At 38.0% G+C, this 121,896-nt stretch overlaps 2 protein-coding genes, 1 long non-coding RNA gene and 1 other non-coding gene across 6 annotated transcripts; 2 read left to right on the top strand and 2 right to left on the bottom strand.

Moving 5' to 3' along the window:
• Window positions 1–4,276: 4,276 nt before the first annotated feature.
• On the bottom strand, window positions 4,277–22,651 carry Cyp2r1 (cytochrome P450 family 2 subfamily R member 1). Of its 2 annotated transcripts, XM_078046434.1 has the most exons (5): window positions 22,352–22,651; window positions 12,685–12,826; window positions 7,634–8,266; window positions 6,451–6,780; window positions 4,277–5,097 (listed from the first exon to the last, which is right to left on the bottom strand). In XM_078046434.1, exons 1-5 carry the CDS (start codon window positions 22,649–22,651, stop codon window positions 4,922–4,924), a joined length of 1,581 nt encoding a protein of 526 aa, XP_077902560.1. In that variant the 3' UTR covers window positions 4,277–4,921. The 2 variants fall into 2 exon arrangements, with proteins under 2 accessions (XP_077902560.1, XP_077902561.1); XM_078046435.1 differs by lacking the exon at window positions 7,634–8,266.
• LOC120890239 (U6 spliceosomal RNA) lies at window positions 20,229–20,335 on the top strand. Its single transcript, XR_005734480.2, has one exon. It is a non-coding gene; the product is annotated as a U6 spliceosomal RNA (small nuclear RNA).
• A 10-nt stretch (window positions 22,652–22,661) lies between the features above and the next one.
• Window positions 22,662–100,791, top strand: LOC144377086 (uncharacterized). The gene is made up of 3 exons (XR_013437742.1): window positions 22,662–22,795; window positions 36,391–36,522; window positions 100,654–100,791. It is a non-coding gene; the product is annotated as an uncharacterized LOC144377086 (long non-coding RNA).
• LOC101971806 (calcitonin) lies at window positions 97,403–103,942 on the bottom strand. 2 transcript variants are annotated; one of them, XM_040284709.2, is made up of 5 exons: window positions 103,828–103,942; window positions 102,622–102,715; window positions 101,911–102,039; window positions 99,691–99,877; window positions 97,403–99,134 (listed from the first exon to the last, which is right to left on the bottom strand). In XM_040284709.2, the coding sequence occupies exons 2-4, from the start codon at window positions 102,705–102,707 to the stop codon at window positions 99,718–99,720; spliced, it is 375 nt and encodes a 124-aa protein (XP_040140643.1). In that variant the 5' UTR covers window positions 102,708–102,715; window positions 103,828–103,942; the 3' UTR covers window positions 97,403–99,134; window positions 99,691–99,717. The 2 variants fall into 2 exon arrangements, with proteins under 2 accessions (XP_040140643.1, XP_040140644.1); XM_040284710.2 differs by lacking the exons at window positions 97,403–99,134; window positions 99,691–99,877 and adding an exon at window positions 100,812–101,010.
• Between the last annotated feature and the right edge of the window lie 17,954 nt (window positions 103,943–121,896).

Below are 121,896 nucleotides of genomic sequence, written 5' to 3'. Positions count from 1 at the left end.
AACAGTGAAGAGGGTATTTGGTTTCTAAAGTTTTGTCTAGGTCTCTGGTTTCCACATTATACACCTGAGTAAAGACACAAAAGATCCAAAAAGATAGCAACAGTCAATCCACCATTAAGGAGAAATTCAAGAAGAAAAAATATGATTCCTTGCAATTAAGTTCAAATAATTGCTATCAGTAAAGGATAAATGAAGTGGAGCGGGTCTAATAAGACCTCTAAGAATAAAAGTTCTAGGAGCTGTTGTCAGGTTAAAAAAAAAAAAAAAAAAGACAAAGGAAGTCTTAAATTGCATTCTGCAAAATCTGCATTCACCCCATTCTGAAACAGCCAGGTGGTATTTTTTTTTTTTTAAAGAGAGAGTGAGAGAGGAGAGAGAATTTTTAATATTTATTTTTTAGTTCTCGGCGGACACAACATCTTTGTTGTTATGTGGTGCTGAGGATGGAACCCGGGCCGCACGCATGGCAGGCGAGCGCGCTACCACTTGAGCCACATCCCCAGCCCCAGGTGGTATGTTTTCAAAGAAATATTGGTAAATTAAAAGATTCAGAGACAGTGATAAGAACCAAATTGCATTCAAAACTTAGGATATTTAACTTGCAGAAGCAATATTCATAAGGAACCTGAAGGCAAAAATTAATGAAATGGAAATGGTGTGAAACATAGAAATATATCTTATAAAAAAAAAAAAGCCTTATCTCCAGTTGTTCAAAATGCCAGTCCAACATTGACATGACTTCCATGTTTTTTCAAGAAAAGCTGAAAACACTGTGCACATTGACTCTTACCTGTACTGTCAGCTACTTGGGAGGCTGAGGCAGGAGGATCGAAAATTCAAGGCTAGCCTGGGCAAGTCAGCAAGACCCTGCCTCAAAATAAAAAATAAAAAGGGCTGCAGATGTGGCTCAGCGGTAGAGTGCCCCTGGATTCAATACTCAGTACCAGAGAAACAAACAAGAACAGCTGAAAATTCACATTTTACAAAAATATCTCCTGGTTTTAAATTACTTTTATACTTAAAACTTTTATTGATCATTACCATGTATAATACTTGTGAGAGTTAAAAAACTATTGAGTATTCTTCAGTATAGAGGCTCATCTGCTTTAGAAGATAATTTATAAATGAAATATTTGCATATAAAGATGAGTGCAATGAGTAAATTTAACATTTGTGACATATTCTCATATTAAAAAATATACACACCAAACCAAAATTTTATAGAGCAAATAGCACTGTAAAGCAAACACGCTGGCTCCCCTAGAAGCCCTCCTAGGGTCCCTTCCCAATCCAAATTCCCTCCCTCCCAACTAAATAATGTCTTTTGTCTTCTTTAGGGAAGGGTACTAAGGCCACATAGAATATTCTAGGTTAATATTTTATATCAGTATCTTGATGATATCATGCCTTTGTTTTCCAACATGCCATTGTCCTCTAGTGCAGTTAGCAATTGTCTCATCTCTTTTTTTTTTTAATTTTTTATTTTTTTTATTGGTTGTTCACAACATTACAAAGCTCTTGACATATCATATTTCATACATTAGATTGAAATCTCTTTGATTGTTTTTTCCTATTTATTCTGCATGGCATTTCCTGGCATCTGAAATATGGCTTGATGTTTTTCATCAGATTTAGAAAATTCTCAACCCTCTGTCTCATTCTTTCTCTTTTCCTCTCTGGCTCTTCAAGTATGCAAATGTCAGATCTTGCATCCACTATGTCCTATATAATTTTGATAAATTATATTTTTCTTAGAAGATTATTCATTTTACTCAGGTCTTCAGACTTCTTTGCATTGACTAGTATCAATCAGTTTCTTATGAGTATTGAAATTGTTTTGTGATTATTACTTCCTGTCTTTTTGTATTTTGAGTAGTTCTGCTGTCTCCCTCTTTTCCTTGATTAATCAGGCTAGCTAATGGTTTGTCTGACTCAAGAGTCAGCAAACAGTTTTTTTTTTTTTTTTTGTAAATGGACAGATAGTAAATATTTTAAGCTTTGTAGACCAATTACATTATATAAGTACTTTAATAATGAGAGGAAAATTTCTACAAAAATTTTGATGATATTCAAAATAAAATAACTAAGTATATTTTTTCCTAAACCTTTAACCTAGGTTTTAAGTATCTCTTTTACACAACATAATCAAGCACTGAATTTAGTTTGGATTCTAATATGAATAACCTTTTTAGGTGCAATAAGCTTATTTACATTTATTCATGTGACTATATAGATAGAACTTAATTCTTCATATTACTTGGCCTTTTCTTTTCTTTTAACTTGGCTTTTTCTTTAAAAAGTCGTTTTAATTCTCCTGATATTTAGGAAGTTTTTAGCTTTGAGTCAGTGATAATCTTTATACTTATACATCTATGGATCCTGCCTTTTTTCCCATGTCTGCCTTCTTATGAACAATAAAAAATTGTTACTATGTAATTCCAAAAAATAGATATTTTTTATTATGGATCCCTGCATAATTCATATTTAACTCATATGTTTTCAAAAGTTCAATATTCTTACCACAGTTAATTGCCTCCATATGATCAAGAGGTGACAGTAAATGAAAAACCTTATAAATTGTAAAGCAAGATTCAAATTATTTGGTGTAAAAAAAATAGGATGAAAATACTACATTTGTCTCCCGAAAGAAGAGGAATCACTGCCCCTGTTTGAATATGTAATTAACTGAAATTGTGGCTCTTCTACCTTTTAACAGTTTACGAATCTATATTTTTTATGATTTTTTGCAAGGTTCACATTACCCTGATTAAGGAAAAATACAAACATTCCCTTAGGCATGTTAAAAAAAAAAAAGAAAGAAAAATAGTATTCTAGAGTTTCCAATCATAGAAGCAATAGCGGCAGCATTCAAAAGTAAATATGACCTTCTCAATTTTTATTACAATCCACATCAGTTCACAAAGTTACCTTGCTCAGTGTGACTGCCAGGCTGCCAGCATCCCTAAACAATAGAGTTCAACTTAGGTTTTTACAGGAAATATTATAGGAAGGAGAAGGTCCAAATATGAGAGCAGCTACTCCAAAGAAAGAATGAAGATGAAGTGGCTTCTTGAATAATACATCTGTAAGACTCAGAAAGGTGGGCTGGAAAGCAAGTGGTCAGAAAGCAGGTGAGGGAGATACTGTATTGTAATTAATCTTCTGACTTAGTTCCCTTCTCTTCATGATTACCCTCATTTTTTGTTGTTGTTGTTGTTGTTGTTTAGACAACCATACCATCCTCTGTAGTACATGAACTTTGGAGAAAGCCAAATTTATCACTAGTTCTGGTAGTTAGGTACATATTCAGCCCACATGAAGTATAATCCCACTCACAAAACATGGTTTTAAGTTAATGAATGTGTATGTGACTCTGTAAAGACCTCTGGAGGACAAAGAATGGTTTCAGGGGAGTATCTGAAAAACTCCCTTGATCTCCCAGAACTCTCCACGTATTCCCATAAGCCAGGCTTAAGATAAAGCTGATATCATAAGGAAGGCAAATGGAGGGATGGGAAGAAAAAGAATCTTTGGAGCATCTAGGCCACACCAACCCCAAACTCCACACATCATCTCCAAATTTCTTTTTACTAGTTAAGCAAATTTGCACATGATTTCTTTCCCTTGCAACTAGAAACATGTTAATATATCAGATACCCAGACTCCTGATTTATAGCTAGAAAATTGAAAATACTTAATAGATAAGGAAAAACTAAGGTTAAATCCATATTCTTTTTAAAATTTGTTCTAATTAGTTGTATGTGACAGTTGAATGCACTTTGATTCATTGCACACAAATGGAGCACAACTTTTCATTTCTCTCATTGTACACAATCATACATGTACCTAGGGTAATGATGACCTTCTCATTCTACCATCTTTCCTACCCCATGCCCCTCCCCTCCCCTTCCACCCCTCTGTCCAACTCAAAGTTCCTCCATCCTTTCCCTGCCTCACCCCCATTGTGGTCACTGTTATGTGCATTTACTCTGTAGCCGCAACTGTTTATAAACCAACTTACAAAAGCAGAAACCCTTAATGTACAACTTTAGAAAAAAATGATAATATAAAAATAGCTATATGGCATGATTATTAATAACATCCCATTACTTTTAAGTGACCTAATTTACACAATTACCCTGTCTCTAAAGCATGTTTCTGGATTTGAACATTACCCTCATTAGAAAAAGAACACTAGCCCATGGAAATGCCTCCAGACCTCTAAAAGACGGAATGATTTAGAAAGTGGTATCAGAAAAAATATGCCTACAAAGAATCAATATCCATGTGTCTTTTTTATTCTAAATACATATTGCAATTCCAATTTATTGACTGCAGCTGTAAGGACAGGTGTTCAGGGATCACAGAGACCTTCACAAATAGGAAGAATGACATAGTTCTATGAAGACACAGCAAGAAGCAAGATTTGAAAAACTGGTAGACTGTACATTAAATCTATATTTCTTCAGTCATCTGCTACCATATATAAATACCCCACTGTAGTCCAAATTATTTATTTGCATTTTAATTCCACAGTCTTCTATTAAACTCGACTGACACTTGGTCAAAAAGGAATTGGCATTTGGAGGCCAAGCTCTCATGAGGTAAGAAACCATGTGGAGTCAAGAAAGGATGAGAGAAAACTTACACCAAATAAGTGGCTCTACTTAGGACATCCATGGCCCTCAGCATCTTATGAACCTTTGTGCTCCTCAATAGAGAATTTAACTTTAGAAGTCATAGAAGCTTTAAAAATATCATTGTTAATACTTAATTTTGCTCTAGTGCTGTTTTCAATGACACATCTGTGTTCATTTGACTTTATGATACTGTGACTTATCCAAACACCACGCTGATTAGATTAAATAAGGTTCAAGGGTAAGGAAACATACATCCTTATTTCCCCAAATATCTATAACTTTCAGCGTCTTTTGGCACAGATAAGGTAGGGCTGAGGCTGCAATGTCATGCCTAACCTAGGCTTCAGATCTGGAACCACTTCATATGGAAAATGCAAGTGAAACCGCTGGAGCAGCGCTGTAAAAAACAAGAACATTTCCATCCGAGCCAGATGTTCTCCAAGACAATGTCTTCTCCCTAAACAGGAAAAGCAGATATAAAATGTTTTTGTTTGTTTGGTTAGTTGGTTTTTGGGTGTGAATCTGTGGTACTGGGATTTAAATCAGGGGTACTCTACCACTGAGCTACATCCCCAGCCTGTTTTTAAAAATTTTTATTTTGAGACAGGGTCTCACCAAGTTTCTGAGGCTGGCCTCAAACTTGTGATCCTCATGCTTCAGCCTCCTGAGTTGCTGGGATTAAAGCATGTGCCACCATGCCTGACTGTTAAAAATTTACATTTACCAAAATTAATGTCTAATATTTGAATGACATTCAGGAAATCTGGAAATTAAAGAAAGTTAGAGGAAGTTATGCTTATTAAATGATTCTCTTAAATCCCAAAGAATAGAAATTAGCAGTACAGCACACAGAAACTATTCCTTTACCTCCTTTTGTTAGATCATGGACTTTTGGAAAACTTTAGTCTCATCTCCAAATTCTTTCGCACATTGCAACAGAGCCTAAGATATGCTATGAAAGATTTAATTTGAGATGAGACATTTTGGTCTATAGATCCAAGAGAAGTCCATTTTACTTCAACTAACTGTGTACTTTTCTCAATAATGAGAAAGAATTTCTAGTTTATCTTCCATGGGTCTGTGATCTGTGTCCTTTTTCACAGCAAAAGCAATATTTCCTAACTGGAGATGAAGTACAATAAACCGGAAGGCAAAAAGGTTAGATTATAGTTTTACTTCAAGTTGTCAAGTTTCTAAAGCCACCTGTTACTGACTTCTAGCTCTACAAGTTTCATTACAAGTCAAAAAAAAAAAAAAAAGCAAAAACAAAAACATTTCAGGAGAATCCAGAGGTTCTTAATACTTTAACTCTAGTTAATAAATCATAGCTTATTTTGAGTAGAAAAAGTATGACTACAGAATACATGTATGATGATGTGAGGAGAAAAAAAAAAGAAGTGTGTCACATTAGATTGGATAGAGAGAAGTGATGGGAGGGGAGGAGAGGGAAAGGGGGGGTAGGAAGGACAGCAGAATAAAATAGACACTATTATTGCTGTATGTATATACGTGACTATATGACCAATGTGATTCTGCAACCTGTACACTCAGAAAAATGAGAAATTATACCCCATTTGATTCAAATGTATGATATGTCAAGATCATTGTACTATCATGTGTAACTAACAAAAAAGAAAAATTATTAATACCTATAATCAAACAATTATTTACTAAAAGAATCAATAATATGGTTTCAGAATTAGAATATTTAATTTTAGAGCAGGATGCTCAGATTAAAATGTTACATGTGATGAGTCATTGTTATATTTTATTCTAACATTCTCTTAACCTAGGGAAAAATTTCTCTTACCTAAGGAGAAAGGAATCAAAGCTTCCTTTTTGATAAAATATCCACTGCTGTCCAGAAATCGCTCGGGATTGAACACTTCTGGCTCTTTCCAATATTTTTCATCAAAGTGTACAGAATAAAGATTTGTAATTACTGTTGTGCCTTTAGGAATGGAATAACCACGTACAACTGCATCTTCAGAGGTTGCGTGGAAAATCCCTAATGGAACTATATTACAGAGTCTTAAAACTTCATGTAAAACCGCTTCAGTATAAGGCATTTTGCACTTGTCATCCCAAGAAGGTTTTCTGTCAGGGCCCATAATTAAATCAATCTCTTTCCAAACTTGTCCTGTCAGAGAAACAGTGTTCAAGTTATTATACAATTCTTAGAATCATGTCTAAAATAATATCTCTTTAATCCAATAGGGCAGGTACACTCAGATTTTTCATTTTTCATTATTTGGGAGTTTGTTTGAAATACATGCCATATGTCTTATAACAGTAGCCAATGCTCTGGGTAACTTGTCATGAACAACATATTACAAGGATTAAGGACAAAAATTAAGTTGGGTGTAGTAGAATATGTCCGTAATCTCAGCTACTCAGGAGGCCGAGGCACAAAGATTCCAAGTTCGAGGCCAGCCTGGACAAATTACTGAGACCCTGTGCTCAGTGGTAAAGCACCTCCAGGTTCAATCCCCAGAAATGGGAGAGAAAATTAAAAAATCAAATAAATTTAGAATTGGGATAATATCATTTTCAGTAAGGAATTTTCCTGAGTAAAGCATAAAACTTGAATGAGAAAAACCAGAGTCCAGTTCCCAGCTGTGTCACTTCCAGACACTCATCCCTCATCCTCATTCATAAAATAGACATAATAAGATCCATTTCAGAGTTGCTTTTTACTTTAAATGTATTTTCTTAAGATGGACACAATACCTTTACTTTATTTATTTTTATGTGGTGCTGAGAATTGAACCCAGTGCCTCATATGTGCCAGGCAAGAGTTCTACTACTGAGCCACAACCTCAGCCCTAGAGGTGCTTTTTTTATTTTTTAATACTAGAATTGAAAACTCCTCATTACTATGAAATATTGTCATCTTGGCAAGCTTAGCATAAATTCTTAAAAATGCTTTCTACATGGTTAAAGACCTTAAAACATATATGATCCCTACCTGAGATCATCAAAAGAATCCTCACCTTGAATGTTGGGATAAAGGGCCATAAGAAGAATTGCCCAGCGTAATACATTGGTTGTTGTTTCAGTTCCAGCAATGATGAGTTCACCCACTGAGAAAATTAGGTTTTCTTTGGAGAAAGTAGATAATGGGTCATTTTTACCTTGATCCATCTCATCTAAATAAGAATCAACAAAATGCTGAGGTGACTGAGGCTTTCTGTTGATGGAAGCTTTTTCAATAAGTCTGGAGAGAAAATCATAGACCACAGCTGCATTTCTAAATAGCTGTTGATGTTTTCCAAAGGGTAAGATGCCAATCCATGGGAAGGCATTATATAAGAAAACTGAGGCACTGGCAGCTAGCTCCACATTTTCACTGAATAACTCAATCATGTGCTGAAAATCAGTGTCTTCATAAGTGAATCGTTCTCCAAAAATGATCAGATTAGTTATGTTTGAAACAGCATTTGTTATTAACTGCTTAAAGTCAAAAGGTCGACCTTTGTATGTCTCAATAACATCAATGAAAAATTTGGTTTCTTCTAAGATTTTAGATTCAAAAGACTTTTGGCCATATCCAAAATAGCGAAAGCTGTTAACAGCTAATCTTCTGTGATCAACCCATCCTCGGCCATATCTGGCATTGAGTAAGCCTGAAAAGAAAATTAAAAATCTTGTATAATTCCTCCTTACCTATAACAGGTAAAAATCCTATTGAATAAAAAGAAATTTTAAAAGTTGAAGAAAACAAATCTTAAAAACAGAGAGTTGTTTTCCTGCAAATTATCTTTCTATATAACTGGTTGGTTGGGTCCTGTTCTGTTATTCATTAGTCATAGGATATTATATCAAATAAAACTTCTCATCAGGCCAAGTGATGAACACCTGTAATCCCAGTGACTTGGGAAGCTGAGGCAGGAGGATCACAAGTTCAAGGCTAGCCTCAGCAACTTAGTGTGGCCCTAAGCAACTTAAAGAGACCCTGTATCAAAATAAAAATATTTTAAAAAAGGCTGTGGATGTAGCTCAGTGGTAAAGCACCCATAGGTTCAATCTACAGTACAAACAAATAAAAAACTTCTTTTTTCCTTATCTGGGTACTAGAAGAAAAGAACTATAATTCTTTCTGTCAGTGTAATTTGACTTTGGTGAACAAGGTCCAGGTAACTTTTATCACTCAACTTTTGCTGTAAGTCTAATATACAAAAGACAAATATTACATATTCTATGGGTAAAATTTTGTCTTGGATTAAAGAAACACCTAAAAATCATTCTTCTAGGGGCTGGGGATGTAGCTCAAGTAGTAGCACGCTCGCCTGGCATGTGTGCGGCTCGGGTTCGATCCTCAGCACCACATACAAACAAAGATGTTGTGTCCGCCGAAAACTAAAAAATAAATATTAAAAAAAAATTCTCTCTCTCTCTCTCTCTTCTCTCTCTCTCTCTCTCTCTCTCTCTCTCTCTCTCTCTCTCTCTCTCTCTCTCTTTAAAAAAATCATTCTTCTAGGATTAGAAATTTTCTGTTTAGGAGAATAAAATTTAGAGTACAAATTTCCTTCTTTATATTAAAGTCATATGGTACTCAAAAAGGTAAGAATGGCACAGTCAAGTGCAGTCTGCAGTTCTCAATGTAGTAGAAATTAATGAATTAAAAAATTTTTAAAAGGGCAAACATAAAGCTCAGACTTTTGTAATACTGATATTATTTGTCACAAAACTCTAAAATTTCCACAACATATCTGTTGTTCTTATGTGAAAAGTATGAAAAATTTCCTTTTTAAGCAAACTATCAAAGGAAAAGCCCAATATTTTCAGTGTATGTATTATGTAATATGTACTTGAACTGTGATTCAGGAGGCTAAGGCAAGAGGATCACAAGTTTTCCTCAGCAACTTTGTGAGAACCTGCCTCAAAATAAAAAATAATAAAAAAGTGACAAGGGATGTAACTTAGTGATAAGGCACCCTTGGGCTCAATCCCTAGCACAAAAAAATAAAAATAAAAAACCAAGTACTTTATTTGCAATTCCATTATTTACTGGGACACAGGTGTTCCTATAATGAAAACTGTTGTGTTCTCTTGTATTCATGAGGTATAGACAAAATTTACATTTAAATAACTTTTACACAACAATTTTTAAATTTGGAGCTTATTAAAAAGTTAATCAGCCAGGTACAGTATCAAATGACTATAAACCAAGAAACTCAGGAGGTTGAGGCAAGAGGATTGTAAGTTTGAGGTCTGCCTGGACAATTTAGAAGATTCTGTCTCAAAATAAAAAATAAAAGGGCTGGGGAAGTGGCTCAGTGGTTAAGTGCCCTTCAGTTCAATCTTCAGTAGTAAATAAATATATAAATAATAAAAAATAAATAGGGCTGGGGATGTAGCTTGGTGGTAAAGCACTCCTGGGTACAATCCCTGGTACCATCAAAAGTTTTTTTCTTTTAATTATGTATGTATATGTGTATGGGTACACTCAAAACACACACACACACACACACACACACACACACAATCCCTAGCACAAAAAAATAAAAATAAAAAACCAAGTACTTTACACACACACACACACAAACACACAAACACAAACACAAACACATATACATATATTTGGATACCAGGGATTAAATCCAGGGGTACTCAACCAGGAACTACACCCCTAGCCTTATTTATTTATTTTTTATCTTGAGACAGGATCTCACTAAACTGCTTAGGGCCTCACTAAATTTCTGACGCTGGCTTTGAACTTTCAATCTTCCTGTCTCAGCCTGCCAAGCTGCTGGGATTACAGGCATGTGCCACTACTCCCAGCTCTTTTAACTATACTTAAGGGGAGAGAGGAGCACTGTTCATAATAACCCTATGTTGGCCAAGCTGTGTGCCTGGGCACAGTGCTAGGCCCACCCAAGGGGCAGCTTTTTCCCATTCATGCAATGGGTTAATAGTGGCCATGAATTTCCAATTCCAAAATCAGTGCATATGTACCTTAAAACGACATATATCATTATTTACTTATTTTTTCTCTTACTATTAATGAAAATATTAATTTTAACACTCATTTTATCTTCATGATAAAAACAGCTTAAACTATAAATTATAACTTTGAAAAATATGTATGTTTTAAATATTACTCCAATCACATCATCTTTCATTTTCATAATTTCTTTAAAGGTTTTCTATTATTATATTGTGGTTTATTCTTTGGCCTCTTTGTTATTTGTAAGAATACTTAAGAGGTTAGAGATTTGCTTTTTATTTATTTATTGCTTTCAAGTATCATACTCTAGCTTGAAAATTTGGTCTTTAAAATGTGTACTTTCTTTGCATTAGTTGCTTTATTTTGTGATTTAGTATAAATTTAGTATAAGTTATTTTCTTCTTTTCAATGCCTCTTAGGCTATCTAAAGCAAGGTACTGTTTAATTTTCTTTTGAAAATAAGTGGGGGCTGGGGATACAGCTTGGTGATAGAGCACTTGCTTGGCATATGCGAAGACCTGAGTTTCATCCCCAGTTATCTCTCTCACACATACACATACAAAGAATAAGAAGGTGTGAAGCTTTTTTGGTACAGTTTAGATAGGAGGTGTCCCCCAAAAGCTTATGTGTGGAATAATGCAAGAAGGTTCAGAGGTGAAATGATTAGATGATGAGAGTTGTAACTCAATCATTGAATTAACTCCTCATAGGAATTAATTGGGTGATAAATGAAGGCAATAGGGTGTGGCTGGTGGAGATAGGTCTCTGGGGGTGTGCCCTTGGGTTTAAATTTTGCTCCTGGTGATCAGAGATATCTCTCTCTTCTTCCTGATTGCCCTGTCCCAAGCTACTTTCCTCTGCCATGCATTCCTGACATGATATTCTGCCTCACCTCGGGTCCAGAGAATGGAGTTGGTCATTTATAAACTGAGACCTCTGAAACATGAATCTCAAATAAACTTTTCCTCCTCTAACTTGTTCTTGTTGGGTCTTTTGTTCATGGCAATGAAAAAGCTGACTATTACACCATTCTTATAAAAATTCTTATATTGGGGCTGGGGATGTGGCTCAAGCGGTAGTGTGCTCGCCTGGCATGCATGCGGCCCGGGTTCGATCCTCAGCACCACATACCAACAAAGATGTTGTGTCCGCCGAGAACTAAAAAATACATATTAAAAATTCTCTCTCTCTCTCTCTCTCTCTCTCTCTCTCTCTCTCTCTCTCTCTCTCTCTCCCTCCCTCCCTCCCTTCTCTCACTCTCTCTCAAAAAAAAAAAAATTCTTATACAACTAAAACCACTGAATCTGATTTCAACATTCTATATTTTAGGCTTTTTTCTTACTGATTTTTGTCAACTTTCAGCTTTTTTCTCTTGTTGAATATAAAATCATACAACATTATTCAACCTTAAACTATGCAAACCACTCCTTTATTTAAACCCCACAATGCTCCATTTATACAACATAATGAGTAGTAGTTAAGAAAGGCTCCTAGGCATGGTGGCACAAGCCTGGAATCCCAGCAGCTTTGAAGGCCAAGATGGGAGGATCCTGAGTTTAAAGCTAGCCTCAGCAAAAGCAAGGCACTAAGCAACTCAGTGAGAGCCTGTGTCTAAATAAAATACAAAATGGGCTGAGGATGTGGCTCAGTGGTTGATTGCCCCTGAGTTCAATCCCTGGTACACCCCATCCCCCCAAAGAAAGGCTGATTCAAGTTTTGTAAGCTTATTTTAAAAAAGGTAGTAAAAATGTCACCAAGTATTCAAGCCTAGCATCAAAGGACACTTCTGATTCAAGTGTACTCCTAACTTGTTTCATAAAACCTGAAGATGTTATTAAGTGCTAATTCTTTAAAATACTATTTATAATATTTAATAGATCTAGACTACGATAAAATTAGCATTTATTAGTCTAAAATATTAGGTAATATAACCTGAAAGGTGTTCAAAAACTAAGTTCTGTAAGTAAGTCTATAGATGCCTTCCTGTTACCAATACAAGGATCCCAACTGTATGCTGTAACTAAAATTACTTAAAATAAGGAATGTGATTTAAAATAGTTTAGTAGATCACTAAATAGTTGAAAATAAACATACCTCCCATTTTTGTCATCTTCATGAATAAAGGAAGACATGGTCTGTCTGCAAAAATTTCACTCTGATGAACAAGGCATTCCTTTACTACATCATAGCCATTTAGAACCACTGCTGATATGCCTCCAAGATCTAAACTGAAAATCTGTGAGAAGAAAAACATGTAAACAGCAGAATGTATAGAGAAATATAACCATGGAAATCCATGTGCGCTAAGCCCAGCTCTCCTGGTATTTGTTACTTCCCTAAAAATCTAAGCACTCATTACTCAACTGACAATGTTTAGACAATGTGATTCGTTACACCATTCAGTGACTGGGAACCATAATCTCATACCAGTATAATGGAAAGAGTACTGAATTCAGGAGGCCTGGGTTCTAGTTTGAGGTTTAACATTAAATATATATTAGACCCTATGCAGAACACTTTAATTTTGTGGGCTTCAGTGTGATCACAAAAAATGTATTTGATTTAGATGTTCTTTTAGGATTCATGCTACCTCAAAACATTCAATATTCAGGAATCTCTTTTCACTTCCAATATGAATAAAGAAGCAGCACCATCTTCCCCTTTATTCCTTTAGCCACAGGTAAGGGAGGGGGTTGTCAATGATCTGAAAGACAACTTTGAAGTATAAACATATCGTGGTAGGCTTATTTGTATTCAGCTCTTTGAATTTCATGAAGTTAACCAAGAAGGCCCTAAAGAAATCAGACCTTGGAAGAGAGACCTTCACCACAGAAGAAGTGGCTGCGTTTCAGATAAAAGGAAAGCAAATAAGAATACCCATCCTATGGTATGTCTCACCTCAGGCTCACTCCCAATGTCACAACCCCTGCAGTCTACTATAACTACCCCAATTTAAGGGCCCACTCTAGTGAGAAATGATGCTGCCTTGTCAGTGGGATCTGAAAACACCCCGAGAGGCTCATCCTCTTACGTGTTCCATGAGAACTTCTTGCAGACAAAATACTTAAGACAAACCTTATCTCTGTGTGACAAGCAGAGCAGATTTAACCATGGTACACACGACTTCAGGAGAAAATGTTAGGTTTAACAGAAAACAAAAGTTCTGTAGTAGCGGTTACATCAGTAAAAGTGAAACAGAATCAACCCCAGCCAAGCAATACAGCCAGTAGAGTCTTTGGCAGGAGGGTAGGCCTTGGAACTGAGCAATAGGGACATTTAACCTTGGGGAAAAAGCATGTACTGCCTTCCATAAGTAGTGTCATTAATAAAGAAAAGTGAATTGGAATTATTCACAAAGTGAATGGCTCCCAACACAAAGTGAACAGCTACCAGCTACACAAAGAGGGAACACCAGTTCCCAAAACAGTAATATAGTGCTGTTAAAGAAAAGCCTTTTCCCAGAAATATAATTTTAACAAAATAAGTCAAACAATAAGTCCTGGTATAGGAAAAAGGAAAAAAAAAACAAACAAACACTAATTGATGATTTCATAAGGATGAGCTGAGAGACCCTGACACTGAAAGTTACACTTGTATGAAGGCAAAACAGAGAGGAGATAATATTTCTTTTTTTATTATTATTAGTTGCTCATGACAATACAATGATCTTGACATATCATACACTTGATTCAAATGGGGTATGAATTCTCATTTTTCCACGTATACAGATTGCAGGTTCACATTGGTTATACAGCCACGTTTAAACATACTAGTGTCTGTTGTATTCTGCTGCCCTTCCTATCTCTCCTCTCCTCCCCTCCCCTCCCATCACCTCTCTCTACCCAATCTACTGGTGACACATTTCTGTCTCTCTTTTTCTTCCCCCTCACACCATCATATATGTATTTTTTATAACAATGAGTGTCTCCTTCCATCTTCCGTGCAATTCCCCTTCGCCCTCCCATTCCCTCCCACCTCTCTTCCCTGTTTAGTGGTAATCTTCTTCTCATGCTTTTCCTCCCTACTCTATTTTGAGTCATCCCCCCTTATATCAGAGAAAACATTCAGCATTTGTTTTTTAGGGAATGGCTAACTTCACTTAGAATAATCTGCTCTAATGCCATCCATTTCCCTGCAAATGCCATGATCTTGTTATTTTTTAGTTCTGAGTAATATTCCACTGTGTATAAATGCCACATTTTCTATCTATTCATCTATTGAAGGGCATCTATGTTGGTTCCACAGTCTAGCTATTGTGAATTGTGCTGCTATGAACATTGATGTAGCTGTATCCATGTAGTATGCTCTTTTTAGGTCTTTTAGGTATAGTCTGAGAAGGGGAATAGCTGGGTCAAATGGTGGTTCCATTCCCAGCTTTCCAAGGAATCTCCATACTGCTTCCCAAATTGGTGGCTGCATCAATTTGTAGTCCCATCAGCAATGTATGAGTGTACCTTTTCCCCCACATCCTTTCCAACACTTATTATTGTTTTTATGCATAATAGCTGCCATTCTGACTGGAGTAAGATGATATCTTAGAGTAGTTTTGATTTGCATTTCTCTAATTGCTAGAGATGATGAACATTTTTTCATATATTTGTTGACTGATTGTTTATTCTCTTCTGAGAAGTGTCTGTTCAGGTTCTTATTGGGTTATTTGTTGTTTAGGTGAGGATATATGCAATGAAGAGTAGACATTGTTTGCCGATTGCTTTAAATAGCCACACTGGCCAGAGCAATTAGACAGACAAAAGAAATTAAAGGCATAAATATAGGAAAAGAAGAATTTAAATTAGCACTATTTGCAGATGACATGATCCTATACCTAGAAGACCCAAAAGGTTCTACCAAGAAACTTCTAGATCTAGTAAATGAATTCATCAAAGTGGCAGGATATAAAATCAACACGCATAAATCAAAGGCATTCCTGTATATCAGTGACAAATCCTCTGAAATGGAAATGAGGACAACCACTCCATTCACAATATCCTCAAATAAATAAATAAAATACTTGGGAATCAACCTACCAAAGAGGGGAAAGATCCATACAACAAAAACTACAGAACCCTAAAGAGAGAAATAGAAGAAGACCTTAGAAGATGGAAAGATATACCTTGCTCATGGATAGGCAGAATTAATATCATTAAAATGGCCATATTACCAAAAGTACTCTATAGGTTTAATGCAACACCAATCAAAATCCCAATGGCATTCCTCACAGAAATAGAAAAAGCAATCGTGAAATTCATCTGGAAAAATAAAAGACCCAGAATAGCTAAAGCAATTCTAAGCAGAAAGAGTGAAACAGGTGGTATAGCAATACCAGATTTTAAACTATACTATAGAGCAATAGTAACAAAAACAGCATGGTACTGGTACCAAAACAGGCGGGTAGACCAATGGTACAGAATAGAGGACACAGAACCAAGACAGAAAATTACAACTACCTTATATTAGACAAAGGTGCTAAAAGCATGCAATGGTGAAAGGATAGTATCTTCAACAAATGGTGCTGGGAGAACTGGAAATCCATATGCAACAAAATGAAATTGAATCCCTTTCTCTCACCATGCCTAAAAGTTAACTTAAAATGGATCAAGGAGCTAGGAATCAAACCAAGGAGCTATGAATCAAACCAGAGACTCTGTGTCTAATAGAATTAAAAGTTGGCCCTAATCTCCATCTTGTGGGGTCGGGCTCCAAATTCCTTAATAGGACACCTATAGCACAAGAGTTAAAATCAAGGATCAACAAATGGGACGTATTCAAACTAAAAAGTTTTTTCTCAGCAAGAGAAATAATAAGTGAGGTAAATAGGGAGCCTACATCCTGGGAACAAATTTTTACCCCTCACACTTCAGATAGAGCTCTAATCTCTAGAGTATACAAAGAATTCAAAAAGTTAAACAACAAAAAAACAAATAACCCAGTCAACAAATGGGCCAAGGACCTAAACAGATACTTCTCAGAGGAGGATATACAATCAATCAACAAGTACATGAGAAAATGCTCACCATCTCTAGCAATCAGAGAAATGCAAATTAAAACCACTCTTAAGGTACCATCTCACTCCAGTAAGAATGGCAGCCATTATGAAGTCAAACAATAACAAGGGATGGCAAGGATGTACATTGCTGGTAGGAGATAATATTTCAAGGTAAAGCTTTAGGCTGTGACACTAGGGATTATAAAAATTAAAGAGGACCCACAGCTTGAGAAAGTTGTTATACAATCCACCTTTACTCAAAAATTTGAGATAGTCTTCTATTTCAGGGTAGAACTGGAGGAATTTTTACTTCAACTTGTATATATTCTAGTATACACTATTTCCAAGGACTTTTGTAAAAGTTTGAAATCAATTTGGAGAAACATACCCTTAAGCTGCTTTGATCTATGGAACAGTCCAAAATTAAGAATATGCATTCCTTGATTTAGTCGATAGTTTTTAGTTCCTATTGTGGGCTAATTAAGATGCTGACAGAGATGTAAACAGGAATACATGAAGTATTTTCCTTGTCTTCTAGAAGTCATTCTATGATCTTCAAGTCACTCCCTCTTGCTTCAGACCAGTTCTACCCAGAAATTTTCACTCTCAGTTAATGATCACTTTATGTTTCCTTCAAATATTCAGGTTCAAAACCCTGCAATTACCAGTGTTGACACATTTTCTCCCAAACCCCATTTCCAACTACTCAGAGATCATGTTACTCCTACTTTCAGAATATAAACAGAATCTGGTAACTTCTTATCACCTCTGCTATAGTTTGAGTTTCCTTAAATGTCCCCCAAGGGCCTCTGAATTAAAGGTTTTGTCCTCTTTTGTGTTACAGGGAGGTGGTAGAAACTTTAAGGGGTAGGACCTCATGGGAGACTTTGGGTCATGGGGATGTGCCCTTAAAGGGGATACTGAAACCTGGGTCACTCCTCTTCCTCTCTAATTTTTGCTTCCTGGCTGCCATGGGGTGAGCAGATTTCCCTGTCATGTGCTCCTGCTGTGAAGTACTGCCTCACCATAGGTCCAAAAGCAATAGGGTAAATTGGCCATGGACTGAAACTTCCCAAACTATAAGCCAAAGTAAATCTTTCCTCTTTTAAAGGTGATTATCTCAGGTATTATGTGACAGTGTAATCTATTCTAACACTCTAGTCCAAGCCTCCTTCATTTCTCCCTTATGCTTCCAAAGCAGTCTCCTTTCTGGCCCCTTTAATTTCATTCATGTCTCTTTGTACATAATTCTCAACATGACATGTTTCAGCTTTGTGGTCTTTGTATTTGTTATTCTCTTGGTCCAGAATATTCATCCCCTAGATATTTTTATTGCTTGCTCCTTTATTTCCTTTAAAGTCTTTGTTCAGATGCTATCTTTGCAGTGAGGCCTGCCCTGACTAGCCAATTTAAAATTTGATCCTTTAGCATTTTCCAGTTCCTAATTTACCTTGATTTATACCCTAAACTATTTAAACATATTTTATAAATTACTTATTGTGCTATGTTGTCTGTCTTCCCCCCACTATAATATAAGGTACATAAGAGCAGGGATCTCTGATTTGTTCACTGCTATATATTCAGTGCCTATAACTGAATATAACATATGATGTTAATTGTAATAACATATGATGTAAATAACATATGATGACAATTGGTAAATTTAAGTTTCATTAATGAATTGTGGTAGAAACATGCATTAAAGCATATCATTACAACATCATAGGCTAAGTGTTAATAACAAAAATATGCACCAAGTACCATTGATGTAAACTACAAAGTGAATGCCACACATCCCCTCGCCCCAATACTGGGATTAAACCCAGGGCCCAGGACACTCTATTACCGAGCTATTGCAATATTCCAAGGCCCCTTTTGTTTTATTTTTTGAGATAGGGTCTTGCTAAGTTGCCCAGGCTAGACTTGAACTTGCAATCCTCCTCAGGCCACAGCCTCCAAACTGCTAGGATTACAGGTGTGTGTCATAGTGTGTGACACACTCTTCAACTTAGCTTCAATTTGTTTTCTCATCAGGAATGCTTCTCTTCATTGTCATACTATTCAAACCATATCAAGTCTTTTTTTTTTTTAAGAGAGAGAGAGAGAGAGAATTTTAATATTTATTTTTTAGTTTTCGGTGGACACAACATCTTTGTTTGTATGTGGTGCTGAGGATCGAACCTAGGCCGCACACATGCCAGGCGAGCACGCTACCAATCGAGCCACATCCCCAGCCCCATACCAAGTCTTTAGGGACCTTCCTCCACAGTGCATTTTTTTTTTTTCGGGTGTTCTCTCTTTTTCTCTCTGCTTTGAACGACTATGACACATGATTGGAAGCTCCCATGGCCCTTATTTAATACTACCTTGAACCAGAAACATTCATATTCTTATTTTCTGTCTGCCTGCTTAATTATGAACTCCTTTGAAGCAGTGATTTCATAATTTTTTATCTTTGAATCCTCCACAGAATCTGATTCAGTGCCTTGCATAAAGTTAATGTTTGCTGTAAAAATAAATTAGTAAGTTTAAGTTATCAATTCCACTTATTTTATTGTCCTTAAGTGCATTCGCCTGAAAAGAATCTGACAAAGCCACTTGCTTACCAAAATCTAGATTACAACTAAAGTAACTGTGAAAGTTTAAACACTCACAGTGATCGTCTAAAGAAATGGTATTTTTTGTGTAGTTCATTTCAATTTAAGATTTTCTTTAAAATGAATGTGCAAATCTTGAGACTAGCTATCTTCCTTTCAAGAATTATAAACAAGAATTAAATTCCATCTGCACAAAAGTAGGTATTACATTAAGCGACTGTCATAAGTAATTTTAAAGCCCACATTTTTTCTGTAAGCACACATCTCAAATTAAAAAGAGAGACAGTGGAAAAATAAGATTCTATTTCCAAATAAGTCCTACAAACTACTTTCCACAAATCTTCCTGAAGTACAAGAGATAATAGTTGCCTTCGACCTCCAAAAAGAGTATTTAAACAACTTATATTAACTGTAATACTTTGTGAGAATTAAGAAATATCCCCCAAGATAAAAGGAGATTATTGGGAGCATTCCATAACTAAAACAAAGATCAAATGCTGCTATAGTTTAAAGAGTTAATGTTTGGTGGCTATTTAAGGCAATTGGCAAACAATGTCTACTCTTCATTGCATATATCCTCATTTTTGTTCCTTTCTGTTTTTCTTCTACCCCTTTTGCCATTATTACACAGTTTAGACCTATTTGATTTGTGGTAAGAGTATTATTTCTAAAGAACCATAATTTCAAACAGTGGTACCAGGAATAAAACCAGTTACTTATGCCAAATTCTTACCCATTGAATTAGATCTGTCTAAACCTGGGATGACAGTCTACTAAGATGTTTATAATTCATCTCATAACCTATTATAGCAGGAGCCAACTCACCCTGTTCCAAAGGAATATTTATATTAAATACAAAGTTCCTTTCAGTTCAAATGTTTGTACATGAAAAACTTAATTCTCTATTCTGTAAGAAACCGTTTCTACAGATCCTTAAAAAATACTTTTAAATTTGTAGGCCTAATAAATCTGTTCTTTGTATAGTAACTAGTGTTATGGTTTAGATGTGATGCATCCCCCAAAAGCTCATGTGTGAGACAATGTAAAAAAATTTAGTACTTGCTTTAACAGCACATATACTAAAATTGGAGCAATACAGAGAAGATTAGCATGGCCCCTGCACAAGGATGACATGCAAATTAGTGAAGCAGATCATATTTTTTGAAAAGAGGGGAAGGCAGGGGATGTGGGGATAAGAAACATAGCAGAATGAAACAGACATTATTACTTTATGTATGTATGTGACTATGACCAATGTGATTCTACAATATGTATATTCAGAAAAATGAGAAATTATATCCCATCTATGTATGATATGTCAAAGTATATAAGTGCACTCTACTGTCATGTATAACTAATTAAAACAAATTAAAAATTTTTTAAAAAGAGAAAGTTTAGAGGTGAAAAGATTTGGTTATGTGAATCTTAAACTAATCAATGGGTGGTAACTATAGGCAGGTAGGGTGTGCCTAGAGGAGCAGGTATGTCTTTGGGTATGTATTTTGTCCCTGGTTTACAGTTTGTCTGCTTCCTGGTGCCAATTTCTGAGTTGCTTTCCTCCACCACACCCACCATGGTATTTTGCCTCATCTCTGTGGAGCAATGGAGCTGGCTATGGACTGAGATCTCTGAAACACTGTGCCCCAAATAAACTTTTCCTCCTCTAAAATTGTTCTTGTCAGGTCTTTTGGCCACAGCAATGAAAAATCTGACTAAACCATCAAGATCATATATGAGAACCAACAACATTTGAGCAACACTTTATTGTTTTTGGCTATCATTATTCTAATTACCCAGATCAGAAAAATTTAGGCTTCAGTGAAGTAAAGGTGAAGTATCAACTGGGAAAAGAGGACTCAATGGCAAGTCTTATATTTTCATATCTTATGATATCTCCAGAGATACTATGTTTTGTACAAAGATCCCAAAGAGAAATCATGAAAATAAACTCAATTCCTGAAGAACCAGAAGGTGGAAAACAGAATCTAAGATTTACATGTATTGTCTATACCTAAGTCCAGCTTCCCACAGTGAGCTGCAGAAACCTAGAATAATTCTTCTAAAGATTACTTTAAGCACAAACCTGCAACACAATTAAGTAGATGCATACAATTAGGTAAGGACTTAAGGATTATTCTGAAATATAATTGCCAAACAGCCCCCTGTTTTTTTCCTTCACAGTATTTAGTTTGTAGTGGATAATTAGATCAAGTTTCTCCCTGCTACTAGACTGTATAACTCCTCAAAACAAGTCCGGGTCTTCCTTCTTCATCTTTTTATTCCCAGCACCAAGCAAGATCACAGCCTGTGGTTACACAGAAATGAACGTAAGTAATTAAAAAAAAAAAAAAAAAAGGTGAGTTTTGACCAGGGGTCTGGAAACTTCTGCTTCCTTTTGAAGGACAATCTTCCAAATACAAACATGAGTTCTAGCATTTTCTTTTTCCAGTCCCTTAGCATTCCAGTGTCATAATTCTCTTGTGACTAATGGGGGAAGCCAGAAGTACCTCACTGGATAGGAAGTTTTAAATGAGAACGAATTGACAATGACACTGGCACATAAGTACATGCTGTGAGAATGTTCCTGGCCAGTCTGGCTCCCGCTATGCTGCTGTAGGGCTCTTCACCAGATTTTGGCCAATAATTCATTCATACTTTTCAAAATCATGTACCAGAGCTCACTTCTAGGTTAGGGTCGTTCAACTAAATTTTTTTTTTTTCATCCGCAGAGCAAACGCTTTGACTAGTCATTTGTCAATTACAAATATCGAAGAACCGTCTACTAACCACTAATTCTGTCCTAGAACTCAAGAAGCCTGTTGAACATGCCAAGGGTTGAAATCTAAAGCACGCCCACAGGGCCGAGCAGCTCCCACCGCCAGGCGCTGGGCTGAGCGCACGCGCCAGCCCCCAGGGGGCGCGACGGCTCCGCCCACAGAGCCCAGGGCGCAGGCGCGGGAGCATCGGCGGGAGCGCCCAGGGAGAGGGGAAAGTCGCTCCCTAATTGCCCCTGGGATGCGTCGCTGGGTCGAAGGCACCTCCTTTCCTGGCCCGCGGACCGAGTTTCCCTCAAAAGGCGGTCAGAACAGCAAGAAAGGTCTCCCCAGGGGAGGACAGCCCGCGCCGGCCTGAACACAGGAAAGCTGCCCTCCCTGCCCGCGGCCCGTCGGGGCTGTACCTCGCCGTACACCTGGCTCTGCTTTCTCATGTAGACGTGAGGAAGTTCAGCGGAGGCGGCCAGGGAGCAGATGTTGCCGATAAACGGCAGCCCCCTTGGCCCCGGGGGGAAACCCGCTGGCCGCCTCTGCTTCAGCAGTTGACGGATCCCCAGCGCGAAGAGCAGCAGGAAGAGTGCACTGCCGACGGCCGCGGCGCACGCCACAGCCCCTGGGGGTTCCCGCATTGGTCCTGCCAAGGCTGCGAAGCCCGCCACCGCCCTGAGAGCAAGGCGCCTCTTCCAGCCCCGCCTCACTCCCATTGGCCCGGTACCCCGAGGTCCCGCCCTAGCTCCATGGCCATTGGCTCTCGAGTGCAGGGCGCTTGGGCTACTGGAGTCAGTACCTCTGTTCCTGGCCCAGTTCAGAGTCCGCATTGCGACCCTTTGGATCTGGTTTGGCACTAGGTGAGCACCAACGTAGCGGGCATCGAGCCGGGGTTTCTAGGAAATAAACACCAGGACATTGAATACTGGTTAGAGCAGTTTCATTCAGGGCTAGCAGGATCCTGTCTCTTGGGAAAACAGCCTTTCTTATGGTGTCTTTTTAGGTACCAAGGCTATGTATTCAAGACTAGGAAGAGTGGATCGTTATTATCTATGCACTCTTTAGTTCAACATGAAAATATTCAGATTTTCTGTAGAGTTCACCCATCAGTATAAAAATAAAATAGTTTTACGCTTTTCTCCTACTTTACTCATCATTTTTTTCCCTGTTACAAAGCGTTTTTTGTGTACCATCCTTTAAGAATTGTGATGAGTAAGCCCTGTTTATGTGATTAACTCTGGTTTACCTCTGGTTTTCCCAAGTTAGTTCCTTATTGGTAATCAGAGGTCTCTCTCGTCTGCAATTACTCAGGGATTGTTCTTACTACTCAAGTTTTCTCTTTCTACTACTTAGAATTAAGCAACTGATTTCATATTGTTATTTCAGTTTCTATTCCTGTTTTTAATGGGGCAATTCCTTGCAACACAGGACTTGCTGGACTTAAGACTCTTCTAACAGCTGCCCCCTAGTTATGATTTAAATTTGGGTAAGGGTTTTATGTCTTCATTATCTTAAGTTGCATTCATAAACAAATATTTATTGAATGACTACTTTGTGCTGGTGTCCTAAGCAAGGGAGACACAAAGGTGAATAGGAACAACAAAATTCCCACAAGGTATTTCCATAGGATCCATTCCTACAGAATAAGCACCTACTGCCTATTACAAATATGTGATAGTCTCTTTAAAGATTCCCAGCAAACATCTTGGAAATCAGCTTAAGGATATGTTAGAGGCTCAAAGATTTATTTATGAAAGCAAGAAGTCTCCAGCAGCTGGGGAGACTGATGCTGGAGGATCACAAGTTCAAAGTCAGCCTCAGCAAATTAGTGAGGCTCTATCTCAGAAAAAAAAAAGAAGAAAGAAAAATCAAGAAATATACATTCAAGGGAGAATGCAAGTCACCTTGATAGATGCTTTGGGGGTTTTGGGTTCTTTTAATGGAAATTTGATGAAGGTTGGGTGTGGGAAGGTAAGTGGAGATGACATCAGTCTGGTGATCACAAAACAGTTTATGGTGGCCATGTGGTTCTCAAGATCCTTCTGTTGATATGATTTCCATTATCTGATCAGTAAGTAGGTAACGTTTGGAAAGTACCATAGATTATAGGCTTCATGATATTTATCTTCTTTGCACTTATTATGTAGGCTAATTACATTATTCAAAGTAATTTTCATAAGTGGGTGGATTTCTGGTAACTTTAAGATTTACAGATTTCCTATAAATTTGGGAGTGACAGTCCTGGTAGAAGAACTAATTGGCTTAGAATGAGGTTTTTAGATTCAAGTTGTATATTTAAATTTTTTTCCCTGTTTTATCCTTTCTACCTTTTATATTTCTTCTAGGCTACCTCATGAGGATGGGTTAATTTTCCTAGTAGGGGGCTTATAATAAGAGCAAATTCAGCTTTCTCTTGTATCTTCCCTTGCCATGTGACCTTTTCTGCAAACAACTGCTTTCCTTTGACTTCTTCCAAAGAGCTAACATGTGGCCCTTACAAGAAGCCAAGCAGGTGCTGGTGCCATGCTCTTAGACTTACAGAAATGTGAGATAAATAAGGTTATTTTCTTTATAAATTACGAAGCTTGTTAGAGCAACAGAAGTAGACTAGGATATGAACTATCTCTCCAGGGCATATCCTGTAAGGCAGCAGTTATGTGAGAAAAACAGATTTTGAATGTTGAAATTCTCTATGGTTATTCCTTGGTGTTCCCCCAATGACAAATGATGCATCCAGCACAGGTTTATCTTCTTGGCACATTCCATTATCCTTACCCAACTCAGGAAGGTTAAACTGAACTGTACTGGAACCTAAAGTGAAAGAAAAAAATTGATGATACTGATTCTCATTAAGAATTTGACATCTTTTTATCTCAAATACTTGCCTTAATTTTGGTTTTAAAGTTTTGCATTTAAAATGTTGCCAATAATATGATTCTATACCTAGAAGACCCAAAAAATTTCACCAGAAAACTGAATGAATTCAGCAAAGTAACAGGATATAAAATTAATACCCATAAATCAAAGGCATTTCTGTGTATCAGTGACAGATCCTCTGGAAGGAAAATGAAGAAAACTACCCCATTTACAATAGCCTCAAAAAAAAAAATACTTTGGAATCAACAAAACAGGTGAAAGTCTTCTACAATGAAAACTATGGAATGCTAAAGAAAGAAATTAAAGAAGACCTTAGAAGATATAGATAGGCAGAATTAATATTATCAAAATGACCATACTACCAAAAGCACTTTACAGACTTAATGCAATTCTGATCAAAATCCCAATGGTATTCCTCAAAGAAATAGAAAAAGCAGTCATGAAATTCATCTGGAAAAATAAGAGACTCAGAATAGCTAAAGTAATCCTTAGCAGGAATACTGAAGCAGCTGGCATCACTATACCAGACCTGAAACTATACTACAGAGCAATGGTAACAAATACAGCATGGTATTGGCACCAAAATAGACAGGTATACTAGTGATACAGAATAGAGGACACAGAGACTAACCCACATAATTACAGTTATCTTATATTAGACAAAGGTGCCAAAAGCATACACTGGAGAAAAGATAGCATCTTCAACAAATGGTGCTAGGGAAACTGGAAATCCATATGCAACAAAATGAAATTGAACCTTTATCTCTCATCATGCACAAAACTCAACCCAAAGTGGATCAAGGACCTAGGAATTAAACCAGAGACACTGCATCTAATAGAAGAAAAAGTAGGCCCAAATCTCCATCATGTCAGATTAGGCCCCAACTTCCTTCATAAGACTCCTATAGCATAAAAAATAATTAAAATCAATAATCAATAAATAGGATGGATTCAAACTAAAAATCTTTTTAGCAAAAGAGAGCCTACATTTTGTAGAGAGCCTACATTTTGGGAGCAAGTTTTTACCACACACACACATTAGATAGAGCACTAATCTCTAGGATATATAAATAACTAAAAAATTTTAATCTCCCAAAAGCAAATTACCCAATCAATAAATGGGCCAGGGAACTGGACAGATACTTCTCAGAAGATGATATACAATCAATCAACAAATATATGAAAAAATGTTCATCCTCTCTAGCAATTAGAGAAATGCAATTCAAAAGTGAGATTTCATCTCATTCCAGTCATAATGGCAGCTAGTAAGAATACAAATAAGTGTTGGTGAGGATGTGGGGGAAAAGGCACACTCATACATTGCTGGTGGGACTGCAAAATGGTACAGCCAATATGGAAATCAGTATGGAGATTCCTTGGAAAAGTGGGAATGGAACCACTAATTGACCCAGCTATCCTACTCCTCAGTCTATACCCAAAGGACTTAAAAACAGCATACTACAGGGACACAGCCACATCAATGTTTATAGAAGCACTATTCACAATAGCTAAACTGTGGAACCAACCTACATGCCCTTCGGTAGATGAATGGATAAAGAAAATGTGGTATATATACACAATATAATATTATTCCACATTAAAAGAGAATAAAATCATGGCATTTGCAGGTAAATGGATGGGGTTGGAGAAGATAATGCTAAGTGAAGTAAGCCAATCCCCCAAAAACAAAGGCTGAATGTTTCCTCTGATATTAGGAGGCTGAATCATAATGGGGTTGGGGGGGCGGGGATCATGGAAGGATCAGATGAACTCTAGATAACACAAAGGGGTGTGAGGGGAAGGGAGGGTACTTAGGCATAGAAAAAAAATGGTGGAATGAGATAGACATCATTACCCTAAGTACATGTATGAAGACATGAATGGTGTGTCTATACTTTGGGTACAACCAGAGATATGAAAAGTTGTGCTCTATAAGTGTAATATAAATTGTAAAGCATGCTACTGTCATATATAACAAATTAGAATAAAAAAAGATTAAGAAAAAAAGTTCTCTTGGTTACCAAGTTTTTTTGTGCCCCTTAAATTTTGCTTCCAAAGTGAACTTTACCCCAGTCCTGTGAGATAGGGTATCCAAATGATGATTTTGATTACAAAGGGGTGTGGGAACTTGATTTCTACCAAGTGCTGGGGAAACCGGAAATCCATATGCAACAAAATGAAATTGAACCTTTATCTCTCATCATGCACAAAACTCAACTCAAAGTGGATCAAGGACCTAGGAATTAAAGCAGAGACACTGTATCTAATAGAAGAAGAAGTAGGCCCAAATCTCCATCATGTCAGATTAGGCCCCAACTTTTGGATTTTCTCAGCATTGTTAGGGGCCTGGCACTGAGATGGAACTTGCAAACTTCAATAACTATTATCTTAGGGCAAATGAAAACTAAAGGGATATTCAACCAAATGAGAATATAAGCCTTTTGGGTAGGATTTGAGGACACTTATGAAAAGTCTACCTTTAACTCTGAGTTCTCCCCACCTCATTGCCTGAAGTGCAGTCTTTAAAAAAAAATAATTTATGAGTTAAACATTCCCCCAAATAGTGTTTAGTTGGAAAATGCAAACCCTGTTAGTAATCTCTGGAATATAGTGATAGGAAATTACTAAAACTGTAACTATATGGAAAAAGTTTATTCAAACATTTTGAGACAAGGCAGAATGGGTGGCATGATGGTTCTTATTTATTGTTGGTGGTGGCAATAGTGATGAGAATGATGGCAGTGGATGTGGGAGTTTCAAAATTTCCCTGTGTTTGATTGTGTAAAGCTATACAAATAGTATTCTAACGAACATCTTCCTTACTATAAGACTGTCTGAAATAATTTCCTTGGTGTAGATTTCCAAACATAGAATTATTTGATCACTGCTAGACCACTCAATAAGCAGAATCCCCATCTGGGCACCCTACTGTCTGGATTTATCCCCAGCTCTAAAGACAAGTGCTCTGATAATATCCTAATATACAGCAAGCTATCATTTAATTTTCTTTCTCATGCATTAGGCCCTATGACAGAGGCTTTAGGTTCTCTCCTTTGAAAAACCATAATCTCTGTACAGTTTGGGAACACTTAATTAGAAATCATCAAACCCTGTCAAAACCAAAAAAAAAAAAAAGGGGGGGGGCCTATCTTTAAAAAGTATTGTCTTTCTTGCACATAAATTGATCCAAAAGCAGCATTTTAACCAAAGTTCTGAAATAGTTTTTCAATAACTATTATCTTAGGGCAAATGAAAACTAAAGGGATATTCAACCAAATGAGAATTTAAGACAAACTTTGAATGTTAATGGCCTAAACTCATCAATCAAAAGACACAGATTGCAGATTGCATTAAAAAGCAAGACCCAACAATATACTGTCTTCAAGAGACTCACCTCCTGGGCAAAGACATCTACAGGCTGCAGGTGAAAGGATGGGAAAAAATTTATCACTCATATTGATTGCGTAAACAAACAGGGGTTTCCATTCACGTCTCAGATAAAGTAGACTTCAAATCAAAGTTAATCAGAAGAGACAAAGAAGGACATTTCACACTTCTTAAGGGAAATATATATAATCAGGACATAACAATTATAAATATTTATGCCCCCAAAATGGAGCATCTATGTACATCAAACAAACACTCCTCAATTTTAAGAGTCAAATAGATCACAATACAATAATACTGGGTGACTTTAACACACCTCTCTCATTACTAGACAGATCTTCCAAACAAAAACTAAATAATGAAACTATAAACTAAATAATACAATTAATAATTTAGACTTAACAGAAATATATAGAATATTTTATCATCAATGAGCAAATATACTTTTTCTCAGCAGCACATGGCTCCTTCTCTAAAATAGACCAGATCTTATGCCACAAAGCAACTCTTAGTAAATACAAAGAGAGAGAGAGAGAGAGAGAGAGAGAGAGAGAGAGAGAGAGAGAGATAATATCCTGCATTCTATCAGACCACAATGGAATGAAATTAGAAATCAATGATAAAATAAAAAAAATACAAGCTACTGTAACAAGTGGAGACTAAATAATACACTATTGAATGATGAATATATAGTAGAAGAAATCAAGGATGAAATAAAAAAAATTCTTAGAGGTAAATGAGAACACTGATACAACATATCAAAATCTCTGGTACACTATGAAGGTAGTACTAAGAGGGAAGTTTATTTTATTGAGTGCATTTATTAAAAGAATAAAATGTCAACAAATAAATAACCTAACACTACATCTCAAAGCCCTAGAAGAAGAAGAACAAATCAACACCAAAAGCAGTAGAAGACAGAAAATAATTAAAATCAGAGCTGAAATCAATGAAATTTAAAAAAAGAAACAATTGAAAAAATTGACAAAACAAAAAGTTGGTTTTTTGAAAAAATAAAGTTGACAAACCCTTAGCCATACTAACAAAAAAAGGAGAGAGAAAACTCAAATTACTAAAATACAAGATGAAGAAGGAAATATCACAACAGACATATCTGAAATACAGAAGATAATTAGAAACTAATTTGAAAATTTATATTCCAATAAAATGGAAAATATTGAAGACATCCACAAATTTTTAGAGACATATGACCTACACAAACTGAATGAGGAGGTCATATATGATTTAAACAGATCAATTTCAAGTTATGAAATAGAAAACATGATCAAAAGCCTACCAACCAAGAAAAGCCCAGGACCAGATGGATTCTCAGCTAAGTTCTACAAGACTTTCAAAGAAGAATTAACACCAATACTCCTCAAAGTATTCCATGAAATAGAAAGGGAGGAAACCCTTCCAAACTCATTCTATGAGGCTAATATCACCCTGATACCAAAACCAGACAAAGACACATCCAAGGAAAGAAAACTTCAGACCTATATCCCTGATGTACATAGATGCAAAAATTCTCAATAAAATTCTGGAAAGCCTCTTACAAAAACATATTAAAAAGATAGTTCACCACAATCAAGTGGGCTTCATCCCAGGGGATGCAGGGTTGTTTCAGCATATGGAAATCAATAAACACAATTCATCATATTGATAGACTTAAAAATAAGAATCATATAATCATCTCAATAGATGCAGAAAAAGCATTTGACACAATGCAGCACACCTTCATGTTCAAAACACTAGAAAACTTAGGGATAGTAGGAATATACTTCAACATTTTAAAAAGCCAAGGCCAGAATAATTCTAAATGGAGAAAAATTGAAAGCATTCCCTCTAAAAACTGGAACAAGACAAGGATGTCCTTTTTCACCACTTCTATTCAACATCATCCTTGAAACTCTAGCCAGAGCAATTGGACAAAAGAAAGAAATTAAAGGGATACAAATAGGTAAAGAAGAACCCGAATTATCACTATTTGCTGATGACATGATTCTATGTCTGGAAAATCCAAAAAATTCCACCAGAAAGTTTCTAGGACTAATAAATGAATTCAGCCAAGTAGCAGGATATAAAATCAACATCCATAAATCAAGCGCATCCAACAATGAATCCACTGAAAGAGAAATTAGGAAAACTACTCCTTTCACAATAGCCTCAAAAATAAAATAAAATACTTGAGAATCAATCTAACAAAAGAAGTAAAAGACCTCTACAATGAAAACTGCAGAACACTAAAGAAAGAAGTTGAAGAAAAGCTTAGAAGTTGAAAAGATCTCCCATGCTCCTGGATAGGTAGAATTAATATTGTCAAAATGGCCCTACTACCAAAAGTGTTATACATATTTAATGCAATTCCTATTAAAATAACAATGACATTCTTCTTAAAAATAGAAAAATCAACCACTAAATTTATTTGGAAAAAATAAGAGTCCCAGAATAGCTAAAGCAATCCTTAGCAAGAAAAGTGAAGCAGTAGGCATCACAATACCAGACTTTAAACTATACTACAGAACTATAGTAACAAAAACAGCATGGTATTGGCACCAAAATAGACTTGTAGACAAATGGTACAGAATAGAGGACACAGAGACAAACCCATAAATACAGTTATGTCACACTAGACAAAGGTGCCAAAAACATTCACTGGAGAAAAGATAGCCTATTCAACAAATGGTGCTGGCAAAACTGGAACTCCATATGTAGCAAAATGAAATTAAATCTCTATTTCTCACCCTGCAAAAAAACATTCAAAGAGGATCTCTGTTCTAGGCACTAGAACAGAGATTATGTGCCTAATAGAAAAGAAAAAATAGGCCCAAATTGTGGAGAGCGGTGATAGTGATTAGAAGACCAACCAGTGTCTAAGATTAGGATCCCTGATGATTTCATGGCTATGGCATGCTTGGTGCCTGGGAAAGTTTCTGTGCAAAGGTGCAGGATGCCCGGTTACTATGGCAATGCTCCCCATGGGGAGGCTCTGTGCTAGAGAGTCTTAACAACCTCAATTTTGCTCTCAGGCACACAGCTCCTGGGAATGAAGGAACTCACTGCTCCTGAACCTGCCCACATAATAGTAACTTTGAATAATGAACTTTCTTGAGAGCTACACAATGCTCCTAACATTGCACATTGCAACTGTAGAATGTAACTGAGGAAATAGCTGCATAATGTTGCTAACTCTAACTTTCATGAATACAAAGAATAATGCTTGCATAGTCTTTAATCTGATTAATCAGACATATATAATAAAGATTGCTGACATAGTTCTTTAGACCTGCTTCTCCATCAGAGAGCAATTTCTCCACCCAATCCCAGATGTTTTATCTTTAAGATCTGCATGCGTGAGTCTTATTTTTCCCAATCTCTCATCACCCCTCACTGGAAGCTGCTAGTTTGGCTGCACTGGTCGTAGCACCAAATCTTCACATTTTGGCCTAGGATCTGACTTCTTTAACAAAGCTCCTAGAGTGCAAGAAGTAAAATCAAGAATCAATAACTGGGATGGATTCAAATTGAAAAGCTTCTCAGCAAAGGAAACAATAATATGAGAAAAGAGCCTACAGATTGGGAGAAAATCTTTACCACCTGCACCTCTGATAAAGCATTAATCTCTGGGATATGTAAAGAACTCAAAAAACTTAACACACACACAAAAATAAATAACCTAATCAATAAATGAGCTAAGGAACTGAACAGACACTTCACAGAAGAAGAAATACAACTGATAAATTAATATATTAAAAAGTGTTCAACATCTCTAGCAATTATAGAAATGCAAAGCAAAATACTCTACAACTTAATCTCACACCAGTCAGAATAGCAATCATTAAGAATTCAGGAAACAATAAATCTTGTCAAGGATGTGGTGAAAAGGGTACACTTATACATTGCTGGTAGGACTGCAAATTGGTGCCACCACTATAGAAAGCAGTATGGAGATTCCTCAGAAAATTGAAAATGGAATCACCATTTGACCCAGATATCCCACTCCTCGGTTTATACCCAAAGGACTTAAAATCAGCATATTACTTTAATGTAGCCACATCAATGTTTATAGCAGCACAATTCACAATAGCTAAACTATGGAACCAACCTAGGTGTCCTTCAATAGATGAATGGATAAAGAAAATATGGTACATATACTCAATGGAATATTATTCAGCTTTAAAGAAGAGTGAAAAATTATGGTATCTTCAAGTAAATGTATGGAGTTGGAGAATATTCCACTAAGCGAATAAGCCAATCCCAAAAAACCAAAGGCCAAATGTTTTCTCTAATATGTGGATCCTAATTCACAATAAGGTGAGGGGCACTAGAGAAGAATAACATTACCTTAGATTAGGTAGAGGGAAGTTAAGGAAGGGGAAGGGAGGGGATGTGGTTATAGGAAAGATAGTAGAATGAAACAGAGATTATTATATATTATATATTACATTATTATATATGTGGCTACATGACCAATATGACTCTGCAACATGTACACTCAGAAAAATGAGAAATTATAACCCATCTAGGTATCAAAATGCATAATTGTATTCTACTGTCATGTATAATTAATTAAAACAAATTAAAAGTTAATCAAAAATGTGTTTTGACTGCATGAGGTATTAATTTCAGAACTTCATAATAAGCATTGTTATAAACTTAGTAACATAGCTTAGAACTTACATCTGAGTTTAAAATGAAATATATACTATTCATTGTTTCTCTATAAGGTTTTGTATATGAGTGAATGTGTCAGATGTGTGTGTGTGTGTATTCTGGCAGCAGTGGTATTAAATTCCCAAGGAAAATAATGACTTGTTTAAAATAAATACAGTTAATCCTTTCAGATTGTTTTAGATCATATAAAATAGAAGCTTTATTTTATAAGTAACTTTTGAGAATTGGCCATAGCTGGCCAAATAAAAGGAAATAGCCAAATATCAAACAAGATCATTATGAAGGAAATACCTTTACTATTAAAAAGACTGCTAAATATAATAAAACCTTTGAAATTCCAAGAAATTATTATACAAAGACCATGAGTAGATATATAATTCAAAGGGTAAAGAAACATAATGATAACACATAGCCTCATTCATAATAAAATTTCAAAATAAAACATCTCTGAAATTTATAACAGAAAAGTAAAAAATTGGACACAACTCAGGTGTCCATCAGCAGGAGAATTAATAAATACTTGTGGTATGTTAATGCAATGTAATGTTACTCAGCAATTTAAAGGGGGGATGAAAACAGGTCTATAAGAAACAAACTGGGAGGATCTCAAAAACATGCCAAGTGAAAAAACCCTTATCCCAAACAGTACATAGTATATGCTTTCATTTTTATGAGTTCTGGAATTGGCTCAAGTAAACTTTGATTTAAAAAACTGAAAACAGTAGTTGTTTTGGGGAGGAGGGTCAGGTATTGGGGGCAGGGTTTGATGAAAAGTGGGGCATAAAACATTACTTTTTTAGAGTAAACAATAACATCTTGTAGCTTGATAGAGATTTATATTTCGTGTGTATATGCATTTGTCAAACCTCATCAATTTGTACTTTTAAGATTTATGCATTTCGTTATATTAAAGTTTTACCTCAAAAAAGACCAGTAAGCAAATACCAAATTCTATTTAATGATATGCATACTAAAGTGTTTAGGGGTGAAGTGTCTTGTTGAATGCAACTTATTCTGTGATATATTAAAAATAATATGCATTGTTGCATGTACAGATGAGTAAGTAGATATCTACTTAAGTTTTAAAGCAAGGATAGCCATGTTGAAGTTTGGGCATCGGGTACACAGGTACTCACTTGTTATACAATTTCTTTAACTCTTCTGAGTATCTCAGGTTTTTCCTAGTAAATTTCTGTCTAACACATGTCAAAAATGTTATTTTGCCTATTAAATGATCCAGAAATATTTTATAACAATTTAAAAAAATGAAAGTAAGCTATTTATTAATATGATGTGCCATTTATTTAAGCTTACAGCATGAAAATTAATAAATCATGAGCTATTGAAAACTGGTGAAAAAAGAAATAGTTTATAAATATTTTAAAAATATAATTAGCAAGAAATAAATAAACACAATAATGACCATGATACCATGAAACTGTTATTGCTTTTTCAATGTGTATATAATTAATATACTTCTTGAAAAACAATTTAACAATTTGTTTCCAAAGCTAGAAAAATGACTTGTCTCATCTAACAATTTTATTTATAGAAATCTACATCAAGAATATGGTCTCAAACTTGGAAAGTTCTACAAAAAGGAAGATATTTATTCTAACATTATTTACATAGCAATAAGTTAGAAAACCATTCAACATTATGTCATTAGATAAATTTGTATCCCTTGTTTCCACAGAAAATTTGAGGTGCTGATAGTAAAATAAAAGATGATAAAATAGTGAAATAGATATAGAAATGGCAGCTGAGGGAAATGAAATTATTAGGCAAAAACATATCTATCTACCCTTGAAATATTATAGTTAAAAATGATAAGTATGAAGACAAAGAAGTATCATGGAAAATGTCTGTGATGTGATGTTAGATGCAAAGGAGATAGGTGTTTATATATGCACCATAATTCTATCTGTGTAAACATGTTACACAGCTGAAGCTGTTTGTAATGGATGCTGTTGTATATTGCCCAAATCTCTCTTTTATTTTATTTTTTGATACCAACGATTGAACCCAGAGGTGCTTAACCACTGTGCCTCATCCACAGCTCTTTTAGGTTGCTGAGGATGACTCTGAACTTTCGATCCTCCGCCTCAGCCTTCCAAGCTGCTGGGAAGTGCAGGACCCCAAACCTCTCCTTTAGAACTGAGGCTTGCATTCCTTCAGCTCCCTGGAGTAAAGGTCACTGGTAGTTTGCAGATGAGTAATTCTGTAAGAATGGTTTTCAGTCAGAGGGATTTGCCTTGGTCAAAGTCTTTCCAGACCCAGTTAGTCTCTCCAGACCCTGGAGAAATAATTCTCCTCAAATATATAATCATGGACAGGACTGGATATATAATTTTCTTGGACTGATGAAATGTAAAAATTTGGGTCCTTGTTCTAAAAATATTAAGAATTTCAGGCCAATAACACCATTGCTTTAAAACAAGCATGGAACTTTTCTTTTTTCTGTAGAGGCCCAGTGTGATTAACTAGGTCATTTGTCAGTGAAACTGGCACTATTCCAGGAAAATCCAAAGACTCAGGCTTCTTTCCTCAAGGCTCCACAACTCTGAAGTCCTAGCCCAGCTCTAGAGCCTTCTGTGGGATAAACCTTTCTTGTACAGTTCATCTGTTCTCTCTGCCCCACCCCCTTTCTTCACTCCTTTTCAGGTGTTAGTCCCAGGGGTATTCACCTATCAATTTTCTGCATAGGAATCCCCAACTGTCTGTTTCCCAAGGAACTTTATATGCTATGCAATTGTTATAAAAAAGCAGGGGCAATGAAATCTAGGAAAGAAATACAGTAATTGTATAAGAATATTTTTCTCCCCAATTTTAATTTTTACAGACATTTAAAATAAAAATAATTTCCAAGTTGAAAAATTGATACTTCTAGGTGGATATACCAGAGAGTTGAAAGCAATGACTCAGATACTTGTATGCCAGTTTTATAGCAGCATAGGCAAAAGGAGAAATAATCCAAATGCTCATCACCATGAATGAATAAACAAAAATGTAGTGTGTGTGTATATATATATATATATATATATATATATATACATTTATATATGTGTGTGTGTATTTATATAAATATATATATTGCAATATTATTCAGCTTCAAAAAATAATGCCACAACATGATGAATCTTAGAGACGTTATGCTATGTGAAATAAGCCAGACACAAAAAGGCAAATATTGTATGATTTCACTTATATGAGGCATCTAGAATGAGCAAGGTTACCAGGGACTGAGGAAGAGAGGGAGAGGGGAGTTACTATTTAATGGTTACAGAGTTTCCATTTTGGATGTCAAATTCTGGAAGTGGATAGTGGTGATGGTTGCTCAGCCTTGGGAATGTACTTATTGCCACAGAACTGTACAATTCAAAACGATTGAAATGGTGTTAAAAGGATTCTGCTCCTGTTCAAGATTTAGAAAGCAATACAACTGTGTCATTCTGTTTTAAAAATGAGAAAAAGCTGCATAATCAATAGTCATTCTTTTTTTTTTTCTTGAGCCCAGTAGAGATCTAAAGTCACAAGCCAACCAAACTCCATGGAGTACTGATTCAAAAGGATGAGAAGCCCCTCCGACAAGCAATGGATCACATGAATCGTTTCAAGTTGGAAGAATAATTAGTGCTTGAAAAAGCTGGTAAGCAGGACCGTATTAGGGTGAATGAGGCATACTTCTCTGGTATAAAATTTAAGGGGACACTAAACTTTCAGACATTGCAATTAATTTTATGCCAACTTGACTGGGCTGACTAATACAGCAATATCTTTAAAAATAAAAATTAATGCAAAAATCCATGAAGAACAAAAACATCAGCATTTTAAATGAAGACATGACCAGAGGCTCATTTACATGAGCCTGTCTCACTTGCCTCACCCTATTTCTGACCCTTTCAGATTCTGTGTTTATTTGAAGTGCAGACTTTTTGTTCATCATGGATTTATTTTTGTATTAAATTTTGGCTTTGAAAACGTTACATTAAAATATTAATCTGGAGGCTGGGGTTGTGGTTTAGGGGTAGAATGCTTGCCTAGCACATGTGAGGCCCTGAGTTTGATCTTCAGCACCGCATAAAAATAAATAAATAATATAAAAAGTATCGGTCCACCTACAACAACAACAACAACACATTTTTAAAAATATATTAATCTGATTCATAAAATTTTGGGCACTTTCACACTTTGCAGTGGAGATAAGTGCCTCTCTTGCCTCACTCTAGTTCTGGCCTTACAAAACACCTCTATCTGGAAATTGGTTTTCTTCACCAAAATAAAGTGAGGGGAGTCTGCCCCAGCAGTTTGCTTTCCCAGCTAAGGAAAGACCAACTATAAAACGTAAATGTGTTCTGGAATTACTCTTGGCTGGGAATGACACCAGTTAGCAGCAACAAAATGGCTTTAATTTGGTAGATTTCAACTAATTTATCTGGGCATGTTTCCCCAGAACTCACTGTTGGCCCACTATCCTGGTAAGGTGGCTTTTATTTTGGGAGTCTGAAGCAGCACTGGACCATCAGCACATGGGATTTTAGGCTGAGCAATCTTCCGAGAAAGAAATCAGTTCACCTGCTCTTTTTCTGGGAGCATTCGCTGGGCACCTGCCTTCCAAAAGACTTTCTGAGCCCAGGGAGAGAAAGGGGCATCAAGGCATCAAAATAGAGCCCCCTGCCGGCTGCAAAGGGACGACTACCACCAGACTGGCTGACTCCACGGCACAGCTGGGGGTGCTAGGACCTCTGGCTTTACTAAGAAACCCAGAGTTCTCCCTCCTGATTCACAGGGCACTCCTAGGCAGTTTGCGGCTGTGGGACAGACAGTACCCTCGAACTCTTCGCTTGGTGCAGGGGTCTGAACCCTGCGTAGCGTCCTTGGAGTCGATTGTGTTGCAGTGCAATGGTCTGTGAGTTCAGTACGTGAATGCCAAGGCCGATTCTGCTGGTGACGTATGCATGGGTGCTCAGCGTGAGTGCTGCTGGGTTTTACAATGAATGAGTTAGCAAGCAGGTGGCTGGAAGGCGGTCAAACCCTTTGGGGCATACATTTCGAATCCCGTGGGCCTGTTCAGGAGATCTATTTGAGACCACCTGGTTGCTTTTGGGTCCTTGTGCCTCATTCACTCCGCTAGAGGGCGCTGGAGGATGGACTGCAGTGAAAATCCTTTAGCTCAGGGAGGGGATACCAGGTGAACTAGTTTGGACTGGTTTGCCTTTGCAAACTGGGTCGCTGCTCAAGGCAGCCCTAAATCTCAAGGGTCAAGGCTTGGCAGTATCTGGAATGTCTTTTTTCCTGCAGCCTAGACAGCCCCAGATAGAAACAATGTACCTGCACAATGGCTAGGTAATGACAGGACCTAAACCGCTTTCATACATTTTCTAGCATCAACTTCAGACTTGAAATACCTGGTAAGAAAAGGACATAGTTAGCAGCTTGCGTCATCATGGGCTCCCAGAACTATCTGGGACTGCTATCTTCACTTTAGGGTGCCCCAGGATGCCAACTAAACTCCTCCCAATTTTTTCTATATGACAGCAGAATTGCATTACATTTCAAATTACACATATAGAATACAATTTTTCATATCTCTGGTTGTACACAAAGTATATTTACACCATCCGTTTCTTCATACGTGTACTTAGGGCAATGGTATCTATCTCATTCCACTATCTTTTCTACCCCCATACCCCTCCTTTCCCTCCCCACTCCTTTGTCCTATCTAGAGTTCATCTAATCCTCCCATGCTCCATCCCCAACCCTATTATGAATCAGCATCCTTATATCAGAGAAAACATTCAGCATTTGGTTTTTTGGGATTGGCTAACTTCACTTACCATTATATTCTCCAACTCCATCCGTTGACATGCAAGTGCCATAATTTTATTCTCTTTTAATGCTGAATAATATTCCGTTGTGTATATATACCACATTTTCTTTATCCATTCACTTATTTAAGGGCATCTAGTTTGGTTCCACAGTTTAGCTATTGTGAATTGTGCTGGTATAAACATTGATGTGGCTGTGTCCCTGTAGTATGCTGATTTTAAGTCCTTTGAGTATAGACTGAGGAGAGGGATAAGTGGGTCAAATGCTGGTTCCATTCCCAGTTTTCCAAGGAATCTCCATACTGCTTTCCATATTGGCTGCACCAGTTTTCAGTCCCACCAGCAATGTATGAATGTGCCTTTTCCCCCACATCCTTGCCAACACTTATTGTTGTTTGAATTCTTAACAGCTGCCATTCTGACTGGAATGAGATGAAATCTTAGAGTAGTTTTGATTTGCATTTCTCTAATTGCTAGAGATGTTGAACATTTTTTTCATATATTTGTTGATTGACTATATATCATCTTCTAAGAAGTGTCTGTTCAGTTCCTTGGCCCATTTATTCTTGCTTCCTTCATATAACCTGATACATGTGGTTGTTCTTTGGTTGTTCTTCAGGCTGGTATTGGAGACTTTGCTAGTGACAGGCTGCCTGGTCCTTCAAAACGGGACAAGAGACTGTGGAATTCATGAGAACAGCTCCTAATCACCAGTTAGTGTGTTCCTCATTTCTGGTTATTTGGTTTATAAAACCGTATCTCAACATCTGTGGTGATTGCTCTGGCCCTTGTTTCAGGTTTTGTGGGTGTGGTTAGGAACAATGTCAGCTCGGGTTTACTCAATCTCAGACTTGGCAGATGGCCCCTGTGACTCCATTCATTCAGCATGAACAGATGTGCAGAAGGTAAACATTTCTGAAACAGGGCAGCTCTATTTTCTGAGTCTCTTCCAGGTAAGACTTCAGAGACTTTTCATTTTCTTGTAGAAGTATGTTTGATGCCTATTCTTGGGTTGTGGCCTCTAGAGACTCCCTGCATGTCTCTGAGTGGAACTGTGGGTAACTTTCACATTCTTCTGGTCTTTGTCAGTCTCTTACTGGCACCAAAGGGACTACCTACAAGGGACAGGAAAAGCAGGTGCTTTCCATCCGGAAACCAGGAATTTCAGTGGGCTCTTGTTTTCTGTGTTATTCTTTAGGAAGGGGTCTTAAAAGTTGGCCTGATAATTTCCTTTAATGGCCCTTATAATCTTCTGCTTTGATAATTATGTTTAGGAGAAACACTTAATTGGTTAAGTGATAAAGCTTAGCCATTAGCTCTTTTAAAGAAGATCCCATGGGGCAGGCTCCTCCCTTCTGTCCTTTCTTAACCTCAGAGACTCACAGTCCTCCCCTTTTACTTTATCATGGAGTCCATTGGGGCAGGCACCTCCCAGCCTCTCACCTACAGGCCTGCTCTTCTTTCTCCACCTGGAAAATCAGCATCACTTCCCAGAAAAGAGCCTGCAACAAACACTATCACCTGTGTGGTCCATTGGCTGGTAAGCAGGCTTGCTCAGCAGATCAGTCTGTGCTCAGTCTTGGGATCCTCTAACATCCTGTTTTGGTTTTTTTCCCTTCACCTTGCATACTTTAAAGTTCACATTTTGTAATATATAGTTCCCATGGATTTGTCATATGTGTAGCTGTATATACACCACCCTAGGGTGATGGAATCATTCAAATATCACAGGTATATTCCTTAGCTAACCATTCTCTTCTTCACAACCCATGATAGCCACTGTTCTATTTTCTGTCTGTATACTTTTGCTTTTCTATAATTGTATATGAATTGAACCATAAACATAGTCTTTCAGATCCAACTTCCTTTACTTAGCAAAATGTATTTAAGATTCATTCACATTCTGACCAGTAGCACAATCATTTTTATTGCTTAATAGTACTCCATTGTATGGTTTGTTTTCCATTTGCCTGTTGAAGTAAATCTTGCTTTCTTCTAGTTTTAGATAATTATAATAAATCTTAAAAATAATAAAATAATAAATATTAAATAAAATAATAAAATAAAAAATAATAAAATCTTTCTAGTTTTAGATAATTATGAACAAAGCCACCAAAACATTTTATAGATTCTTTTTGCATAAATGTAAGTTTTCAATTAGGCAGCCACAAATCTACTTTCTGACTCTATAACATTGTGTATATTGGATCTTTAATATGAATGATATTATGAAATATGTGGCTTTTTATATTTGCCTTTTCATGCAGTGTTATATTTTCATGTTTCATCTACATTGTAGCATGTATTAGCATTTAATTTCTTTTATTTATGTATTTTTTTAGGACTGGGAATTGTACCCAGGATGCTTTATCATTGATTTACATCCCCAGACCTTTTTGTTTTGTTTTGTTTTGAGTCAGAGTCTTAGTTGCCTGAGCTGACCTTGAATTTGAGATCCTCTGCTTCAGCCTCCCAGGTAGCTGGGATTATAGGCATGCACCACTGTGCTCAGCTTCATTTATTTTTATGACTGAAAAAATATTAGATTTTGTGTATATCAAGTTTTGTATATCCATTTATATGTTGATGAACATTCAAGTTGCTTCCACTTTTTGGCTATTAGGAATAATGCTGCTATGAACTTTCATGTACAAATATTTGTGTGAATTTATGTTTTCAATTCTTTGGGCTCTGGTTTTCTGTGGCATTCTTTAGGAAGGGATTATTGGGATTATTGGTATCATATAAGTCTATATTTAACTTTATAAGAAACTACCAAACTGTTTTACAAAGTACTGTTTTGTTCAAAACTTTTTCATATTCTATCCTGAGCCTACAAAACGCAACAATAGTTCTCATTATATGGAATGATGATATGCTGTGCCATTGTGAATAGCAGACAGTTATAATCCTTACAATCCCAAGGGGTAGGTACCATTATTATTCCTTTTACAGGCAAGAAAACTGAAGCTAGGAACACCAAGTAATTTGTTTAAAGTCATAAGCTAGTAAGTGGTAGATCTGAGCTTTAGGTAGGATGTCTGGCTCCACAGTCCATTTTGTTAACCACTTCCACTGTTGCTTGTTAGTATGAGGGCTGGAATACAGGAGGTTTTAGACTTCCTCTTTTTGCATTTATCCTTCCATATCAGTTAGTTTGACTTCTGAGGGCTGCTTTTCCCCACTCCCTCTCTATGGTGGTAAATTTCCAGTAGGCAGCACTTTACCACCAGGTGGCAACAGAGAACTATCTAGAGAAGAGCAGTGCTCTTTATAACTGGAAGATCAATTAATCTGTAAAAAAGAAAAAAAAAACTGATCTAGAACTCATGGAAAAGTTTCTCATTTGTGAATTATTAAGTTCACAGGAAAGTAAGTGAAATCACTAGGGCTTAATTGATACTGAAAAGCTTTGGGGACATTTGCCACTATCCAATGTGATACTGAAAAGAGCTAACAATAGTGTATATCCTTGTTATGTTTACAAACTCAGGGGCAGAGAGTTCATTATTAGTCCATTAACTATGACGATAGCTGTGCCATTTTTCATAGATATATTTTTTTCAGAATAAGCAAGTTCTATTCTAGTTTTCTGAGTTTTTATCAAGAAGGGTTCTCCATTTTATCAATATTTTTCCTACATCTATCAAGATGACCTATGCTATTTCTTCTTCTTTCTATGATGTGGTAAATTACATTAACTTTTAGATGTAAGACCAATCTTGATTCCCAGAATAAACACCAGGTACACAGGAGGAAACTAAGTAAGGAAGGCTAAGTGACTTGTTCAAAGTCATAAACTAGAAAGTGGTAAAGCTGGGCTTTAGGGTCCAGATAGTCTGGTTCCATGATTTCCACCACCCCTACCCTGACCCCATATTGATGGTTTGGATTTGCTTTTTTTTTAGGATCATCATAATCACATTCACAGGGTATAATTGCTTTGCTGGTAATGTCCTTATAAATTTTGGTGATATTTATTGGGAAATGTATCTTTTCTCTGATAAAGTTTTTGATTTCTTCCTTCCTTCCTTTCTTTCTTTTTTTAAATATTTATTTTAGTTGTAAATGGACCTTTATTCTATTTATTTATATGTGGTGCTGAGATTGGAACCCAGGGCCTTACATGTGCTAAGCAAACACTCTACCACTAAGCCACAACCCCAGCTCCCACTCCACCCTTCTTATACTAGGAAATGGAACCCAGGGTCTTCTTGTGCATGCTAGGCAAGTACTCAACCACTGAGCTACATCCCTAGCCCTTTTTATTTTATTTTGAGACAGGATCTCCCTAAGATTCCCAGACTGCCATTTAACTTGGGATCCTCCTGCCTCAGCCTACTGAGTAGCTGGAATTATAGGCAGGTTCCATTGCATCTGGTTTATTTCTTCTTTTTGAAGTTTCCTTTGTGGGAAGGATTTTAATTGCACATTCACATTCCATATCAGAAGTAGTACTATTAAGATTTTCCATTTCCTAATGTGTAAATTTTGGTTAGCTAGTCTTTTTCAAGAAATTTATCATTTTATCAAAACTGACAAAAATTTTCACACAAAATTACTCACAATATCATCTTTTAATATTTGTAGAGTCTTTAGTGGTATACCCCCTTTTAATTCTTGGTATTAATAATTTGTATTTCCTTTTATCTTGCTTGGTCTTGCTAGGAACTTGTGAATGGTATTAATCTTTCCAAAAAATAAATTTTTGGTTTTGTTGATTTTCTGTCTATTTCGTTGATTCCTGCTTTTTATTATTTTCTCTTTTCTTAGCATTTAATTTGTGTTCTTTTTTCCTTGCTATTTGAGAGGGAGTCTGAGGTAACAGAATATTCTCAATATTTTTTTCAATATATGTGTTGAAGTCTATACCTTTTTCTATAATCATTTAAAACTGCAGTCCATGAATTTTGATCTGTTATCTTTTCATTTCAGTTCAACATATTTTCTGTATCCATGAGAATTACTGCCTTGACACATTGGTTATTTAAAAGCATACTGTTTAATTTCCAGATATTTGTGTATTTTCTAATTTTTTAAATTTCTAATTTATTTTCATAGTGGTCAGAGAACTACTCTTAATGTTTCCATTCTTTGATAGTTATTAAGCATTGCATCATTATTAGCATATGACCTATTTTGGTAAAAGCTGATGGTGTATTTTAAAAAATTTTGAATCCTATAATTGTTGAATGTAGGTCAATTAGGTTAAATTACTTAATTGGGTTGTTAAATCTTGTGTACACTGTATTTCTTGACTACTTTTTCTGTTGACTACTGAGAAAAATGCGTTGAATTCTCCAACTAGATGAATTCATTTATTTTTTTCTTTTAGTGCTATATTTCTGCTGTATATTTTTTTAAGGTATGCAGTTTAGTTGCATTTAAAATTAGGATTTGTGGGCAGGACTGTGGCTTGGTGGCAGAGCGCTCCCCTAGCATGTGTGAGGCACTGGGTTTGATCCTTAGCACTACATAAAAAAAAAATAAGCAAATAAAATAAAGGCATGCTGTCCATAAAAAAAAATAAAAATAAATAAATAAAATTAGGATTTGTTTCCCACCATTGAATATGACCTGTTTTAAGATTTTGACATATCCTTTATCACGAATAATGCTTCATAATTTTCATGGCATATTTTTAAAAAATATTCTTTAAATTGTAGTTGGACATAATACCTTTATTTTTATTTGTTTATTTTTATGTCGTACTGAGGGTAGAACCCAATGTACCACACATGCTAATTGAGCGCTCTACCACTGAGCTTCAACCCCAGTCCCATGGCATATCTTTTCCCATCCCCTTTCCTTCCTTCCTTCCTTCCTTCCTTCCTTCCTTCCTTCCTTCCCTCCTTCCTTCCTTCCTTCCTTCCTTCCTTTTCTCTCTCTCTCTCTCTCTCTCTCTCTCTCTCTCTCTCTCTCTCTCTCTCACACACACACACACACACACACACACACACACACACACACACAAACTTGTGATCTTCCTGCCTCAGCCTCCTGAGTTTCTGGGATTACAGCCATATCCATTCTTTTGCTTTCACATTTATAAACAGCATATAATTAGGGTACACTTCTTTAGACAGTCTGACCATCTTTATTGAAGTGTTTAGTCCATTTACACTTAATATAATTTCTGATATGGTTGAGTTTGTCTTCTGTCTTCTGTTTATTTTCTCTTTGTCTCAGCCAGTCTGTGTTCTTTCATTCTTTTTTGTTTTATATGAATTGAGTTTGACCATTTATCCATTCTCTTCCTTTGGATTGAAGTAGTGACTTTGTCAAAATTTGTCAAACTATAAACTTAAAATGAATATATTTTATCTTATGTAACCAAACATCCACAAAGTTGATTTTTAAAGAAAAGCTAATAGAAGAGTTATATAGGGTACAATAGGAAGGAAGGAAAGCAAACTTAAATTTGTTTCATTTTTAAGGTGATTAAAAAATTTTAATTGACACATAAATAATTGTACATATTTATTGAGCACAGTGTGATATTTTGGTAAATGTGTACAATATGTAGTTCTTAAATCAGCATAGTTAGAATACCCCTCACCACAAACACTTATCATTTCTTTGTATTGAGAATATTAAAATCCTCTTATAGCTTATTTTCTATATGTAATAAATTATCATTGATTATAATTACCCTACTGTGCTATAGAACACTAAGATTTATTTCTCCTACCTAACCATATTTTCATATATAATAACCAATTTTTCTCTATCCCTCCTTCCCCCATCCTTCTAGCCTCTGATAACACATATGAGCAAGAACATGCAATATTTATCTTTCTATGCCTAGAATATTTCTCTTAACATAATATACTCCAAGCTCATCCACGTTGACACAAATGACAGGATTTAATTCCATTGTGGCCAAATAATATTCCATTGTGTATACATATCACATTTTCTTCATTCATCAATAAGTACCTTAGATGTTTCAATAGTTTGACTGTTGTGCATAGTTGCTGACACAGGCATGGGAGGGCAAATATCTTTTTGCGATACTTATTTCCTTTCCTTTAGTTATATAATCAGTTGTGGGATGGCTAGATAATATGGTAGTTCTAGTTTTAGTTTTAGGGATTTTGGGGAACTTCCCTACTGTTTTCCATTATGGCTTTGCTAATTTACATTCCTACCAATGCTGCAGGAGAATTTCCCTTTCTCGACATTTTTGCCAGCATGTTGTTTTTTGCCTTTTTAGTAATAGTCATTGCTGGGTTTCTGTTCTTGGGACTAAAAGGATCAGGGGTCACACAACTGTCATATGTGCCTTGCTCTGGACCCTGTCCCGGCTGCTGAGCATCCCACTAGAGAACTCTTGTCACTTTCTGTAGGAGCATTTTGACTATTGCCGGGTTTCTGTTCTCGAGACTAAAAGGCTCAGGGGTCACTCTAGTTAAACTGGGCTGACTGGGCTGCACGAAATAACCACACAAGAGACACAAATACCTTTTTCTTTGGGGTTTCTGTGTCGGCTCCTCTGACCTTAAGGGTCCACAGAAAGAGAGAGAGCGAGAGCACACGCTGACCCCTTTTATTGAGGAGAAGCTATTCAAATGAGGCAAGGGGTCAGGTTTCAGGGGACTGAGTCTATCTTCATGATGTCCACTGTCAGCAGGTTGACTGACACCTGGGTAGGCCACACCCAAGGGCACAGTAAGAGAAGGGGACACACACAAGGCACTTCCATGGAAGATTCTATCCTAAACAGGGCCAGGGGTTATATTACAAAGAAACAGGTGAGCGTAGCTTCACCCATGGGGCTGTAGCAAGACACACCCAAGCACAAGACACTAACCCTTGAACCCAAGAAGGGTGGGGAAGCTCTGCCACATTTCTGTGACTGAGCGCCTCAGCACCCAGCCAGGGAGTGTGATTCAGTCATGTGCACAGTTGGTTTCCCACAAGTCATTGAAACTGGGGTGAGATGTCCCTTGTGATTTGATTTAAATGTTTCTGATTAGCAGTGTTGATCATTTTTTTTCATATTATTTTTGGTCATTTGTATGTCTTCTTTTGAGAAATGACTATTCAGATCATTTGCTTAATTTAAAATAAGATCATCATTTTTATTGCTGTTGCATTCTTTGAATTTATTTTATTATATATAATATGATCATATATATGTAAATATAACTATATATTTGTACTAGGGATTAAACCCAGAGAAGTCACATCCCATCTCCAGTTCCTTTTTATAGTTTATTTTGAGACAGGGTCCTGTTAAGTTGCTTAGGGCCTCCCTAAATTGCTGAGGCTGGCTTTGAACTCATGATTCTCTTGCCTCAGGCTCCTGAGCTTCTGGGATTACAGGTGTGCACCTCCATGCTGGGCTTATGTTTTATATTTTTAACTTATTTTCTTCTTCCCATTTTCTATTTCTCTTTATGCACTATCCATGGTGTTGATTCACTAGTGTGTTACTCCTAGTTTGTTCTCTACTTCTGAACATTTTTTTAGTTTTGCTAACTTCAGGGCTCCCTATTCTATCATTTATTTGAAGGATTAAAAAATACTGTGCTCTCTGAGATGAGCTGGCTCTTCTCCCCTTTCATTGCTCCTGTTGCTCCTGCTCAATGCAAGAGCTATGTCCTAGAAGTGATATTTGTACCCAGAATCCAGATTGTTCAGCGTTCTCTGACTTAACTTTATCCCCTTGCTCTCACCTGCAAACTGTAGTCTAAAAGCTCCTTCCAGTTTTGGCTTATATTTTTGGGGAGAATATACCTGCAATGTATATAAACACAACAAGTTTCTAGTAGCATTGAAATGCTGTAATCAGTCCGGAAAAAAATATTACTCAGTAGAATAATGTACAAATAGGCATTCTGGAGGAGAAGAAACTTGAATGTCATATAAATACATGAAAGGATGCTTCATCTCATAATTGGAAATGGAAATTAAAACATGAAAATAGAATTTCATCTGATTCAGCACTAAGAACATTAAAATAATCTAATATAGATAATTACCAGAGAGAGAGAGAGAGAGAGAGAGAGAGAGAGAGAGAGAGAGAGAGAGAAGGATGAAAGTCATATCTTGACTTCTGTTAAAAGTGTTCTGGGGGCAGGGGGAAGAGCCAGAAAAAAATCTGATGGTAAGCAAAAATTACTTTTCTAGTGCTCTTTCTCTCTCTGGTTTCTGGGCCTTTGCTTAGATAGATAAATCCTAAGATTCTCTCTATTTACCTTTCTATCTGGGTAATAATACCTACTCACTCTTCAGGTCTGAACTGTCATCTCTTGGGAAATATTATCTGACTAACACTAAGATAGATGCCCTTACTATCTTATAAAATACATGTTAGATATGTTTCCTTCGTATTTTATGCTTTCCTCACCATTAAATTTTCTAAGCATTATTATGATGTTCAGTTTTATTTATCACCTTGGCTAAGCTGTAGCACCCAGTTAACAAGCACTAACCTAGGCATTTCTTTTTTTTAATTTATTTTTAAAAAATAAATAAATAAAAGACAGCAGAATACATTACAATTCTTGTTACACATACATACCACAATTTTTCATATCTCTGTTTGTATATAAAGTATTTTGACACCCAATTTGTGTCTTCATACATGTACTTTGTATAATGAGGTCCATCACATTCCACCATCCTTGCTAATCCCCTGCCCCTCCCTTTCCCTCCCACCCCTCTTCCCTATCTAGAATTCATCTATTCCTCCCATGCTCCCCCTACCTACTCCACATGAGTCAGCCTCCTTATATCAAAGAAAACATTCCTAACCGAGGTATTTCTGTGAAGAAATTCTCCCTGTAGCATCAGTTCCTGCCTGAGGATTTCCAGCCTTCCCTTCCTGATGGCCTGCTCTACAGATTTTAGACTTACCTAGGCAGCACCTACAATTCTGTAAGCCAATTCCTTGCAATAAATCTTTTTATATTCATATACAGGTTAAGTATCCCTTATCTTGAATGTTTGGGTCCAGAAGTGTTTCAGATTTTATTTCTTGATTTTGGAATATTTGTATATATGTAATGAGATATCTTGGATATGGGATCCAAGTTTAAACACATTTGTTGATTTGTTTTATGTATACCTTATATATATCATACAAAGATAGTTTTAAATAATATTTTTATTGTGCCTGCATTTTTAAATATTTTTAAAGTTCTAGTTAGTTATACATGACAGTAGAATGCATTTTGATATATCATATGTAAATGGAGTATAACTTCTCATTAGTCTAGTTGTATATGATGTAGAGTACATAGGTCATATAATCATCATATATTGGTGCCTGCATTTTGACTGCCACTATTTTATGAGGGCAGGTATGGAATTTTCTACATATGGCACTATCTTGTGGCTCAAAAACTTCAGATTTGGGAACATTCCAGATGTCAGATTTTCAGATTAGGGATGTTTAACCTGTATCTATATATACATATGCATACACACATACATGCAAATGTATTATATATACACACAAACATACACATGTGTCTTATGTCTATGTGTGTGTGTGTGTGTGTGTGTGTGTGTATATATATATATATATATATATATATATATATATATATATATATTTGGTTCTCTATGTCTGGTTCTCTCTGTCCAGCACTATCTTGACTGATACAATTGCCATGCCAGATTATATAATTAAACTTTGTAAAATCACCACTAATGTGATTTTAGGTAAGTTGCTTCACCTTTCTACATCTGGATGTCTTCATCAGTAAAATGAAGATTCAATATTTTATATTGAATAATAATAATGGGTTATAGTTATGAGGTGCTATGCTAAATGGAAGGTAAGTGTGAAAACAAAATGAATTGTTTTATTCATTAAAGAAATATTGGTGATCATACAACTCCCACAGCATTCAGTAGTTACATAGGGCCAGCCTGATTATTACATCTCCAGAAAGAAAGAAAATTTATGGTTTTAGTAAAATTTATTTTTCAGAGTCATTTCAGACCATAAACACCATTAGAGCAAGAATGTTGTCTGTAATAATCACCTTTGTATTTCTAGTGCTTAAAATATGGTGTATGATCAAAAAAAGTTAAATAATGAATTAATTTTTTACTCAAATCAAAGAATATAAGAGACCTAATTTTAAGGTCAGTTTCCAGCAACTTAGGGAGACCCTGTCTAAAAATTCAATTAAAAAGGGGCTGAGGATGTAGCTCAGTGGTAGAGTACCTCTGAATTCAATCTCTAATAATAAACACACACACACACATACACACACAGACACACACACACAAATCCAATATGAAAATTCTCAATATGGCTGTAGGTAACCCTGCTTAGTGCATTCTAGGATTGGAGAAGGAAGGGGGATAAAAGCCTTCTAGATACTTCTAGTAAGTTATAGGAATGTCAAATAATAACAGTTCAGTCTTTGGAGAAATCATCCCTATGGTAAGTCAATAGAGTATCCATCATGTTTCCAAAGTTGTTGCCAACATTGAAATAAATCAAATTTATTATAGTGGTTAGTAATTTCTATAGTAAGAAGGTTCAACAGAATGGTACTGATATAGCTCAATGGCAATAAATTTTGATACTCAAAGGAAATGTAAATATTAAAATATCAATAAACCTATAATCACATATTCTAGGAGTCTTATTTCATTGTTAAAATTCCAATGAAAATATAAAAATAGAATTTCATCTGATTCAGCACAAAATATATTACAATAACTTAATATGATAATTGCAAAAGAATGAATCAGAATTTTGGCTCTTTTTAAAGAACAGACATTTAGATATTGCCTTGTTGGTATTACACAGAGACAGGGGGGATGTGGGGAATCATGCGCACACATGCACATTCAAGAGAGAGCAAACACCAGAAAAATAAATTTTGATGATGAGAGAATGACATCAAAACTTTCTTTTTTAAAAAAAGTTTTAAAGTTAAAATACAAACTTTTGAATCATGCTGTAAACCTATGTATTCCCAAAGAAGCATCATCTGGATGCTGGTAAAGACATATTCCTATACCTTACTCTATGCTGATCTAAACTGAACCACCAGGGGTTTACCATGCTCCCCAGGTGATTTTTTTTTTTTTTTTGGTACTGGCATTGAACCCAGGGGGCTTTACATTGAAGTATATCCCCAGCCCTTTTTATTTTTTACTTTGATACAAGCTTTCACTATATTGCTGAGGCTGGCCTCAAACTTGCAATCCTCCTGCCTCAACCTTCCAAGTCACTGGGATTATAGGCATGTGCCATCACACCCAACTCCCCAGGTGATTCTGATGCACAGCCAGATTTAAAATGTAACATTAAAGAGTCACAGTCTTTACAGCTCGTAGCTCCTTTTTTCATCTCACTAGTCAGGATCAGCTTCCTGCAAGAAGCTTTCTGTAATTTATTCCTTATACCTACTAGCAAAATTTCTGTGGTTCCTTTTATCTACTAATCCACTATCTTAATATGATATTTAATCCGAGAATATTATTTTTATAAAATCATGAAAATGAGTTTGGAAAAGAATGGAGAAAAGGCAACATAATATTTAGTTTATCCCCACATTGAATCTTTGGATCCTGTTTTGTTATATTGGTTTGAACATTCTCTCAGAACAATGGGCATGTTAATATTCAAATACAAATGTGTAGGTATCCCACATCACTGTCAAGAAAGATCCTGAAAAACAGTTTCCTGGGAGAGTATATCTCACTTGGATGAGGCACAGCTAAGGATTTTCCTATTGATGACCTTGGCATAACACAATTCTTGACCCTATGCTTTATAAAGTTTAATGAATGGTAAGAACCGTAGCCTTAGAACACAGATATAACCTTCAAGATCTAGCATCCAAATCCCAACTATACCACTAATGTGATTTTAGGTAAGTTGCTTTACCTTTCTACATCTGGATGTCTTCATCAGTAAAACGAAGATTCAATATCTTGTATTGGATAATAATAATGGGTTATAGTTATGAGGTGCTATGCTAAATGGAAGGTGAGTGTGAAAACAAAATGAATTGTTTTATTCATTAAAGAAATATTGGTGATCATACAACTCCCACAGCATTCAGTAGTTACATAGGGCCAGCCTGATTATTACATCTCCAGAAAGAAAGAAAATTTATGGTTCTAGTAAAATTTATTTTTCAGAGTCATATCAAATAAAAAAAAACACTAAAACTTAGATATCCTGGTTTCAAAAAAATCAACAATATTAAGAACTATCTATCTGGAATTGAAGAAGGTATCTTTTTACTGTGTCTGATTGTATTTTCCAGCAGTAGCCATAATAATATTTCTTATCTCACATTCTTCTTGAAAATTTTGCCACATTTTCTTGAGTGTTTCTCTTCCATCCCTTCAGCCACATGGGACACATCTGTCATCCCATGCAGAGGACACAGCTCCAGGTGCCATCTTGGAAGCAGAAAACAGCACTCAACATGCTTTTAGACATTGCTTTGTTGGCTCTCTAAAGAGCTAGATTTTATGTCTCTTAAACCTGGATGAACCTTTGTTACTAGCTCAATAAATACAGTGCAGCAGGTCTGGGTCATAATAAACAGGATTACAACTTCTGCCTAGCTTTGGCTTTCAGAATTCTTGCCTTTGAAATCATGCCACCAGGATAGTTGGGACACATGGAGAGACCTGTGCACAGAGAAACTGAGGTTCCAAGCTCTCAGCCCCAGGTGAGCTCCCACCTAACAGCCAGCAACAAAAAGTTGAGTAAGCCTTCCTAGAAATGGATCCTCTAGCCTTCTGCCACACCAACTCCAGCTAATGTTGTGTGGAGCAGACACAAGTCTTTCCTGCCTAGCCTTGCCCAAATTGCAGATTTCTCAACTAAATGAATGATCGATTTGTTTTATACCACTAAGTTTGTGGAGTGTTTGTTATAGCAATAGATAATCAAAACATTGTCTAATTTTCTAGAGCAGGTATATTATCAATAATACATGTTAATTTTTCTTTACCCTGTGGGGTGTTAGGATGGAGTAACTGGGCATCCACTTAAACTGAAGGATGTTATTTAAAGCAGTGCTAGGATTCCTGCCTGACATTCATAGAATGGATATCTTAATTCACTTGTGCTTCAATTTTTTTATTATCACTGACTATTCAATTTGTAAACAATAGACATTTATTTCTCACAGCTCTGGAGACTGGGAAGTTGAAGAACAGTGTACTTGCAGGTATAGTGCATGTTGAGTGCTATTCTCTGCTTCCAAGATGGCACCCGGAGCTGTGTCCTCTGTAGGGGATGACAGATGTGTCCCGTGTGGCTGAAGGGATGGAAGAGAAACACTGAATCCCTCAGGCCCTTTTATAAGGCACTAACCTTTCACGAAGGCAGAGTTTTCATAGCCTATGCACCTCCTAAAGGCTCCACTTTTGCTTTAGGGATTAGGTTTTAACATGAATTTTGAAGGGGACATAAAACTCCAAATCATAGCTGTGGATATATTGCCTTAAGTTTGGAAAAAAGACATGTAAATGGATATTCACTGTAGTACAATTTTTATTAGCAAAAAAGGAAGAAAGAAAAAGAGAAGAAAAAGGAAATAATTTATGTGATCCCTAATAGGTAAAATAAATTATGGTACATCTATATGTAAAATGATATATAGACACTAAAAAGATAAGGATATAAATGTTCTGATCTAATTTTAAGTGGAAAAAAATGGAGCAGTATGTATGGGATGATACCTGTGTGTTAAAATGTGTAACATGCACTTCATTTATGCAGTTGTATAAGGAGAAAGATTTCTGGAAAGAGACCCAAGAAACTATTAACAACAACTCTGCTCCCTAAGACATGGGAACATGGGATTTAATTGAGAATTAGGAACTCATATTTTCTTTCCTATATAACTATATTTTTAAATTTTGAGTATGGATTTTATAAAAAATGCTTTTCAGATATATCAAATTTGTACAGATTAGCTATAAAGTATCAGAAATATCTTTCAAGTTTTACCACTGAGCTACATCCCCAACCCTATTTATTTTTTTATTTAAAAATAAGGTCTTGTTAAATTGCTGAGGCTGGCCTCAAACTTGCAATCCTTCTGCTCAGCCTCCCAGGTATCTGGGATTACAAGTGTGCACCAGATGAAGTGTTTTAAAAACATATTAAAAACACTCAGATGAAGTGTTTTAAAAACATATTTCTTACCTGAGGGGCATTTGTAGCTATTAGAAGTATATCTGTCTTCCCTGTATGATCACATTTGTTCATGACAGCTGACACATGGAACCACTAACTATAACATATCTGATGACAAGCAACCATGGATTTCATCTGGAATAGTAAAACTCCTTAAGAAAAAGTAAGCAGTTTGATCAAGGTCAATTCCACCATAAAAATCTGAAGAACCATAAATAAAGAATATAACAACTTTAGCCTTTAACTTTCCCACAGTAATGGAAAGTGTTTCCGTGGACAACATGATTACTTACCTCATTTTTCAAGTTGCTTAAGAAACAAAATACATTAGCACAGCAACTGGGACCACTGCTCATGTTAATAGAGAGGACCAGTGTTAGGTATGACCTCATAATCATTTACTTTATCCAATATTACAGGATTCTCGTAACAGTTCACAGGTACACATTGCTCAGGCTAAAGATAAAATTACTCTGGTGTTCTAAACACATGTTAGTTAGGGGTTAGGTTAGGTAGCCAGGGTGAAAGTAGATGGTGGGAAAAGGCAGTAATAGAGATTGAACCTTTCTTATATTATCTGTAATTCAGATGGAAATATGATAATTAGGAATGTAATATTATCAAACCAAGCAACTCAGTATAGATTTGATGTTTTCATGTTATGTGTTTCAGGATAGGAAAGTTTTGATTGAAAATGTGATTATACAATCTCTCTGAAGAAACTTTTATGAAAAATAAAAGACAAAAAAGGAAGTATACTGGTGTAGATGAAAAAGTAATAGCTCTACTTCAAGGCAAATAAGAAAGTAGTTTGTTTTGATCAAAATACAAGTGCCCATGGCCCAGGAACATTGATTCACGTTGCCCTGAATGATGTGTTTCATCATGATGGAAGTTACATGAACTTTTATAGTTACAGGTCAAAACAAAGTCATGAATCAATGTGTTTTTGAAATACATCGGCAGGGTAATCATGTAGGCCTATAGCAAGTGGGGAAATCCCTTTTATGGGATTCAGATGATTTCTTTATCAAGAGAGATCTTTTGTTTGTTTCAAATGTGATCTTTTCACTTTCTTAGTTTTAGCACTGGAGGCTAGGACTATGTCAAACTTAGGGATGTATTCCAGGAGTTTACCTAGTAGTCATGAGAATGTTACATCAGCTACAGAGGATAATAGTGAATGGCTATTGAAAGAAACTAAAGATAGCCCAAGATAACTTTGACTCTTGATGTATAACATGCCCTCTGTCTATAATCATGATATTCTAGTCAATGAAGGTTAAAAAGCCTGCAGGATCTGCAATATAGATGCAGCTTCTTCAATTTCAGTTCGTACTAACAATAATCCCTAAACAATAACCAACAAAACATTCAGAAAGAAAGCTGCAGTCCTTGATGTACATGTATAAAGTTCTAAGATATTAAGCCTATAGCACATCTAAACCTCCTGTCCCTTTCTCTGAGCCACCAGAACATGCATTCATTTGAAGACGTCTATATTGAACTCCTCTGTTCCACATATTTTTGCCTGACATTAAGAACCAAGAGGCGAAGGATGCTATTCTTGCCCCATAACATGTTTGGCTCATGTTATTAGCATAGTTCATATCATGCCATGTTTTGCTTGTGGCAAATTTGTCTTAAGGAAGGGTCAGAGTCTTATTCATATTTTGTTGGGCTGGGATTGTGGCTCACTTAGCATGGGTGGGACCCAGGTTCCATTCTCAGCACCACATAAAAATAAAGGCATTGTGTCGTATCCATCTACAAAAAAGACTCATATTCTCTCTCTCTCTCTCTCTCTCTCTCTCTCTCTCTCTCTCTCTCTCTCTCTCAAAAAAAAAAAAAAAAAAAAAAAAGAAAGAAAGAAATTGCAACACAGGTATAACTGTTAAATTTTATTTCCAAGACATGATCAGGAAAATAGATCAAAAGAATCACAGTTATTGAACTAAAAAGCACACCAACATATCTTGATTGTTATATGCCAAATACTACACCAGGGGTTCTGTATGTAGCCCCTTGTTTAATCCTTACCCCCATCCTGTGAGGCAGTAGAGAAACCAAGTCCTCCTTAGTCTTACAGAAATCGGATGCCTTACTGCTTTCCAGCACACCACTGCAGCCAGATTATCTGGTTGAATTGATCCTTGATTTAACAGTCATCCAGGGTTCCCCAGTGCCACTGGCATAATGTCCAAAACCCTTACCCAGATGTTAAGGAGTTTTGGGACATGGTGCTTCCCCACATCTCCAGCCTCATTTCTTGTTGTTTTTTCCCCTACCTCCTTTTCTCAAGGTACAGTGCTTTCCTTTGGTGCCCCCCCCACCTTTAAAAATTCTATTTTCCCCCTTTCAGTTCCTTGAGCACATATCCTGCCCTCTTACATATGCCTGCGTACATATTCTGCCCTCCCACAGTCTGTTTTTTGTTTGCAATGAGTGAGTGAGTATAGCTGCTGGAGAATGGGCTACTCTCAAATACAAAATAATGCTATTTAGTTCATTAACAGAACTAAGAAACAACTACCCTAAATTCTAATTGTCTTGCTGGACACAGGCTTTGGGATGCTCATGTTTATTTTCCATTATTTTTCTTCAATCACCACTCTTTCACTTTTGTTAGCCTATTTCCTATCCATTAGGAATAAATCTCAGCACAGCCATCACTTCAGACAGTGTGCATCTAGATTATTTGGGTGACAGCAGCGTTAGGCAGTGTACATCTAGACTATTTAAGTGTTGAGCACAAGAGTACCTGGTAAACGATAGAAGCTCAGTAAATGATGGTGAAGCAATGAGTGAGTGAATGAAAGAATGAAGGGATGTCCCAGAGAGGAGGGTACAATTGTCAGGGGAAAGCTCAGGAATAAAGAGATTAGGAATCCATCTCCAAGCTATGATAATAGCTATGGTCTTGGACATTTAAGCTGATAAAAAGATGCAGCATACTTAGCACCCAGATCTGAGTTTTGAAATACCACTGTCAAATAAAATGAGGCAAGAATGCTTGAATAAAAGGGTGATTCTAGGTCTGGGGCAGGCAAAATACAAGATGAACCTGGAGCATCTTGTAGTGACAAAAAGTAAGAAAGTGCTCAAATGCTCCCAGCTATGGGCTGATGTCATAAGTATCATCTAACAAATGATATGGAAAGGAAAAATCAGTAACTTTGGTTAACAGGAAAAACCAGCAGATACTGGCTTGACAAGTGATCAAAATTAATAAATGACAGATATTGACATCATGGACTTCCTCATATGTTGCAATGAGAAAGACATCTCACTTTCGGATATTCTTCCCCGAGTCCATAATTTCAATCTAATCATCAGATAACTCTAATTGGAAGATAGTTTAAAAAAATGTTTGCCTAGTACATTAAAAAAAATGTCAAGGTCATTGCTGGGTACAGTGGAACAGGCCTGTAAATCTACTCAGAAGACTGAGATAGGAGGATTGCAAGTTCAAGGCCAGCCTGGGCAACTTGGTGAGACCCTGTTTCAAAAAATGAAAAGGACTGGGGACACAGCTTAGTGGTAGAGCACTTGCCTAGCACATGTGAGGCCCTGGGTTCAATCCCCAGCACCACAAAACCGAAACAAAACAAAAATTCATGAAAAACAAGGAAAGACTGAGAAACTGTGAAGAATCAGAGGAGACTAAGAAACATGACAACCAAATGCCACATGGTATCCTGGAAAGAAAAAGGACATGAGTGGAAAGAAGTATAAACTGAATAAATTTTGTAGTTCAGTTAATATTACGATGCCAATGCTAATTTCTTAGTTTTCATGAATGGACTATGGTAAAGGCTATGTGGGAACTATCTTTGTAACTCATTTGTAAATGTCTATTTAGAAACAACAACAAAAGAAATTCAAAAATGCCACACAAGTTTTGGCTGCAGGTCCATTTATGGGAAATACAATTTCCAGGAGCAGGATGCTTGCCTGATTTGGAACCCAAGAAACCTTGGTCTTCTCACAATGTAAATATATTAAATATTATAATTTTCTATGTTTTTATTTTATGGAAGGATTTTACACCCTTAAATGCATTTGATCCTGTCCATCGCAACAAATTACTTTAGTTCCTAAGAGACTAGAGGGAGCTTTTTCCAGGACCTTAGGATAAAATGAGAAATTTCACGTATAACGATTGAGAAGGCATCTGTAGAGATCAAAGTATGATTTTTCTGAAAGAGATTGATCTTTTAGAAGACTCACATTATTAATGAACAGATTGAGGGAAGAATCTGACTATGGTGGCAATCAAATCCAGAAAAAGAATAGAGGATAAAGAAGGAATTTGCCAACATGTTTCCAGTAGGGCAGTGGGAGGTAGGCTTCAGCTGTGTCTCATAGACCCAACAGGTTCTTGTCTTTGGTAGAGAGAATGCCTCAGGCTATTATTGTTCCTTTGTTTTGACTCTACTCTCTCTAAACAATTAGGGCACAAACAGAAATTAAGTATCTCTGTGGTCAGCACTGAGCTGGATAATATAAATGCTTTATGTTTTAAAATTCTTTAAAACATTATGAAGTAGACTTCATCTTCCTCTAGTTTACATGTGTAAATTAGACACCTTCAGGGAAGTTAAGCAACATACCTGGTTATGTAGTGAGTGACAGAGGTATGGGTTCAAATCCAGGTGTATGTAATGCAGGGATTCCTGTTCTTCCTAGGCCCACATGGTAGCACAGAAAAAAATGCCCTTCGGCACTCCTATGCAATTTAATCATCCTACCTGAGGATGGCAAAACCTGCTCTTTGGGATTATATTATGGAACACTCAAATCACACTTGTCTTTTGAAGAGGGCAAGCTTCATAGTGAATCTATAAGAATGTGGCTCTTTGACATCCATTTCCTCTTCTCTTAGTAGTTACTCTGATTTTTGTCTAATCATTCTTGGCACTTGGGGCAAAACATATAATTCAGACTAGTGTGACCCCATCTCTGGGCCCAGAGTTTGGTTAAGGAATGGGCATGATTTGAGCAAAATTGGGCCAAGGGTCCCAAGGATTCATTTGCTGAGCCTCTGGGAGAGATGCTTGGTTCCTGTAGCAGGGACATTCTTTCCTCTCTTTTAGAATATGAATTAGAAAACATGTAGCACAGAGGTGTGGGTAAGGAAACAGGAGGAAGCTTGTCAGGAACAGGGAATGAAGAATTGCTTTGAACTGACCCCTGGACGGAGGTGACACCACTCCTGTGAATTTCTCTTAGTGGGAAGCTACCAATTGAAAACTGCCCAGGTGTTGGTGACCCCTGTTAAGAGGCAGAATTCGGGCCTGCCACAGAATTCTTTACCTCACAGCTTTGAATTCAAATGCCAGCTCCCAGGGATAGAAGCTTCTGAGCATAGCAAAATAACTACAGTGTTTACCAGCGCTGTAAACTTCAAGCCTGCCTGCCTAGTGGAAATTTGAACAGTGGGCTTCCTGTGGCACCTAGGGAGCATCAACAGTGAAACAGCTACAAGTATGTTTCCAGCCCTGGAACTTTCTAGTGTACAAAGAATAATTCCTCTATAGTCCTTATGTTACCGCTGTTGACCGGTGACGAGTTCTTGCTCCCCGATGTTGAAGAATAACACCAAAGAAGCACACCAAGGCAAGGTCAGAGTAGAGATTAGAAATTTATTAAAGGACAGAAGAAAAGACTTCTCCTGGAGGAAGAAGGGGACCCAGAAGGTGGAATCCGTGGAAGTGCGGTTGTCTCCCCTTTTTATAGTTCTTTCAGTGAGGGAATGTAGGTTGGAAGGCCTGAGGGGTGGGACACAGGTGAGCCAAAGAAGTAATCTGGGCATTTCATTTCGGAGTCAAGTTTGCTGTTCATTAACATTTCTTTGGGATGGGCTATCTCCAAATCTGTTGGGGGCTATTCATTAATACTTCCAGGTGGACTTTGGCCTAGGGCCTTTCTGAAACTTCATTAACATTCCATGAGTTTTCCCTGAGTCATTCCCAGCATGGCCTCCATTTTAGATTTCACTCGATATTAGACCCGATTTACCTAACTACACTGACTACCTAACTTTAAATCTGGCTTCACTTAACTTCTTGATTATGAAACCCCATATAAATAAACGTACTGGGCTAGCTCTTCAGTCACTGTTTCTCCATCAAAGCACAGTGTTCCACCTGATCCCAGCTTTCTCTCAATCTCTCTGTGTGTGTTAACCCTCTAATGCCCCTCACTGATTTCTCCGGTTCATCTGTGCAGATCATGGCAGAAGCTAACTTCACTTTTTCCTATAAAGTAGTGTCATGCTTTGGCGAAAGTATCACAGGAACAGAGAGGTATTCTCACACTACCTTGTGATCCAGTAAATCCCTTTTGTTTAATCTAGTTGGAGTTGGGGTGTCTCTTATTTACAACTATTTACAACTGAAATTATCTCACTGATAATTTCCAAACTCACTTTTATCAAAGTTAGCCAGTGAGTAGGGTAACCATATGATTTATTATTTAAATCAGGTCCATTTAAGGGAGTAAGTGTCAACCAGGGGAGCACTGGACAAACAGATGTGGAGACAGGCAGCTGCTATTGACGCATAATCTCTGCCGCAGTCTGGGTGGGCACAAAATCACGAGCCACTCAAGCAGGAACAAACTTTATTTTTTGAAACTGCTGCCAATACCCCATACGCGCTCAGGAAGATTGCTGATCCACTCACGCCATGTTCTCCCAGAACCCCAGAGAGTTCTTCCCCCGGAATTCCCTCCTACTGCACTTCCCCAACCAATGGACTCTCCAGGAGTCCTGTAGCAGGCTGAGGTGAACACCAGGAGTCCAATATCCATATGAATGCAAATCTTAACATAATCATATCATCTCAATGGCTAGCTGGCATCACCTTTCAACCAAAAATGCCATGCATCATATTACTTGGCTGTGGCTCTTAGCAAATCTCATTGCAGTTCTGTCCATGGATAACCTGTGAGACTCCAGGCAATTAATTTCAGATCTCTTCCTAGTGTATGATATCCTGAACTCCTTCCTTCAGGGGGAGTTTGAAGGCTGAAAAGTTCACTGGGAAGAAACAAGAACAATGATATCCACTTTATTAGTTAGCTATTGCTTCAATAATGCTGCATAACAAATAACCACAAAAAATCTTTATGGCAATCACATTTATTTTTCTTCCTGGTGAATCTCTAGATAGGTTGTGGTTTGGTTGATCAAATCTTTACTTGTGAGGCCAGAGTGAACTCCAGAATTTGGCTTGGATTCAGGATGCTCCAAATATTCCATTTCTATTCCCAAGCAGAAGCAGTGATCACTTGAGATATGCTTTTCTCATAGAGGAGGGTGGAATCTTCAAGAGGCCTGGAAAACCATTCCAGCACATTTAAAGCCTTTGGTCTGACGTGACATATATTATATCCATTCACATTCCATTGACCAAAACAAGTCATATGGACAAGTGTTAGTAGAGCAGGGTCCTACATTTGACCCCAGTAGAAGACACTGAAAAGTTGCATGGCAAAGAGCTTAAATATATAAAAATATTACAGGGTAGAAGTGAAGAATTGGTGACAACAATTCAATGTAAATGTGCCATGCACTGGACACTTATTAGGTACCAACCTTTTAAATTCATTATGCCAATTAATCCTCACAATTAGATGGGACAGATATTTTAAATATTTGTTGTATGAATGAGCATTTGCCTACCGTGAGCCTACTGGGTCAGGCACTATGTAAAATAGTTCTGACATTCAGTCAGCTGGAGAACAGGCAAGACAGAAGGAAGATTCTGTTAAGGCATTAAGAGGGAGTTGAATTTATTTCTTAAGCTCAGCTCTGCAATGATGCACATATGAACCCAGAGCAGCCAATGAACAAGTAAGCTGTATTAGTCATCTTTTCAATGCTATGATCAGATATCTGACAAATACAACTTAGAGGAAGAAAAAAAATTATTTTTGGGTTCATAGTTTCAAAGGATGAGTACCTGTTTGGCCAATCCCATTGCTCTGGACCTGAGTGAAGCAGAACATCATGGAAGAGGGCATGGTGGAGGAAAGTAATCAATTTATGGTGATCAGGATGGAGGGAGGGAGAGAGAGACAAAGACAGAGAGAGAGAGACATGAGAGAGAAAGAGAGACATGAGAGAGAAGGAGAGAGAAAGAGAGGGAGGAAGGGTAGGGAAGGGAACGGATGGGAAGGGATATTGAGGCATGGGGAACAAAATATAAACCCCAAAGTATGCCCCTAGAGACATTCTTCCTCTAATTACACCCTACCTGCCTGTAGTTACCACCCAGCACAGTGGTCCTTTCAAATTATGAATCAATCAAGTGGATTAATATACTGATTAGGCCATAGCTCTCAGAAGCTAATCATTTCATCTTTGAACATTCCTACATTGTTTCACACATGAGCTTTCAGGGGCCCTTATAGCCAAACCATAATGTGAACTGTTATTTAAGTAGAGAGAAAATTTCATGTGAATGCCACTTCTCCTTCTCCACCCTCCTCATCCTCTGTGAAAGGAAAGTGACCACAACACTCGGAGCAACCAAAAGATCTTTATTGCAGCAGTGCAACAAAGAGAAAGGAAAGAAGGAGAGAGAGAGAGAGAGAGAGAGAGAGAGGAGGAGAGATGAAGAGGGAGAGAGCAAGAGCAAGAGAGAGACAGAGAGCTCGTGCAAGAAAGATAAAGAGCAAGAGAAAGAGAGCAAGAGAGAGACAGCAAGAGAGAGGGGGGCCTGGCAGGGGGGATTTTTTATAGCCCAAATCTAATGGGGCCTCTGGGTCTGCAAGCTGCCTTGTTGGCCCAAGGGGGGGTTAAGTGTTCAGCCTTGAGTGGGGTTGAATGTTCAGACTTGAGGCAAACAGGTGATAAAGGACCAGATAGAGGGGGGTTTGAGTGCATGGGCCATCTTGCAGCCAACATCTGTTCAGCCTGCCCTGCAGACAACACAGTTCAGCCTGCTCTGCACCCAACACCCTGTGGGCTTCACTCTTCAGGATTACTTCCCATATGGCACTTTTTAAAAAAAAATTTGAGATAGACTCTCTCAGATTCCTGGTTCCACCCCCTGCCATGTTTCCCAGGCTGATCTCAAATTCTTGGACTCAAGCAATTCTCCTGCCTCAGCCTCCTGGATGTCCACCACTGCACCCAGCAACATGGCACTGTTAAATACAGACTCTTTCCTTTCTCCCAACACACACACAAATACAGTGACAACTTCACAGGTAAACCCAATGAATGTTTGCCAATTGGAATTTTTTCTGTTTTTCTATTCATACAAATCTTTACATGAACATTAGAGAAGTACTAATGAACAATAATTACAAACCACAAAAGACAACAATGAACAATTAGAGAATGATGTGCTTGATGTCTAGAGGTTCTTGTAATGGGATTCCCAGCATTGTGGAAAAGCCTAATGAGGGGAATCTGGGACAAGGCTGACTTCCTGTCAATGTTCAAACTTTTCCTCCCCCGACTCATTCTCAAGAACATTTTCATATCATAAACTTGAAGCCTCAAATCCTGAGTCTTTCACCAAGTCATTATTCTTTAAAAGGATGGGAAAGAAAATTAATTTTTCTATTTAATGAATAATGTCTTATAATAGTAAATACAAGGTGTTAGGTACATAACATTATTTCATCCAATATTTACTGAATATCTACTAGGTAATAAATTAGGTGCAAGTGATAATCTTACCATTGGATCACTCTGGTCAGTGTATAGCTAGGGACATGCACACACACACACACACACACACATACATTAACTGTAGTAAAGTGTTGGTAGTGGTTTATTTGAGATATGAGCAAGTCTTGTGAAACACAGAAGAATGAGAGATTATTTGCTTTTTTGGAGGAAAAGCATAAAGAATAGGTGTCATCCAACTTGAGCCTTGAAATATAAGAGAGAACAGAAAGAACACTTTAGAAAGAGGTTTGGCAGATAAAATGGTAGATAAATAAAAATGTGACTTGTCTCCCTCAGTGCTCTATAGTCCTGCATGACTATCTCAAGTACTGCTGCAGGATAAGGAATATTATGGGTTAGATTTGACAAAATCACAAAATGACATGTCTAAGTCTTAACCTCCAATACTTCAGAATGTGGTTTCATTTGGAAATAGGTTCTTTACAGAGATAACTAAGTTAATTTGAAGTTATTAGGGTGGGCTCTAGTACAATATGACTGGTGTTCTGATACAAAGGGGAAATTTGGACACAAACAGACATGTACAGAGGGAAAATGATGTGAAGAGACACAAGGGAATGCCATGGAAGACTTAGGCTGGGAGTGGTGCATCCATAAGTCAAGGAATGATGAAGATTCTGGCAAACTAGCAAGCATGAAACCTTGATTCCTGTCTCCAAGCCCATAGAACTATGAGACAATATATTTCTGTTGTTTAAAACCTTTCAGTTTGTGGCAGTTTGTGACACCAATTTAAGGAAACTAATACAGGAAATTAAGAAGAGGCTTTTAGGATTCTGGGTTGTCTATTCCTACTTGAAACACAGTATTGAAGTTAGGTTTTTGGTCAATGGCCAATAGACTTGAAAAGAACAACATAATCAACATAAAGGAAGAAGAGTTTATTTTCATTCGTGGTTTCAGAGGTTCAGTCCGGGGGGCCAACTCTAAGGTTCTGGGCCCAAGGTGAGACAGAACATCCTGGTGGAGGAAAGCAGCTCAGGACATGCCAACCAGGAAGCAGAGAAAGTGAACCAACTGACTAGGGACAAAATATAAATCCCAAACACATGTCTTCAGTAACCTATTTCCTCCGGCCACACCCTACTTGCCCTCAGTTACAACTAGTTAATTCATAACAGGGGAATAATCCACTGATTAGGGTACATCTCTCATAATCTAATCTTTTCACCTCTGAACATTCTTGATTGTCTCACACCTGAACTTTTGGGGGACATCTCATATCTAAATTGTAATGCACATAGCATCTCTTGTTTTCTGCATATAAGATTTTGTTTAAAAATCAAAGTTTGTTCATTAAAAGAACATAAAAACAACAGATATAAAGCTTTGAGAGTTCATCAGTTGCAAATTGTAAATAACCCCAAACTTAGGTCAAATGATTTCTCTAACCTAGAAGATTAATGGTTCATATAATTTAAAAGGTCTAAAGGAGATATGAGTTATTGTGCAGTTTAAGACAGCACAGATCAAGGTTCTAACTCCATTTCTCTGCAGCATTCTGTAGAGTTCTCATGTACTGATTTCTTTCTCAGGCTGGCTCTTGTTACAGTAGCAAAATGGCTGCCATAGTTCCAAGATCCACTCCATAATGTGCCATCCGGAGCAGAGAAGAATAACTTTGACCTGGTATTCCCAGCCAAAGGCTTGAAGTTCGCACCATTCCTGATCCAATCCCTGCATTCATTGATTAGCTTAGGACTGTATCATGGACAACTGTGGTAGGAGGAAAGGATTTACTCTGATTGACTTAGCCCACTGTTTTCATTAGTCTCAGTTACTTCAAAAAACCCCCCAAAATTTAGTGACTCAAAACCCACAGAAGTTTATTTGCTTATAATTCTCTGGGTCAGGAATTTGGGCTAGGATTAGCTGGAATGGCTCCATCTCTACCACATGGTGTTGACTGGGTTCACTCATGCATTTCAGGTCACTTGGCAAATCAGCTAGAGACTAGCTAATCCTGGATGGTGTCAGTCACATATCTGCTAATTATCTGGGGTGCTTTGGTTCTCCGTGTTCTCTTCAGCAAGCCAGATTGGGCTTGTTCACATGAGCATAATGTTCCACAGGGGTGAGAAAAGAAGTGGTAAGGACTATTGACCTTAACTTGGGACTTCTGCCATCTTGTGTATTGGTCAAAGCAAGTTCCCATATCTTTTTTAAAAATTTGTTGTTGTTGTTGTCTTAGTTGTAGATAGACACAATGCCTTTATTTTATTTATTTATTTATTTATTTTTATGTGGTGCTGAGGATCGAACCCAGTGCCTTGCGCATGCTAGGCAAGTGCTCTACCAGTGAACTACAACCCCAGCCTAAGTCCCCACATCTTTATGGGATGAGTTGTAAAAATTTGTGATCATTTAAAATTTATTATACCTACTCTTACAACTGGGGAAGGGATTATTCATTTCACCCAAATCACACAATTCTTAAACAGATTGGATGTTATGGAAAAAACTGGTTAGAGGCTATTTAAGAGGCAAGCTAAACCTGGGTTGTTGCAATTATGCTTCAGTAAAGCTGTCAGGAGGAGAAATTAGGTTTTAGGGGGTTTGTATGCCACAGTAAATTGGACTTGATGCATTTCTAGGCCCATGATTCTTATCCTTCTTTTCTATGACAACAAAGTTGATGAATATGCATTTCCATTAGTGAACATGATTTAAAAGTGATTCACCATGGTTGTGATCCTCAGCTTTACAGAGTGGGATGAGGAGTGTTTTCTGTGGGAGCTCTATCATTGTCCATGTGAGGGTGGGCCTGCTTAAATGCAACTCATAGTCCAGATCAATGGGAGCCAATCTCTTGTTCTCAAGTGCAAGTAATAATTTCTCTTCTGAGATTTAGTCTTAAGGTGCTTCTGTAACAGCTCTGAGCTGTACTTACAAATTCCCTTCTTGAGTCCCCACACTCCATGTGCACATATGCTTCTAGTTTGGGATTCCCCTGTTTCCAGCAGCACACATCCCCACAAACAATATTTCTTACTGATTGCCAAGTCCTTGAAGCCCAGTCAACTCCTGGGTACTTATATACCATGCTCAATACCATAGTTTTATCCTGCTTTCTAACCTTGACAAGGACAACCCCAATCCATCTAATTGTTTTGGACCTCAATCAGGGGAATGGCCACAGTCAAATTCACTTCCTTCCTAGAAGTCTCCCCCAAGTGTACTCCACCTGCTATGGTCTCTAAAACCAAATGAACATGAACATGAACATCTGGGTAAGATGAGAGTGATAATTCAGTGGAATCAGAACTGCAGCTATAGTGTCCTGCCATGTGTACATGCTCACCTCTGCTGCTGGGCTGCATGGAACTTGCAGAAAGAATGTAAGATTCACCTTGTTTATAGTTAAAATAAACAAATTTATTGGATAAGCAAATTAATAATGGGTAAATAAATAAGATAACCCTGTGGCAATATCCTTCCAGATGGAAAAGTTCATGGAAAATGTCCTCTCCTCTTCACCAAGTCCTGGATCCCAGAAAGGCACTAGTGATAGTGGATATCAAGCATCTTAATGTTGGATCCTCCCCATATAGTGATGGAGGAAACCAGAGTCAAGAGGAAGAGTTTAGAACAGTGAAGACCTCTCTCTCAAACTGAGCAGTAATAAGGTCTGAGGAATCCCTTGCCATACTAACGTAGAGCAGTATTAAGGGTGGAGGAAGCGGGGTAGAAGGATGATAAGTAGGAAAAGTGTTGTAGAAAATGAGTAAGGAAGAGGGATGTTATGGAATTTTCCCATCATCACTCTGTTTTCACTTGGTCATGTGACTTAGGTCAAGTCTCTCCATCACTTTCCATGAGCTCCTTCCTAGTTGAAAGTCTCTTCATAAATCCTGCAGCCTTATTTCTGAAGGACTCCTGGCTCTGCCTCCACAGGGATGCCTAGTTTATACAAAGGGCTTGAAGTCTTAAGTGTTTCTGACTTAATTCAGCAGCTGTTGCAACAGCCACTCCATTTGGACAGCTCATTTCTCCTCCCATATCCCATTAGAGGCAACCCTCACTCACTTCCATTTGGCTAATGAGTCTGGGCACTGGAGGAAATAGAGGCTATTTACAGTAAATTATTCAATTAGAACCAGGGGCAGAGCAGCTTCTGCCACTGTCTGATAAGCCAATCCTAGGGCAGCTCAAGATCTCTAGCACTGTTTAATCTGTAGTGTCCATTCAGGTTGTCAACAAGGACAGGATAGAAAATACTGTTGAAAAACAGTTAAGGAATGTGGCCTGATTGCAACTTCAGTACTGGCTCTAAGACCGAAGGAGGGACCTGGGGGGCTAGTGATGGAAGGTAAGGAGGGAGGTGTAGGGCAAGTCAGGTCTGGCTAACTCTTGTGCCTGCTCCTCCAAGACTTCTAACCCATTGAGTGTCAACCTTGGATGTACCAAGAAATTTCCCAGGAGTGTTATAAAAAGCTGATACCTGGATTCCACTCTCTCTCCCAGATTATGATTGAGTTGTTCTAGCTTGTGGCCTGGGCATCAGGATTAGGAAGATCCTCAGGTGAGAAATCTGAAAGGGAATGGAGAGAATTTATCATTTCATAGTCATCAGCTGGAAGGACCCTACAGAACAGTTTCTCAGGCGAAGAAACAAGTCAAGGGGAAAATCACCTACCTGGGCTAGTTTGACAAAGAGAGAACCAATAATTCTTGAGTTCTCAGGTCAATTAATTTTCCCATCATCACTCTGTTTGCACTTAGTCATGTGACTTTGGTTAAGTATCAATTTACTCATCTGTAAAATGGATATTCTCACCTTTTCTACTTATTTTCTTTATTACCATGAGAATCAGGGTTCATGAAGATGATGTGCACTGGCAGCAGGAACAGCAGAGGTGTAGCTTTTAGATAAAAGACTTTAGGTGAGCTCTGAATGATAGGGGTGGGATAGGAATGGATTAAAAAATAGATTTTCAAAGCCTTCTACTTTACCCTCATCTCCAAAGGACTACTGTGCAATCTGGTCAGAGTGTTTTGAGTTCTATAGTCAGGATGCATCTTTTCTTGCTGAATTCATTTGTCCCCAAGAAGCCTTTGGCTATGAATCTTCTACTGCTTTTGCCCACATCCCTAGCTACCATGCTCAGAGCTGGCTCATACCTGGTTCATGGTAAATAAGTTTTTTGGGTGTATGAGTGCATGAACTCTTGGACCTTTAATGTCTTAGTCTCTGTTTCCACTTTTCTAGAAAGCACCTCCTTCATACTGCTAAAATGATTACCATGCCCCTGAAAAGCTGCAATCCCAACCATCAAGCACCCAGAACAAACATGCTTCATTGCTGCACTTTGTTTATTTTCAGTCTTAATGATTCCAAAGGGAATTCTGATTCTTAGTCCAAATTACTGAGGCATTTCCCTGTAGAGCCTGTAAGCCAGTCAGCCTGCCTACCCTCCTAGTTCTCTCCTTCCTTGATGAGACTTTAGAAATTACTTTGTTACAGCCCTGCACTGAGCCGGGGTTTTCTACAAGCCATATGCTCTGTGTTGAATTGAACCACAGGAGTCAACTGGTGTGATGGTGTACATCTGTAATCCCAACTATTTGGGAGGCTAAGTCAGGAAGATTGCAAGCCAGCCTGAGTAACTTAGCCAGACCTTGTCTCAAAATTAATAATTAAAATAAGAAGGGCTGGTGATTTTGCTTATTGGTAGAGCACCCCTGGGTTCTGTTTCCAGTATGGTGTAGCAAAACAAAACAAACTGCCCACAGGAATCTTAGCAAGATGCTGTGGAAGTCACTATTTAATGCCCTAAGTGGGTGTTTCTCCTCCTACTTAGCTTCTGTGCCTAGAGTACCTTGCAAAGACTCAGGGGGTACTAATGCATGTAGTTGACCTCTTTTATAAGGACAGGAACAAAATGCTGGTTTCCTTGAACTCAATAATAGCACTACTTCTTCTGAGGGCTTAGTCACTGTAATGAGACAGAAGAGGTGGGAAGAGAGCAAATTGAGGATGGCTAGAGGTAGAAACCAGGCATCCCACAGTAGACTATCCACATAGTGACCTCAGAGGCCAGATCTCAATATAGGTGGTGGCAAAGAGGTTTTGGATCAGGGAGTATCCATTTTATGTTGCAATGTGGAATGCCACAGATATATAAAGAAATGGAATCTATTTGTCTAAATTCTTGTAGTCAAATACCAAAGTGCCTGAATGTGTCATACATGAGGAGAGCATCACATGCAAGAGAGCAGTGGAGAGAGCAAGAAGACAGGATCAGAGAGAGATGAGGAAACCAAACTCATTTTTATAACAAAATCACTCTCATGGTAATTAACCCATTCCTGCCATAGTGGCCACAATTCATGATGGTGTCACCCTCGTGATTTAATCTGCCACAGAAATTAAATTTTACTCTAAGTTTTGGATGGGATGGTTAAGCCATTGCAAAATGGAACCTGGGTGTGAACTCCCCAGACCAAGCAGGAATAAAGAAGGAAAGGAAAGGAAAGGAAGAAAGAAAAAGGGAAGGAAATAGAAGAGGAAGAAAAAGACTTTTGTTGTTGTTGTTGTTGTTGTTTTGTTTTGGCAAGCTGCTTCTAGACTGAAACTACCAGCTGGGCTTGGGCAGGTGCCCAGGTCACCCATGAACTCACACAGGTACTCAGTGGACTCAGCTATGAAAATCAGAAGTCAGAACTCATCAAAGTTCATGGTACATCCTTTGCATAATAGCCATAGTTATAGTTTCTGATCTGCTCCATCCTACAAAGCAGCTCTCTTTTCTTCTATTTGTTATAACTAGTTATACATGACAGTAGAATGCACTTTGATACGTCACACATAGATTGAGTATTTCATTCTTCTGGTGGTACATGATGTAGAATCCCATCGTCATATAATTACATATGTATGCAGGGTAATAATGTCTGATTCATTCTGCTATTCTTCTTACCCCCATATTTCCTCCCCTCCCTTCACTCCCTCTACCTAATCTAAAGTAACTCTGTACTTTTAGTGAATTAGCATCCATACATCAGAGAAAACATTCAGCTTTTGCCTTTTGGGATTGGCTTATTTCATGGAGCATGATATTCTCCAGCTCCATCCATTTACTGGCAAATGCCATAATTTCATTTTTCTTTATGGCTAAGTAATATTATATATATATATCACATTTTCTTTATCCATTCATCTGTTGAAGGGCACCTAGGTTGGTTCCATAGTTTAGCTATTGTGAATTGAGCTGCTATAAACATTGATGTGGCTGCGTCACTGTAATATACTGATTTTAAGTCTTTTGGGTATACACTGAGGAATGTGATAGCTGGGTCAAATGGTGGTCCCATTCCAAGTTTTCTGACAAAACACTCTGCTTTCCAGAGTGATTGCACCAATTTGCAGTCCCACCAGCAAAATATGATTGTCCCTTTTTCCCCAGTGCTTGCCAACATTTATTGTTGCTTGTACTCTTGATAATTGCCATTCGGACTGGAGTGAGATGAAATATTATTGTAGCTTTAGTTTGCTTTTCTCAAATTGTTAGTGATGTTGAACATTTTTTCATGTATTTGTTGACCATTTGTATTTCTTCTATGAAGTATCTGTTCAGTTCCTTAGCACATTTATAGATTGGGTTATCTGTTGTTTTGGTGTTAAGTTTTTTGAGTTCTTTATATATCTTGGAGATTAATGCTCTATCTGAGGTACATGTGGTAAAGATTTTCTCTCATTCTGTAGGCTCTCTGATGATGTCATTGTTTCCTTTGCTGAAAGAAGATTTTTAGTTTGATACCATCCCATTTATTGATTCTTAATTTTACTTCTTGCGCTCTAGGAGTCTTGTTAAGGAAATCAGTTCCTAGGCAGACATAGTGAAGATTTGGGCCTACTTCTTCTTCTATTAGGTGCAGGGTGTGTTCTAATGCCTAAGTCTTTGATCTACTTTGAGTTGAGTTACATGCATGATGAGAAATAGGGGTTTAATTTATTTTTGTTACACGTGGCTTTCCAATTTTTCCAGCACCATTTGTTGAGAGCAGCACTCTAGTATTTACTAACTGGAAAAGGGTAAGAATGTCAAATGGTTATTAGGCAACATTGCTTATAGTATAAATAATATCTGAATGGTAATCTGTACCAGGAATGGGAGGAAATCTGGTAGGAGAACATGCTTTGGCATCTGTCCTGAGTATGGTAATTGCCATGAACCTTCCTGGAAAATTAGAAGTGATAGTCTTTAAATTGTTAAGAATACTGATTCCTTTATGCCATGAGTCTATGAAGCTAGAGAAGTCCCTGCATTTTACCAATATAGATCGAGAATCCTTGTATGATGACAGAATCTCTGTCACCTGATGATAAAATGGTTTCTGGGCAATTGAATGAAGTGCTATTGAACAGCTTCAATGACTCTAGCAGAAGAGGAATCTATAATGTTCCCTACTAGGAAACTGGGTTTCTCTCCTGTATCCTTCTAAGAAGACCTGTGCCAAGTGTGGCTTATGGTAGTTTTGTGACAGTCAATATTTAGTACAATGCATGAAGATCTCCCTTTCCCCAAACTTATGTCTAGCCTAGTACTGTCTATCCCAACAAATGGCCAAACTGTTCACTTAGATTCTCAAGACAAACATCTAGAAGCTTTCTTTGATTCCTTTGATTTCCTTAGTATCAATCCTTGAAATTCATCAGCAAATTGTTGGTTCTATTTCCAAAATAAATGCCTTATCCACTTATTTATCCCCATCTCTACTGCTATCAGCTTAACCCAAAGCACCAAGATCTTTTATATGGGTTATAGCAAGATCTGATTTCATCCTTAGACCCAAGAATCTTTTCTCTACACTGCAACTGGAGTGATCATTTAGAAATAACACTAGATTATGTCACTTGCCTGCTAAAGGTCCCACTCCTTTTACCTTCATCCAGTGATTTCTCATTGCCCTTTCGATAAACCATAACTCTACTCTGCCCCACAGACCCCTCATGGTGGGAATCCTGCTTTTATCACCAGGTCTAACTCCTGCTATTCTCTACTGTGTTCACCATGCTCTAGAAACATTGGCCTGCTCTCTTGTCTGAAACACACGGAGGTCAGCCTTCCCTTTACCATTACTCTTTCCTCTGACTGGATTGCATGAGTCCTACATCTTCCTGTGCAATCTCATCTCTTCTTGTGGGTTTAAATATCATAAGTAAATTGAAAAGCAGTGGACAAAGCAGTAACTGATCAGTATGGAATTGAAAGCAATGAATATGGAACTGGAACTAAAAGACAGGAGATGTTTGGAAGAGATGATGAGCAGGGGGTGTGGAGTTCGCAATTTGATTTTTGACATGTAGGGGAGACTTGAGCCTTTTGACGTTTCCCAGAGAGGAGCCAGAAAGAGAAATGGATGACTTGTAGTAAGGTAAAGTTATCAAAGAAGCAAGTTCCTGGAGTACCTGTTAAGTGCAAAATACCTTTAAGAGATAAAATATTTGACTCTTAAGGATTCTGGCTCCCACTTAGCTTCTTTATTTCCCTATCACTTTATGAATTTCTATCCTACAGTGTAAATAAATTCGCAACCATCCAGTATAAACTGTGAGCTTTTTGAATAGAGGACAGAACTTAATCAGTTTTGTATTCTAGTGCTTAATACAAAACAGACTCCATAATTAAATAACAAATTTATCTGTTATGGGTTAGATGTGTGAGACAATGCAAGAAGGTTGAGAGGTGAAATGATTGGGTTATGAGAGCTTCAACCTAATTAGTGGGTTAATCCACTGATAATGTTTAACTGTGTGGTAACTGTTGGCAGGAAAGGTGTAACTACAGGAAGTAGGTTACTGGGGGCATACCTTTGGGGTTTGTATTTTTTCCCCGTGAGCAAATCTCTCTCTGATTCCTGTTTGGCTTGTTCTGAGCTGCTTGCTTCTTCTACCTCATGATGTGGCCGCACGTTGGGCACAGAGCTATGCAATCTGCTGGCTGTGGACTGGACCTCTGTAACCGTGAGCCAAAACAAACTCTTCCTCCTCTATGTCCTCATCAGGTCTTTTGGAAGCAGCAATGAAAAAGCTGAGAGAGAGAGAGAGAGAGAGAGAGAGAGAGAGAGAGAGAGAGAGAGAGAAGAGAAGAGAAGAGAAGAGAAGAGAAGAGAAGAGAAGAGAAGAGAAGAGAAGAGAAGAGAAGAGAAGAGAGAGGGAGAGAGGGAGAGAGAGAGAGAGAGAGAGAGAGAGAGAGAGAGAGAGAGAAGAGAGAGGGAGAGAGGGAGGGAGAGAGAGAGAGAGAGAGAGAGAGAGAGAGAGAGAGAGAGATTGAGATTCTTTTTAAGTGACAGTGGTGCCCTTGAGCAGCATAAATTCATTAAATAATTATGTAAGGAGGAGTCGTGGAAAGGAGAGGGAAAATGCAGGTGGAAGGGTGTGTAAATGCCAAAGAAACTTTACCAGATTCATATTTTTTTAAGAGAAGGAGCGGGAACAAATATGGCCTAATTTCACTATTTTTCTTTCCTGGTACTGGGGATTGAATTTAGGGGTGCTGTATCACTGCGCTGCACCCCCAGCCTTGTATTTTTTTTATTTTGACACAGTGTCTTTAAATTTCCCAGGCTGGCCTCAATCATATGATCCTGCTTCCTCAGCCACCCAAGTCAGGAGTACAGGGGTGTGCTACCACACCTGGGTTATTTTCTCTCTTCCCTTAAGAGTTCTGGTCTACATGCTGGTGTGTTTTACCCAGCTATAAATAAAACATCTACATAACTGGATATTTTGTTTTTTTAAAATGGTATTTTGAACAACTCCTTGTTTCACATCCTTAATTATTACTGTGATAGCTGTAGGTTGATCCATCCAGTTAGTTCACTACAGTTTACTTCACTGTTTTTACTTTCCCTATTGCTGGACATTTAGGCTGTTTTTAATTTCTGCTCTTGTAGAATATTACAGTGATGAGCTCATACATAGGGATTTGCCCTCCTTTTGAATTACCTCCTAGTTCTAATTACAATGAATGGAATTATTGAGTCAAAGTTCTTGTTTTAGTCAGTTTTTTTTTTTTTTGCCACTAGGACTAACAGAACTGACCAGATCAACTCACATCCAAATTACACAGGTGTGAACACTTTTATAAGTTTCAATATGCACTGCTATTTCCCCATTTTGTATGCACAGCCAGAAATGCATACACACATTGATTTAGCTGCAAATTCTCTGGGACTAGTATTATTATTACATATTCCTTGTCAAGTTAATAGATCAAAAAAAAAAAAAAGAAAACATCTCATAGTTTGAATTTTGTTGCACTCAAACCGTTTTCCCCATGTTTTTTTACTATCTACATTTCTTTCTGTTTGGGTCTTTGCCTATTTATTTTGAGAACATTTATGATATTTGTGTATATTAGAATATTTTTTACATATTATACATACTAATAATCCATATCTCTGACCCTTAAGACAGAGATTTCCTGTTGCTTTCATTTTCGTTGTAGTTTAGTTCTTATTCAGAACTAAATTATGTAGTTGTAGTTTAGTTTAGTTGCTTTCATTTTTGTTGTAGTTTAGTTCTTATTCAGAAGTTAGCTAATGATATTTTCATTATGAGCTCTTTCTTTCAAACATTCAAAGTTCTGATATATTATCTAAATAAACACATAAAGATCTTAGTTCTGTGCAATTTACTCATAGTAAGTGATTTAATAACTACAAAAATTTTAACATAAAATTTGTATGTAGCTTCATTTGCCCTTCACCTGGTAATGCAAGCGCAGCTTCAGAGTCTATCTGTGGGAGGCTTATGGAACAACACTGTTTTAGGGGAGGCTGGGTTCCTCTTCTTGCAGTTGCATTTCTACAGCAAGCATATTGTTTAACCACATATTTATTTGGTAGTTTTGGGATGCTGGTGAGAATGATAGAGATTTTGAATGGAGAAGAGCTAAGTTTTCCAAGCTAGGGCCACATTATGGTTTCCCTCCATAAAAGTTTCATCTCACAACTGCTTTGTTATAAAGGCAAACATTCTCCAGGCTGGATTGATGTGATTACATGTTGATCATCATTATTACATTCTCCTTTTCAGTATCACGTTTAGAGATAAGGTTACACTAGGTTTCTCATGCAGCTATCCTTGAGATCAGTGAAAAGGAAGAGAGATCAGAGAGCAGAGGCTGACGAGTATGGCACCATGTTGAGCCATTGTTTCCTCCTCTTCTTTTTTCTTTTGTGAGAAACATTTTATTCATCCTTATAAAGTTCTGACTTTATAATTTTCTAATATGAAAGACAGCTATTTTAGACAGACTTGCAAGATTCCTTAAGTCCAAGTCACTAATGTTGAAAGTGAACAAGCACTAAATTTAAACAAACGACTCACAGGTGTTGTCTGCTATGAACAGACATAACTCTAATACAAGAACCATTAGAGGAAAATGAATAACTTTAATGTAGAGAGAATTTGGATATATATCATGTTTTATATATCACTTGCAGAGATTTTACTTGGCAAGCTCTTTCCCTTTATGAATTATGATAAAGACCTAGGTTGGGAAGATTTCTGTGCTTCCATGAAAAAGATGAAAGATGTATGACCTGAAGTTTCAACTGTCATAGTTTCAAAAACAATTTTTTACTTCATTTTTAATTTATTTTACAAGGTACATTGGAGCAACTCTGGAAAATCTACCTGTGCATGTGTGCCTTGTTCATTCATCACACCCAAGAGTGCAAAATAAATTGAGTAATGACCTATAGACTTACTAGGATATAATACATTTCCAACACAGATTTATGGTGGTTTTAATTCATTATTTTAATTCTTTAATTTTTTTGTGTGTGGTACTGGGGATTGAACCCAGGGATATGCTAACACTGAGATATATATCTAGCCCTTTTTACATTTGTTGTTGTTGTTGTTGTTCTAATTAGTTATACATGACAGCAGAGACAGGGTTTCACTAAGTTCCCCAGGCTGACCTCAAATTATGATTTTCTTCTCTCAGCTTTTCCAATTGCTGGGATGATGGGTGCATGCTAGCACAAGCTGGCAGTATCTATCTATCTATCTATCTTACCTATCTATCTAAAATAAATAAATAAATAAATAAAAATTATCCAATATTTGAGGTACATGAGCAAATTCAAAAAAGAGGCTAATGTGAATAAGCATAAAACGGTCTTAATGAAATATGGAATTCAATTTAAAGTTATTGTGAATGGATTGTGTTCCCAGACAGAAAGAAGCAAATGTAAATTAACTTATAAGGCAGACACATATAAGGCAGACATAGGAATGATTGGCTTTTTAAATAAATTTGTTTAATATTTATAAATGAATAAAAAATCATGTTACAATTTGGGTTGCCATGACAAAATACCACAGACTTGGTGGTTTAAACAAGGGAAATGCATTTTCTCATGGTTCTGGAGGCCAGGAGGTTCAAGATCAAGGTGACAGCTGATTCGGTTCTTAGCGAGGTCTCTTTTCCTGGTTTCCTGATGGATACCTATATGCTGTGTCCTCAAATGACAGAGAGAATAAAGAGGGAGAGAGGGAGAGGTGGAGAGAGAGAGAGAGAGAGAGAGAGAGAGAGAGAGAGAGAGAGAGAGAGAGAGAGAGCACCCATTTATGACTTTCCCTCTTCTTATAAGGGTGTCAACCTTATTGGACTGGGTTCCACCTTTATGACTTCACTTAACCCTTATAGTCTCTTTTTACAAATATAATCACATAGGGACTTGATGCTTCAACATATAAATTTTGGGGGACACAAACATTTAGTTTATAACATAAGTATAACTAACAAAAAGTCTATAAAATTATCAGCTCAATATAAAAAAACAAACCAAATAAAATTTCTAGAAGCAAATAATAACAATAAAAAATTTAAATAAATAGGTAGGTTTAATAGAATTTTAAAGCTGAACGCAAAGTTCATGATCTGGAACACAGATTTAAAGATATTCCCCAGATTCAGAAGTGCAACAAAGAAATAGAAAATATGATATAAAAGTTAAGAAGCTTGATCTAATGTCAACTGATTAAGGAAAGGATAGGGAGAAGGGAAGAGAAGAGATGTGGGTGAGAGAAATGGATACAAAATTTCCAGAACTAATAAGAATTTATGACTCTAAATTCAAGAAGCCCTACAAATTCCAGCACTAAGATACAAGTAAATGAAATTGCTGAAGATCAATGTCAACGATGGGATCTTAAAAGCAGTGGAATGAAAATAAAAGCCAATGAAACTGACAACTAATTTCTTAACAGTGAAAGTCAGAAAATGGTAAAATAATATCTTCAAAATGTTGAAGGAAAATATCAATATCTATATTTGTGTGTGTGTGTTTTCAGAGAAGGAAGGAACAAGAAAAATATTAGAAAGCAAAAAGAAATGGGAAGATTTTTACCATAAAGAGGGTCCAAGTGCTGGACTTTCTCAGGACCATATATGTATTGTAGGTGTCCACCCAGATGTGATTAAACACTTTTTATACTGCTTACCTTAAATTGAGTGGAGGCTTTTGCCTTCTGCAGTGACATTAGGTGTAAGAGACTCCACACACCTTTCTCTTAACCTTAGCAGGAACCTTATGGCAACAGCCCTTTAAAATTTTTTTTTAATTTTATTTTTTATTGATTTTTTAAAAAAATAAATGACAGTGGAATGCATTTCAATTCTTATTACACGTATACAATACAATTTTTCATATCTCTGGTTGTATATAAAGTATGTTGACACCAATTTATGTCTTCATACATGTACTTCGGATAATGATGTCTATCACATTCCACCATCCTTGCTAACCCTCTGCCCCCTCCCTTTCCCTCTCACCCTCTGACCTATCTAGAGTTCCTTTATTCCTCCCATACTCCCCCTCCCTACCCCACTATGAATCAGCCTCCTTACATCAGAGAAAACATTCCTCATTTGTTTTTTTGGGATTGGCTAACTTCACTTAGCATTATCTTCTCCAGTGCCATCCATTTACTTGCAAATGCCATGATTTTATTCTCTTTTATTGCTAAGTAAAATTCCATTGTGTATATATGCAACATTTTTTAATCCATTCATCTATTGAAGAGGATCTAGGTTGGCTCCACAGTTTAGCTATTGTGAATTGTGCTGCTATAAACATTGATGTGGCTGTGTCCCTGTAGTATGCTGTTTTTAATTCCTTTGGGTATAGACCAAGGAGAGGGATAGCTGGGTCAAATGGTGGTTTTATTCCCAGATTTCCAAGGAATCTCCTTACTTCATTCCATATTGATTGCACCAATTTGCAGTCTCATCAGCAATATGAGTGTAACTTTTTCCCCACATCCTCGCCAACATTTATTGTTTTTATGCATAATAGCTGCCATTCTAACTGGAGCGAGATGATATCTTAGAGTAGTTTTGATTTGCATTTCTCTAATTATTAGAGATGATGAACATTTTTTCATATATTTGTTGATTGATTGTATATCCTCTTCTGAGAAGTGTCTGTTCAGGTCCTTGGCCCATTTATTGATTGGGTTATTTGTTTTTTTTTTTTTTTTTTTTTTTTGGTGTGTAGCTTTTTCAGTTCTTTATATACCCTAGAGATTAGGAAGAGTGAAGCAGGTGGCATTACCATACCAGACCTTAAACTATACTACAGAGCAACAGTAACAAAAACAGAATGGTACTGGCACCAAAACAGGCAGGTAGACTAATGGTACAGAATAGAGGACACAGAGACTAACCCCCCAAATTGCAATTATCTTATATTAGACAAAGGTGCCAAAAACATGCAATGGAGAAAAGATAAGCCTCTTCAACAAATGGTGTTGGGAAAACTGGAAATCCATATGCAACAAAATGAAATTAACCCCATCTCTCACCATGCAGAAAACTCAACTTGAAGTGGATCAAGGACCTAGGAATTAAACCGGCCCTAATCTCCATCATGTGGGATTAGGTCCCAACTTCCTTAATAAGACTCCTATAGCACAAGAATTAAAACCAAGAATCAATAAATGGGATGGATTCAAACTAAAAAGTTTCTTCTCAGCAAAAGAAACAATCTGTAAGGTTAATAGAGAGCCTACATCTTGGGAGCGAGTTTTTACCCTCATACATCAGATAGAACACTAATCTCTAGGGCAATAGCCCTTTTATACACTCATGTTCATGACCACAAGAAAGACTTTGCTCTAAGTTGTAACAATAATAGAGGCAGAAATTGGTCATAATTCAGAGCATGGGGATCCTGAGTTGGGTCCTCAGTACCTCAGGCAGCCCTTTCTGAAGATCCTACTTCTAAGCACTCCTGAGACCAGTTCAACATCTTTCCTTGTCTAGGTCAGGAATGGAGATAAACATAACTTGAGCTTTTGTTGTATATCAGACTAAAAAGAGATACATAAACTCATTAATAAAATAAGAATCAGTAGCTCCTCTAACATGGGTTCAAACCAAATACTTATCTGGCTGTCTGATCCTGGATGACTCATACCTTTCATCTGAAATTCTAATTTTCCAAGACCCCCAAGAGCCCTACTTTGGTAGTATGCTGGTAAATGTTCAATTACTGGATCTCTGAAAGAAAAATTATGACTTTAAATTTATTATAAATTTTACTGCTATTTGGGCTATGTAGCATACAATTTGCAAATATTAGTGAAATATGCTACAATATTTATTGTAAATTTTGTAGGCAATTGATCCTAACAGAATATTTATTGACTTTTGCTGAACTCTTATATCCATAGAAAATCTACTCTTGTAACTGATGAAAGAATATGATTCTGGCATAAGCACTGGTCAATATTTTTTGTTTATACAGATAAAACAAAAGTGAAACCATGATGACAGGTTGAACTTCATTCATTCATCAATGACATGAGTAATTTTGCTGAATTGGATAATAATATGAAAAATACTGAAAGGCTGTTTCCTCATAATTTTTATGCTATTCACAGTGTATCAGCTGCAGACATGAAACATTAAGTTCATCTCCATTTTAAATATTTTTTCCAAATTATCTGAAGATAGTAAAGTCTAGGCAAGATTATTTTTATTTTTTAATTTGTTCTTTTTAGTTATACATGACAGTAAAATGTATTTTGACATGTCATACATACATGGAGTATAATTTCTTATTCTTGTGGTTGTACATGATATGGAGTTACACTGATTGTGTATTCATATATGAGCATAGGAAAGTTATGTCAAATTCATGCTACTGTCTTTCCTATTCCCATCTCCTCTTCCTTATCCCCATTCTCCTCTGTCCAATGTGGTGAACCTCCACTCCCCCTACCCCCTGCCTATTGTGAGTCAGCATCCACATATCAGAGAGAACATTCAGTCTTTGATTTTTTTGAATTGGCTTATTTCACTTAGCATGATAGCCTCCAGATCCATTCATTTACCAGCAAATGCCATAATTTCATTATTCTTCTTTAGGGCTAAGTAATATTCCATTATGTATATGTACCACATTTGCTTTATCCATTCATCTATTGAAGGGCATCTAGGTTGATTCCATAGCCTAGCTATGGTGAACTGAGCTGCTATGAAAATTGATGTGGCTGCATCACTATAGTATGCTGATTTTAAGTTATTTGGGTATATGCTGAGGAGTGGCATAACTGGGTCAAATGATGATTCATTCCACATTTTCTGGCAAATCTCCATACTGTTTTCCAGAGTGATTGCACCAAGATGCAGTCCTATTAGCAATGTATGAGTGTCCCCTTTTCCCCACATCCTCACCAACATTTATTGTTACTTGTATTCTTGATAATTGCCATTCTGACTGCAGTGAGATAAAATCTCAGTATAGTTTTTAATTAGCATTTCTCTAATTACTAGTGATATTGAACATTTTTAAATATATATGTTGACCATTTGCATTGCTTCTTCTGTGAAGTATCTGTTCAGTTCCTTAGCTCATATATTGATTGAATTATTTGTTGTTTTGGTATTAAGATTTTTGAGTTCTTTATATATCCTGGAGATTAATGCTCTATCTGAGGTTCATGTGGCAAAGATTTTCTCCCATTCTGTAGGCCCTCTGTTCATGTTCTTGATTGTTTCCTTTGCTGTGAAGAAGTTTTTTTAGTTTGATTCTATACCATTTATTGATTGATTTTACTTCTTGTGCTTTCACAGTCTTGTTGATGGAGATTTTGGCCTACTTTTTCTTCTAGTTGGTGCAGGGTCTTTGGTCTAATGCATAGGTCCTTGTTCCACTTAGAGTTGAGTTTTGTGCATGTTGAGAGATAGGGGTCTTATTTCATTTTGTTGCATATAGATTTCCAGTTTTTGCAGCACCACTTGTTGTAGAGGCTGTCTTTTCTCCAATGTATTTTACGATGCCTTTGTCTAGTATGAGATAACTGTATTTATGTGGGTTTGTCTCTGTAAGACTTACTATCTTAAGTCTAGGCAATCAATAAAACAAAAAATCAAGCCCTGACTGGCACTCTTTGCTAATTTCTGTAGTATAATGACTTAATGACCAAATTCAAGCTACCAATGTGACCTTGCTGAGTGAAAGTTGGAAAGAGACTAGCATGCCATTCTATAATATTTCTACCAAACAGATATAATAGACATAAGTAGCTTTCAGAGCACAGATGATAGTAACTAAAAGTAAAATAAGTAGGAAGTGGTGAGTTCAAGTATTCATTTTAAATATAACTTTATTGTAATTTTATATAATTTAATTTTATCAATAACTCAATAGTGTTTAATAACTGGCTCAGTGTTTCTGAACACTTAGTAATCAGCTCATGAAAGCCACCATGAGCCAGTGCCATAATATCACTATTTACTATTCCTATAATTTTCTATGATCTAATAAACCCCAGAATCTTCTATAAGAACATCTCACTACCAGAGAGTTTTAACATCCCATGCTCAAATTCTTCTCTATGGCCATTCTTGCCCAGGGGATAACTATTTATAAATAACAGAATCTGGAAGGCTGAAACCAGGATTAGTGGTTACTTAGTCTCAAAAGTCCACAGTTTTTACTCCTCTTTATCCACTCTTCATCACCTCTGCAGGTTCATGGGACAAGGGTGCAGTCTTGAAGGAAAACAAGAGCATAAAAGCATCACCTTTGAATGTAATGAAAGGGATGTGATTCATCCTATGTATTTATGGTTGAGAAACACTATCTTTTATTTATAGTCCTTGAAGCTTACCTGTGGCCCACATAATCAGCCCTGAGCTAAGTCAGTGCCTTCAGTTTTTAAGATCAAACCTGGAGGGCTGGGATTGCTGCTCACTGGTAGAGCTCTTGCCTAGCATGTGTGAGGCACTGGGTTCAATCCTCAGCATCACATTTAAAAAAACAAAACAAAACAAAAACTAATAAAATTAAGATCAAGCCTGGAGAAGCAAAGTTACTTGCTTAGGCCTCTCCTACCAAGCCCAAAGTGATGAGTCCATGAAAGAACTAGCACAAGGCTCAGATCTTCTGTCACTGCCTTGTGTTTCACTGTGTACACACACGGATGAATTTTCTCACACATGCACAGATATTCACTCATACTCACAGCTAGTGTGCAGGCCAAGGCTATAAAAGCTTGATTATTGTATATCTTCTGTTTCACAGAAACTTCATTTCTCCATCCAGGCTGAGCTGAGGGTAACTACAGGCACTAAGCCTCCTCCAGCTGAAGCTGTAGCTCTGTAGGTGCCCAGAAGGTTTGCAAGTCAGTTTTGTGCTGGGGATTGGCTTCAGCTCTCGCTCCCTCAACCCACCTAGGCCCAGAAATATCCAGAGACTTTTATTGCCCCCTATTCCTCTAGTTCCCCAGAGAGGGTCAAACAGCCCTAGTGACAAGGAGAAGGACAAGTAAGGGAATAAGGGGATTTCTGCTCCCTCCAGAAAATAAGGGAATTACTAAACACCAAACCCTTTCCTGAATCAGAAAAAAAGGCCATTCTGGTCCAAAACTAAGTTTCCAGAATAATTTCAGGGTTTCAATTGTTTTCTCTTGAAAGCTCCCTAAGGAAAATTCCTTGCAAATCTTCTAGGCAGTTTGTCCTCTTTGTCTAACTGCAGTCTTTCTAGCTTCAGTACCAGCTTTGTTGTCCCTTAGTGGGCCTTTGAGGGGTTCTGTGATGGTACGCTTTGTTTTTTACATACCTGAGATTTAGGACAGCCTCATCTTTCCCATCAGTGCTTGCATAGAGAAGGTGATCAAGATGTGAGATTGGCATAAAAATAGCTGATGACAAGACAGGATTCAGACCCTGTGTTGGAAATGACAGTTCAGAAGGTCAAAATCACAGCGATTGACATATCTGAAGATAAAAGAGATGGACAAAAATCCTAGAAACCACAAGTTTTTATTTCATATTCAGCCATTGTCCTTATACACTATGGGCTATAAAGGGGCTTAGAAATCGCGTGGTCTCTATTCCCCCATTTAATACAAGGGGAAGCTGAGGTCTGGTGAAACTGGCCTGACTAAGGCCACACAGAGAGGCCAAAGCAGAGCAGAATTAGGTCAGGATCCTGGACCCCTAGCTTGCACCTCAGGCTGATTCTCTTTTCCATATACTATACTGCTAAGTATTCTGGTGATAGTGTCTGCTTGAGAATCTGTGGCTACTCTGCTCAGGGAGAAAGGCCATCAGTACTCAGGCATGCCTCCTGTGGGCTATAGCCAGTTACACTGGTTCTCCAGCCTCTCCAGGAACATTGTCTGGGAACCACAGAAATCTGAGCAAAGACTGGGAGTCCTAAGCCAAGGTGGAGCCACCTTTGACCAAAGTCTATTCCCAGAAACAACACAGTGACACAGGAAGGAACAGAGATACAGGAAGAGGCTGTTGTCAGTCTGTGTTCATGGTGTTTGATTGAGTTAGTGACTCAGGGGCTTGTGCCAGTCCCTTTGCTTGGCCATACTGTGGGAAGATGGTGGTGCCCAGATCCCAGCTAAAGTGACTCTTAGGAGTTTGTTTTGGCAAGCATGCCAGCCTATCCCTAAAGGGAATGCTGGCTCCAGGGATGACTTTAGAGATTTTAGAACTATCTCTTCCTTCTGTAGGGCTATACATCTGCCTCCTGGTTTGGTCCTCAAAGATGCTTTTTAATCTTGACTCTTTTCTACACTTTCATCCAAGATACTGACCTCAGACTGCTTTTCCTGTTGATCTCTGATGTCCTTTCTTCCCAAGCTCAGTGTACAATTCCATTTTTCTTGAATATGTAGTCTGTGTGTGTGTGTGTGTGTGTGTGTGTGTGTGTGTGTGTGTTACTACTGATTGATCCTAGGATGCTTTACTCCTGAGCTACATCCACAGCTCTTTTCATTTGACACAGGATCTCACTAAATTGCTGAGGCCAGTCTCGAACTTGTGATCCTCCTGCCTCAGCCTCCTGAATTTCTGGGATTACAGGTATGCACCACCATGCCTGCCCCTTCAATTTGTAGTCTCAAAAAGGCACTCCAAACTCAGCAGCTTCTATAAGGGATCTGTGCATTGTTCTTTTTTGTAAAATAGTTATTATGCTATTATCATCTTCCAAGTGCTGAGTGCTGTATGGAGTACTATGGAGAATACAAAAGAAAAACAACCCTTGCTTTTAAGATACTGAGAATATGTAAGAAGAGATATAAATGCCATCCCATTATAATATCATGTATGTAGAAATATAATAAAAATGGGCTATATGCTGTAAATCTTTTTTTAAAAAATATTTATTTTTTTATCTGTAGTCAGACACAATACCTTTGTTTTTATTTATTTATTTTTATGCGGTGCTGAGGATCAAATGCAGGGCCTTTCACATGCAAGGTGAGTGCTCTACTGCTGAGCCACAACCCCAGCCCTATGCTGTAAATCTTGCTACTCAAAGTGTGGTCTTCAAATTAGTAGCATTGTCACACTGGGGAGTTTGTAAGAAGTGCAAAATTTCTGCCCCCAACCTAGAATTTGAATTTTAACATGACATGAATGTGAGTTACCTGGTGATGTTAATACTGGTGGTGCATGGATCACACCTTGAAAAATGCAGTTTTAGAGCACAAAAGAAGGGATGTTCTGCCTAGCTGAGCAAAGGGGTAGTGTCATTGAAAGCAGCACGGAAGAGGTGATGTGTGGGCAAGGAAGGACACAGAGAACTTTGCCAAGTGGATGAAGGGAAAGGACAAGTAGGTAGATGTCCAGGAAGAGGAAATAACACAGATGATGACACAGAGGCATGAGAAAGTGTATTTTGGGAAATGGTAGTTATAATGGTAAGTAACGGGAATAATATAGGCAATGAGAAATCTTTTGAGCTGTGTCAGCAGGGACACAACATAGCAAGAGGGACTCAAGAAATTCTTTGAGCAGAGGAGCAACTAGATCACATCCTTCTCACTTAAATAAAGAGAATCGATTGGATGAGAGGTAGGATGAGAGAAAGCCAAACAACAGCAAGAAGCCTGGAGGAGTTAATTGCCATAATTTTGGCATGGAATGAATAAGGACTGGAGGTAAGGCAATGTGGTCATAATGGATCTTATTTTAAGCTGCTAAATTTGTGGTAATTCATTCTGTAGTAATTAGATAACTAACACAGGTTTTGATATCTGGAAGTGAGATGATTTCTTAACAAATACCTAAAAATATGTTAGCAGTCTGACAGAGGGCAGCTAGAAGAATTTTGGAAAATATTCATGAGAAAGTTTATATTGCCTTGAACAGACTCTTAGTAGAAATCTGGACTTTAAGGACACTGCTGTTAAATGTTAAGAAGGAAGGGAGGAAGACGATTTTGGAAATTAGAGGAAGGGAAATCCTCACTATGAAATGACAGAAACTCAGCAAAATTGTCTCCTGAAGTTAGGTAGGAAGCAGAAATCATAAGTGATGAACATATGTTTATAGCTAAGGAGATTTCCAAGCACATCATTAAAGGTGCCATTCAGTTTCTTCCTGTCATTTACAGTAAATGTAAGAGGGAAATTGAAAGGGAAATGTTGAATAAAAAGGACCTAATGCTTTTAAAAATTCTCAGTCTCTCTAGATAGTAAAAGATATAAAAATCAAAAGATTTATTCTCAGGAAAGCATGCTTTAGGGAAAAAGCTGAACTTGCTATAATACATTTTGCTAAAATCTCATAAAGACAAAGGATCAGAGTGTTTGTCACATTGATTCCACTAAGACCCAAGTATTCCATTATATACTAAAAGGGTCTGTGTTTGGCTCCTTTTAAGTGGTTCAGTGTGTGCTTCAAGTTCTTTTAATCAGAGCAGAGGGTCTCTGGGAGACTTAGAGCATTGTTCCTTAGGCACCTCAGCAGGGACTGGGAAAGCACAAAATTAAGGAGGCTCTGGAACCCTCAGAACTATTGGTTAGAGGAAGGCTGACAAAACTGTAGACAGCTGCTACCTTTTATGAAGATGGATCAGTGATTCAGAGGGTGAGCTGAGAGCCACGGAGGAGTATTCTCAGGCGTGACACCCAGTCAAGAGATGTTTGCTCAGCTGAAATCCAGAATCGACACAGACTAGTTACTGTTTTTTGACGTTTCATACTTTGCCCCTTTCAGACCAGCATGTTTCTAGCTGGTATTCTATGACCATCTCATCATGTTGGGTGTGTTGGGACAAATATTCTGTTTCTTTAGATTCACAGGTCCACAGATGAAAAGAAATTGTGCCGAGGAGTTACATTTAATGGCTACATCCTGGGGCCTAATCTGTACCCCAAACTGACTTAGAAGATGAAAATTTGAACTTTGAACTGACATTATAGTAGAATAAGTCTTTTGGATCCTTTGCTTATAAGCAGTGTGTGAATCATTGGGGATCAACGAGTGGATTCCATTAGGCAGAATTCTAAGAAATCTCCTGAGAACCCCATCCTCTAGCACATACAGTTTCTCTGGAAAAACCTTGATTGATAGACCCCTTGTCTGCATCTTGACTTTTACCCTTTATATTCATGCAGACACTTGGCAATGGCTTGTCACAGATTGCCACCCCTCCACCTTTAATCTTAAAACATATACTAACTTCTCACTGTGGTTTAAATGCCCTCTAAATTTAATGCAATTGTTTTTACACTTGATTGCAAAAAAAAAATGAATAAACACATTGACATGGTAGAGTTCTTCCCTAGCATGCTTCAGAACCTGAGTTTGATCCTCAACACCTCAAAAATCAATAATGAATGAATAAGTGAATGAATAAAGGAATGAGTAAACAAGTAACACAGATGTTTGGGCCCCACCTCCACCCCTAAGAGTTTAATTTTAGTCTCATCTTTTTCCGTTTTATCTTTTATACTCTGTGCTCCAACTTTATTCTCTGTTTATTAAACATATTTGCAGCTGTATGTTGTATATGTTTAAAAGCTGGCAACTCTCTGGAAAGAAAAGTTCTGATATGTAGCATTAGCCAATTCCACTGTGTGAATACTTCCAAGAAGACTAATTTCAAACTGCCAATGAGATATCACTGAATACAGAGTTGGGAAGACATTCTAACACTTGGCTTCCATGAGCTGGTATGAACAGGTTTTTAGCATGCTAGTGATACTGACTATGCCCATGGTCTCTGTGACTGAATGTCCAAGTTCTCTCTCTATACCCTCCTTCCCCCCACCACCTTCCTCCAATCTCAGATCTCTAATTACAGATTATGTCTTAGAAGAGCTTCTTTCCTAGTTCCTAGGTACATCTCTGATACATGTTCCCAGGCTGCATGGTATTTTCCTCTTGCTAGTCATACTTGACGTTAAGTTTGATGTCAGTCTTCCCTGTCTGTCTGTGAGTGCAGGGACCATGTTTTTCTTGTTCGCCACTATCTCCACCACCTAGCAGTGTTTGTTTGGTACCCTGTAGACACTTGATACATCCTATGTCCCTTCTTCTTTGAGATTTCCACTTTGCAGAGGAAAGAAGCCTAGTCTTCTGCTGAGTGAAAGTGTGGTAGAGGACTTCAAAGAGAACAAATTGGAGCAGCCACTATGGGAATGACAATAGATACTGACTAAAGGAGGATGAAAGAGCCACTTGGTATCTGTTGGCCCCATATAAATGGTTAAAGTTGCAAGCTACAAGTGGGCACAAAGAACAGGGAATTATGAATAATCAGGACCATGAACATGGGGAACATGGACAGTTGGATTGGCCCTGGAGTGGTGATTAGTATTCAGGAGCCAGAGAAAGGCAATGAATGAGGCTGAATTATTTGGGAATCAGCAGAGCTTAGCACCACCTGGGTTGAAACCAGACTTGCCTGGCAGGATCAACAATCTTTGGCAGCTCCCAGGTCTGGTGTGTGGTCTTCTGGTTTCTCCATGATTCTGTGGAGTTGCCTTTGCATTCCTGGGGCCCACACTGGGCCCAACCTTCAATGGACTAAAGGATGAATAGCCTTAGGGACCCTTGCTGACCTGGTATTACTGCTTCTCCTTCTGGAACCCTCAGCCCTAGCCCTGAGTGTTCTGCCACCTCCATAGTCCAGTCATTGTCAAGGAAGCAGCTAAAGCTGGTCTTCCTTGGTGAGGCTCTGGGAGGGTATCTAGCGATCTCATAAGAACTATATGACATCCAATCACCCCTTTACAAGATCATTCCCATCCAATTTTAAAACTCCTGTTTTGGGATAGAATGACCAACTGTTCTCATTTGCAGAGGGGAGAGAATTTGACATGATTTGGATCTAATTATTGATTAGCTAATTCAGTCTCCTGTAACCTCTTCTCCAGTTGTTTTGTTCACATGAATCCTAAGCATTTTTAGATACTTGGTATGATATCATTTTCCCAGAAAACTTTTTCTATTTGAATTTGGTTAGACCATCGCCTGCTGTGCCTCCTTTAAGGATAACATTTATCCCAGTGGATTATAATTGCCTCTTTCCCTAATGCCACAAATACTTACTGAGCATCAACTATTCTTGACACTGTGTTAAGTCTTACAACGGAGCACAAAACGGATGCATTTCCTGGGTGAATTTCTAAAGAGAGTAGATGTTAGTCAAATAATCACACTAATAAATAAACTAAAACCAAAATGATGAGCTGAAAAGAAGTTATGTTCACCTGCTTTGAAATCAAATAAGGAATAAATATAACCTAGATATGGAGACAGTAGCCTGGGAAGACCTCCCCAGGGAAGCAACCCTTAGCTGAGATCTAAAAAACGGGTAAAGAGTTAACTGGGAATAGAGAAAATAAGTGGACTCCAGACTAAGGCAAGATCATGTGGAAAGGTCCTGTGGCAGGAAAGAAGACCATTGTAACTGAGGCTCAGAATGGGAAGGATTGAGGCTGTAGTAACAGTCAGGTGGCACATCCCATGCAGATTTATGAACTATATTAAGGGTTTTGTATAAGACCTGGCACATTGGTGGCTACATTTATGAAGGCAAGGAACCACTCTTACCAACTTCCTAGATCTACAGATGAGTCAAGCTCTTCAGGAAGTCCCTAAAGTATCCCCTCTTTATGGAAACAATTAATCTTATCATTGCCTGGGCAAGTGTAAGCAGGAAAGATTTATAGTGCTTGGCTCAGGCCCTACCAGAGATAAGGGCAAGATATTTGTTAAGCTCTGGCCCATCATTTAAATGCAGGAGTGGCTATATAGGAATATTCAGAAAAATTTCTTCAAGGACAAAGATATTGTAAAGATTGAAATAATTGAAGAACCTGATTTTCCTACAGTCAGATGCCTTCTTGAGAACGAATAGATAATAGTTTAAAATGGATCCAGCCAATGAGATAGCTCATAGAAAATGAAGTCTAGTTAGTGACATCAAAGTAAACAAACAAATAAACAAAAACAGTGATTTTACTTAAATTCCTGACAATTCATAGGTAATCCTTGCTTTGGAAGTCTTTTCAGTCATAGACAATTCTTTCTGGAGAGTCTGCCCAAAAGTGAATCACTTTAGAACCAAATGAAGCAGGAGAGGAAAGAAAGTGAATTGCTCTCACTGTTGGAGGACTTTTCTAATAATCAGGATACATGGATCTCAAAAATTTCAAATATAAGCTAGAATACCACCTAGGGGGTGTTATAGAGGAGATGCAATCCTGTGGGTTGCTCTACATGGCCTAAGGGTTTCTTCCCATCATGAGACTCTTAGAGGCCTAAAGAATGAACTATTGCTATAGGAGGGGAGGAAATGAGACATCAGAAAGGGAAAGAAGGTGCTAATGGTGTTATAGAGGAGATGCAATCCTGTGGGTTGCTCTACATGGCCTAAGGGTTTCTTCCCATCATGAGACTCTTAGAGGCCTAAAGAATGAACTATTGCTATAGGAGGGGAGGAAATGAGACATCAGAAAGGGAAAGAAGGTGCTAATAAAAAAGCAATAATAAAGAAGAAGAGAAGGACTTAATTTCATCTTGAGTGGAGGAAGCTTAGGTCATTGCATTTAAATTTCATTTGGGAACCAGGAGAAAGAAATCTAATAACACATCCCTCTGGGAACAATGGCCTCCAAGTTGGACTCAGACCTGCACCTCCATCCAAGGCCAATGGATGTGCTTTCTAAATTTGGGAATTGAGCTAGAGTTACAGTTTAGATGGCTATTAGTTATCTCTTGCTTTGTAGTAAATTACAGCAAAACTTAGCAGCTTGGAACAAGAGATACTTATCTCACACAGTTTTTGAGGATTGGGAAACTGGGAGATGCACATCTGGGTGGTTCTGACTCAGTCTTTTGTGAAGATATAGTAAAACACTCAGTCTGGGCTCTAGTCATCTCAAGGCTCAACTGGGGCTGGACAATATACCTCTGAGATGGCATGCATGGTTATTAGCAGGCTTCCATTCCTTGCTGACTGTTGGCAGAGACATCTATTTTTTGACACATGGGCCTTTCCATAGCCTACTTGAGTGGTTTCCTGACATGTCACCTGGTTTGCTACAGAGGAAGTGATTCAGGAGGGAGAGAAATGTGAGCAAGTGAGTCAAAGCATGCCATAAAAGTTAGGAGGACTGGCATGTAGAATATACAAAGGTTCCCAAGAGCTCAATAATATGAAGATAAGTTGTCCAATTAAAAATGGACAAAATGTTTAAATGGAAACTTCACAAAAGATAAACAAAAAATACATCAAAAGGTACTCAATTATCTCTAGTAAGCAAGGATATAAAAATTAAAATCTGCAATGAGATATTGCTACAGAATTATAAGAATGGCTTAAATTAAAAAGACTGAAACATCAAGCATTATAAGAATATGTAGAACAAGTCAAATAATCATATATTTCTGCTAGAAGAGTAAAATGGTGTAATTATTTGAAAACAGTTAAGTTACATGAACTTTGTACCATTTCTAGATATTCATCCAGGAAAAATGACTTCAACTATTATCAGAAAGACTGATTATGTCAAAATTCATAACAGCATCATTCAAAATAATCAAAATCTTGAAAAAATTAAAGTGTTCATCCAACTTAACTTTCCCATTCCATCTTTAAGAATTAATACCAAATTAATCCCCCCAAATAATTATATATTGATATGCCCAACAACATAAATGTTCCATGAACATTAGACTAAGGAAAAAATGACAGTACATTCCCTATCTATCTAAAAATGAATATATAGTATTAGAAATCAGGTTAGTGATTTCATAGAGTATTAATTTAGGGGACATGGACTTCAGAGTGGTACAAAGAATATTCTGGAATGATGGAAATATTCTATACTTTTGTTGTACTGATATTGTATGTGTTGTATGGTACACATTTGTACCTTATGAAAACTGACTTTAAAAGAAGGAAAAATTAGGGGCTGGAGTTGTGGCTCAGCGATAGAGCACTCGCCTAGCCGTGCAAGGCACTGGGTTCGGGTCTCAGCACCACATAAAAATAAATAAATAAAGGTATTGTGTCCAACTACAATTTAAAAAATTATAAAAGAAGGAAAAATTAAAAATATATAATCTAAAAATGTTTAGAAATGCAAAGAACAATTCAGAAAAACCAAAATAAGCACCTGGAAACTTTGTTTTTCTCCCTTAGTCCTTCCAAGATTAATTATCCAGGCAAAAATAACACAAGAATAATATAATTAATCACCATAATTACCTACTTGTAGATACATTTAAATGGATAGCTATAGATTTTTTTTTCATCACAGGGAAAATACTTTTCTCCTGATACCTTAAAACATTTATGGGAAAAGATTACATTATAAGCATGATAGAAGATCATAATAAGTTTAAAACCTATAATGATCACTTTTTTCAAAACTCATTGTAAAAAAATTCTGGAATGCAATCACTGAATGATAATTTAAAAGTTCACTTCACATTTTAAAATATTTTTCTAAGTAAATTTTGAGTTGAAATGTAAATCAAAACAAAAATTATAGTTATTTTAAATGATACTTTATGTTTTAAATATGGTATACATTAGAGATTAACTTAGAGAATAAAATTAGAGCCTCATAGTTGCATAATTTATTTGTTAACTCAACAAATATTTACTGAGAGACTACCATGTTCCAGGAACTTCTATAAAAATTATTTAAAAGTATAATCATGTGAATGCATTTAAAATTGTCAAAATTGTCAAGTTTTATAAAAAATTGTCAAGTTTTATAAAAATATATCTAAGCAAAAAGTAGAATAAAATAAACAGAATAATGTTAAGGGAAATAACCATGGCAGAAATTGGAAACTTTAAGAACTTTTTAAAAAATAACAGCCTAAACACCAAAACCACAAATAACCCAATCAACAAATGGGCCAAGGACCTGAACAGATACTTCTCAGAAGAGGATATACAATCAATCAAATATATGAAAAAAATGTTCATCATCTCTAGCAATTAGAGAAATGCAAATCAAAACTACTCTAAGATATCATCTCATTTCAGTCAGAATGGCAGCTATTATGAAGACAAACAACAATAAGTATTGGTGAGAATGTGGGGAAAAAGGTACACTCATATATTGCTAGTGGGACTGCAAATTGGTGCAGCTAATGTGGAAAGCAGTATGGAGATTCCTTGGAAATCTGTGAATGGAACCACCATTTGACCCAGCTATCCCTCTCCTCTTTCTGTACCCAAAGGACTTAAACACAGCATACTACAGAGACACGGCCACATCAATGTTTATAGCAGCACAATTCACAATAGCTAAACTGTGGAGCCAACCTAGATGCCCTTCAGTGGATGAATGGATAAAAAAAATGTGGCAAATATACACAATGGAATTTTACTCAGCAATAAAAGAATAAAATCATGGCATTTGCAGGTAAATGGATGGTGTTGGAGAAAATAATGCTAAGTGAAGTTAGCCAATCCCCCAAAACAAATGACGAATGTTTTCTCTGATATAAGGAGGCTGACTCATAATGGAGTAGGGAGGGGGAGCATGGGAAGAATAGATGAATTTTAGGCAGGGCAGAGGGGTGGGAGGGAAGGGAGTGGGCAGGGGATTAGCAAGGATTGTGGAATGTGATAGACATCATTATCCAAAATACATGTATGAAGACAGGAATTGATGTCTACATACTTTACATGCATCCAGAGATATGAAAAATTGTGTTGTATACGTGTAATAAGAATTGTAATGCATCCTGCTCTTGTTTATTTTTAAAAAATCAATAAAAAAATAACAGACACTCTGCCAGAAAGTTTTACAGGTGATTTTAATCTTAAGACTTAGCTAGTTTCCATGTATCTACACTATTCTAAAACAGAAAATTTTCAAAAGTTTCTCAGCTCGTTTCTTAACATTAACATAGCTCCAATTCTACACCCAACAGAAATAGTACAAAATCTTACATAAATAACAAACAAATTGAATTTAGTAGTATATTTTTATACCTATTATCTGACCAAGTATAGTTTATCAAGCAGTAGTATAAAGGTTTAAAAGATCAGACTGTAGATTTGGATAGCCTAAGATCAGATTTCCATCTTGATATAAATCTAATATCTGTACAGACAGCCCACTTAACAGTTTTGTTTCAGTTTCCTAGTCCATAAAATGGGGCTAATACTAGTGCCTACTTTTAAAAGTTGTAAAGATTATGAGTTAATATCTTAAAACATTTATGAATAGCTCCTTACATGTAGTAAGAACTCAAAAATCTTAGCTGTTATTACTGGTTTCTACATTTAAGAATGTATTACTTGTATTAATAAGTCAAAGGAGAAAAGCCAGAAGATCATCTTATTAGATATTGAAAGGTATTTTGAGAAATTTAATATCTGTTTATCTTTAAAAACTCTTAGTACATAAAAGAGAATAAAATGTTCCCTTTCTTTCTTTCTTCCTTTCCCTCTTTCTTTTTTTTTTTTTTTTTGGTACTGGGGATCCAGAGGTGCTTAACACACTGAGCCACATCCCCAGTCCTTTTATTATTCTAGCAAATTTAATTCCTTTATTGTTATAGACTAGAAAAAATAAGATGAATGAAGATTTTATTGCACTAATTCTTAAAATCAAAGATTTTGATCTTTCTCTAATGTCATAAAAAAGGAAAATAGGTATTAAGATACAAAAGAAATAAGTGGAAACTATAAATTGGAGTTTTAAACTAAACTCTCATAAAACAATTCCATCCTAGCACAAATAGCCTAGAATTGGAATTTCTTCTTACCATGACATTTTGATAGGGGATTGGATTTGTGGAAGGATCCCAAACAGCTGAAGTGGAGCACTGGCATGATTATTCTAGAAGTATATGGCTTTTTGAGAAGGGCACATTCATTCTCTAAGAACAATTCTTCAGTTGCTTTTTTGCATAATTTGAGGTCATATTGTTGGTGTGTATGTGTTCATGATAAATATACCTTTAGTTCTATTCTTTTTTCTGGTATGTGATACCCATCCTTTTTCCATAGGGCATTTTGCCTTGAATTTTTTTTTTTTACCTACTAAGAAGTTGTCTCAAATTATTCTTGTTTGTATTTGTTTCATATATCCTTTACTATCCTTTTATATTAACCAATTCTGAATCCTTTTTTTCTAAAAGTTTCTTTTAAAAAAACCATGGGGCTGGGGTTGTAGTTCAGTGGTTGCCTAGCATGTGTGAGGCACTGGATTTGATCCTCAGCACCACATAAAAATATTAATAAATAAAGTTATAAAAAAGCAAAAACTAAAAGAAACATTGCTGGATCCTTTTGAAAATCAATAATCTTGATTTTTAATTGATGACTTTAATTTAGTTATTTTAAAGCTATACAGAAATATATTACTGCCATTATTTTTCTCATGGTCCATTTATTATACATTTTCTATTTCTTTAGTTCCTCTGTTGCATTAAAGAGAACAGATTATATGGCTAGTTTAAAAGTTATTTGTTATTGTTTATTTTTTGTGGTGATTGCCTTAATTTTAACAAGCCCCATCCCTATGTTTATTTATTCCTATTAGTCACAAATATAATGAATATCCATATACACACTACACAGCTTAGAAATTAAAAGTTTTGGAAACAAAACCTTGGTAGAACTCAACCTGTATATCTCTTTTCATGATATTTCCTTTCCATCTCCTCAAAGGTAATCCCTCTTTTAAATGTGATGTGTATCACCCCTATACCTGACATGATTATTTTTACCACATGTATATTTATCCATTATGTAAAGTGCTGTTATGCATATTTCAAGCTCAAAACAAATGGTATAACCTGGTATGTGTCCTTTGCAACTAACTTTATTTTGTACTCAGTATTGTATGGTTTATACAAATTGACATACACATTTATGTTAATGCAGTATAGTGTATTATATATGTGTATTATATGAATAAACCATAATGAATTTGTCTAAAGTATATATTTTCCAGTATCAGTAGCAGGAGGCTGGAATAGAGATAAAGTGAATATCCTTTGGGATGATTTTAAGAAGATTTAATGAAAATGGTTACTAAGATGAATTAGTAAAAGGAACCAAGTAAATTTTGCCAAATTAGCCATTCAGCAAATTAATCTAGAGACAAAATCTCAATAAGATGAAAAACAAGCTATGGTAGCAAAAATAATTCCATTCTGTAATGCCCCCTCTATCGATCTGCTCAGGATGCCATAACAGAATACCACAGTCTAGCCAGCTTAGAACAGAAATGTATATTCTCACAGTTCTGGAGGCTGAAGTCCAAAATCAAGGTGCTATTTGAATTGATGTCTTGGCTTGCAGGTTCAGCCTTCTCACTGTGTCCTCACCTGGCCTCTTCTCTTTGTATGCATGGACAGTGACAGAGAGCTTTCTCTTCTTATGAGGACACCAGTCCTGTCAGGTTAGGGTCCTACCTTTATTACCTCATTTAACCCTAATTACCTCCTCAAAGGCTCTGTCTCTAAATACAATCACATTGGGTGTTAGGCCTTCAATGTATGAACCTGAGTCAGAGAGAATTTGGTGTAGAATTGCCTCAAATCTTATAAATTATTTAACAATTGCCATGGCAACACTACACCAAAGCAATCTCAATGTCAATGGCTTAAATATATTTACAAATATTTATTTTTCTTGCTCATATGAATTTTGGGTAGGTATCAAACCTAGAGATCTCTCTGCCTGTCTTTATGTTTGCTGCATGGAAAGAAAAAGAAAACCTGGTCATAATTAATCAAGAGAAGGAAGAGTTGGGTCAGAGACATGTCTAAATGAAGAAATAGTCTGCGTGAAGGCCTGGTGGCAGGAAACAGAATTATTGCCAGAGTGGCAGCCATTGAAGCCTTCAGAGAGTTGAGGGATTCACTCTCCAAGTGACTACTGGGGATTTAGGGTATTGGGCAATTCAGACTGAAGAAAATCAGGCCCAGAGAGAACCTGAGAGTTGACTGCAAACATAAAAGGGAAGATTTAATTTCATTCATTCACTCACTCATTCATTCAATAAATACTTATCAAGTGCTAACTTGTGCCAGGCAAACTGTTCTGTGTATATCAGTTAATGAAATGGCCACATCCCTGCTCATTGTGAAACTTACATTTATGATAAAGGATACAAACAATTAACAAAATAAATAGGGAAAATTTACAGTATGGAGAAGGTAATAAATGGTAAAAAGAACAAAATAAAGAAGAGGGTTAGGTTGTACTTGTATGGGTGTAGTACATTCAGAAAGGATGGCCAGGGTAGGTGACATATGAGTAAAGGTCAGGTGCAGATGAGGACCATCAGATGAGAGTGTTCCACACAGCAGTGCTTGGAAGTGCAAAAACTTGCCATGGTTGAGGCTGAAGAAAAGTAAGAAAGCCAGTGCATGAGAGAATAGGAGATGAGGCCAAACATGGATTGTGAGTGGGGAGAGATCAAGTCAGCTTTTGATTGAGGCATTGCAATGCCTCGAGAGTTTATTCAGTGAGATGGGGAGTTACTGAAGTGTTTTGAACCCACGAAAGATGGGTTTTTTACAGAGACATGTGGGCTATCGTGTTGAATACAGACTGGAGGGGTTCACGCAAGGAACATAATTCTCTGTGATCCTGAGAAAATAATTAGAATCAGTGGTATAAGAGGCTGACTAACTAACTAACCCTATTAACTGACTGTCTACCAGTGAAACCAGCATGTGACCTTAGAATTATACCAGATGCCAGGGATATTGACAGTGGGAACTCACTTCATTGAATAAGGCGTGAGACTCCATTACATTCCAGAGTCCTCCTCATATGGAGAGACCAGGATTCTGCAGCATGTATCCTCTTAATCTACCCCAACTAAAATGTAAGCTCTATGAGAGCAAGGAGTTTGGTCTCATCTGTTCATTGCTCAGTTCCCAGTGCCTAGAATAATGCTAGCATATGACAGGTGCACAATAAGTATCTGTTAAACTTATTACAGGACCTTAAGCAAGATACTCTTCTGTACCTCACAGAATAAAAAACTGGACTGAATGGCATTGGTGATCTTTCTAGGTGGGCCATTGTGATCCCCATTTTGAACTTGGAGCCATCCTTTCTAAAGTGCTTTGCAGGCTAAGTGGTGCATGAGGGGCTCTTCTGAGAATGAAAGACAAAGATGGGTCCAGGGAAACCTTGAGATAAGAGAAAGTACATGGATAAGCTCTGGGGCTGTTCTCTTTGATATGCACAGGGTTATAATTTGAATAATGGATGTTTCACTCAAAACTGAGGGTACATGACTGAGAAGCCAACCCAAGTATGTTGCCTTTGCTTCAAGGAAGTCAGCCTGGTCAACAATGTATTCACAGGCCCCTGAAGCTTTCCTGGGAAAAAATAGCATAAAAAGCAGCAGAAATTTCATTTAAGGATATCGAAAATACATTTTTTTAAATTTTGATGAAGTTCACGACAACACTGACATTTCTTTAAACAAATAGTTCCATCAAGGCATAACATTACCAGGTGTCCCCAAATGCCCAAGAGGCAGTGATTTTATGTCCCCCTGAGGTTTAGCAGAGCTTCCACATCAACAGAATGGCTGATGAGGACCAGATTTGCTATCAGATAAGCCAATGAGACATGCTGTCATGTTTATTAGATACAGAATCAAATATAAAAATGATGTACAATAGATAATTGCAATGAGCTTATTCTGCACTCAGCTTTAGTTTCTTTCAAATGAAGAAGGTAGTTTTCCATATCAAGAAGGATGCAAATATGTATATCTTCCATGGCAACTTTTTTATACATTGCTTTCATTACACATTAAAAGAAGTGGAGTTTAGCTTCATTGTGACCTACAAGAAATAAAAAAAAAATACCTAGAGTTTAGTTATTAATTGTCGGGCTCTTGACATTTATTATTTCATCTGCTCTTTATATTAATATTAGCAGGTAGGTTCTATTAAACCCTCAATTTACTCTTTCTGAGGCTCAGAGAGAGTCAGTGACTGGCTCATGGTCCTATAGCTAATAGAGGGCAGCAGTTTTTGAACTCAAGACTCAGCTCTTAATTTAGAAGTACAAGGCATTTTAGTATAAGCTCCAAAAAGATAATGTCTTTACCTTTCAAACTCAAAGGCTAGAGTAATCACAATTTTAATGGCATATATGCATGATGTGCATTCCTGGCCTAATGATCTCAGTGTCACAAAGAAAGAATAGAAAAACAAAAGATGGACTTGGTAGTGTTTCAGCTATTGGGTCTTGGTGTTCTTTCTCCAGACACTGATGTGTGCACCTTCCCTTGTGGATTTTTTTCAGTGATATGGGCCCAAGGAGCCTCGAAGTATGGAGTACATCCTTGAAATACATGGTTATCCATCCTCCCACCTGATAGTATGAGGTAGTCACCTTCTTTTTGGGTCCATTCAAAACTGCTCAATCCTGAAGGTCTCTGCGGCGCCGGCCAAAGGCATTGGAACCCACATCAGTGGGCACAAAGTTGTTCTTTACCATACCCCCTGATCTGCTCAGCAATCCTGCCAGCCGCTGGCTCACACAAGTGGCAGTGTTGCAGGCTCTCTTCTGGGCAGTGACACTGGTTTGCAGAATGGAGAAAGGAAAGAAGGCCTGTGAGTGAGGGCTGGGGGAGGAACCCACCCCATGGGACCATCATAGGAAAGCTGATGCTCTGAGATGCATCAATTAACCTAAAGTGTTTCTCCTAAACATAATTATCAGAGCAGAAAATCACAAGGCCATTAGGGAAAATGCCATGATCATTCCCCTTAGACATTCCCAGGAGTGTCAGAAAACCCGAAGGTGACTAAGGGTGACTGGTCATGGAGCACAGGGCTGTAACAGGCAATCTTTCCTGTACAAATAGCTAAAAATCAGCAAAGGTTTATGAGACTAGAGTGAATTATAGTGTCATATCCAAGGCTATTCACTAGGACTGTAGAATTCATTTCACAGTTACCAGCACAAAATATCCCTTCTTAAGAAAATGAAAATACTCTGGTCTTACCTGGAAGAAGAGAAGAGGTTGTGGCATCCAGTCCTTCAGGTGCTTACCTGCTCCTTAGTGCCCTTGTTTTTGCTGCTTGAGATGAGTTACAGTAACCAATCACCACACCCTGTGTCCAGTTACCCCAGGGCTAAGACTACTTCTAAGCCCAGGTCCTAAACGCCATGGCACCTGAGATGCAGGCTAGAGCAACGACCACCACAGCTCAAGTCTTTTTAGAAAAATATTTTTATTTCCCAAATGATCCGCACATTCAGAAGCAGGACTGAAAAGCTTTGCTATGAAATCACCAGGGCCCTCTGAGAACTGCCCCTGCTCTGATATCTTCCTGGTTGATTCTTTTCCAGATTGTGAGTTCTCCCTTCTCTCTGCCCACCTGAGGTTCCAGACATCCTCTGCCATAGAAAAGCTACCACTAACAGCCTGAAGAGCAAGCAGAGAAGAACCACATGCATCAAGTTATAGGAATAAAGCAAGCAAGAAAGTTATAAAGGAGAAGGGGAGTTCAGATGGCATCCTGGGGCATGCCAACATGAGGACGGTGCTCTGTCTCCAAGTCGCTGGTCATATCCCTTTTCTTGCCAGGTGCTCCAACCCCAATTGCAGTTTGGGGGAATGTGTGAAACTTGTTGAGGTCCTGCGTGTACGTGCCCAGCATGCAGGTACTCAGATTACCACACCGCTTAGATCTGGGGCTGTCCAGGCTGCAGGGAAAAGACATGCCAGACAGTACCATGCACCAGGGGCAGCCCCAGTGGGTAGTCAACAGAAGGTTAGACCAGACAGGGGAACCATGAGGTAGGAAGGAGATGCAGGCAGGAGGAGGACAGCTCATTCCTCTATTAGGAGGGCTCAGAGGTGCAGTGGGCCAGGGCAATGGTAAGGAAGGGTGACTTTTTCTGGCATTCCACATGCTGTGCAGATCTTCATGCTTGACAGGGGGATTATCAGGGTGGATGCAGGTCAACACATTCCTCTGCTCAGTCAGTGCAAGGGGCTAGGCAAGGGCCGATTTCTTTTCTAGGCTTAGGGTGCACAGGGAATTGGGGCTGGGAAAGGGTGCTCTTCCTGGCCCTGTGACAACATGCATATCTCCACAGATGCCTTAGGCCTACCTCAGACACTGCTCTATCTGTCCCCACCCCCTGCAAATGCTTTGCCTTCCCCTGGCAAATATAAAATGAAGGCTCCTGGTGGGTGTGAAAGAACATCATATGCAGATTAACTAGGCCAAATTGAATTTCTAAAATCTCCTGAAATATACCAGGTCCATCCTTGGCTCCAGGCTTTATCCTTACCAGTCTTAACTCATCCTATGCTGAAAGGTCTTCCTAGGATCACAAGATCAATTCATATAGCTAAGCGATTCCATACCTTTTCTACTTTCAGAAATGGAACTTTTAAATATGACATAACCACAGTCTCTCCAGCTGACCACTATCTTTAGCTGAGCCTGAGAACAGATTAGTCCTAGTCCCAGGTGCTGCTGAACACAGACTTCTGGATTTAGACCATTATGTTCTCTCCTACCTCTTGGGATTCACCTTCCTGGATATGTCTGGGGTGGTAGAGAGGCCCTGTGCTTGCCAAGTGGGGAGGCTTACCTGGAGTCCTCTGTCTCCTGCAGCTCACTGGCCTTCATCTGCAAATAGTCCTGCTCCAGTGCAGCCAGCAGGAGGCGTGCTTCCTCTTCACTGAGTGTGGTCAGGTCTGGGCTGCTCTCCAAGGTGGAACTGCAGAGGGGAAGCAAACCTAGTGCAGGTTCTCAACCCCTGCCTGCCTCCTCCCAGGGATAAGCAGCCAGGCTTCCTGTTCTCTGATTCTTCCCCTAAGAATGCAGCTGCTCCAACTCCCAATGAACAAGGGTTGAAGCCACTGTCTTCATCAAGAGGCAGGCACTGGTGTGGCCTCCTGCCGGTGGTGTACTGGAGCCAGTTCATAAAAGTTTAAGACAGGTGATGGTTAAATTTTCAGGAATTTTGTGCAATAAGTGTTAATGCAGCTAGTTAATAATGATCATTTAATAATGACCAAATGACTTAAAATCAGCTTTCTGGAGGAAATTCATGTATGTATGTATGTATACATGCATATACGTTTATTAGAAACTTTTTCTGATATAAAATGTGTACCATATAATTTTTAAATAGTAGTAAGCTGTATGTTACTTTATACATACATATGAGTACATACTTTTATATATATTTTCCCCAGAGAGGAACATTTAGTATATACCACAATAAGAAAAAACAAGGATTTGTTTGATTCCAGGGGAAGCAGGAGGGGAGTAGAGCTGTGTCCTCAGGCTGTCTTACCTGAATGGCACTGCATGGAGGCTGCCTGCCTGGTACAGGACCAAAATGCTGAGAGCCAGAATCGGGAAGAACTTCTGGAAGCCCATGACGACTCCTTGCAAGGAAAAAAATGACGTCATCTCCTGCACCAGTTCCACCAATTCAAAGTTCTGTGAACCCACAGACCTGGTTTCTGTCTTCTTCTAAGCAGAAGACCTGGTTCCTGTCTTCTTCTCAACTCCTTGGTTGCATTGCTTCAGACTGGTCACTATATTTCACTTCATCTTTGTTTACTCATCAATCAAGTCAACTGCTAGGAGGTCTAGTGGGCATGTGGCAGGGTTTGGCAAGCTGGAGAAGCAATCTTAGCTAAGATTTGCAGGACATACGGGTGGGGAGGTCTCAGACCTATCCACCTTTCCCAAATGCTGCTCACAGGCACATACACCTGTTGGCTAAGTCTGGCGTGTACTCTAGGAGGGGCCCTGCCACACAGCTGTTCCCATAACAATACCCAGAACTGTCTTGGGGTATAGGGCTTTTGTACATACCAGGAGATAGGGAGGGAGAGAAAAGTAGAAAGGTAATATTCCTGCAGTTGCAATCTGAGACATTGAACCATTTCTAGAGCTCAGCTGCTCCTCCCTCTGGCAACTCTGTTGCCTGCAAGAACCAAGCTTAACAGAGTCTTAAAGTTGGGACCCAAGACATCTCTTGGCACTCCTAGAACCTGCCACTGGGGCTTGCAGTTTAGGGCTGCTGCCATTCCGTAGTTGAGCCCATTTGCCCCGGATTCGGATTCGCTCTGGCCCAGGCTCTGAACCAGTTTCCCAAGAACGCTAGGCATCAGAAGTGATCACCGAACGCACCATCTACCGAAAGCTACTGCTGCATCCTGCTGCTTGCGCGGTGCCTGGTGAGCCCAAGTGTCCCGAGATTTAGCATATCATACGTGCAGTGGGACAATGTGAAACCGGAGCCGGCAATCACTCAGGGAGAGAGGGACAAGGAGCTCCCGGACTGACACTCTCCAGTCCTACTGGGCCAGAACCTGGGATAAATCGCGGACTAACAGACTGTTAACCAAGAGACCCAGACAGAAGTGGACAGAGATCTGAGATTGGCAGGGAGAAAAACTACTAGACAGACTAATGCCGTCAGAGGGGAGGAAGAAGAGAGGGGAGGGAAAGGGAGGATAACCACCTGAGCAGGAATCTCGCGGCTCACCTGGAAGGCAGTGACTTGGAGCAGAGAGGGCTGCGGTGTCGTCCAGCTAGAGCCCCGCGGAAGTTGCAGCCACACTTGGGCTGGGCAGTGGCTCCAGTAGCTCCCAGCGCCAGCGGCTGCTCTTATTCCCATCGCAGTGGGTCGGGAGGGGTCCCTGAGCGCCAGGCGGCCAATGGGCGGAGGGGTCCAATGTCCCAGCCAATTGCGTCACCCCCATGCTTCCAACCTGGAGCATCCAGTATGACGGCCCTACTTTTATTTGCATTGAGGTCACTGATAGAAGTAGGGGGATGGTGGAAACGAACGAGAGTGAGCGGGAATTTGAGGGCAGTTTGACGTCATGATAGATTTCACTTCTTAATTTCCTCCTGGCTTTGAACTTCCGCCCACTCCAACCTCAGGTGTGAGATTTTAGAAGGAAGGGTGCAGGACTGCAGAGACTCCTGCCTTACATAATTCTGACCCTAGACCCATGCCCTAGCAGGGCTTGGAGGATTAACGGATGGGTGTCAGGATGGATTCTCTGCCCGTGAAGAACCCAACTCTGCAGGTGGTATCACTCACAGAGAGAAAAAAACTCATGAGAAGCGGAGATAGTGGGAAAGTGAACTTTTTGGGATCTGAGCTCAATTCCAGATGCACCATTCCAGACTCTGATCATGGGCAAGTACTTTTCAGAGCCTCAATGTACTCATCTTTGAAATGGGAACCATAGTCCCATCTTGAAGAAATTTTGTGAGAAGTAGCCCACTGCCCAACCTCCACTTGTCAGAGATCCAGAAGCTTCCTAGTCTACCTAGGGGATTTGGAAAGATCTCTATCGATAGTTTCCGAATCCTTACCTTGTGGGACTGCCTTGACTCACTTTGGTCTGTCCCAGGGTGCTGTTCAGATTCATCACGTGAGGACTCCCATACTCAACTGGGTCTGAGGGGAGAGGTGCAAGGGACAGATGCTCCCAAAGCCTCCATCCAGACCTCCAGCCTTCCCTCTTCCTACCCTGCCATCCATCACTTCTCATTAGTCCGCCTGTCTGAGCCATTTGCACAGCTGCCCCTTTGCTTCCGGAGGCTGCTGTTTGCTGAGATGTCCCAGTGGCATTTGATTCCGGCCCGCACCCCACTCCACCCGCAATAAAGTCCTTGCCTAAAGAGCAGGGGGGCTTGAGTGCTCTCTCTCTCTCTCTCTCTCTCTCTCTCTCACACACACACACACACACACACACACATTTCTAACAATCTCCAAATACGCGCACACTCTGGAAAGTAACACTACTCAAAATAGATACCGGGTTTCAGAGGCACCCTTAGGGGTTCACTCTCAAATGTGTCGTAAGTCTGCCTAAGTCTCAGATGCAGTCGCATTTACACACCGGTAGGATGGTGGTCTGCTTTTACTATATCCGCAAACACTCCCAAGAACTGGAGCGCACCATCGCACGCAATTACGATTGACTTCCATTCCACTTACGCGCAGCCCACGGGGTTGGAGACTACTCAGCCTAAGCGTTGAGCTCCAGGAGCGCCAAAGTCAGGACTAAGGCGTTTGAGGGTCTCAACAGCTAGGGTGGGGAGAAAGCAGTTTCTCGGCTTCCCGGGGATTTCAAGGTCTGGGCGCTCAGCGAGAAATACGCAGCAGCCCGTGAAGACGCTGCCAATGCTGTGATACAGCATCTGGAGACTAGGCGCGGGAGGGTGGGAAGACCGGGAATGCAAGAACCCAGGGGCAGAAATTAGCCCCCAAGGGTGCTCGAATGCCCCAGGCATCTAACTCGAGTTAGATGACCATCGCACACCTGTTCTTAGTCCCCAGAAGCTTCTGCATTTCCTAGGGCACACTTGTGTCGCGCCACATTTTCTTTCCCTTCGCATATTTGTGGCTTCCCTACTCAAGAAGACATCTGGAACGCCTAACTTCCAAGATGCTCTTCCTTAACTTTGGGGACAGCACTATTGTGAGAGAATAAAAACTCGGTGCTGGGACCCGGTGTCTGAGATTCTCTTTCCGCAGGGCTCTTCCGTTGGGCGGCGGCGAGACCTGGGAAAGGAAGAACTGGTCCGGCAGGACGCCAGCGCGAGTCCGGCACAGCGCCAGGAAACACGGACAGCACGCTAGGCAGGGCTTAGGGTGGCGGGTCACTAGGCATGGAGAGCGCAGAAACCTGGAGGCAGAACTGGGTCTCACACTCCCGAGACCCAGTTCTTGGCTTCGGGCTTTTCAGCAGTTTAGTTCCGAGCTCTGGCCTGGGTTTCCTGGTCCAGCTTAGTGACTAATTGGCGAAGGCCGAGGTGCCACTACATGGCGCGCAGCTCTTGGGCCACTGCCACTCCCGGCTGTTGTGGAAACGCACTTGCGCTCAGGTGCCAAAAACTTCTGCGGAAATGACTTCCTTTTTAAAATTCCAGATATTTCTAAGATATGAACTTCCTGAAATCGTTTGTAAGGATGTGTGTCCTTGACGTGCATTTTCCAAGGGTGACCGCAAAACTGTTAAGAAATGTATACTCTGGAAGCGGATTTCCTGATCCTGTCACTTTGCGGGTTTGCAACGCTGTCTCTGGCTGCAGTATGTAACTTCAGCGTTCAGAACAGACACTAATTCCTCACTATGAAATCTTTGACAGGTACAAATCACAGGCTGGTGATTCCAGAGGGCGCTGGAGTAGCCTTCAGCAAAAGGAGGGGCCGACATTATCCGTCAATCACAGAGCCCAGCACTGTGCTGGTGGCCAAAGGTTTAAAACAAACAACAACAGCAAAAGTTATTTTCCTCTGCAATTAGCAACGTGCCAGGGACACCAGTAGACACTCCACCAATGTTAAATGAATAAAAATTAATTCATTCTGGCAAATTCACCAGTCTCTAAAGGTAATTTACAAAAAAAAAAAAAAATCTGAATCCAGATACAGCTTCATTCCTCTGGGTTCCGAAATTGGGGAAGTTGGGAGCGCAAACTGTTCAGCTAGATTTCTCCCAGGCACAATTGGTTCCCTGATGGAAGTGTCCAAGACTGAGGCAAGGGTTTCTGATAGGGTTCCTTCTAAAGACTAAAGTCTCCTGGTGCGAAAGGCAAACTCATTCTCTTGAGAGCCCACCCTGAATGCAGCGTGAACCTAAGAAAGTTTACAACTTTGAGTGGGTGAATCTCTTAGATTTCAACGGGCTATGCCTGGAACTTCTCTTGAGTTTAGTACTGAATAGCATGATACAGCAAAAGTTGCTAAGGAAAATGCTGATTTTAAAATAGCCACGTCACTATTTAGCCCTTGATTTTTGTCTTATTTCATAGCTTAAAATCTGGACATCAGGGTCAGTTTTGAAACAAACCTGATTGGAAAACAACACTGTGATAAATTCCAACTGTAATGTTTATTCCCATTTGTTTAAATCAGATTCTGTACGGTATTTTATTTTATTTTTGAATCAGGAATTCAAAATCCAGAGGTGCTTAACCACTGAGTCACATCCCCAGGCCTTTTTTAATTTTTAATTTTGAAACAAGGTCTCACTAATTTGCTGAGGCTGGCTTTCACTGTAAGATCTCCTGCTTTGGCCTCCTGAGCTGCTGGGATTACAGGTGTGCACCATCATACCCAGCTCCTTGTATGCTTTGATTTAGAAATAAAAATAGACTAAATCTGGCTGGAACTTCTTATGTCAATTCCATGTGATTAAAAGGTTTGCTCCTGAAAGATAACTGTTAATTAAGAAAGCAGTTGTAAGGCAAACAAACAACCTAAAAGAACAAAATAAGCACTTTCAAAGTTCAGAACTCAAGTTAAATTTATTGCTTCTGTACACTTATGTATGATGCAAAGCTAACAAGAAGAAAATCACAACAATATCAACTCCAGCAGCAACAATGACAATAGTATTGGAATCTAAACTCTTTCTCTTCAGCTTGTCAGAAAATTGGAGCTATCAAATGAACAGGAGAAGTTCTACTGAAAATTGATTTTACTGGTTAGAGAAGGGCAGAAACCAAAACTTTCCATCCTCGAGTTTACTGAAGAGAACATAAGAAGAAAAGTGATCGCTTCTGAATCATTTTCCTAAGACATGTTTAGAGTGTAATAAAGCCCCTGTTAGGGGAGGAAGGGCAAAAATGGCTGTGAAGGTGACTGCCAGATTCACAATAATGAAGATATGGAGCAACCTCAGTGATGGATGAATAGAGAAAGAAAATGTAGTGCATGTATATACACAATGGAATATTATTCAGTCTTAAAAACAGGAATTCCTGTCATTTGAAACTATATGCTTACTGTTGGGAGTATGCATTACTCTCAACAATAGCACTACATATTTTTCTTTTTTTCTTTAATTTTTTTTATTTGTTCATTTATATGTGGTGCTGAGAATTGAACCCAGTGCTTTACACATGCCAGGAAGGCAATCTACCACTGAGCCACAACTCCAGCCCCACTACTGTATTTTCTACTGGAGGACATATCTATGTTTAGTGAAATAAGTAAGGAATTATCAAACTTATATGTGCAATCTTAAAAAGATGGAGTTCATAGAAACAATAGAATGATGGTTACCAGGGGCTAAGGGGAGGCAGAAAGGGAGATAAATGATCAAAAAGTTCAACTTTTTAGTTATGAAATAAATAAGTTCTAGAGACTTAATGTACAGCATAGTGACTACAGATAATAATAACGCTTGAATTTTTTGAGGTAGTTCTCAACACATACATGTGTGCACACACACAGGTAACCACTTAGGGAATATATATGTTAATTAGCTGGCTGCACTGTGTATGTATATGCAAATATCACATAGTACATCTTAAATAATACAAACCTTTAATATGGAAAGGAAAAGAAGTTAAAAAGAGAGAGACAACTGTAAATGAACCCTGATGGGGATTTTGCTAAAATTTTAGAATGGGTCAATCTCTATAAATATTGGAAAGAACTTCAGCTTTTTATTAACAACCTAGATATAAAGTTATGTGAAAGATGTTGCATGTGCAGTGTGCATGAAATGTTTCATAAAACCATATTGAAGTAGAAGAAAATAAAATATTATAAATATTAAAACTACCATCAGTTGAGTTCCATCTGTGTGCCATGCACTATGTATATATTATCTTTCATATTCTCTGTAGTTTAATAAGATGGGTATTATCATCTTTGTTGTATAGGTAAAGGAATATTAAGAGTATTTGGTTTCAGTTAATTGTATTTTTCTGGGCTCGTTTTGAGGGTATGGCTTATCTATCTGTTACATCAGGTAGGAGATCTAGTCCCTGGATTTGGGCAGTGACTCAGAGGAAGATATGGGCATGTCTGCCTGCTTCAGGGTTAATGTGATTTGTGGTGAGAGGCTCAATGACTAGGCATAAATCATTTTTAATTCCTGAACCAACATTTTGGAGATTTACAGTTTTGCAGCAGGAAAATGAATGTTGGTGCCACCACTTAAGATAAGTAAATTGCTGAAGAATAAAACCCAAATCAGATTCATGAGAATATTCATAAAATAAAAATTTAAAACCCTTCAAAGTTAAAAAAACAAACAAACCCAAATCCAAATGACTTAACTTCATATATTTAGCATGATATGCCGCTTTACCCTGTCTGAACTGTGGTTGACTTAGTAGAGTGCTTTGTTTTGTCCCTGGAGTGAAGGATTGGGGAGAGGTGGTAGGAGTCAGGGTTCCATTCCTGCCCCTAACCCAGAGGGTATGACTTTGACAAATTTGTTTAGGCCTGTTTCCAATTTGATGCATGAGTTTTTGGATTAGGAGATCCCTAGATTCCCTTCTCACCCAGACTTTTTATAACATGCTGTGAACTCTATGCTGTCTTTACATTACTTTTTAAGCAGTAGGCCATTGGCTACTTGGCTTCTTTCACGTGCTCCTTTAGGTACTATCTTATGAAAGAACAGCTGCAGAGGTCAACATGAAGGAGACAGGATATGTCACTCCGTTGAGTGGTGCAGGCAGAAAGGTACTACCCCACCTCTCCCCAAATATGAGGAACACATAATCTTGAGAATAGACAGGAAGAAGAGGGGAACAAATGTTCTGGGTTTTGTCTCCTTATCACCAAAAGATGACATAGTGTCTTCTGTGAGGGGAGATAGAGAGCATGTGGCTGGACTAGGAGCACCATGTTTTCCTCTGCCTCATGAAAATCCATCTGCAGCTATCTCCTGGTCCTTGTCCGGCTGTCCTGTCTTCCTGGAAGTTGTTAGCAGAAGCTTTGCAATGTGACTACCTGGCCTGTCCACCTAGAACTTAAATAGCCCTTCTTATGGAACCTTAAAAATCAGCTCGGTGGAAATCCTCTAGAGTGAGGAGGCATGAACAGAGAGATTAACATTCAGGCACCCCTAGCCAATAGTCCAAGAAATGTATGATGTGTTTGGGAAATAATTTGATTGGGATATAAGTCAACTAATATGCATAGGGAGATATATTAGATTAACTAATAGATACAATCAATAGATAAAATGCATTTGTTTAGAAGAGCTTTAATTATATGGCTATATATATTTGGAAATATACTGTGTGGTTTGTCAGTGAAAATGAACCCAATAAGTACATTTAGTCAGATACATGAGGATCTGAGTGAGTGGAGTGTAGACTACTTATATCTTTGTTACCAAAAGAAGGAAATATACAGCTAGTTAACTAAAATTCAGTGAAGAAGGGCTCCACCAGATTCCCCCAATTAGGCTCCTCCTTAATGATGCTGTGATAAGAAAAGCTGTGTGCAAGTGAAGCAGACAGATAGTTCCATCCTTTGTCAATATCTTGGAAGGGTTTGGGCACTGTGTGAGTAGAAGACAAAGAGTGGAATCGTAGGAGTAAGGCTTTTCATTGCTAATAAAAGGGATACACATACCGAATTTTGTGTTCAAGACCATCTTGGGCCTGCTTCTTGATCTCCTGCTGGTATAACCTGAACACGAACAAACTCATGTTGCCTTATTATCTGGGTTTGTTGTCCTCCCTTCATGGAAGGGACCCTGAACTAGGGAATAGTAGAGCTCATTCCTTGGTGGCTGCTAGGAAGTAAGTTACATTGCTATAATTGGGTGGCCAGTTGTCTCATTTGTTGTTCCTGACCCTATTGTTGTCAAGAGGGTTAGAGTTGTCTAGAACAAGTGAGATAATGGAGTAACAGGATTGAGAGGTCACTGTAGTAGGTAAAGGAGGAAATGAATAAGACCAGCTTATTAAAAGCATAGGTAGTATCTTAGGGAGAAATGACCCACAGATGAAGTAAGAATAAAGAAAAATTGCTGCTGTAACAAATAACCATAAACTTGGTGACTTAAAACAATACAAATTGGGCTGGGGTTGTGGCTCGCCTAGCATGTGTGAGGCCCTGGGTTCGATCCTCAGCACCACATTAAAATAAATAAATAAAATAAAGGTATTATGTCTAACCAAAAAAATAAATCTTTAAAAAAAAACAATACAAATTTATCATTTCACACTCTGTAGAAGCCCAACATCCAGCATGGGTCTCATTAAACTGAAATGTTTATAGGACTGTATTCTTTCTGAGGTTCTAGGGGAGAATCCATTTCCTTCCATTGCCAGTCTCTAATGTCTAACCACATTTCTTGCCTGGTGGCCTCCTTCCTCCATCATCAAAACTAGGATTGAATGCTTCTTATATCATTAACACTTTGACCCCCTCATATGCTTCTCTCTTCCACTAGATAGGACCCTTATGATTACATTGGAACCAACTCCTAGATAATCCTGAATAATCTTTCTATATCAAGGTCTTTAATCACATCTACAAAGTCCCATTTTATTAATCTCATCAGGGATTAGGGTGTGGACATTTTGGGAGGCCATTATTCTTCTTACCATAATAAGTATGTGCAGTGCTGAGTGGCAAGGACTGGTTGGGAAGGATTGGTGAGAGCTTATAGAAAGAGGCTTTTATTAGCTGGAACACTTAAGCCTCCTGGAGAAGGTGAGGCCAGAGGCAGAAAGTGGCTAAACTGAGGAAAATCTACAGCCTCTGAAGAGGAAGCACATCTATGGGGTGTGGGGCAGAAGGTGAGGAAACAAGACCACTCTTCTTTAGATCAGGTGACACCCTCTGTGTCTTTCCTGCTGGGAGGGGAGCCCTGCTGGATGTGTCCTGTATGGTTCACCCTTCAGGTGATCATGTCTATAAATCATGGGAATCTCATGTATAAGATGTTCATCTTCTACCACCTTCCAATTTGTTATGTGTTCCTTTTTTAAACTATTTTTATTGATTGATATTGTTTATATAGAATGGTGGATTTCATAGTGCCTTATTTATATATACATACAAATGTAATTTGATCAGTTTTACTCCCCTAAGCCTTCCTATCTTCCCCTTCTTTATCTTCCTGATATCTACCTCTATTTGAATGTTTTTCCTTCTATGTTCATAGCATCTCCCTTCTTTCTGTTTTTTTCCCTATAGCTACCATATATGAGAGAAAATATGTAATATTTTCTGAGCCTGACTTATTGTCATGTTTTAGTTTTAGGTGGACACAATACCTTTATTTAATTTATTTTTTTATGTGGTGCTGAGGATCAAATCCAGTGCCTCACACATGCTAGGCAAATGCTCCATCAATGAGCCACATCCCCAGCCCTGAGTCTGACTTATTTGCTCAAAATTATCATCTTCAGTTCTACCTACTTTCCTGCAAAAATATTATTTTATATTTCTTTATGTCTGAATAAAACTCCATTGTGTATAGATACCACATTTTCTAAATCCATTTATCTGCTGATGGACACCTCGGCTAATCCAATTTGGTTATTGTAACTTATGCTTCAGTAAACATGGGTATGCATGTATCTCTTTAATTCTTATGGATAAATAACAAGGAGTGTTATAATCGAACCATACAGCAGTTCTATTTTAAGCTTTTTGAGGAACCTCCACACTGATATCCATAGTGGCTATACTACTCTACATTCCCACCAACAGTGTGTAGGAGTTCCTTCTTCCCACATCCTCACCAGAATTTATAGCTATTTGTATTCTTGATGATTGCCATTCTGATGGAATGAGATAAAATCTTGCAAGTCCCTGGTGGCTAAAGATGTTGACCATGTTCTCATATAATTGTTGGCAGTTTGTTCTTTTGAGAAAGGTCTGTTCAGTTCAATTGTCCATTTATTGATTGGGTTATCTTTTTTTTAAGTGTTGAGATATATTTTTTTGTATCCTTTTGATAATCCTTGTTCAGATATGCTGCAGAAGAAAGGGAGATGGGTAACCAACTGATGTCAAACTTGGTGTATACCTCTCTGGTGAAATTTGAGTCAGGGTGGGGAGTGCAAAGTTTGCCATCACATAAGCCCACGTACTTAGAAACACAGGCACTAAGTCAGTGAGGTTTCGGACAGACCAGGAATGAGAAAGGTGTTTATTATGGAAGGAATGACAGACAGTGTCTGAGGGGTTCTCCTGGCCTCTTTCTTGTAGCGTGGAGCCGACTATTGCCCAAAGGACTGCTCTTCTCAACCCCAAAGGCACCTTCTTTGCTGTAGGCACCAGGAGATGTTCCTTCCAAAGTCCAGAAGCTATTTTTAGGGTGGCTTCAGCTGCCAGGAAAGAGCTGAGTATGGTGGACAAGGGCCAGGCTGGTCATTCTGAGAGGTGGATGGACTCAGTGGGTGACGTCAAGGAATCACTCAGGATGAGCTCCTCTAACATGATTAAAATTCTCCCTTGGCTCAGACTTACTGGACCCAGAATGACTTTTCTTTTTCTGGCTAGGAACTCTGTTCCATGGAATGGGAGAGATAGAAATAGGAAACTTCGAACTGTACCAGCAAACTCATTACAGAGATGACTTCTTTATGGGCTTTGCCAGGAACAGTAAATTGCATATAAGGGGATTTCCTATATAAATGGAGTCTGAATGGGACCGTAAAGAATATGGCTTTAGGGTCTTGTGAAGCTGGAATTGAATCTTGGCTCTGCTATTCATTTACTCTCCTTGAGCCAATCATAATCTGCCTGAGCTATAGTTTCTCAACATGTAAGATTGAATTATAATAATAACTACATGGCAGGATTAAAGACATTTTATGCTAAAACACCTGTCACATTGCTTGGCCTGGAGTAGATACTTAAGAACTGTGGCTCTTATTATTATAACAAAAGCTTATCTTTTCAAGGGCCAAGTTACATCAGTCTAATACAATGAATTAAATAAAATCATTACATACTCTTCCACCTTCTGAAGAAGAAGACAATCTATAAAGTCTTTAAATCTCAAAATAAAACCAATTGCCAAAGCCACAACAGAATGAATCTGCCGTCCCCAACCCTCTCAGATATGTGCCTGGCCATGTTGCAGCCTAACTGCCCTGCAGGATTAATGACCATATATATTAACACCTGGCACATTGCCTACAAAGGAACAGGCACTTCAGAGTGGTGGCTGTGACTATCATTATAACTAAAATGTCCCCCTTCAGGTGCCAAATTCTATCAACTTACAAATTATGGAAAATTAGGAAAAAGGCATTGCACACTTCTTGACCTTCTTAAAAAGAATAAACCGAACTAACTTCCATCTTTTCTTTATAATTCATTGTCACCATCACAAGAATATCATTTAGTGTGTTGGGCACTAATACAGTAGTGCTGTCAAGGGATATAAGACATGCAGGTCTAATAGCCCCAAAGTAGGTGATACCAAGCTTTCTTTTTGAGGTCTAATATCTATGTGATTTTATGATTATTCTATTTCATTTCTCTCTGGCATCATTGTAATGTTTTAGCAGTCATCTTACTTCCATTTTCATTTGGTATACAGTGAAAAAAAATAACCAAACCACAATAAAAACAGAAGCTAAGCTTAGTGGGATAGTATAGGCACAAAGAGCCTCCAGGCACTGAGTTGTAAATACTGGTCAAGGAGTACAAAAAGGGGACTTTTTGGACATCTGCTCAATTAATCTACTTAAGAGAACGGAAGCACATGTTGTCAGAATAATGTGTAGACAGAGCAAATAGATGCTGAGTGAGTACTTATGAGTAGTGGTCAGGAACTTCATGGTCTTTTGTAACAATTGCTTCAACCAATTTGTGCCCAGGAAAACAAATAGAACAAGCAAACAAGTTCGAGCTGTGTGTGAGTGAAGAGCTGTTGACATTGAGTGGGAACCTGATACTGATCAGGATGTCAGTGATGAATTGTTGTGATGGCAATGTCAGTTATTTAGGTCACTAACCAAGTGGCACCTGGTGAGTGGGGAGTCTTTGTAGTTTCTTTCAGGAGGTATGGTAATGGTGAAATGGGTCAGCGACCCAAACTGCAATCTTAGGAAGAAAGTGTCCCTGGTTCATAGGCCTCTGGGCTCACAAGTAGAAATTGTGTTTTCAATTCCTGGCACATATGTAACTAGTCCAGGGGGCTGGTGTGAAATTAATCAGATTTCAATTGTTCAGATATTAAATGGATTTCTGTATTGCAAAATTACTCTGGCATCATAGACCCTAGAGGATCTTAAGAGGCTATTGGAAGACCCTCACACCTGGGGCCAATTGTCCTCAGTATACTTGTAAGCAGTAGTTTAACACACTTAAGTAATCAATGCCTAACTTCTTCTTAGCACCAGTAAGTACCATTGACAGAAAACCTCCAGTTAAATGAAAACATGGTGAACAAGGCTGCCTGTGGAGTCCAAGGACTGAGCAAAAAGTCCAGGTTAGAGAATGATGGTTTTCTTCTTTTCCTTCTTCAGTTTTGATAAACCTTGGGAATGACTCCATCCTTTTGTCTGTCTCAGAATTTAAGATCTCACTGCCCAGAATACCATGAGGAAATCCTTCCTCTTCTCTGTGGAAAGATGGAGATGCCAGATTCCTACAGATCAAGAGGCAGGATAAGGGGAAGGTTGCTGAGAAACTTATTCCTACTTCTGTTGTGTATGTTGAGCATGAATAGCTACACTAGCCCTCTGGCTTTTATTTTTTCTTTTCTGCAGTCCTACTGTTTTAGTCGGCTTTTTTTTTCTGCTGTGACTAAAATATATTACCAGAACAAATGTAGAGGAGGAAAAGTTTATAGAAGGCTGGCTCTATTCCTTGAGGCTGAACATCATGGCGGGAGAGTTTGGCAGAGGGAAGCATCTCACATCATGATCAAGAAGCAGGGAGGGAGTCCACTGGCCAGATACAAATATATACCCCAAAGTCACTCCCCAATGCCTACCTCCTCCAGCCACACCCTAGCACTTCAGTTACCACTCAGCTAATCCCTATCAGGGGATTAAGTCACTGATTGGGTTAAGACTCTTACAACCCAATCATTTGTCCTCTGAACCTTCTTGCATTGTCTCACATGTGAGCTTTTGGGGGATACCACATCTAAACATAACCCCTACTATGTGAGGGGCAAAGTTAAATCATATATAGTCATTAGTTCATATATAGATCATATTGGGAAGGTCATTCTACTGATTTGGCCTTTGTGTTTTTAGACAGTAATGACATGTAACTAGAACATCTCTGAAGCCCCTTGTAGTCTTACACTTTTATTAAAATAGGAAGGGGTCAAAGTAAGTAGAAATGGAAGAATAAAGAATATTAAGGCATTTTGTGATGGCAACTAGATTTGTTTATCACCTGGCTGGGAGACATGGATGGTGCTTATTTTATTTATGAGGAATGCCAGTGAACTCTTCTGCAAGCCACAGGCTTCAAGGAAGCATCTTTCGGTCACTTTGAAGTGGCTCAGTGTACTTTGGGAACTTTAGTTTTTCCTCTGAGTTTGAGAGCTTCTTCCCTGGTAAGGAATTCCATTCCCTCCCAGGGCTCTATCCCCTCTCCCCAGCAAGCTCCCTTATGCACATCTGTTACACCCTCATTCACCTAAACTGTGGACATAAGGAAAGTTTCATTGATGCAGTCATCAGTGATCCATGGTGGCCACTGATACTGCTCCAATTGCCTTTCAGTACTGCACTCCTGAGCCTTCACCGTGCCCCTCAGCAGAAAACAGCAGGAAGAAGCAGAAAGATAGACTCACTCCTGATTTCCAAGTCTCACTTAGGGTTAAGCTAATTGATGAAATATGCAATCAGACCTTAGCTTTTATAAAAAAGTGAAAGACCAGTCCTGCTTTAGTTTTCCAGATGATGAGGAGGCGGGTAGAGAGGGTCCAGAGTGCAATGACACCACTTCCACCAGAGTAGCCAAGTACTTTGAGTATTTCCCACTTGGGTGTTGCTGATTGCTAGAGCATTTGCCTAGCATGCACTGAGTTGGATCCCCAGCACTACTAAAAACAAAACAAACAAAAAAATGAAGAGTAGCATGTATTGGGAATCATTGATCTTAAAGGGATGCATATTCCCAGTCTGCCATGAATAGGGATTAAGCTAAAGAAATGAGCCTCTAATAACAGAACTTCATCCATTGATAATTGAAAGTTTTTCTTTTCCTGGTGGGAATGCTCTTCAGATCTTAACACATCAATGATTATATACCAATTTTGCCTTTGGCCTACAGTTGTTTTATGGTTATGAATAGCAAATCAAGGGCAGAGCCCTTAATCTTTTTATTTCTTATGCTTATGTATGCAAGATATTCTCATGATTTTTTTATTTTATAATTGAGATAATCAATGAGGGGGTCCCATCTCAGATCCCACTTTTTTTTTCCATTCTACTGAGATACAACCATGAGTGCACACACTAGAATGTGCAAAGAAAGCACATTTATGTTGACTACATCCTTCTGTACCTGAGGAGCATTGTGGAGTGAGCTCTCAGGGCCCAGGATGGCGATGCAGCCATCCAAGAAATGGCAGGGAGCCCCTGAGACTCTCTCACCTGAGGCTGCCCCTCAGAATGAGTCTTGGAGGAACTGTTTCCATTGTCCTAGAAAAAGACTCTTGCTGGAGAAGTGAGGTGCTGTTCTCTGTTGAAACCATTGCTGTTTTGCACACAGAAATGGCAAAGACTGGAGTGCAATGACACCACTTCCACCAGAGTAGCCAAGTGCTACTCTGGATAGGATGTTCATATTTTTCCAGGCACCCTTTCTACCCTCTGTACTTAAGATGGTATCTCTGGTGTGAAACAGTGAGATCCTTTCCCTCCTACTTCCCCAACCCTCCCTGTCACAATAAAAGCCATAGACAAATATTATTGATCATTTCTGTCACTCAAAGAGCAGATATAGGGAGGGGGAATGCAGGGAGCTATTTCTCTTTGCTGAGCACCCAGAGAGCATGATAAATGGTTACAGGGAAGGCTTCGTGTTCGGAAAGACTTTAAGTTATTCCTGAGACACCCCCGCATTACCCGCCTCCGGGCAGTGGGGGGGCATCTCATCAGCCTTGTCAGTCAGACAGGGGCTGTGCCAGGGGTAACTCTGAGCTCTCCTCAGCTAATGCAGCCAGGGGAAGGGTGCCAAAGAAGGAATGCTCCTTAATTTAAGTGAGCTGGAGGGTATTTACTAAATGGAAATCAATCCTTTTTGAAATTAAAAAATGGTTTAACTGTGGATCCTTTCTTAAACAATAAAATTTCTTCTGCATAGAATTCAGGCGAGAATGATCTCAAGATTATTTTTGTGGATTCTTTCTCTTTTGGTGCCTCCTTTACTTGAACTTCAATCTGAACAATGGTCTCATAGAAATTTTCTAATGCTTCTACCCCAGGCTATGATTTGGCATTTTAACAAAATACTGACCACAGGATTTATTTATTTATCAGGCAACTTGACAAGTTGTGGAGAAATACTCATTTGGCATTCATTTATGGATCTCTATTATATAAGCTTCTATATTAATTGGTGCCTAAACAATTGTGAAACATGGATTGAATTAGTCGACGAGCATAAATAACACGAGATCAACAATCACCATGAGTGTTCAAAATCTGTGTGGGAATGTGTTGCTGAGGACATCTGAAGCTCCTTGAAATGATACCCTAAAAACCCAGAAAAAGGTGGCATCACCTGGTTGTACAAAGATTGAAGACAAAGGTAGGGATGGAGTTCCTGAAAGGTGAGAGTAAACCCAGTTGAGTGATCTTGGGTTCTGCCTAGTGTCCCAGGGGAACTATTCATACTTTGCCCTTTCCTTCTCAGAAGGATATCAGTTTGGATAATAAATTTTGAATAATAAATTCTATTCTCACTTTGTACTAGATCCCCAGTTGTGGGCATATGGTCAGCTAGCACTAATTCTGTAAAAGTAACATCTTTAGATAAAGGACAAGAAGGAGAAACTGCCCTGGAGGGAGAAGGAAGAAAGATAAAGCCCAGAAAAAAAGATAAAGTTTCTGATAGACAAGCCCTTTCTTTGTCCTATATGTAACAGCAGCCACTATACCCCTGACAGCTGAAATTAATGTGCCACATATGAGAGGTATACGAAATGTTTAAACAAGGCTCTATAATTTGCTAGGATATATGCATGTTTAATATTTCTCAGCCTTTACTAAGTATAATTTCTTAGCTGCTGGGGAAGAGAGAAATGAATAAGAAAAGGACCCTGCTACCCCGAGTTACTGTATCTGCTTCAGTGTAAACAGGCCCTTCTCAGACTGATGTAACAATATTCACAAGCTCAAATCTCAAGAAATCCTGACTATCCAAATCATTTCCCTTAATGGATACTTAGAAATTATCTTGAAGCCCTGATCCATGTACTAACCCATAGAACACTAAAATGAAATATAAGAGTTTTAAGCAATCATCGAGAACTTTCTGTCCATAGCTTCAAATTTTCTGTAAAGGTGTCAATATTCTATATCTATGCTATCTGAAATCACATACTATTAGCGACATGTGGTTTTGAGGACTTGACATCTGTTAGGACAACGGAGGAGCTGATTTTGTTAACTACAAATTGCCATATGGCTAGTGGGTAACAATTTGAATGGTGCATATTCTTGAGAGCTTTTTTTCGTGCTCAACTAAAGTAGTCAAGGATTTTGACTTATATTTTTTCTTTTCACTTGGATGTTTTGACACTGTGGGTATATTTCATGTATCCTAAATGCAACTGAATATATCATAGGAAATGACAATTCATTAATCTTTATTTTCAATGGGAGAAATTTATTCACTTAATCAAAAGAGATTTATTGAGCATTACTGTGTTCTGGGCACACTGATAGAATACAGCATCCATGGGCTTGGTCTCCAGGGACACATGGCCTATTGATAAATAATTCATCAGTGTTGCTAATGGGTATCATTTGGTGCCTGTACTGTGGTCTTTTTTCCCTACTTTCCTTGGTCCCTTTTCCAGCCAATCTGATGAATCAGAAGCTGTTAGTTGCTTAAGCCTTAAAGTAAACACGGGTCAGGCAATATCTCTGCATTATAAAAAGGGGACTCCCATATCCTGATGTGACTGAAAATATAGTGTTTAATTTCCTGTCTATTAAAGAAAAATATTAAGAAGCCCATGTGGGAGAGATTAAGAGTCATTTCTCATATGATTACTCACTGGTGAACTATCATTTACAGAAATAAGTAAAAAAGTTCAACAAAATGGCAGGGATTTCATCAATTTTCTTTCCTAATATCTTTGCTTTGGAAAGAGATGTGTCAATTTGCCCTGTGGAACCATCAAATATTATAGATGTGATTAGATAGGACTTTTTAAATAGGTTCATATGTCTATCTTTTTGGTCAATCACAATTTCTAGTGACTCTTCAATAAAGTGATTTAAAAAAAAAAAAAAGTAACCTAAATGTCTCTAAGTCCTCTGACCTCTTGAGGCCATTCTTTTTATTTAATATTCAAATAAAAATGACTTAATACTCAAATAAAAAAGTGACTTCCCATTCTATATAACAGCAAGATCTAGTTTTAACAAAAATTTACTTTTTAGTTTAATTTCATTTGTTTCATTTTTTTTTTGGTGACTCATGCTCACATTTTAAAAAATAATTGAAAGGGGAAAGGAATATTTGGAGATATCCTTATAGGGCCCTGGGCAGTTGGTTAGAACTGAGTGCCACTTAACAGAAGGCAGAATGTGGAGATGTCTTTCTGTGAAGCTTGGATACTTCTGCCAGATCCAGGACCCTGGAGAATCTTTGTTGAAAGAGGCTACCTGTTGTTTTCCTTAACAGAACCAGTAGTTCTCTGGAGAGGGAGAGTAGGTAAGATCCTCTCCTTCATCTTAAGAGGCAAGATAGCTAACCTATGCTGCTTTAATGAAAATAATCTTTAAATAAGGGGGGAAAATCTTATTTTTTTCTAATTGTAAAAATATTACATGCACACATAAAAAATTCAAACAACATACAAAAGTATGAGAAAGCAAAATTATTTGAAAGTCCAGAGACAAGCACTATTCCCACTCAGGTAACCATGCTGCTATCTTCATGCTTGCATGTGCTTGCCCACACACATCCACACTAACTTTTATGTAATGGGATCATTTAAATATTGTGGCCTTTTTTTTTTTTTCATTTTTCTCTTTCTTAAAAATTATCTCCTATTCCATTTTTTCCCTTCAGCCAATAATATTAAGAGCCTGTTGTGTGGGTTCTTTCATAAATTTCTCCAAGTACATATAATCATAATCACATCACATATAAATCCACCCAAATTGGAGGATTTTTTAAATTGTTTTTAAAAAATGAAATCATTTTAAGTATACTTATTTGAATCTTGCTCTTCTTAATGAGAATTTAATAGAAACGAAATAGAAATTCTTTCAGGTTGCTGGAAAACCATTAAATTTATTGTTTTTAATGACCAGATGACAATATGATGATAGAGGTTCCCAAAATTTCTCCATTCAGGGTACCCTTAGTGATTTAGTAATTTTTTTCACTGCATTCATAGGCCTAAAGAAATACTTAACATTTCCATTCATTAAGTAGTTACATCTACACAACTTATTTATGCCTTAACAACTTAATATCCATTTGAAATAACAAAACATGTAAATTAGAAGAAAGTATAATATTTTAATTCAGTTCTCCTTTTTTTTTTTTTTTTGGTGGTGGTTCTGGGGATCAAACTCAGGGCCTTGTGCATACTAGGCAAGGACTCTGAGCTATACCCCCAGCCCCTTTAACTCAGTTATTAATCACAATTGCTAATAG

The sequence above is a fragment of the Ictidomys tridecemlineatus genome, chromosome 4 (genome assembly GCF_052094955.1).
Source record: "Ictidomys tridecemlineatus isolate mIctTri1 chromosome 4, mIctTri1.hap1, whole genome shotgun sequence".
Classification (NCBI taxonomy): domain Eukaryota; kingdom Metazoa; phylum Chordata; class Mammalia; order Rodentia; family Sciuridae; genus Ictidomys; species Ictidomys tridecemlineatus.
This window is presented reverse-complemented; position numbering and strand designations above follow the sequence as displayed.

Coding starts and splice junctions, on each gene's coding strand:
- Cyp2r1 (XM_078046434.1), bottom strand. CDS start 22,651: ATGGGAGTGAGGCGGGGCTGGAAGAGGCGCCTTGCTCTCAGGGCGGTG. Junction 6,781..7,633: donor CCTTTATCCCAACATTCAAG/GTGAGGATTCTT, acceptor TTTCTCTGACAG/GACAAGTTTGGAAAGAGATT. Junction 5,098..6,450: donor TTTGATTCCTTTCTCCTTAG/GTAAGAGAAATT, acceptor TTTCCTGTTTAG/GGAGAAGACATTGTCTTGGA.
- LOC101971806 (XM_040284710.2), bottom strand. CDS start 102,707: ATGGGCTTCCAGAAGTTCTTCCCGATTCTGGCTCTCAGCATTTTGGTC. Junction 102,040..102,621: donor CTCCATGCAGTGCCATTCAG/GTAAGACAGCCT, acceptor TCCCCTCTGCAG/TTCCACCTTGGAGAGCAGCC. Junction 101,011..101,910: donor CAGGAGACAGAGGACTCCAG/GTAAGCCTCCCC, acceptor TTTTCCCTGCAG/CCTGGACAGCCCCAGATCTA.